The sequence below is a fragment of the Miniopterus schreibersii genome (genome assembly GCF_964146895.1).
Source record: "Miniopterus schreibersii genome assembly, chromosome: 2".
NCBI classification, from domain to species: domain Eukaryota; kingdom Metazoa; phylum Chordata; class Mammalia; order Chiroptera; family Miniopteridae; genus Miniopterus; species Miniopterus schreibersii.
In genome coordinates, this window is record NC_138102.1 from 107,546,394 (window position 1) to 107,690,572 (window position 144,179).

At 41.2% G+C, this 144,179-nt stretch overlaps 1 protein-coding gene, 1 long non-coding RNA gene and 1 pseudogene across 11 annotated transcripts; 2 read left to right on the top strand and 1 right to left on the bottom strand.

Annotated features, from left to right (window-relative positions):
* Positions 1–3,224: 3,224 nt before the first annotated feature.
* Positions 3,225–47,447, bottom strand: PARP11 (poly(ADP-ribose) polymerase family member 11). Of its 8 annotated transcripts, XM_081130863.1 has the most exons (9): positions 47,228–47,441; positions 46,651–46,715; positions 23,029–23,157; positions 22,062–22,182; positions 19,657–19,732; positions 15,868–15,940; positions 15,658–15,788; positions 7,993–8,144; positions 3,225–6,193 (listed from the first exon to the last, which is right to left on the bottom strand). In XM_081130863.1, the coding sequence occupies exons 3-9, from the start codon at positions 23,152–23,154 to the stop codon at positions 5,877–5,879; spliced, it is 996 nt and encodes a 331-aa protein (XP_080986989.1). In that variant the 5' UTR covers positions 23,155–23,157; positions 46,651–46,715; positions 47,228–47,441; the 3' UTR covers positions 3,225–5,876. The 8 variants fall into 8 exon arrangements, with proteins under 8 accessions (XP_080986989.1, XP_080986988.1, XP_080986995.1 ...); XM_081130862.1 differs by lacking the exon at positions 46,651–46,715 and having other exon boundaries at positions 47,228–47,447; XM_081130869.1 differs by lacking the exons at positions 46,651–46,715; positions 47,228–47,441 and adding an exon at positions 47,046–47,120.
* A 42-nt stretch (positions 47,448–47,489) lies between these two features.
* Positions 47,490–54,250, top strand: LOC308553162. 2 transcript variants are annotated; one of them, XR_013998193.1, is made up of 3 exons: positions 47,490–47,620; positions 51,594–53,474; positions 53,774–54,250. It is a non-coding gene; the product is annotated as an uncharacterized lncRNA (long non-coding RNA). The 2 variants fall into 2 exon arrangements; XR_013998194.1 differs by lacking the exon at positions 53,774–54,250 and having other exon boundaries at positions 51,594–53,699.
* Positions 54,251–77,136: 22,886 nt separating this feature from the next.
* Positions 77,137–81,453, top strand: LOC308553161 (dnaJ homolog subfamily A member 1-like; annotated as a pseudogene). The gene is made up of 3 exons: positions 77,137–77,515; positions 77,760–78,206; positions 81,095–81,453. The product of its transcript is annotated as a dnaJ homolog subfamily A member 1-like (transcript).
* The last annotated feature ends 62,726 nt before the right edge of the window (positions 81,454–144,179 follow it).

Here is a 144,179-nt window from a genome sequence, read left to right on the forward strand (position 1 = left end):
TCCAAGCCCATGCTTCTGATAAACAGGACTTGGAAGGTGTGACAGGTATGTGCATATGTGTCCTGAGGGCAGGCAGCAAGGCATGAGCAAGGGCACAGGGGTGATGAATATCTCTACGTAACAAGCACCTTGCTTCTCTCAGAAAATTGTATAAAAATCTACATAATTCAGGCCCCTCTGTCCACAGGCCCTTTAGTGCTGGTCCTGGTTCCCTTAAGGCTGACCCCCTTAAGGGCCAGGTACAGGAGTAGGGGTAACACTTCTGGTTCTTTAAGTGGCTTTGATTCTGTCACCTTAATTTTAATAATAAAAAATGCTCCAATCTATGCCTTTGACATGACATTAAATTATGCAAATAAAAAAAAAGCTCCAATCTGCCTCCACCCCACACCTGGTTTTTCTCATCTCCCCAAAGCTTGAGTAGCATAAGCTAGGTGTGGCCACGGGGACTAAAATCAGTCCTTCACTTTCACTCATCTTTCAGGTCTCCACATTCACAGGTCACTTCCCCGGGAAGCCTTCTCTGATTCCCCAGGATAGGCTAGATCCCTTCAACACAGGCGCTCACACTGGCCTGAACTTCCCCTCTGGTAAAGCCTGTCACTCTTGCTGCAGTTCAGTATATGCCCCTCCCTGCTAGACTTTAAGTCCCAAGAGGGCAGGGTCCATGTCTGACTTGTCCAATGCTTGGCACACTGCAGGAGCTCAGAGTTGTGAACTTGAAGGGGAAGGGGGACCGAGTCGCAGTAGAGATTTGAGGGGAACCAGGTCAATGTCTTTCTCTTCCTATTCCAAACTCTTGCTTCCTAGTGCATTGTGATCCCTGCTCTGCTGTATTTCTTGACCCAAACTCAAAAACTGTCTTCAGTCAGCCAGATGTTGCCTAAAGAAATCCAGCCCTGCTCCATCAGGTCTTTTTCTTTTAACAAGAGTCTCATCAGTCATTCATAAACTTCACCTTCTAAAAAGTGAACCTTACCCCCCTGATGAGTTAGTTACCCAAGGTCACACTGAATGAAATAGCACAGCCAGAAATAAAACTCAGATTCGGCAACTCCCAAGATGGTCCTTGATCTTCTTCTTAAAGGAATGAAAAAGAGGAAATGGGCTCCAATACTGATTCTCTAAGAATGTTAATCAAATGTGGACTTATAATGCCTGCAGCTACTCCATGTTATCTACGAGATATTAAACCATAATGAGCTCTTCAGGAAAAGGCATTTTCTAAAACGGAACAGGAAAACACAAGAAGTACAATCTGGATTTATAATTAATATTGCACAAATAATTCAAATTAAATTCTGGATTGTGACTCTCCTAAACTGGCTTACCAAAGCGAAGTTAGCATGAGCCAGAGTCAGAATCGGCTCACTGTGTAACCTCTCTGTAGAGGGTACTGTAAGGCTTTTTAGCTGCAGAAAACACAAATGTCTTTGGCATTATATGTTCCAATCTCATGAGAAGCCATTTAAAAATGAGTAAGACTGATGCTAAATTCTTAGATACACAGCCGCACAATGAGAAAGTTCAAATAAAAGCCAAGTTCTTAGCCTGCAGTGCTGAAGAATGAAAGCCAAGCAATTAGAGCTGAGAAAATGGATTACATAATCTTACAGCGGGAGGCTTAGATCAGCTATAGCAAAGAAGTCATTGTCTAGGTGCTGGAAATAAACATGACATCTTTTGTTTGTTTTTTAATTTTTATTGATTTTTAGAAAGAGAGGGAGAGGGAGAAAGAGAAAAACATAGATCAGCTGCCTCCTGCACGCCCCCTACCAGGGATCGAGCCCACAACCCAGGCATGTGCCCAGACAGGGAATCAAACCGGCAACTTTTTGGCGCACGGCACGGGATGACACTCAACCAACTGAGCCACACCAGCCAGAGCTAAACAAGACACCTTTTTACCTGGGATGATCAAGTACAGCTCAGTTCAGCCAGGGGTGAGGGCAGAGAAAGACTATACAAACTACCAAAGCACCTTCCAGCCTGGGGTCTTTGAAAACAAGCAAAGTAAACTATCTCTGAAAAAGTGAAGGTAAACAGATGAACTCTGAACGTCTTTCCTAAAAACTTAGGGCTCACTTCTCATCTATCTATTACTCACACCACCTAGGAAGCCCCCAAAGAACTGTGTACTTCATATTTCTCTGAAACGTTCATTTCTTCCATCACTGTTGCCCAAGCAACATCATAAAATTATTCATAGGAAGTGCTGCAGGGCAGCTCTTTTCACCAAACCTCTTCCTGCACATTAGTACAAAGGGCTAAAAATAGTACAATCACTTTGCTAAAGTTTCTAACCAAAAATAATTTTTGAGAAGGCCTTTGTTTTTCCTTTTCTTGCTAATTCTCATTCCCTTTTAATTTTCTCTTTTACAAGAACAAAATCTCTACTTTCATCTAGAAATGGATTAGCTGTTTCAAGCAAAATGTTTTATTGAAAACTAAACAAATATCCTTCCGCAAAGAGAGAGGACAACCTGGAACGAAAGCACAACCAGGACCACTATAAGGCTGTCTCCAGTGTTATTCCTGCACCTGGGAGGTGACCTCAAACACCTGATGGCCTAGAAGCAAAACTTGTAAAAATGTCACATTTCTATATCATCAATCAAAGTTCACCTGAATTTTCATCACAGTGAACCTTCATAATAACCCAACATTTAGACAGAGTGGGACATGATTTTAGTAGATGTAAAACTTGGTTTGTTTCCACAGGTAAGCCTTGATCATTCTGTCTCTCATTTCTCTCAGCTCGAAAATTAAAATAGCTTTTGATATCCTCCTTTTTTGCCAATAGAAGCTTAAATATGAAATGCCTAACTCACTTCAAAAGGAATTACTGTAGCATACCGGGAGGGACTGGTTGGAGGTAGGATGATGGCTCACCTCCAGAACTGCCCCTCTGAGCCAGGGGAGCGCGCTGTGAAGAAAGGATGCTGGCCACTGGCATTAGGCCTTGGTCTGTTTTGGAATTTTCAACAGTACAGAGTGAATAACTTTCCTCAAAGGTTATCTGATTAGCTGTTGTTCAAGGTAATTCATACTGAGGATAAGAGACTTTCCCCATCTGCAAGTGGGTTACATAGAGTTATAAGCAATAAACTCTATAAAAGTCCACCAAGTTTGAGCTGAAAACTTAGATTTAAATAATGCAAGGTGGGGATGAGACACAGAAATCATAGATACAAACATATGGCATACACAGACAGCCAAGACCTGCGATGGAAAGCTTTAATCACCACATGTAAAAACAATATTTTCACATATCAAAAATGGCTCCAAATTCTTTACTGTCATCACCATAAGTCTAGAAATGAAAGTCGCACTAATACAAAACCTTCCTGTTCATAACGGCAAGATTTATTAAACTGTCTTACAAACATCTTTTTGTTTTTTACCCTGGGGCTGGTATCACCAAAATGAAAAAGGAAAGTCACTATCAGCTGGAATTTATTCAATGTAGAATAGTTTAAACCATTTATTCTTTAACCTGGAGTGCTTCTCTTCTCTCTCCCATCCATACTAGGTGATGACAAGAGGGAAAGATGACAAATGGATGGGTCCAGTCCAATATGTATGACATATTGATGTTATGATTCTCAACTCAATCTACTGATCAAAACAAAGAAATTAAATTTCAGTATCAATTAACTCAATGCTATCACATTAAAAAATGATTTAAATTGGTTCTTTCTTATAAAAGGGGAGTTGACAGTGGATTCTCATACAGTTCTTCCTCACAATGTCTACTACAGTGCTCTCTACTTCCTACAGATGAGCCAACCAATTAAGTTCAGAGTTCATAGAGACTGCCCTGCAAATTTCAGCTCTGGGCTCTTAGTCACCCTGATAAGATCTATACATGTCTAAAAGAAAACCCCAGACACTACAATAGTTATTCCAGTCAAGTGATGGGAGGGGCAATCATGTTAAATCAGAAAAAAAAGACAGCCATGTTAGAGACTATTTAAACATTTTTAGTATGTAAAAACAAATAAAAGTACAAGAAAATTTTCAAAATTCAAAATTCCTAATGTCTCTAACGAAGTTTTTGTGACCAAGGCTAGAGCAATGGTGTTCAACCTCATTCCCAAGGCAGCCTGGGGGGTTTATCTCCAGTCATTTCCATGATGATCTCTGCCTGTTTCTAAAACATGTTCTTTTTCTAAATATTCACAGCACTTCATCAAAACCAGCTGTTAGTCCACACATCTGAGTCAGGAAATCTTTGCTGTCTCTTGGTTTCAAAGTATTACACATGCAGTTTCCTGTGTACTACTTACTTGTGGCTCACAATTACAAGTACTCTGGGCTGTAATAAACACGTGGGGACAGACAGCAGGTAGAGAAGTACCACACTCAATCTTGCTCCATGCTCTTTGCTTTTATTATTCCTAGATGCCTTCTCAACTCAAACGACTGAACTGAACAACAGACATGGACATTTACTGGATTCTTCTTGAGAAGTTAAATTATATTCACTACCTCTCAGCCGAAACTGGGTAAGGATAATGAAGCGAGTTCAGTATTAGTTCAGTATTAGACTGAGTTAGAAAAAAGGCTGTCTGGGAAAGGCTTGACACAAGTGTTCTTTTTTATTTTATTTTTTTCCAGGTAGAACCATTGAAAATCAAGGTTGGAAAAACTCTTAACAACTGTACGGCCAATCCCCCACCTGATACCTGAACTCCTATAGAACATCTCTGCCGAGTTGTTGCCCGGCATCTGCCAGAACACTGCCGGGGCAGGAAGCCGGGGCAATATTGCCTACTCCTCCTTAGAATCAGATGGCAAAATGGACGGAACAGGTAAGCGAGCTTCCATTAAAGATGATCATGAATTTTGTAACTTTTCAAGAGAGTTAGCAGATTGTCAGTTGCTACTCAAAGGAATAAACCAGATTTGTTCCACGCATCCAATGCTTTCTGCAATGATTAAAAATGGAGGAATATAACTCAGAAATGTGAATTTTATAAATCAGTGTAGAATAGCTGTGTGTGTGGTGGTGGTGGGGAAGCAAATATCTTAAAAGTAATCACTGTAGGGACCCCAAAACAAAGGGAAAATAAGTGTTTTGAATAATAAATAAACGTTTCACTTTAAAGCTACAATAAACACCTTGTGCAGCAAGTCTTGGTACAAGAATTCCAGAGCCTCGGTGGATGAACTGTAGGCTACTGACAGCTGCAGCACTTGTCAGTTCAGATGCAGGAGACAGGAGAGTGACAGGAGCAGGTCTGAGGCCACAGCCTGCTGTCCTGGGCAGTCAGAAGCAGGGCGCTCTCCCTTGATTTCTCCTTCTGGCTTGTTTAGCAGCACTGCAAATAATTCTCCTATTTCTAACTTCCCTCAAGGTACTCAGACTGCTTCAAGCTTTCAAATCCCCCCTTCAGAAGACCAACAAAGCAACACATTGGTTGGTGGGCAGTAACATCAGGATTCGGTTTACAAAGGATCAGTTCCTCTGAAGGAACAAGTTTCTGTCTATAATTTATTTTCTGAACATATATGTGAACAAGTCTATCTGAACTGAAAACATTCATCCTGCTAACACATACATACACTAGAAACTCTAAATGACATGGTAACTGAGACTTGGCTGATTCAGTTCCGAGGGGTATCTTCCAAGGCGAGGTGTGAAAATGGTGGTGGTGTCCATCTTTAACAAACGAGACTGCGTAACGCACAGAAACAAAACAACAAAAAAAACCAACCTTAAAGTCAGTTTGTCTTTTTATGTGGAGGCCACTTTTTTTCATATCTGTTTCAAAAATGTCAGATAAATAACATTAGTGGCTAGATGACAGGAGAGCAAATCTTCCTGCAAAAAAAGAATAAGCTTCCTTGACCACGGAGATTCGTAAGTCAAATCAATGGAAGTCTATTAAGTACTCGGGATAGATCTGGTTGGCATCAAACACCACAAAGATCTTTGGGTTCCAGGTATCATCCACACAGCTGTCATATAAATTCACATAGCTACCGTCTTTGGAAGGAGGTCGCATGTATTTAGAGTCTCCATTTATATAATCTCCAATCAGCACTCGAGCAAGGAACATAGATTTATAGGTTCTAAACAGATGTCGATGTTGCAGGCTTACACCATGAATTTGGAATGTGTTTCCATGTTTTATGTCATCTTTGCAGAAGCGACTGGAGTAAGCAGCATCTCTAGCAAAATAGGTTCCTTAAACAAAAAGAACCCAAAAAAAGCCAAGATTAGAGATTACTCTGAAGAATACATAAAACATAAGCAAAAATATTCTAATTGTTAGGGGAATAGACACATGGATTGTATAACAAAAAAATAGATGTGGAATTTCCTCCTGTGCAGATCTTTAAGAAAAGAGTAGAAATTCATCTGTTACGGACAGCTGTGATTCAGACCACCACAGGGATATAACTGTCAGTACAGGCCAGTCCCACCGCTAACACCGTCCCGCCTGCACCAAAATGTAGCTGCCAGACTTTGGTTTTCGAAAGAAATCTTACAAAGAAACCCAGGATGTAAGACATATGCAAACTATTTCTGTGATTAAAAGTGTGGCAGGACCTGAGTTTTAATTGCTTGGATCTCCCTCCCAATCTATTTCCTTCCACCACTTTCCTCCCCCCACTACCCTGTGCAGCATCCGCAGAAGTGCTGGAGAGCACAGTGAGAACTACTGGGCTACAGAGATTGTTTCAAACCCAGAGAAACTACATTTCCATGATACAGAGTAACAATTCAATAATATTTCTGGAAATAATAGAACTCTATGTCCCAGAGAGTGCAATGCTGTTCACATCAGACCATCCCAATAGAACAATTTCGCCAGTTCATTGCCTAAATATGAAAACTCAGTAAAGCATCTGACTCATCCAGGAGTCAGGCCTAGGAGAGGGACATCATTATGGGAATACTTACTCTAAACATTTTTGAAAAAGAATTGCAAAGTCTCATATTACCCAATGCTGATGGGATTTAAGTAACACTTTTCTGATCCTCCTACAGTTAAATAAATGGAATGGCCTTTTCAGTAGTAATTTTTAAAATTTATTTACTTTTTCAAAATATAGCACATCCTGATCCTAAGCAGTAGTCAGTTCTCTTTTTCTTCTTTTAAAATTGTTGGAAGTATTACAGGTGTCCCCTTCTTCCCCCGATTGATCCCCTCCACCCAGCATTCCTCCCACCCCCAGGCCTTCTCCACACTATTGTCCGTGTCCATGGGTTATGCATTTATGCATATAAGTTCTTTGATTAATCTCTCCCCACCCCCTCCCCACCCCTGCCTTCCTTCTGAAATTCATCAGATTGCTCCATGGTTCTATGTCTCTGTATCTATTTTGTTCATCATTTTATTTTGTTCATTAGATTCCACACGGTAGTCAGTTCTCTTGATGGAGGTAAGGTACAAAGTAAGAACCAGCAAAATAAATGTCCATCCCTTACCTTTTCCCCTCCTCTCTCTCCTTAATTTGCTTGAGTAGTGGGCATAAACTGAAGAACTTGGACTTTCACAACATTAGAAAAAAGGTGAGGATTTCCCCATTATTCCTTACTGCTCATTAATATTCTTACCTATCTTTTTCTAAAAAACAAAACAAACAAAAAAATACTAGTACCTAGACCTGTGCACAATGTAATTAATTTATTTTATAGTTCTCTCTGTATCTGACATAAAACAGTTTCAGTTTTATCCACAGAAAGGATTTATACATGAAAATTAAATATACATCAGCTAACACGGACATGATGCCCATTCGAATGACTGGGAGAGGGGCTCGATCTAATCCAGCAGGGGGTAAAGATCTCACTTCCATCTCAGACCTCAGGAAGTGGCTTTTCTGTGACTCAGAACCTCTGAGGGTGTGCCGGGAACCTAGTACATAACCTTTGATTTAATGACTATCAAACCCCTGAACTACAGAACAGTCAATAATCTCTAAAGAGAGGAGATTTGCTCCCAGGACCTGAATTGGGCCTGGAATTCTGATAATTACCTTTTCCAAAGAGAGCACCATGTATACCGTTTATTCTCCAATCAAAGTTATGAATGCAAATTGCTTCCACAAACTCGCTGCTGGTACCGTGAAACAGCATTTGTTCATTAATCTGAGGAACACCACTTTTTTTCTTGAGCTGAGCCTTTTTCCTAAAAACACAATATACACAGACATAAAGCACACAGAGAAATATACCATAGTGGCAGTTATTAATTTTTCAAGGGGTAAAATTCAATAGAAAGTGTGAACCAGAAAACACTTCTTTAACATAAATCACAAATGGAAAAAGCAGCTCTGAAGAAGAATCCCGAACACTCCTGGACACATAAATCACCTCATCAAAAATTATTAGTTAACACTGAGATTTAAGTTTGAAAATTATACCCAAAACTATAAATATGTCAGATGATGCCCCATTATAATAAAGGTGATTGCCTAAACCCACCAAGTTTTACACATGCCTAAAAATGATACAATAAACAAATAAATAATACAAAGTTCAGAGAGTCCTTAAACTGAATTCCTTGAGCAAGGACCATACCTTAATCTTTTTATCCCCAGAGATTACAAAATGTTGGCTGAATTACACTGAATTTTGAATTTTAAGACTAGAAGGACATGAAGCCTTCCATTCAACTCTTCCCAATGGAATGGACAAATCTCTTTGAACACTGTAGGACTGATTGTAATGGTAAAAAACAAACAAACAAACTGAAAAGAGCTTAAAATCCTTTCACAGAAAAATGAACAAAGAATTACATATTTATACATGAAAGTTAAAAGTAATGAACTAGATTTGCATGCATTAACATAGGTAATTCTTGAAAAATAATGTTGAATGTAAAAAGTGTTGCAAAAAGACATATAATTCAACATAATACTGCATATTGTATAAGTACAAGTATATAGGTAATAAAAAATATGAAGACATGGACAAGAAGGCATCACTCCAACTTCAGGAGGGAGAAGGGAAACAGGAGGGGGTGGGGATGGGTAAACACTTCACTTGCATCTGTAATGCTTTGCATCGGAAAACAAACAAACAAACAGATACAACGAAGAAGAATATGTGACAAATATTAAAATGTTAAATCTGATTAGTAGGTACACAGGTGTGTGTAAACTATTTGCCTCATTTTCATTTTAAAAATATTTAATAAAAATGATGTTTTAACAATGAAAAAGAACCCCTCCCCCATCGCGTCTCAATAGATAGCGATTTAACACCTGCTTCCAGACAGGACGGCACCATCTATCTATCTGTGACCAGCTGTACCCATCAGAGAGCAGACCCACCCGCACACTGAGCCAACACCAGCCTTCCTGTTACTTCTACTGATTGGTCTTAGTTCCTCTCTTCTGAATATGGAACCATTTAAATATACAAAACGACACTGCAAAAATCCAAAAATAACTATGACCTAGGCTTTCTTTTCTAGTTAAATATACACCATTCCATCAACTATTCCTCACACAGCACTGCTTCCAGGCCTTTCTTTCCCCATCCTGGACAGCCTTTCGTTGACAAGAATCTGCTGGGTCCCTTCTAGTTTATAATGTTGGTAGGAAGCAGAAACAGGGCGCAGATAGCATCGGACAGCGCTGGCTCTGACGGCGCACACTCAGTTCCTCCTGATTCACCCTGTAGCACGGTCACCGCGCTGCTGACTGACATAAGTCTGCATCAAGTAAAACTCCCAGGGCTTTCTCCAACTAGACTTCTCTCGGCTTGCTACATTTGTACAACTGATTTATAAACCTAATGCAGTACACTGAGTTCAATTAAACTTTATCTTGATACAGCAATTTAAAATGTGCAGAATTTATTTTTAAAAAAACATGCACCTGAGTGAATGTGTGGGGGGTGGATACTTGCATTTAAATGATGGAAGAATTGGAAATGTATGGTCTTTCTCAAGCATCGTTTGGCAATGTGTCAACATTTAATGTCTATGCTTTGATCTACTGGTGATAGTCTTTTCAGACCATTAAGCATGACATTAGAAAGATGTGCATTAAACAAATATTTATTTCTGAAAAAGCCAGCACGTTTTCACTACCAACAAATTATGTCAAATTTGTTTTTAAAACTTTATGTATTTACTTTTTTTAAACAATGCATTTTGTTGCTTTTTTAAGAAAAAAATCTTTTAAAAAAAGGAAAAAGAGATAATCCTGTTTTGACTCTGTTTCTATCTTCCAAGGTCTTTCTGACTCCTGATTCAGTCACACAGCAAAGAAGCTACTCCTTCCAGTTCTGAATCTTTCACAAGAGTGACAAGCAGGCCTTCTGTATTTTCATCCAAATCCCTGATAAAAATGCTGAAGGGCCAAGAAGAAAGCGTGCAGGCCATTCAAGCTACCCTTCGCATAAGACTTTGTACCGGGTGTTAATTTTTCTCTTTACACTTATCCCCGGAACACAATTCTCTATCTTTGTCTCCATGCTTTTCAACCACTTTGCAGAAACCAAGTTACACTAAGGGGCTTGCCCATCTACTACCATGGTAATGCTCTACCTGGGCATTAGTAAATCTACACTTTTTTTTTTTTTTTCTAAGAAAACACTGTTTAATATTCATCCTTCTAATGTCAAGCTTCACGGTCTATAATGACTAGAACCCACTCTAAAATCAGGATAGTCACTCATCACTACTTTTCAGGCACAGATCAGAATGAATTTTGGTTTGAAACTTCACTCCAGTCTCTCTAAATATTATAAATGAAGTGTTGGTTAGTTAAAGAGCCAGGTGTGTGGGCATTACAAGCCTGCTCGGTCACTGGATTGAATGCAGTGTATTACACGAGCTGAAGGCAGAATGGAACGGAATGGTCAAAGCTTTGCATCCCCACAGCATGGATTATTCCAGTGCCCACTGAGAAGGCACCTGTGAAGTGTGGAGACTTTCATACTATGACCTTGGTGTTCCAGAAAGGCTAATGTTGAGTTCTAGGGCCTCCTGGACTTCAGTTAAAGTTTTAGGAAAAGTCATAGGATTCAAACTACACTAAGTTCTTCACAATCCTACCTCCTTTTGCGCAATCCCACATTCATTTCTGAACTTACCGAATATTGTAGCACCCACCTCTCAAAGATCTCTTAAAATTACCCACCCTCTCAGGGACTAGAGTGCCAATGGGGCTAAACTGGAGATGCCACGCACTCTGAACTGCAGCAGAAATGTCTTCATGCTCCGTATTGAAATAAGTTTGCCCAGGTTTAGACCAGTGGTTTTCCATCCTGGCTGGACATCAGAATCACTTGCAGAACTTTTTAAAGCTAATGTCAGAAGGCTGAGGTTCTGATTCAGTAGATCAAGGGTGGGGACGGATATCTCTACTTGCTAATAGACAGGTGACTGATATGCAGCCAGGGCTGAGAACCTCTGATCTCAATCCACATTCTCCCACTTTCTTAATGAGATAGCAGCTTTCACTGTTCTTTTTCCCTTGCTGCCTTCTCCTGGATCAACCCAACCACCTCCTCTCTCTGCTCTTAAATTTGAATAGCTGAAATAAGTCAAACAACATCCCCATGGTTTCCACTACAAATTCACACATTCCGACTTTAGCTAAGCCCTCAGCACTAATGGAAATCCCATAGTACCCAAGTTAGCTCTTTCTCCATTTCCCAGTGGCCATTTCGAATCTCCCCTTTTCCTCTCTCTCCCTCTTACCCACGCCTCCCTAACACCTCAATCTCTGCAGGTGCCCTCACTTCTTATTTCACCAAGGAAACGAAAGGATCAGGGTGGAGCTCCCAACCTAACTCCTGCCCTCATCTTCTACCTCTACTTTCTTAAAACATAACGAGACATAACTAGGCCACCCTTGTCTATCCCCCGACATATGTTTTCTGAGTTCCATCCCATCACACCTCTTTAGGAGCCTTAATCCATCAATTACACTTCACTCTCCTGTCCTTTAAACTCTCCCTCTCCATAGTTTCTTTCCTATTATAATGTAAACATGCTCAAGTCTCTCCCATCTTTTAATTCAAAAAACGTAAAACAAAACAAAAACACCCTTCCCAACACTACATTACCCATCTTCTCAGATCTCTGTCTTCACTGCCAAGCTTCTTAAAAGAGTCATGAACATTTGCTGTAAATACAATGCAGGGTGGGACAAAAGAAGGTTTACAGTTGTGAGTCCGTGAAACAAGAGTTTATTCTTGTATTATTGTTAATTAATTGTATTATTTTCCATATGAACAACTGTAAACCTACTTCTGCCCCACCCTGCACAGCATCTACCAACATTGCTTTCATCAAGGGTACCAATGACCTTTTTGTTATAGAATCCAAAGGGTGCTGTCGATAATCTTACTTGGCAACTCTTCAGTATGTGACCGAGGTCGACACCTACCCATGGAAACCACTTTCTCTCTTTGGTTTCTGTGATCACCTTCTACTGGTTTTCTTCCACCTTTCCTGGCTGTTACTTCTCAGTTTCTTCCTTGGGTTTTCTCTTCCTCTATCCCTTCTAGAGTTCAGTCCTTGGTTCTCTTCTTTTATCTACATAAAGCCTGTGGTCAACTTGTCAATTCCTATGGCTTCTATTACCCACATTTTTTAACAACTCCAGAACCTTTATCTCTAGTCTACACCACTCTGCCAAGCACCCAACCCACATATCAACTACTACTCCCTCCCCATCCTCCCCAGACCAAAACCTGTTCCTACCCATTTTTCCTTCAATTAAAATAAGTCAGAAACTTTAATGTTATCTTTTCCATCTCCCTTACGCACCCCATGGCACACATTAAATTAAGAACCAACCAACATCATTCTACATCCTTAGTATCTCAAAGTTGTCCTCTTGGCTCCTTCGGTCCACTTTGGTTCAAGTCACCCAATGTGTCCCTGTTTAATTACTGAAACAATTTCCTAAAATGGCCTCCCTGCTTCTAACTGTGATCCATTTAAACCAGTTTCTAAGCCTCAGCACTACTGACATTTTGGGCTGGATATTTCTTTGTTGTGGGAGGCTGTCTTGTTCTTTGTAGAACGTTTAGCATCCCTGGCTTTACTGAGTAGATGTCAGAGGGTTTCCCCATCCTACTGCATGGCAATAAAAATGTGTCCAGCCACTGCCAAATACCCACAGTGGGCAAAATCATCCTAACCGAGAACAAGTGCTTTAAATCCCTTCCCCACAGTATAGCCTAATGAGTTAATTTTCTAAAATGCAAATCAGATCCATCACTCTCTTGCTTAAAGTCCTACAACGGCTTTCCACTGTCCCAGGGGGAAAAATCCAAATCCCTTAGTTTGGCTTGTAAGGCCCTGCATGGCCTGGTCGCTGACAACTCTCTACTTCAGCTGTGGGTCAGTCCAACTCAAGTAAAGCTACCAAAGAAAATCACAAAACCACCCAGTGGCTCTACTACAAACTCCTGCAAGCTCTACCTCTGGAGTACCTTTCTAGGCTCCTCTCCAACCATCCATCCTATGTTCTGTTCTATTTGAAATTCTCTCAATGCTTTATGTTCCCTCTTGTAATCAACTTTGGCCATGCTGCTCCTGATGCCTGGAATGCTCTTCACTTCTCCTACCTAGCTCTAATCTAAATCGCCCTGCTTTAGGAAGTGCTTCTTGATACTCCCCACCCCACAACACATGCCCTATTTTTGTCAGAAAGAGTGGGCAGATACTTGCCCTTTGTGCTTCATGATACCCTGTGCTACCCCCTACATTTTGTGGTTTGATGGCCTGGCTCCTTGTCTAAGCTATGGTCCTGTTATATCTCAAGTGTCTAGAATAAAGCCTGTCACAAAGTAGGAGCTAAAGGATATTTTTAGAAGAAGGGAAGAAGTAAGAAAGGCCCGGACAACACGAAAACTGATGCCTGATGGACTCACGTAGTGAGTCATAGGTTACCTGACAATGAGATCGACTCAATTATCTTAGTTCTTCAGGGAAATGGCAAAATGACAGGCTGTCCTCATAATGAGACTTAGTATTTTCTACTGTCACAGCAGGTGGCAGGTTCATTTGCCATCAAGATTTCTAGACACTGACATTACATAAAATCATGAAGGGCACTGACAGTAAAACTGGCTTCAGTTAAATCTTCATATAAATGTTGGGGAGTCACTGTACATTTTACAACTAGGACTTAAGTGAAGACTCAGATTGTGAGGGAAGCTAATATGAACTCCACTTCAGGAGCCAGATTAAAAATAATGAATTAAGATTTTATCAGACCAGCTGAGAAAAAAACTTTACTCACTGAGAGAATAAAATAAAAGGGACAGAGGTTTCCATCTTCCTCTCAAAAAAAAAAAAAAATTACCTGAACAAGAACTGAATAAAACCTTCTAAACTCAGTATTGTCAGAAATAAAAGTTGGCTTGGTCCAAAGACTTAAGACTATAAAGAATATAAGCTGAAAACCCCTTATTTTATCATATAAACTCTTATGAGCACCAGAGCATGAAAGAATTCCATGTATCATTAACAAAAATCAGCCTGATTCTCAAGTATATGCGAATGATGAGTTAGGGTCTAGGTCTGATTTAAAATATTTCAGCAAAACAATAATAGTGAAAAAGCAGATAGATAATATGTGGTATATCTTGATGAATGTTAAATCAGTATGATGCTAAACTCTATTATTTGAAATTTTCCTGAATAAGTATTAAAGGTCTGCTTATATTAAAAATATTAGAAACCAAATCTCATTCACAAATTTAATTAAAATATTTCAGAAAGCCACATATTTTAGGTACTACTTGCTATAAAAAAATACTTACATTCCTCAGCACCATCTGAGATATAATTATAAACAATAAACTGCATATATTTACAATTAACAACCATTAATCTGTTTGAAATTATCAGTAAAACTAATGAACATATCTATCACCTCCCCCAGATTCCTTACTCCTATGTGTAATCCCTCCATCCTGCCTCTCCCCATTGGCCCTGAATCTTCACAGCTACTGATGTATTTTCTGTTACTGTATATTTGTAAACAAAACAAAAACAAACAAACAAAAAACCTCAGCACAACAGATTAACTTGGACAATATCTGTCCTTTAAGTTTTTGCAATGGGCTTTACTTTTTTAGGTTAAGTGCACACTGAGCAATCCAATGGGTCATTTCCAACCTAAGTTGAGTAATAAATTGAGATTTTTAAATCTACAACATAAACTTTGGGCAAAACAGGAAATTTGCAGGTATGTTTTACAATGGCCCTTGAAAACTAAATAAGCAAATGACTACAGGCAAGATAGTGTAATTGTTTAAAAAGAAATTCAACAATGTTTCAGAGAGTTGTAATTCAACATAAAAGTCTGAGCCAACAAAGTCAAATCAACAAAACTAAACAGCTCCCCGATTCCTCTGCAGTGCTGATTAAGCCAAGATGCACAGCTCTGGACCTTGAAAAGAGCGTGTTTCTAGGACTGTGCCGAGGAGACTGACATCTAACACTGCATTACACCGTTGTGAGCAATGCCTTGCATTTACTTATAGAGCAACTCTTCCACTTCCATAGAAGGCTGAAGAAGAGAGCTGAGAGACCAGGTCAAAATAGAGAAGAGAACACAGCAGCAGTGAAAAGTAATACAATTAAACATTTGTGCTCCACTATCATCTCTGAGACTACAAGTCTTAGTGGCCAAGGAGAGGGTTCAGATTAGAAACTGTCTCACCTGCAAAAGAACTCCCACAAGTCTAGGTTTTGGATTCTCTGAATTCTTTTAATTCTGTTGCGATCCATTGTTTTCCCAAAGAGACTAGCAACTTCATTATATTCATGTGTTTGATTGTGCAAAGGAATAAGCTGGAAAATGAAGTTTGACAGTTTTATTGGAGTCCTTTTGCATCTCCAGCACAGTACAGCCAGTCAGTTCTGCTCTTACCTGATAGGGTACATCGGTGTTCACATTCTCCCAGTGCGGGGGCATGGGAATAGCCTCATTTTCACAGATATAACTTTAAATAGCCAAAGACAAAACAAAATATTAGAATCCAATTATAATTACAGTGATTTAGACTTTTCTTCAAAGCTGAATTTTCTCGTTTGGAATACTGTGACAAATGCAATTAAGTGTAATTAATCCTTGCTTTATTTTAAAATATTGATTGAGCCCAGGCGGGCGTGGCTCAGCGGTTGAGCGTCGACCTAGGATCCAGGCGATTGGGGTTCGATTCCTGGTCGGGCACATGCCCGGGTTGCGGGCTCATGCCCGGGTTGCGGGCTCGATCAATGACTCTCTCATCATTTATGTTTCTATCTCTCTCTCTCCCTCCCTCTCCTTTCCTCTCTCTGAAATCAATAAAGATATATTTAATAAAAATATATATATATTGATTGAATGTCTATTTGTGTACTACCTTTTTAGGTGCTGAATTGAGAACTTTGATGAAAAATATCCAACACTACATAACATTAAAATGTCAAGAACAGTTGCTTAATTCTGTCTTGTTTCTCTGAATTTTCCAGAATTTCTTTAAAATGTAAGGGAGATTTTAGGTAAAGAAAAGACATTTCCAAGAAGAAAATAAAACCCTTGATTAAAAAAACCTCTTGCCCAGCCGGCGTGGCTCAGTGGTTGAGCGTTGACCCGTGAACCAGGAGATCATGGTTCGATTCCCGGACAGGGCACATGCCCGGGTTGTGGGCTCGATCCCCAGTAGGGGACATGCAGGAGGCAGCCGATCAATAACTCTCTCTCATCACTGATGCTTCTATCTCTCTCCCTCTCCCTTTCTCTCTCTGAAATCAATTTAAAAAACAAACAAAACAAAAAAACCTCTTTGCCCTAGCCAGTTTTGATCAGTAGTTAGTGTTGGGGGTCTTGGGTTTGATTCTGGTCAAGGGCACATACCTTGGCTGCAAGCCCAGTCAGGAGGCAACCAATTGATATGTCTCTCTCACATCGATGTTTCTCTCTCCCTTCCACTCTCTCTAAAAGCAACAGAAAAAATATCCTAGAGTGAGGATTAAAAAAAACAAAACAAAACAAAGCAAAACAAAACACAAACCTCTTTAACAGATTTATTCTGCCTAGTAAATAAAATCCAACCCCCTCAGCCATACATTCAATGTCATTCAAGATCTAACTGAAACCTAACCCTGTCTGTTTATCACCCACTATTCCCTTACACAGTTCACATTAACTCACTTAGTATAGTCAGTGAGCAAAACTTCTTAAAAACTGTCTACCATGTTTAAGCCACTGGATGTGAACACAAAAAAAGAGAGTGATCTTGGGGAGCTCAATGGCAAAAGGCTGACACTGACATAGTCATCCTCTCTGGTGGCCGGAGGTTACTGGAAGAAATTATAAATTTCAAGCCTATCTTTAGCTTCATTTTTAAAAACTCATTCAAATTTGAAAAGATCATACAATCATATGATTTAAAAATTAGTAAGTATAAAAACAGTAAAAAGTGAATAGTTTCCGTCCCACTCCAGCCCTTGGTCTGTCTAATTCTCTCCTCTTGCCTCAAGTCCGAGTAATATTGTTTTCAGTCTCTTGTGTATTACTCCAGAGCTTCTTTAGGTTAACACAAGCCAATCTGTCCCCCCGACAAATGGTAGCATCAAACATGTGCCTTCTGCAGCTCCATTTTTCACTTACTACGTTCGTAGAGGTCTTTCCACATCAGTAGATAGAAAGCACCCTCACTCCCAGTCCCTACAGTAGAGCCTGGCACATGGTAGATGCTCCATAAATACAGGTTGAATGAATGAGGGCATTCTATTCTACAGATGCACAGAACTCCATGGTATGGAGACACCATAATTTATTTAACAACTCCCCTATTGAAGTTATTCCATTTCTTCAACTTTTTGTTAATGTGAAAAATGCTGCAAAGAACTAACTGGTCCATTTGTCATTGTACATGTCCACTAGTCAGTTCATAGGATAACACCTTTGAAATGCAATGTCTCAGTCAAAGAATGTATTTATTCATGATTTTGAGAGATACCGACCAATGCCTCCCTTGAAGGGTGTACTCATCAACATTCCCACCAGAACTATAGAGAATGTCTCTTTTCCAACCTCATCAAAAAGGTGTGTTATCAAAGCTTGGAATTTTTGTCAATCTGATAGTAAAAAATAGTGTGATATAATTTGTATTTCCCTTATTATGAGCAAGGTTGTATGAACTGTTCAAATTCTGTGCTCACTGTTCTAATGGGTTGTTGGTCTTCTACTTAGAGATTCATAGAAGTATTTCATATACTACAGAGATGAACCCTTTGGCTGTGATAATGAGTAACAATAGTTTACCCATTTTTTTAAAAAGATTTTGCCTGAAGTTTCTTTTAGCTATGGAAAAGTTTTGGTTTTTTTGTGTGTGTTTTTTTAATGTTTGTAGCCCATAGCCTTAGAAAACTGTTAATTCCTTGCCAAGGGAAAATATATCACCTTGCATGTAATGTACTCCTGTAATAAACAAACATTTCTGTATCAGCACATACACACCTTCATCCCTCTTCTGTATCCCACCTAACTGGTCTTCCTCTCTTACCATCTTCTCATCCTGCAATCTAGGTAATTCTCTCCCTCCCCTGTCTCTGTCCTATGGTTTGTACAGTGAGTGAGAGAGCAAAGTGCTGGATCCCTCCTGTGCTTCCAAACTTATCAGATATAATAAAAGGCAGTTACAATAACATTTTCCATTATTATGTCTCATTTTTCTCCCAGACTACATACGCTTTGAAGATAAGTAATTCCTTTACTGCATTCCTTGAACTTAATAATGAAGATATGATATAGTTGGTAAGGAAATAATATTCTCTACATTCCAGAGGAGCACTACAGCATTCATTACATGTGTGTTTAAAGAGCTTTTAAACCGCGATGCTAAAATATAAGCCAAGAGTCTCAGGAAATAAACTGATAGAAATTTCAAAATTTTCGTTCTTTAATCCTTTCAAATATCTCCTTGGAAAGAGCAAATGAGTATCCCTTAAAATTCACATGCTAGCATTTTTTTTCTGTTTCATTTTAAGTTCTTTGAACAGCAAGAATTTCAATACTTGCTGGAGAAATCGTTCCAGAAAATAGGAGACACCCTGTAAGATTTTTCCCTTCAATTCCATTCAGAGAAATACAAAATATTTATTCTCTTCTGGCTTTTATACCTTTTTTCAGGCTATATAAATCCAGAGATGGAAAAAGAAAACTCGTGACAGGGGACAAGTAGCAGTGCTGTCGTCCCATGGTACTCCCACCTCCCCCAGGTCTCCTTTAGTCACTACAGGTCGGAAGTTACTTCTAGGAGATGCCCAGTGGAGAAGACTGGTAATTACTCGGGATTTATGGCCCATATAACTGGGTGGTTCTGTGAGAGTATTTCCAAGTCAATTCAAACTTACCTCAGTAGGTTATTTTAATGATGTATAGCAGAGACCATAAGGTGTTTGTTAACTACCTTTCAAACTGTTCTAAAATATTGAAAAATATAAACATATAAAGGGAAATTAAGAGGATAACAGGAAAGGAAACATGGGCAAAAAATAATAATATTGCTATTTCACCAACTAAGGTGCACTTCAGTAATGAGGGGATCAGTATTAAGATCAATAAGTAACCTACCAAAATATTTTCAGTCTATTTGTTCCTCTGTCAACTGTTAAGAAAGAGAAGAGAGAGGAAAAGCCCACTCTTTCTACCCTATTCTCTGGACAGTACCTGAAAGCACTGATAGAAAAGGGGGCTCTTTTTATCAGGCGCTGCTTTCCAGTGGTGAGATTCATTTGCTTCATTTCTGCACACAATGACAAAGACGTTAGATAAGTCAGAGACACAGGCGGGCTATAAACTGTCAGGAAGACTTCGAGCCACCCTACAAGAATCACAGAGTTTTGGGAGTAGATCGCAAACACAGTGCATTAAAGATACTTTATTACCTGTCTGTCTAGCACGTCATAAAGTGCTATTCAGGGAGGGCGGTTTCACTGCTTGATCTGCGCTCACACGAAAGAATGCTAATCTCAGATGCTGCTCAGTAGGCAGGGTCTGTTCCTTTCTGTACAATGCGCAGGTTAAAGTGACATTAAACTAGGAGAGTTCTTGACTTAGGAAAATTATGAAAATCATAGTACTAGAAAGAGAAAGAAATTATAGTACTGAATATTCTAGTTGGCTTATTAAGTGGAAACTACACACCGATTTCTCCAAAAATTTTGGAAATGATTTTTAAAAAATACATTACCATTATAAAACTTGCACAATTCACAGAATTTCAAAAATGTGTACATTTCTTGCCTTCTCTTTAAATTGTATACCTAAACCAAAACATAGAAAACCTAGCTAGACTCAATACATAGTTACATGAGAGATTCTAGTGATAAAGGGCTAATTAACTAAAGGTATTGCTTTCTTCTTTCGTCTCTGTCTCAGCGGTTGTTGCATTTACCAGGCCCATTCCTACCACAAACAAGAATACTAAGTCCTAATGTGAGTTTCTAGTTAGTTTCTGTTATGTAATTGGCATTATTCCATTCCAAAATAAAGGGATTCACCGTCAGGCAAATAAAGTAGGTTCTGCTCTGTCTGTGTTCCCCAAACTCTGCACACACACTGGCGTTACCACTGTGGAGGGAAAAGCAAGATCTCAGCTCACGTAGTGAAACCTGTGGCGTCTTCTTGTGCCACCTCATGCTGAGTTCACTTTTCATCATTTTTACAGACAGAAGCAGAGTTGGCTTGTGGCAGAACTGTTGGGGCTAATTTTGCAAATGGTACATATGAAATGCTAATACCTGTACTTCTGAAACAGTACCGTTATATGGAGGGTTAGGGAACTTGAGTTATTACATGTGACTCTTACGTGATTAAAGAAAGTTTTAATAAACTGTATTGTCTGAGAAAAAGTTTCCCCAAAATACAGTTTACTAGAAAATATTCTTTCAGAAACATGTAGCCTGCTGAATTGTCTACCAAATGCTTTCATAAACCTCACCCTCTGCATGAGTCTGTGCGTATCATTACGTCTCAGCGTAGCTTCAAAGCTGGCCCTGGTACCCAGACTAAAATGCCTGCCAGACACCTTCTGTCTAGACTGCAGGAGAAAGACAAATGTCAGGGCCCCCTTAAAGGCAGACAGCCTATTTGTCTAATGTCATTTTAAAAAAAAATGTTACAGTGAGTTAGGAGTAAGAATCTAATGGTTTTAACTCTTGATTAAAAAAAAAACAACAACAACAAAAACAACTTTGAGGGGTAATAATTGTTAGAGATTTGGTTGCATCAACCTCTTACTGGACAATCCCCTTCATCATTTCTGGGCCTTGGTTCATCCAAGGAAATTTCCTAAGGTTTCACCACCCTACGCTGTAATAGCACACCAGTAACTGTCAAAAAGACAGAAACTGGGAAGAACAGTTAGAGGACTGAGCTGTGTAGCAACCAAAATGCACTTTTATTAAGAAAGCTTCCCCAAGCAGCTCTTGTTTGCCTCTAAGCAGCCAACAGCTGGGACTATAGCAGCTTCGGAGTGAAGGGGCTGAATCCAACAGGTTTTTCATTGGATACCCCAAATCATGCCCACAGACCAAGAATGAAATCCCAAGCACAGCTGATTTCCAGATTAGCTGGCTAATCTGTGAAAGAACCCATGAAATCAGAAAAGAGCACAAGGCAATGTCCACTAAAGAAACAGTTTTTTGGCAAAGACACCAAGCAGTGGGTCACTCATCAGAACTCAGGTCTTAAAGCTATCACCGACTTTGTCACTTAACTTCTTAGATTGATCTTTAAAATAAAAAGGTTGCTATCTATTTCAAAAGACTGATGGGATGACTAAAACAATAGTTTAAAGTGTTTGTATTCTTTAGAAGAGAAGCATTACATGAATATACGACAATCTCCATACACATTAGTATCTAGAAGCATATAAATACTCTTTTATAAAAGACAGTGTTCCTCAGGAAGATTGTAAATCTTGAATTTTTATAGAGGTACTTTTATGTATTACAAAAAGGATTTACTTCACTGTTTTCAAATGTATCAACTAGTCCTGATTTTCAGAGCTGTAGATTTTACCATATCAGTATACTAAAAACAGACAACTATTGGGGAAAACACACACATACCTGCAAAGTCTATCTTGTAGCTGAATTTGGAAGTAGTAAAAGAAATGGAGCCACAAGGGTTTGTTTTGAAGCTTTTTTCGATATCTTCGCTGCTAACTGAACACTGAATGTTGGTATCCGGCTTTAAGACAAACCAAAAAGTTTCATTCACCAGCTGTTCACACACATCAGTGGCTTGGCCACAGAGGTAGTTCTGTGGTCACAGAGACAGAGGATGGTGAAACAGGGAAACTTAACTAATCCCCTGTTCTAGTCGCCTATACACTGGGAGAATCGCAACTAAGCCCACATATTAAAAATAGTTTAAGGATTTCTTGCAAAGAAACTTCAACAACTAATTCTAATGCTTTTTCCAAAATTATTATAATTTTCATAAACTATGACAATAACTACACTTCCTAAGTGGCTCAAAAATTAAATCTTCTTTAAGTGGCTTTGTAAGTAAAAAAAGACCATAAACTTTTACCATTAACTTCACCATTAACCAGCTGTGTGACTCTGGACAAAGTACATTAACTTTCTGAGCTTCACTCTGACTGTAAGACCCAGCGTTAACATCTGCTTCAGAGATGTTATAAGGATAAAGAAGAAAGCATATGTACAACACCTCACAAAATACCTGGTGTACAGAAGGTGTTTAATATGGGCTGTTCTCTTCCCTTTCTCTTTGTCCACCAACTCAAACTTGGAGTTGCTCAGATATACTGACACCATGCAACTCTCAGTCACAATCGCCTTCTGTACACACAGTAAACACATACTGTTTCTTCTAAATAAATTATTGTGACAACCTGGGGAAAAGAAAAGGAAAAGAACTGGAAGAATTTCTAATTTTTCTTTTAGTTAAGCTATCTGATTTCCTTGGGGTTTGATTTCTTTCCGGTTCGCTCAGACTCATTTTATCCATCAGCAAGATGACACTAAGTGAATCTAAATCCCTTCTGCTACATCCAAGGAAAGGAGGTACCTGAAACATGTGCCACTTTCCACATTCTGCCAAGTAAAACCAGCCCCACTGGGTATCTGATGTGTCCATCTCATCCATCTCACTACCTGCTGTTTTGGATAGGAATTCTTCCGCTTTGTGAAACATCTCCTGAAAAGGCAGAAAGAGGTAGAGAAAAAAATATTTTTTCTAATAACCAATGTACTTCTTACACGTCATTTTTCTTCTTACAAAGAGCTGTATTCCAAGTGTCTTTCCCCCAGTGACACTTCAAAAGTAGCCTTCTATGTTGTATATTAGGTCTGAAGATGAACGTTTTAAAATGGTTAATATCACTTAGGTAGGATATATCAATACCCACTCAACCATTTAAGTAAGCTGTATCGAAATCTATAAGCACTCCAGACTCTCAGCATAGTGTCAAAAAATTTCTGTCTGATCATATGTTTATTCATGTATTTGGTCAAAAGGATCCATGCTATCACAACTAATTAAGACCAAATACATCTGATTTTTGTTTTAACATTCATTATTTCATTTAATGGCATGGAAAGATGTTTATAATATATAGTGTTCAGTACAAAGAAGGTTACAATAAATAGAAATAGTATAATCCAATTTTAATAAAAATGCATCTATATTTACCCACATGAATGTATATGTGTGTGTATGTATATGTACATGTATGTATATGTATATGTATGTGTACATGTACACATACATAAAAAGTCTGGCTGGATATACAAAAATTTATCATAGTTTTTTCTGAGTGGTAGGATAATAATAATAATAATAACACTTATATGGCTCTTACTATGTGCCAAGCACTGTTCTAAGTACTGTACAGATAATAACTCATTTAGCCCGAACAATCATCGTATAAGATAGGTACTATTATTCCAAATTTGTAAGCGAGGAAACTGAGGCACAGAGAGATCATACAATGAGGAAGACAGGACTCAAACCTCGGCATTCTGGATCTAGGGTCTGTGCACTTAACCACCATGGTATACTCCCTTATACTTCATTGTCAATGATTTCATAATCTTAACTATATCAACTAATTCATGTACACATTATCTCTGAAAAGTTTTAAACATTCTTTGGGGGAGATTGTGATAAAGAGGAAGTCACCAGAAAAGGAGCAAAGAAATTACTCAAAAAAGGTAAAACTTTATTTGGAACGTTGCTCTCTGTCCTCATTTTTTAAGGATTTTAAAAAATTAGTAGTTTAAATTTATACAACTAATATATGAAAACATGTTCCACAAAATTGGGCTAAAGACTTTTTTGACCATCACTTCCATACTCCCATTCCTGGTAACTCCTCACCCTCCTTCTCCAGGGTTAGCCAATGCTGTCAACTAACTTGTATCTTCCAGATCTCTCTCCCCCTCTTCCTTTCTCCCTCCCTCCATCCCTACGTGTGTGTGTGATCATATACACACATACAAACATATATAATTATTGGTGATTTTAAAAAATTTTATTTCTTATATATTTTATTTTTTATAAAGAATATGTATTACATGAGTAATTTTGAAAATACGTGTTTTTAATTCCCTTATTTTCTTTTATTTTTATTTTTTAAATATATCTTTATTGATTTCAGAGAGAGGAAAGGTGAGGGAGAGAGAGACAGAAACATCAATGATGAGAGAGTCATTGATCAAGCCCGCAACCCAGGCATGTGCCCTGACCGGGAACCGAACCCTGATTGCCTGGATCCCAGGTCGACGCTCAACTGCTGAGCGACGCCCGGGCGGGCTAATTCCCTTATTTTAAATGTCCATCCTGTTTCCAGAAGCTGTGTAAGCCTCCATTACGTTCTCTAGGCCACGGTCTCCTCTTCGCAGAGTGGAGAGTAAAGGCTTCCTGCTCACTGGGTTGTTGTCAGAAACAAATGAGAAAATGTCGTCAAGTTCCAAGTACAGCACCTGAGCTCCATGAAGGGGGCTTGTTATTTTTTATTAGTGTTTTGAATCTCTCTCCAAGGAATGTTTTATGATTATTTTCTGGATTTTCCTTCATGTTTTAAAGTTGATTGGCTGCTAAGAAATGAAAAATAGCCCTGGTAGGTGTGGCTCAGTTGGTTGAGCGTGGTCCCACGCACTGAGAGGCCACTGGTTCGATTCCTGGTCAGGCCACATGCCTGGGTTTCAGGCTCGATCCCCAGTAGGGGGTCTGTAAGGGGTGTGCAGGAGGCAGCCGATCGATGTTTCTCTCTCTCATCGATGTTTCTCTCTCTTTCCCTTTCCCTTCCTCTCTCTCTAAAATCAATAATAAGAAAACATATTTTTTTAAAAAGAAATGAAAAATAGAATATCCTAGGATCAAGAGCTTCAGGTTTAGGACCCACTATTTACCTTATATATTTTAACTAGATAATAAAGGCAATGACTTAAGATTTAGGATCAATTGTACAGGTTAACTATTCACAACTTCTGCTTCTTTCTTCTATTAACATTCACATCATTTGACCATTTTACTGTGAGAGAAAAAGAAAGCAAGAATAACCTAACTTCAATTTTCCTTCTGAAAATAATCAGAAAAAAATTGGAAGATGAGTTGGAAGGTAATAGTTAAGACAAATATTTGGCTTACGAGTTTTATCTTTTCTCTACTAGAAAAGAGAATTTAACAAATATAGCATGTTGCATGTATATAGCATAGAGGCAACATATATGCAATACTTTAAGCCAGGTTATGAGTGAAAGTGTTTTACCAAATTCCTTTCAGAACTTCCTGTTATCAACAGCTTTGGGTAGGACCTAAGACAGACTCATATTTATCTCTGTTTTAGAAAGGGTAGCACTATAGATAGGTGCCTCTGTACCGAACATTCCTAAAGCACTTCACTCTTTACACAATTTTTTATCAGTTTACACTAATATTTCCCTTCATAACCCAATGTGCAAGAGAAGTCATTATTCTTCAATTAAAGTTAGGAAAACCCGAAGCAGAGGAAATACAATTATTTTGTCTTGTCTAGAATCATAGAGTTAACAGTGCAAAGAAGATTAAAGAAATACCCAAGGCCTCCTGAGCATCAGTCTTCCCTAAGCTGCCAACACCCACTGCCTCGTCTCCATGGGTGGACAGTCATCCCTTCTCTCCTCTGTTGCCAAAGTTTAATTTGATTGCTTTGCTTTACAGGTGCTATGGCTTTCTTCTCACACTCATGTTCACAAGACTAAATCTTACAGTTTTCTACAATAAATTTTTCCTCCAAAGGAATGGCTATTCTGCAAAAGTAGGCTCACAGAGTAAGTCAAGTTTAAATTAATAACTTTAAAATACTATGGCCAGAGTAATAATGGTTCTAGGTTAGAACACACTTATAGACAATAAAAGGAATGTGTGAAAGTTGTCTGTCATGGAGTAGGCAACTAATAAATGTCCGCTGAATGAATTAGTTCACAAGTCATATATACTCTGCCTTCATTTTCCAGTTTTTAATTGGCAGAGAATGATATATCCTGCACATCAGAGTGTGAAGAAAAATAGTACAAATAAAAAGCATTTTGTAAATTTTTAATTTTTCCTGGAAGAACCTGCGTATAATGCTATCTATTCCAAATGTAATATTTATGGGACCTGGGAATAGTGAGTCTGGATCATCAAATTGAAAGACTATGTGGAAAATGAGTTTACAGTCAAAATCCTGGTCTGTAGGAGAAAACATATTGCCACCTTCCAGACTGGTGAAAAGTTTTCTGTAAGTTAATTACAATATACAAAATATAAATTATTTTGTTAGTATAAACATAATACCTTGAGGAAATCATATTTGGTAATGAAAACTTTCTTGTCTCTTATGGGAAGAAGATCCAAAACTTGATACTAAAAGCTTAAAAATAGGGTGAACGTTTGGAATGGCAGAATAAGGAATCAATGGCCCCCCTCCCCAGCAAAACTGCAGTTTAACTGATGAACTTTTTTTTTTTTAATTAAGTTTAGAAATTGTCCTAAGGGCATACAGCAAATGGCGAAACATTTCTTCAAGAAAATCTACTAAATCTCAGAAAAGGCTTGCACACCCAACCAGCATTACCATTCCTGTGCAGAGCCCTCCTATCACATGGCCAAATTTTGGTCTGTTTGGGCTTCATTAACTCTGCTGACCTCACCATGGAGAGTCCCTGAGACCCTGCCCTTCCACACCCAGAGGGTGGCAGCTTCCCTTGGTGTACCCTGAGACTTGCTGAGTAACCCCAGGCCCAGCACTGACACTGAGTGTGAATTTGTTTCAGTTTGGTGGAACACCAGTCACCCCTCCCTACCTGGTAACACACTGAGAACTTTCCTCACCCAACTCACGTTCCACCAGAGGTTCTTTCAGTGACTGAGCCTAATAGGCTGCCAGAAAGCAGAGGCAGATCTTGGGGTGCCTTAGGCCTTTTGCTGACCTGCCCCAGGGCATGGTGCTGGTGGAAGCCAGCCATAGTGTGTAGCATGGCCCCTCCCACACACACCCAGGCCCAACAGAGACAGACACAAAGTGTGGATGGCTTTGTAGCTACAAACAGGGCTGTTTATAGGCAGCACATGACATTGACTTGCACTAGAGTCCCTCCCAAAAGGCCCCACAACCAGCATACCCAATGATAGGATTCAGACCGCATCAGAGCACAATCCAATTAGCCATACAAGCAGCACACCCAAAGGAAGATATCAGCAGGCAACAGACCCTCCTGGGGTAAAATTCACTTTGTGGGGTCAGCCCTTGCACAGCAGCTTGTACACTGTGATTGGGGTCAATCCTCACAGTCAGCCAGCTCTGAGTCAACCCCACCCATGGAAGGGCCAACATCAATCAAGACTCAACTACAACAGGAAATTTCACATAATCCAAACAAGGGACATTTCTGAATCACTTAGATCAGGTGATCTGGGAGATTGTGCCACTCAGTCCCATAAGATACATACTGCATAAGGCCACCATATGAAGACTTGGAGGCATAGCAGATCTACCTAATACCCAGAAACAATTACAGAGAGGCAGCCAAAATAGGGAGACAAAAAGCATGCTCTAAATGAAAGAACAGGAGAAATCCCCAGAATAAGAATTAAGTGAAATGGAGGAAAGCAATCTACCAGATACAGAGTTCAAAACAATGGTTATAAGGATGCTCAAGAAACTTAGGTGAAGAATGGATGGACTAAGAGAGAATTCAAACAAAGATGCCCGGCCGGGCATGGCTCAGTGGTTGAGAGTCGACCTAGGATCCAGGTGATCGGGGTTCAATTCCTGGTCAAGGCACATGCCCGGGTTGCGGGTTCGATCAATGACTCTCTCATCATTGATGTTTCTATCTCTCTCTCCCCCTCTCCATTCCTCTCTCTGAAATCAATAAAGATATATTTTTAAAAAAAGAAAAGAAAAAGTAAACATAAAAAAGGATATAGAAACCATAAAAAAGAACCAGTCAGAAATAAAAAATACAATATCTGAAATGAAGAATGCACTAGAAGAAATCAACAGCAGGTTAGATAAAACAGATTGAATCAGTGATTTGGAAAACAAAGTAGAAGAAAACACTAAATCAGAGCAGCAAAAAAATAAATTAAAATTAAATTAAAAAAAAAACAACAAGAATAGTTGAAGGGACCTCTGGGACAACATCAATTGTAACAACATCTGCCTTACAGGTTACCAGACGGAGAAGAAAAAGAGCAAGGGATTGAGAAACCACTTGAAGAAATAATGACTGAAAACTTCCCTAACCAGGTAAAGAAAAAGACACACACAACTCTAGAAAGTGCAGAGAGTCCCAAACAAGATAAACCCAAAGGGGCCCATACCAAGACTAATCAAAATTAAAATGGCAAAGGTTAAAGACAAAGAGAGGATCTTAAAAGCAGCAAGAGAAAGACACTTGGGTTCCTACAAGGGAGCTCCTATAAGACAGTCAGCTGATTTCTCAAAAGAAACATTTCAGGACAGAAGGATTTGACACAAAATATTCATGAGAAACAAGGACCTACAAGGACCAAGACTACTTTACCCAGCAAAGCTATCATTTAAAATTGAAGAAGAAATAAAGAGCTTCCCAGACAAGAAAAAGTAAAAGGAGTTCATTACCACCAAAGCAATATTACAAGAATTGTTAGAGGGTTTTCTTGAAGGGGAAAAAAAAAAAAAGGAACAGAGTTATAAAGAATAAAATATGTACCTATCAAATGGCAATAAATATGTACCTATCAACTCACTTTAACCGTAAAAGGATTAAATTCTCCAATCAAAAGACTGGGGGTAGCTGAATGGATAAGAAAACAAAACCTATATATATGCTATCTACAAGAGACCCACTCAGAAAAAAAGATATACATAGACTGAAATTAAAGGTATAGAAAAGGATGTAAATGGAAACAAAAAAAGCTGGGGTAGCATACTAATATTAGACAAAATAGACTTTAAAACAAAGGCTATAAAGAAGGATATTACATAATGATAAAAGGATCAATCCAACAAGAGGATATAATCCTTGTAAACATGTATGCACCCAACATAGGAGCACCTAAATATATAAAGCAAATCTTGATGGACATAAGGGAAGAGATAACAGTAATACAGTCATAGTAAGGGATTTTCAAACCCTATTAACATCAATGGATAGATCTTCCAGAGAGAAAATCAACAAGGAAACAGCAGCCTTAAATGGCACACTAGACCAGATTAATTTAATTGATATTTTCAGAGTATCTCACCACAAAGAAGCAGCGTATACATTCTTTCAAGAGCACATGGAACACTTTCTAGGACAGACCACATGTTAGAGCACAAACCAAGTCTCAATAAATTTAAGAAGACTGAAATCATATCAAGCATCTTCTCTGACCACAATGGTATGAAACTAGAAATCGATTACAAGATATAAGCTGAAAAACACACAAATACATGAAGGCTAAATAGCATGTTACTAAACAATAAATGAGTTAATGTGATCAACAGAAAAAAATCAAATCATAATTTGAGACTAATGAAAATGAAAACACAATAACCCAAAATCCATAGGATACAGAGAAAGCAGTCCAAAGAGGGAAATTCATAGCATTACAGGCCTACCTCAAGAAGCAAAAATAATCTCAAAAAACAATCTAACCTTACACCTAAAGGAACTAGAAAAAGAACAACAAACAATGCCCAAAGTGAGAAGAGAGGAAAGAATAAAGATGAGAATGGAAATAAACAAAATAGTGTAAATAAACAATACAAAAATCAATGAAACCAAGAGCTGGTTCTTTGAAGAGATAAACAAGATTGCAATCCTTTAACCAGACTCATCAGGAAAAAAAGAGAAAGAATACAAATAAATAAAATCAGAAATGAAAGAGGGGAACAACTGACACCAAAGAAATACAAAGGATCATAAGAAAATATTATGAACAACAATATGACAACAAATTGGACAATCTGGAAGAAATGGATAAATTCCTAGAAACATATAATCTTCCAAATATGAATCAAGAAACAGAAAATCTGAACAGCCCAATTACAACTAATAAAATTGAAGTAGTAAACAAAAACTCCCAACAAACATAAGTCCTGAACTAAATGGCTTCACAGGTGAATTTTACCAAACAGTCAAAGAACTAACACTTATCCTTCTCAAGCTCCTCCAAAAAACTCAAGAGAACATTCCTAAACTCATTTTATGAGGTCAGCAATATCCTAATTCCAGATAAAGACAGTACAAAGAAAGTTATAGGCCAATATCTTGACAAACATAAATGCAAAAATCTTCAACAGAATATTAGCAAAAAAACAGAATTCAGCAATACATTATAAAGGTCATACACCACGATCAAGTGGGATTTATTCTTGGTATGCATGGTTGGTACAATCACCACAAATTAAAGTTATATACCACATAAACAAAATAAATAAAAATAATATGATTATATCAATAGATGCAAAAAAAGCTTTTGACAAAATCCAGGACTCAGAAAAAAAATCTCAGAAAATAGGAGGAGAGGGAACATACCTCATCATAATAAAGGCCATACATGACAAAACCACAGCTAACATCATACTCAATGGGGAAAAACTAAAAGTGTTTCCCTTAAGATCAGGAACAAGACAGGGATGTCCACTTTCACCACTCTTATTCAACATAGTACTAGGAGTTCTAGCAACAGCAATCAGACATAAAGAAGAAGTTAAAGGCATCCACATTGGAAAGGAAGAAGTTAAACTGTCATTATTTGCAGATGACATAATACTGTATATAAAGAACCCTAAAGATTCCACCAAAAAACTCCTAGCACTGATAAATGAATCCAGTAAAATAGCAAAAAATGAAACTAGACCACCTTCTTACTCCATATACAAGAATAAACTCCAAATGGATTAAAGGCTCAAATGTGAGACTCAAAACCATAAAACTCAACATAGGCAGTAAAATCTCTGACATTTCTCTTGCCAAATTTTTTCTGATATATCTCCTTGGGCAAGGGAAAAAAAGAAAAAATAAACAAATGAAATAACATCAAACTAAAAAGTTTTGCACTGCAAGGAAGCTATAAACAAAACAAAAAGACAACCTACTGAATGAGAGAACATATTCACCAATGATACATCTGAAAAGGGGTTAAATATCCAAAATTTATAAAGAACTCATACAACTCAGCACCAAAAAAACCCACAAAACAATCTAATTAAAAAATGGGCAGAGGACCTGAATAGACACTTCTCCAAAAAGGACATGAGATGGCAAATAGATAAAACAAAAGATGCTCGACATCACTAATTGTCAGAGAAACGCAAATTAAAACCACAATGAGATTTCACCTCACACCTGTCAGAACGGCTACAACAAATATTGGTGAAGATGTGGCAAAAAGAGAATCCTCATGCACTGTTGGTGGGATGAAGTATGGTGCAGACACTGTGGAAAACAGCATAGCGGGTCCTAAAAAATTAAAAACGGAACCACCTTATTACCCAGTGATTCCACTTCTGGGTATATATCCAAAGAAACTCAAAACACTAATTCAAAAGAATATATGCATCCCCTATGTTCATGGCAGCATTATTTAAAATAGCCAATATATGAAAGCAACCCAAGTGCCCATCAATGGATGAGTAGATGAAAAAGAGCTGGTATATGTATACAATGGAATATTACTGCACCACAGCAAAGAATGAAATCTTAACATTTGCAACAGCATGGGTGGACCTAGAAGGTATTATTTTAAGTGAAGTCGGTCATAGAAAAAACAAATGCCACATGATTTCACTTATATGTAGAATCTAAAGAACAAAATAAATGAATGAAAAACACTGAAACAGAACACAGGCTGATGGTTGCCAGAGGGGAGGCATGTTGGGGGCCTGGGTGAAAAAGGTGAAGGGATTGAGAAGTACAAATTGGTAGTTACAAAACAGTCATGGGGATGTAAAGTACAGAATAGGGAATATAGTCAATAACACTGTAATAACTATGTACAGTGCCAGGTGGATAATGGAAATATCAGGGCAAACACTTTGTAAAGTGTATGATTATCTAACCACTATGCTGTGCACCTGAAAGTAATACACAATAATACTGAATGTAAACTGTAACTGAAAAATAAGAGATAGACAATAACAAGTGTTGAGAATGGAAAAATGGGAACCTTCATACATTGTATGATATCTACTGGTAGGAATGTAAAATGGTGCAGCTACTTTGGAGAAGTCTGTAGTTCCCCCAAAAGTTAACCATAGAGTTAACATATAACACCAGTAATTCCAACTTAAGGTATATACCCAAGAGCAAAAATACACATTCATACGAATATACAAATATTAATAGAAAAATTATTCATAATAGCCAAAAAGTGGATCAACCCAATGTCCATCATCTAATGAATGAATGGGAAAAAAATATGGTACTTCACAATACAATAGAATATTACTCAGCCTTAAAAATGAATGAAGCACTAATAAATACTACATGGACAAACCTTAAACACATTTTGCTAAGTGAAAGATGCAAGATGAAAAAGACCACATTATGGATGATTTCATTGAAATGTACAGAATAGGCAAATCTATAAAGACAAGAAAGTACATTAGTGATTACTTAGGGCTGGTAAGGAGGTGGAATGGCTTGGTGATGGGTAGGCATTTCCTTCTGGGGTGATGAAAATGTTCTAACAATAAACTGTGGTAACAGTTGCACAACCCTGGGAATCTACTAAAGAATATTGGATTACACACTTTAAGTGGGTAAGTTGTATGGTATGTGAATCACACCTAAGTAAAAATATTCCTTTTTAAAGCTAAGCAACATAGAATTGGATGCTAAGATGCTTTGAATAAAAAGATTCTGAAGGAAACAAGAAAGAGATTCTAGAAGAAGTCAGAAGCCTGAACACAGATAGTGAACAAAAGGAAAATTTGTAAGAAATTATAGATAAATTACTTGAAAGGCTTTTCTTTATATATTAAAAAATCAGGATTCCTGACAGCTAGGTAAAGTCTCTAGGAATGCACAAGGCTCAAGTCTTAGAAGTTCCCTCATCTACTCCTATTCTGCCAGGAGTGTGCCCCACTTGAGACCATACTGTGTTACTTACCACCAAACACCATGAAGGATTTTGCAGTTTTACTTTCTAGACTTTGTATTAGAAACAACAGGTATCTTTTTAAATAGCTTTATTGAGGTATAATTAACAATAAACTGCATTTAAAGTGTACAATTCCATAAGTTTTGACATACGTATACACTCATGAAACCATCACCATATGAAGATCATGAACTTATGTATCACCCCCAAAATGTCTTCATGCCCCTCCCCTACATCCAGTCAACCACTAACCTGTTTTCTGTCACTATAGTTTGCCTTTTCTAAAGATATATATACATGGAGTCATAAAGTATGTAGCCTTTTTTGTCTGGTTTCTTTCCATCAGCATGATTATTTTGAGATTCATGCATGCTATTGTGTATATCAAGAGTTCATTCCTTTATGCTGCTGAATAGTATTCCATTATACAGATTTATTACAGTTTGTACCTTTCTTTACCTGTTGATAAACACCTGGTTTGTTTCCAGGATTTACTATTACCAGTAAAGCTGCTCTAAGTTTTACATACAAGTCTTTGTATAAACATATGCTTTCTTTTCTCTTGGGTAATATCTAGGAGTTCAATAGCTGAATCACATGGTAGATATGTGCTTAAAATTCTAAGAAATAGCTAAACTTTTAAAAATTGATGTACCATTTTACATCCCCATCTGAGGTGTATAAGTTTTAATTACTCCACATCCTCACCAAGACTTTGTATAGCCAGACTTTTAAATTTTAGCCAGCCCGGCTGGGCGTGGCTCAGAGGTTGAGCGTCAACCTGGGATCCAGGTGATCGGGGTTCGACTCCTGGTCAGGGCACATGCCCAGGTTGAGGGCTCGATCCCCAGTCGGGGGCGTGCAGGAGGCAGCCAATCAATGGCTCTCATCATTGATGTTTCTATCTCTCTCTCCCTCTCCCTTCCTCTCCCTGAAATCAATAAAGATATATTAAATAAATTTTAGCCAATCTAATAGATACATAGTGATATCTCATTGTGGTTTAAATTTGCATTTCCCTAATGATGGATGCTGAACATCTTTTCATGTACTTATTTTTTATTTGTCTTCTTTATGTACTGTCTGTTCAAACCCTTCACTCATTTATTATTGGGTTGTTTGGTTGTTTTTTATAGTGTTTTCAGAGTTCTTAATATTCCTGGATACAAGTCCTTTTTCAGATATATGCTTTACAAAAATTTTTCATCTGTGGCTTAGCTTCTTTCTCTTAACAGTATGTTTTGAACAGCAAGCATTTTAAATTTTAAATTTTATTTTTCAATCACAGTTTATATTCAATATTACTTTGTATTAGTTTCAGGTGTACAGTATAGTGATTAGACAATCATATACTTTACAAAGTATTCCCCCTGATATTTCCAGTACCCAACTGGCACCATACATAGTTATTACAATATTATTGACTATATTTTCTATGCTGTACAAATGTTTTAATTTTGATGAAGTCCAATTTATCAATTTCTCTTTTATGGATCATAGTTCTGGAGTCATATCTAAGAAATCATTGCCTATTCAATGTTACAAAGACTTTTATCCTGTTTTCTTCTAGAAATTTAGTTTTCTCCGAAGCTTTCTTCTAAAAATTTACAGGATTTATAGCTGCATTTAGGTCTGTGATCTGTTTTTAATTTGCATGTATATGTGGTGCAAAGTATGTATTAAAGTTCTTATTTTTGCCTATCAATATTCAATTATTCCAGCACCATTTGTTGGAAACAACTGTTTTCTCCACTGAATCTTACCTTTTTAAAAAAATCAGTTGTCTATATGTTTGTAGGTCTATTTTTGGACTCTCTATTCTGTTCTAATAATTGTTTTCTCTACCATGATTCCAATACTACAGTTTTTATAACTACAGTTTCACAGTGAATCTTTAAATCGAGCAGTGCTAGTACTCCAAATTTCTCTTTTGTTTCAGAATTGCTTTAGCTATTCTAGGTCCTTTCAGTTTTGATTGGGAGTGTATAGCAATCTCTCAGGAGAGAATTGGCATCTTAACAACATGGAGTATTCCAACCCATGCATAAAGTTTATCTCTTGGCTTATTTAGGTCTTAACTTTTTTTCAGTAATAGTTTAGATTTTATTGTACAAATCTTGCACATCATTTAAGCAAAATTGGTGCCTAAGTATTTCATATTTCTTATATTGTAAATAAAATTGCATTTTAAATTTCAATTTCTGATTGAATGTTGTTGATATATAGGGATACACTGATTTTTGTATATGGATCTTTATCCAGCAATCTTACTAAACTCATTTAAGTTCTAGGACATCTTTGGACATTCCATCTGATTTTCTATATGGGCATCATATATCTATCTACAGATACAGATATATAGATATGTAGGTATACAGATAGATGTTTATGTTTATCTCTCTATGTATATGCTTTACTTCTTTCTTCTAGCATATAGCCCATTAATTTTCTTTTTTTCCTTACTGCACTGGATATAATCTCTAGTACAATGTTAAATACAGAATGGGCATCATTTCCTTGTTCCTAATCTTAGGAAGAAAGTATTCAGTCTTTCACTATTAATTTTAATGTTACATAGGTATTTTGTAGATGCCCCTGTGTCAGAGGTCCCCAAGGTCACCCTCAGGGTCACAGGAGAAGGACTCACAGGACTCAGATGTTGTTCTACTCATCGTTACAGTTTATTACAGTAAAAGTATACAGAGTGAAATAAGCAAAGGGAAAAAACACATGAAGTCCACGGAAAACATGTACAAGCTTCCAAGTGTCTCCTCTCAGTACAGTTACATAGGACACAATTCATTTTTCCAGAAACCATGTATGACTAGTACAAAGTGCTGCCAACCAGGGGTGCTCCCCTGAGCCTGGATGTCCAGGGTTTTTATTGGCAATTAGTCACGTGAGCATATATAGCACCTGTGTGCTAAATGAGCATGGAGCAGGCTTTTTCTACAAATTCAAATCCTTTAATAGATATCGGGATATTCGTGTTATTTATTTCTTCTTGAGGTAGCTTGCTGAAGTTCCAGGGCTCCAGAGGAAAAGCGGGTATTCACTCTAAATCACACTTAGTATAAACTGCCCAACTGGTATAGCATGGCTCCAGGTGTCAGACACGCCAGCACACTCATTAGACAACCCATTGCAAGAGCTCAGTTCCCCGGAGCCAGGCAAAGAGCAGTCATGGAAACAGGCCCTTCTTGAGAATGCACAGGGTTTGAGCAACGTAGGACTGCTGAGTTAGCCCTTTTGCACACCTCCCTTTTCAGGTTGAGCAAGTTCTCTTCTACTCCCAGGTTCGAGTTTTTCCTGGCTTCTGTCAAATGTTTCTTCTGCACGCACTGAAATGATCATCTGGGTTTTCATTTTAGTTTGTTTGTATGGTGAATTGCATTGATTGCTGTTCAATTAAACCAACCTTGCATTTGTGGGGGATAAACACCATTTGATAATGATGCATTAACCTTCTTATATGCTGTTATACTTGATTTGCTAGAATTCTGTTTAGAATTTTTTGCATCTATGTTCATGAGATATTGGGCTGTAGTTTTTCGATATCTTTGATTTCTTTTGATATCAGGGTAATGAAAGCTTCTTAGAATGAGTTGTAAAATATTACTTTCTCTTCAACTTTTTAAAAGTTTGTGCAGAATTGGTTTTATTTCTTCCTTAAATGTTTATCAGAATTCACCAGTGAAACCATCTGCACCTGGAGATTTCTTTGTGAGCAGGCTTTTTCTACAGATTCAAGTTCTTTAATAGATATTGTGATATTCATGTTATTTATTTCTTCTTGAGGTAGCTTTGGTAGTTTGTGTCTTAGAAACAATATGTCCATTTCATTTAAGTTGTCATAATGACTGACATTACGTTGTTCAAAACATTCCCTTATTACCCTTTAATGTTTATAGAATATGTAGTGATGTTACCTCTCTCATTCTTTTTTTTTTTTTTAATTTTTTGATTGAAGAGAGGGAGGGAGAGAGGGAAAGAAGGAGAGAGGGAGAGAGGGAAAGAAGGAGAGAAGGGGAGAGGGAGAAAGGGGGAGGGGGGGTGGGGGGGAGAGAGAGAGAGAGAGAAAGAATATTGATTTGTTGTTCCAGTTATTTTATGTATCCATTGGTTGCTTCTTGTATGTGCCCTGACCAGGTATTGAACCTGCAACCTTGGCATATCCGGACGATGCTCTAACCATCTAAGCTACCCGGCCAGGGCCTCCTCTCTCATTCTTAATATTGGTAATTTGTATTTTCTCCTGATCTGTCTGGCTTATCAATAGTACTGATGTTCCCCCAAAAAAGTGCTTTTGGTCTCATTGCTTTTCTGTTGTTTCTCGTTTTCACTTTGTTTCTTTGCTCCTGCTTGAGTTTAATATGCTCTTCTTCTTTTAGTTTCTTAAGGAGGAAACTGTGATCATTGATTTGTGATATTTTTTCTTTTCCAATAAAGGCATTAATTTAGCTATAAACTTCCTTGTAAGTACTGCTTTAGAAGCACAGCACAAATTTGACATGTTGTTTCATACTATTTTCCTTTTTTGTTTCTTTAACCAATGGTTTATTTTAAAGTGTGTTATTTATTTACCAAATCTTGGGAATTTTACAATTTTTCTTCTGTTGATTTCTAATTTAATTCCATTTTGATCAGATAGCACACTTTATGACTTGGTTTCTTTAAACTTACTGAGACTTGTTTTATGGCCCAGAATATGATTTATCTTGTTAACTGTTCTCTGTGTAGTTGAAATAAAGGTGTATTTAGCTGTTGTTGGGTGTAATGGTCTGTGTCAATTCGGTCAAGTTGGTTAATAGTGTTGCTATTAGTGTAATAGTCTGCTATATCCTTGCTCATTTCTACCTACATATTCTATCAATTATTGAGAATTAAAATCTCCAACTATAATGGAGTTTGTCTATGCTCCTTATAGCTCTATTAGTTTTAATTTGTGAATCCTGAAGCTCTATTACTATGTGTGTAAATGTTCAGGATTGTTACTATTTAACTGACCTCTTTATCATTAGGAAATGGTGTTACCCCTGATTATATCATTATGTCTGAAATCTACTTTAACACTAATATACCAGTCTTTTCTTAACTAATTTTAGTGCTGAACATCTCTTTCCATTTATTTTTATCCTATTCTGTCTTTATATTCAAAGTTTGCTTCTTGGAGATAAATTATAGTTGGGTGTTGCTTTTTAACCCAATCTGACAGTCTGCCTTCTAATTGGGGTGTTTAGAGCATTTATTATGGTGTAATTATTGATATGGTTAGGTTTACCATCTTGCTATTTGCTTTATATAAGAAGATAAATGGCTCAATTTTTTTCTAAGCGTAAAAGATTCAAGTAGACACTTCACCAAAGGAAATACAGTGGGCCAAACGCAGCATTTATTCTTATTCTTATTTATTAATTAGTGTATTATTTTCCATATGAACAACAGTGAACCTACTTTTGCCCCACTCTGTACATACAGTATGTAATAAGGTAGAGGTACTCAACAATGTTTTGTTCTGCTTATCAATGAGAACTCCTGGCAGTTTTCACTGTGGGGAATGAAAGGTTTCAATTAAACAATATTTTGTGAGCTGTGACATAGGCTGAAAGAGGTGCAACACATTCAAAACTGACTGAGCACAAGCTATACAAATAGCAAGAAAATGTGTTGTTTTATCACTAAAAAGATGTTATAGGCATGGAACAGTTAGAAGTACACAATATGCTCCTAATTGTAATTGAGTGTTGAAGGAAATAATGAAAATTGGTATCAGCAAATCTTGACTACTCAGTTTGTGCTCTCAGATGATGTGAGAGAAAATGGCAGTGTTTGCAGAATTACCCTTCCTGCTCAGGTTTACTGGCTGTAAGGGAAATGTGCTGACAAGTTTCTGAAAGGGGGAAGAGGAAAGAAACATTTCTTCATGACGCTAATAATACCAATAAAGTCTTCCCAGGTTTCCAGAGGCCTGCTTGAGTGTATTGCTGAAATACATTCAGCATCTTAAATAACCTGAACCTACTACTCAAGGCCAAAATACCCCAATTTTAATGCTGATTATAAGATACCAGATTTTTCAAAGTCACCAAACTATAGTGCAACAAATGGCTCAATTGCTAGAATCTGATTGTTTCCTCTACTCATCAGAGAATGAGACTGATTTTATTATTATGAATATATAAAGAACACACCTACATGTTAAAACAAAACATGAACAGGTACTTTCCAGAGACAAAAATAATCAAAGAGTGTCCAAGAATACTTTTGCTCCTATCTTCCAAATATTCAAGCTGCCTGAAACCCACATCTCTGTACTTACTTAATATTATAAGCATGTCAATTTGGCAACAGAGCGCTAGGAATAGTCTTAGGGAGAAACCTTCCCATAATTTCTCAGTCTGTATTTGATCTTGATATTCCATAACATCTGACAGCCAGCAAATACCAGTTGCAAATCTTAATCTAAAATTATAGCATGAGGTTTCCTAATCAGGTAGAAATATTGGGTTTAAAAAAATCAAAGTGCTGTGTCTAACCTGTATCTCAAGCTAGTTGCACACTTTGTAAGAAGTTGCAAAAACTTCATCCTTTACAATAATAATATAAACATCATTACTTTTGAAAACATCACTTTATTGTTTAAAATTGATGGTCTGAATGGGTGCTGAAAGTCTGTCACTGTCCTAGGGATCTCACTTACTCTCATAATTTTAAAAGCTATCTATAAAGGCTGAGACCAAATTGCAATTTCTACCCTAGCCTTCTCCTCTGAGCTCCAGGCTCATCTATCCAATTGCCTCTTTGCCTATATTACTTGAATGCCTCACAGGCACATTAAACCTGTAACAGGCTCCAACTCTTGATCTCCACCAACTTTCCCCTTTCCAATCTCCTCATCTCAATGAAAACATTTCCTTCCTGGCTGCCTGTGCCAGAAACCTAACATTCACCATTCAAAGTGCAGCCTGAACTGATTCACTTTGCTCTCTCTCCACTTCCACCCACATAGTCCAAGTCACCTTCACCTCCACCCTGGACTACACTATAGCTTAAGTGGTCTTCCAACAGTCTTTCCGATACACTTCTGTAAAGTTCCAATTGCTGCTGGAACAAATTACCACAACGTAAGCAACACAAATGTATTATCTTACAGTTCTGTAGAAGTCTGACATGGGACTCACTGGGCTAAAATCAAGGGGAATTCGATTCCTTTCTGGAGGCAGTACAAGGGAATCTATTACCTTGGCTTTTTCAGCTTCTAGAAGCTACCCACATTTCTTGCCTTGTGGCCCTCTTACTTCATCTCCAAAGCCAGCAACATTGTGTCTCCAGTTACATCTCCCTGTGGCTCACTGCTTCTGACTCCATCTTCCACTTGTAAGAACATTTGTGACTACATTCCCACCTGGATAATCCAAAATAGCCATGCTGTCACAAGGTCAGATGGCTAGCAATCTTAATTCCCCTTTGCTATGTAACCTATCACGGTCCCAGTTTCCAGGGATTAGGATACGGATAGGGAGGTCATTATTCTGCCTATCACTCTGTAGTACGTAACTTATTTCCCACACAGCAGCCAGAATGGCCTTTTTAGAAACACAAATATGTTCATGTCACTTCCTATTTAAAATCCTTCACTGGCTTCCAACTCCTCTAAGAACAAGGTTCAGGCATGGCCAAGTTCCCACCTACTGGCCTCGTCTCCGGGTTCACGTGTCTCAGCCATGTAGCTTCTCTCCGTTTCTCAAACTCCAAGCTCCTTCTGCCTCAGGGTCTTTGCTCATAATGTTTCTGCTGTTGGAATAGCCCTCCTTGCTTCCCATGCAACCTTTGCCTGGCTAACTCTTGTTCAATCCTTCAGATCTCTGTAAAAGTGGCTTTAAAAGTGGCTTTACCTGACCTCCCAGCCTAGTACTAGCTCCTCCCATTATACATGGTCACGGTACTCTTTCTTTTAGAGCATTCATTACAATTGTAGTTAAATGTTATTTGTGTAATTATTGGCTTAATGTCTGCTTCCCTGCTCCAGACTGCAAACCCAAGAGTGCTGGGGTCTAGTCTGTTCTGTTTACCACGGTAAACCCTGGGACTTAGAACTGACTGGCGTATAGCAGGCACTCAATAAATAAATGAGTGTCATCAGACATAATTTCAAAAGGTCTAACTCTTAGAGGGTGAGCCGAACACCTCAACATTCTGCTTGAGCATTTTAGGCCAGGCGGGTCCCACTGAACATTATCGTCTCACCCCATTCCTCAAACCTCTATTACAAACATGTGCCTCCAGCCTTATCCCAAACTGTTCTCCTCCCTGATACCAAAAACTACTAGGCTTATTTCCTTGGCCTTGCGCTGTACCTGCCAAGCCGATCCTGGGAAGGTCACATATTTCTCTACTCCTGCTCAGGTGCTGTACCACTAGAAAAAAGTTCTAAAAACACAAAAGTTGGTGTTACAAAGAGGTCATGATTTTCTGCAGCTCAGAATCCTTCCTTTACCTCTGAGTCTCTGTGACTTCCTTCACAGGTCCTTTTTTACTCATTTTAAATCCTATATCCTAAGTTAGACTAGAAAGAGTATGTGTTCTGGGGCCAGAAAATTCTAGATTTAAAACCTAGCTCTGTCGTTATCCAGAAAGTTCATCGAACTCTGAGCCTTTGGCATGTCACACTACTTTCTAAGCTTAGCTAAACTAACTCCATTGTTAGAACAATTACAAAGAATGCCAAGATAAAGATATCAGTATATGAGCCCCTGATTGTATGTTGATCCTAAGAACACATCTTCACAGACACTATGTTCTCTATAGAACTTTCATTTCCAGGAACATATCTGCCCCCATCCTCTCCCCAGCCTGAGGGCATGTCTATAAAATATGCTGCCTGACTCCAAAGAGATATTACGTAGATGTTAGTTACAACTGCCCACAAGCCCTCCTTCCTCAATCTCTGAAGATACTCACACTGAGCCATTACTCATCAGACAGGCATCTTCTCCATTTCACTTCTTTTTGTCCAAACTGTACTTGTCATTCTCTTTCACTTCCATGGGCTTTGTTCATTTTCCTTCCTTTGACCTTCCCATAAGACCACTTCTAAAACTTGAACATCCAGCTCAAAGGTAACTTATTTCAGTAAACCTTCCTAGTCTCCCATGTACCCTCTGGTATCACTTCTCCGCCCCCCCCCCCAAAGTATATTACAAGAGCCCTGCAGGGCAGGCTCTGATGTGATCCGTGTTTGTAACCCCCTCCCTAGTGTCTAAAATGCTGTTTGACATGGATCAGATACTTGACTAAATGTTTGTTGACTGAGTGAAACAATAAATCCTTGAGGAGTGTGTCTGGTTTAGACATACTAACTCCGAACTAGCAGAGGAGGCACCAGTAGAACCGTCCGTCACCCACTCACGGGGTCAGGACTACAGATGCACACTTGGCAGGAGTATTCACCAGAGTGACATCCGAAGCCACGGAGCTCAACAAAACAATGCGCTGAGAGGAACGACAACAAAAAAAGGTTAAAGCAGAACATTTTAGGGGTGAAAGAAGGCAGTTCACCTAAGTCAAGATTATGATTCAACAATAAATCATAGAAAGAAGAAATCCAAAGGAGTACAGTCTCAGGAAAACCAAAAAAGAGCGATGGGAAACACCTCTACAGCATTAGTTACAGAAAAGCAGAGTTGAAGGTATAAGGCTGCCACTGTAGGTAGTAGTGACTCAAAAGTCCTTGGTGACCTCCTAGCAAGTAAGGGTTAGGGGCAAAGTGGGGCTGGAGGAGCTGCGGCATGAGTAGGAATGATAAAAAATGTAAGGCTATCCTTTCAAGAGGTCTGACAGAAAAAGGAGACAGAATCATAATGCCAAGGGAGTTTGGAAGCAGCTGTGAACATAAAAGAGCAGAGGAAAAGGTGGCTAGGCGGGTGAAGCACAACCCAAGCATACAGCCCCTCACTACCACCTCCAAGCAACGAAACGGGGGAGAAGAGGTCACGGGGGCTGATCGAGTTCTGGTGCTTACTCACCTGAGTGGTCTTGGAAGAATCATTTCCCCTCCCTTAGCTAACCCATCAGATTATTCTAATAGTAGAAGTTAATAAGTGCACAGGAATTTTAGAAGGGTTTATCACTTTGTATAAAGGTCTTATTGTAATAGATAGTTTGTAATCCTAAACATGTGTCTGTCATTTTTCATTTTCGCTCATCAGTGTGACAGAGAGAAGCTGAAACTCCCTCGTATGTGATGCTGATCTACTTACTCTAATCCCAGCAAAGAGGGTAGACAAAGACAAGGAGAGAGAACACAGGATAAAGGCAGGGTATATAGAGTCAAGGCAATGATGGCAACCCTTCCAACTCCTTTCTAGATATTCTGCCACTTTTCTAAACTGGGGACATTAGTCAAGGGCTACCTCCCCCAGGTGAATGGAGAACTGCCAAGAGCTCCTATCAGAACTGAGTGTGCCTGCTGCTTGGCAGGGACAGTACGTTTACCTCAAGGTGCCTGGTCAGTGATAGGTTTCAGTAGAATCATCACTGACCTCATGACTGTCTTAAAGAATAAAACAAAAGTGTATACTTAAGTAAAGTTTTTGTAGTTCCTTGGTTATCTTGTTTTGGGATTTCCCCGCAAGGAAATGCTGCAAGTTCAGTGGTACTTTTCCACACTCAAACCATGTCATGGAGACTTTCCACTTGAAGGGGAGGCTGCCCCTGAATATTACTATGGCCAGGGTCAGAGCACACATGGCTGGTAGTTTCATTGTAAAGATCTTTGCTGCAAGCATTTTCCCAGCACAACTGACTGACCATAAGAAATTTCACCATAAAAGATGAAAAACCAAAATATAAAAGAGACATTAAAAAGGACATAATGAAACATGAAAGATAAATAACAAAATTAAAAAGACTTTATTGCACTTCTTTTCTTTTTCACTAACATTTCTTCCTTCATTAAGAGAGGTATCAATTTCCAACTAAAGAATCAATAATGCTCTCAAAGACTGTTATGAATTAGGAGCCACCTCTTTTATGTTTGCCATTTCATGGGTGGGAGGGATGACTGTGCTCACCAAAAAATATGCAAAAACTGGTATGTTATCATTTGCTAGTATAGTATGCAATTTGGCTAAGATTCATATAATATAAAAATGGGGAGTGCTGCAAGAACTCTGTCAATGGAGAAATGAAACCAAACTGACAAATAGCTTAAGTACATTGTCTGCTAAAGGCGGATGACTCATCAATGAAGAAACGAAACCAAACTGTCAACTAATTATTTTATCTTTTATAAAATTGCCTTACTGCCAATTAGTTGTGTCGAGAAAATGCTCACAACAAAAATGCTTGAGGCAAAGATGTTTACAGTGAAACTACCCAGAACCCAGTGTAGTATTTCCTCAAACACTTGTGAGTGGAATACAGTATCACACAAAAGGTATATTTGCAATAGGAGGTATATTTGCAGATCACAAGCGGCATATTAAGGTCATGGATGCTAACAAAAAGATACAGGAAGAAACTAGGCAGAAGTGTTCAATTAAGTCAGTTCACAATGAACTTCACATAGAATTTATTCTCTCATTCAATGGAAAGGAATGATAAACACTGCTTTAAATTGATGAGTAATGCAAAAGTCATCTACATTTATCTTTAAGATCATTGTGTTTTTAAAAAAAGTTCCCAACTGTTTGGCCTAGTGTAACTTAAAATTAACTTCATTCCATGAGCACACCTGGACAGACTATCCATATGCCTCTCCTATTAAAAGAAACTAACAAATTCCTAGAGAAATCCACATGTAGAATGTTGACTGTATTTTTAAAAACTAAACTGGCTTTATTGTCAGCATTCATATTGTTATAGGAAGAAAAACAGTATCAGTAAGTAAGTAAACCCAGTAGCATTAAGGCATATTAGGCTGGTATGATAAAGGTTAAAAGAAATGGGATTCTATGCAGAAGGTCAGTACTTTTAACAGAAGTCAGTCTATTCTACTGAAATCAAGCAAAATCATTAGGGCAATTACAGAAAAAATAGGTTTCTTACAAAGAAATGAGATAATGATATAACAAATATACGAGACATTCATTAATGCCTTTTTAATCCTTGCAAACATACAAATGACCCAATAGAAAATGCTGATGTATATGTGATGGAGGAGGGAGAATAAACAGTGGGAGCAAAGAAATCTCTCTAGTACAATCACCTTTGTTAATTCAACGCATATTTACTGAGAGCCTACTAAGTGTGCCAGGCTCTGTTCTCTAGACTGAGGATACCAGAGTAAACAAAACAGACAAAAACTCCCTGCCCATATCGAGCTTAGAATACAGTGAAGGATTTAAAACATGTGACTTTGAGCAAGGCATGCACTTGGGTGACTACAAGGTTTATTACAGAGAAATCAAAGCAAGGAAGACTGCCAATACAAATTGAACACACATACACATGATACAAAATGAACACTGTTGATGACAGTGAAACTGAAAACACATGCAGAGACCACGTTCTCATATTTCTAAATTATTTTTGCTAAAATCAAATGCCAGCGACTAACTACTTTTCTCTGATGTGGCCTGATATAAGTATGAACAATAACAACCACAAAAATCTCAGATGACCACTGTTACATGATGAACTGGGATGAACCACAATGGGCAACCAACAAATACTAACAGACTGGTTTCTGCTGGATAAAAACTTTAAAAATTAAGGAATTAACTGATAAACTCTCTAATTTATCTGGAAATGTATTCGGGAAATGGAATAAAAGTATTAATTACATCAAAGAAGTTTTTGCAAGTATGGAAACAGGGTTATAAAGTAAATGTAGGCAGATATCTCTGCATATGGAGTAGTTTCACATTTTGTCCAACAATTTGCTGAAATATGATTCTGCTATTTTCCCAGTCAGCTCATAAGGCATAAATAGTGTACATATGCCATGTTACTAAGGGATTTCAACTCTAACAAGAGGTTAATGGAATATTCTTGGCAAACAGATTGCACTCTTTGAGGGCTGCACCTTAAATAAACGTATAAAAGCAAAACAGACAAAAACACATGCAGGCATAATGCATATACCGGAATCAAACGATGAGGGAGACAAAACTTGCAGCTGAAACATTCCAGGTCATCAGTTCTGTCCACTGAAAAAGAAATATCTAAGAACTTCACCATCAAGAGGCTTAGAACATACACTTGGCCCCCCAAGTTTTAAATGACTGTCCGGCAAGAAGGGAAGTGGTGACGGTTCCTCCCAGGCCCATTCAAGGCCCGAGGGTCGAATCCCCTGGCCTGACACGGGCGGGACTGGCAAGTACACCTAAGGCAAAGGAAGAGTAACAGGTCCGAAGCCCAGGAACTCCAACGAGAAAGCAAAACACAAAGTTTAAAAAGGTGAAGGGAGGAAGGCGGAGAAACCACAGCAAATAAAATAAATAACTAACAGGAAAGCAATACAACGTCGGAGAACCCACCGGGCCATCTCCGCCACTCAAAAGGCAGGGCTGGAGAAGCCCCAAGGGCCGGAATCTTCGAGCCCCGGAACTCAAGATCCAGCCTGAAGCGGGCGAGGGTGAGCAGTTCCCGGGAACCCCCTCCGGCCCCTCTACCACCAACCCCGCCCATTGGGTCCGCCCCGTCCCGCCCGGCTACTCACCGGATTCGCTTCCCACATAACGGTGGCGAAATCGAGCGGAGAGAGCCTGGGGGAAGGGGCTAGCCGCGGGCCGGGTGTTGGTTTTTTCCAAGGGTGCCTGGGAGCGACGGGACGGAGAGGCAACCTTAAGCAGGCCTTCTTTCTCCCTCTCTGGGTCACAAGCCAGCGTCTTCGGACCACCGAACCTCCCGACTTCCGCCCGAAGCGCTGGCCCCGCCCCGCCCCCGGAAGCCCGCCCGCCCCTGCCTCTCCCTTCCTGGCTGGCCGGGCGGGTGGTAACGCGAGGAGCCTGCAAGTGTCCTGCCTGTGAAGGAGCTTAACCGGCTTCTAGTCCACCCACCCTTCTAAGGCTCAGTCTCGGCAACATCCCCATCAAGAGGTCCTCGAGCCACGGTTGGTTGTATTTCCTTCGATAGTTACCGGTCACCGTGTATTGAGTGTAGTGGCCAAGAGCCAGACAGGCCTGGGAATTGATCCCAGTGCAGCCACTGGCGTTCGGGACAAGCTTCACAATCCGTTTCCTCATCTTCTGAATGGAGATGAGACTAGTATCTACCTAAGGGTGTAGTGACATCATTTAAAGTACCTAGCACGGTATCTGGCATACAGAAAGAGCTCAATAAGTGACGGCTGTTTGCCAGACACTGTGCTTAGTCCATGCCCTCATGAGTCTAAAGAAAAAACAAAAAGTAAGTAATTTAGATAAATAAAAAGGTGCAATATGGTTTATAGGTAGCATGGCAAGTACAGGGTAATTTTGATGCATATTGCCAAACTACCCTCAAAAATAGTATGTAAATGTGCAGTCTCTCATTTATTATAAATGGATTGAGATAGGGATCTTCATTTTACGTTTTTTCACTTTATTTTGCCAAATGGTTAACTAGTTGCCCCAATATCACTTAATGAGTAATCTATTCTTTCCCCACTACTTTAAAGTGCCACCATTAATCAAAAACTAAATTTGTGTGTATCTGTTTCTGAACATTCTCATCTATTCTTTTAGCTATCAGCTAATTCCTATGTTATGCCACACTTATTATAACTTTGTAATATATTTCCTCTCTCATAAAGCAAGTCCCCTCATTCTGTTTCAAAAATTTCAAAATCTTATTCAGGAACACACCTATCTCTTCATGTATTCAGGTCTTATATCTTTAAATACACACACAAAAATTTCACATAGATTTGCACAATTCTTGTGAAGTTGCTAGATATTTTATAGCTTTTGTTGTTACTGTGAATGGGGAAAACTGGTTTTTGTGTAATCTTGTATTGTACCGCCTGTGAAAATGTCTTATTAGTCCTAGTAGCTTGTCAGCTGTTGCCTGTGAATTTTACGTCAATAATTATATTGAGGCAGGATAGTAAGAAGCTAGAAAAATCCTTTGGCAAGTCAGTAGGGAAATTGAGGCATAGTTAAATGGCCAAGCAATTTACAGCTATCTAGTAAGTCCAATCTTCCCTAAACCAAGGACACTTAAGAGTAAATTGTTTAGCCATGGTCAGTGTGGCTCTGTTGGCTTGGCATCATCCCATGCACCGAAAGGTTGCCAGTTCGATTCCTGGTCAGAGCACATACCTGGGTTGTGGGTTCAATCTCAGCTGGGAGCAGGCAGGAGGCAGCCAATCGATGTGTCACTCTCACTTAGATGTTTCTCTCTCTCCCTCTTCTTTCCTCTCTCTAAAAAAAACAAAAGTATTTTTTAAAAAGAGAGTAAATGGTTTACATTTTCCTTCCTAGTCAGAGGTTAAATCACCGTACACAAGGAGATAGCTGGCAGAAATCCAATTAGTGGCATTTGTGCCAGCCACACCCAAGTACAGATGAAGTTAAAGGAATAAATCTCATTTTGGCATCTCAGCTTAAAAGCAATGAGTATTCTATTGAGATCCTCCCCTAAGACCTCCCCTAAACTCCCAGCCTTTAAAAACCCTCAAAACAAAGGTCCTAGAGTGCACTCCCCCTCCAGGAACATGCCCTCTCCCTTCCCTTCTCCCTCTTCATCCCCCACAGGCATGCATCTCCTAAACTCTAAGAGACCCCGGGAAACTTGCCACCAGAGGAGCAATGGACAACAACAGCTCATCCTGGGCTAACCCCCTGGACCTGTCTCCAAGGCCTCCTTTTCTCTGGCTTCTCAGTGAGCCAAAGCAGCCGTGCCTAGGCTGAGTTCTTTCCTATAACATTTCCAGAGAGCCAAAGCAGCCTGCCTAGGTCCCTCCTGTTGGTTCTTCTATGCTAAGCCCTTCCTTGTCTCACTGTCCCCAGCTTTAATAACCATGCCCTCAAAATCACCTGGACTCGTTGTGAAATATTTCCTGCACCAAGTCAAGAACCCACACGCTACCAGCCAGCCCTAGGCAGATCTGCTCAGGGCCATCCCCTTTCCAGCAACAATATGACCTACAGATAATGCAGTTTTCTATCTCCTTATTGCATTGGCCAAAACCTCAGAAAAGTTTTGAAGAAATAATGGACATTTGGTCTTTAATGCAATAAGAAAAACATTTGCCCCTAGTCGGTGCTAGATATTCTTTAAATACACTATCATCTTTAAAGAAATTTTCTTCCATTCCTAGTTTACTATAGCTTTTAATTGGTAAAGAATGTTAAATTTAATCAATTTTCTCATAAACTCTATTACTATATTCATTTTTTACTCTGACTTACTAATATAATGAAATATATACTAGTAGATTTCCTAATGTTCGACCCATCCTTACGTCCTTGAAATAAACTCTGCTTCATCGCGTATTCATTATTCTTTGAATACACTCCTGGGCTCAATCTGTTAATCTCTTATTTACTTTTTACTTATTTGAGAGAGAGAGAGGAAGAGGGAGAAACATCGATTTGTTGATCCACTTCTTTATGCATTCATTGGTTGATTCTTGTATGTGCCCTGACTGGGGATCGAACCCTCAACCTTGGAATATTGGGATGATGCTCCAACCAACTGAGCTACCTGGCCAGGGCTAATCTTTTATTTAGGATTAAAATTTAGTTGTAATTAATGACATTGGTCCGTTGTAAATGGTGTTTTTTGTGATTGTCTTTGGCAAGTTTTGTTAAGGGAACAGCAACAGTTTAAGTAATTTAGGAATTAGCTCTTCATCAAAGATGGAGTGGATTTTTACAAAGCAAGTTTAACCGGAAGGATTAGGATCAGAGCCTCAACCTTTTGTAGGGTTGGGCCTCTACTTCATTTTCTTGAAGACTTGGGGTGGTCACAGAAAGAGATGGAGAGAACACAGCTGGTTTGGAATATAGCAGGTGGATAACCTTTTAAAATATAATGCTATGTCCCAAAGTAATATAGAGGAAACAGATTTCAAAAACTGATAATAGCTATGGAAATTTTAGATAATTTTTTCTTATTCTTGATTTAAAACCACTTATAGAGCAAGTGTGGGAAAGGGCCTTAATGATCATATAGACCTCGGGACACAAACTGATAGCTAATGAACTTTAGCACACACAGAGTATTTAAATTTTTTTTTTAACTGAGAAACTTCACATTAAATGTTATGGGTCTCCAGCTTCCCGTAGACCTGTATTCTCATATGCCAACAACTGGCCAAATCCTCCAGGCCCATTTAGACTAGGAAGGCGCTCTCAGGTTTACCTGAGTTAGCAGTTCAGTATTGCTCATCCTCATTTAAATGACCTGCCTGGGCTCTATACATGTTTAGGTTTGCACTAAGGATAATCTACCTCTTATTTTGCTGAGGAAATGTAATGGATCTGTGACTTCTAAAATATCCTTATAGAAAACACCTTCACTGCTCTCTCCCATACCTTTCTCAAGGGTGGGCTCAGTCATTGGGGCTCAGTCTCTCAGTCTTTCAATAGATTACTCTCTGCATGTAATGCCTGAAATGTTGCTTATTACAGAGTCTGGCACTGGGAATGCTTCCCTCTGCATCATAGTCTGGGCAAAGTGCCACAGAGTAGAAACTATGCATACTGACCATGGTCACTAGTTTTCTCAGGAAAACCAAACCAATGGAAAACATTTTACTTTATCTTTCATGGTTTCTGTGTGTGTTCTGGGTGGAGATATCTTAACTCATGCTAAATCCTGCCCTGGTATCCTGGGCCATTGCAGCCCCACTCCCACCTGGTGGAGTTTATTAGCTCTTTGAAGACCAGACAGGGTGGGAGGAAATGCCTCAGGGGAAAGGAGAAAAAGGAGGAGCAGAGGAGAACTGTCACTGGAAAGCGTGCAAATAATCAGAGAACAGGGGGTCAATCTCCCATTAGGACAATAGAAGGAGAAAAGAGGACCAAGTAAGTGGTAAGGCACAGGAAATAGTACATATTATTTTAATGTTATTTTCGTAATTGTTTTGATTTTTAAAGGCCACATTTACAGCTAGAAATGGAGCACTAGGAATGCATATTGAAGGCGGGCTGGATTCAGCAGAAAGGAGAGGCAGGAGACCTGAAGAAGGCGCAAAAGGAGAGATGGGTACAGGAGTAAGGGGAGAAAGCTTCATTTGTGCTCATCAGCTTTGAATATAAAGACCCAGCCTCAGTCTGAAACAGCCAGTGATGAGGCAGCCCCAGAAGAGCCCTGCTGCTGAAGTCTGACATGTTAACAACCCAGCAAGAATTAAGAGGTGAAATCCACAGATGAAACATTTGCTGAAGCCGAGATAAGCATTCCTGGGAAGGAATTTTTCAAAAAATCAAAATGAATCCTGTAAATCTTCCTAATTAGGAAACATGATGAGGAACTAAATTCAACCAAAAAAAAAAAAGAAGTGCTAACTAACTCACCCGCATTAAATGGAAAGGCTCTATTGAAAATACTACTGATTATTAGTTTTAGCTGCTCAAGGAAATTATCTAGGCACAATGATGGGCATCAGCATGCAGCTCACAGCAGCAGTCAAAAGCAGCAGCTGAGATGTGTGGCCATCCTAATTAGAGGATGGAGTTCTGAAAAGGCTCTGGAGCGGTGACATTCCTGGCTGAGGCTTTCCTTCTAGGAATGCCACACTAGGGTTTTGGTCATCACATGGTAGAAAGGGACTTAATAGGAGAGATCTGGAAAAGGACAACAGAAATGACTTGGAAAAGAGTGTGAGAAGCTTTGAGGCTAAAAGCAGAAAGCAGGAAAACACTTCCAGAAGAAATTTTCAAAATTAAGAGAGAGGGAGGCAAGTAAAAGCCTAAGGAGGTGGAAAGGGCAGCCGGTGGTGTACTGTTTGCACTTAGGTCATTCCAGACGTGTGGGCCTTTCGCCTTTTCCTTATGAGCACATCTGGGGGATCAAGAAGTTACAGCAAATTATCTACTATGAATTACTCTCCCATTCTTCACTCAACACATATTTAGTAAGCACCCTCCATGTTCCAGGCGCTATCTCTAGCCTCTTAGGATATATCCGTGAACAAAATAGAGAAAAATTCCTGCCTGTGTGGAGTTTTTGTGCTGGGGGGTAGGGGTGGCCTTAGGCTGGGAGTGGGGAGAAACAGGTAATGTAATGTAACAAGCATTGTAGAGATGTTATAAGGTACTAAGAAGTATAGAGAAAAACAGATCAAGTAAGGGATATTGAGAGTAGTCAGGATGGTCCTCATTGAGAAGGTAACATGAAGTAAGATCTGGAGAAGGTAAGGGAGCAAGCTTAATGGATATCTGGGCAAAGAGCATTCCATGCAAAGGTAACAGCTGTACAAAGTCCCTAAGGAGTGTGTGTGTGGAGAATAAAGTGCAGAGGAGATGTACAATTAAAAACTACATGGCACCAAGTATGTGCCTGACAATGTTGTAAGTTCTTTATATACATTAGCAAATATAATTCTCACAGCAACCCTGTAAAGGGCTGCTCTTATGACCCCCTACTTGGCCAAAGAGCAAAGATCCAAACCTCGGTGCCTGGCTTCAGAGCTGGTGCTCCTAATCACTACTCTATGCCTTATCTCAATGTGGCTTCAACCCATCTACTTCTCATACCAGCCCAGACTACCCAGTTGCAACTGGAATTCAAGTACTGTCCTAGGATAAACTCATGTTTTTCTTTTTAAAAAAGCAGTGTTGCTCACTGCTTTGCCACCTATAACCCTCCCCCTGGCCCTTTGCTCCCTTCTCCCACCAACTCAAGAACTGCTTTTTTTCCTGCAAGTTTATCACTGGGATCTATTGCTTCTGCCCAAGTAAATGTCTGTGGATGGAGCTTTGGTTCCGTTTGGGAGGGGAAGCTGGGGAGCAGTGGAGGGGCGCACGTGACTAGGGGTAAGGACACAGCATAAATTGAATTTTAAAACTAGATATTGTCTTTCCTTCTACTCCAAAAGGCACTATTGGCAGTGTTTCTAACACGATGGTCACCAGTTCCCTCTGTGTCCAGTTTTCTTAAGACACAAACTTTTTTATACTAAAAGCCATTGAATTACACACTTTAAATGGAGGAATTGTACAGTATGTGAATTATATCTTAATAAAGCTGTTAGAACAATTTTTTAAATAGATAAGATGTTGGCTTTCACCTCCCTTGTTTACCCTCCTTCTGACCTCTTTCCTTCTTCACATAGCTTCAGGGGCCCAGAACCACATTCAGAAAGATGTTCACCATTCCTGAACTCCGAGCCTCCAACCAAAGTTACAACTTTGTTTTGACTCCAAGGCTTACAGCATTATGCCAAGGAAAGTAAATGACTCTCCCATTATACCTTCAGTACCAATTTTCCTGAATAGAAAATCTAACATTTTAATGTTAAGCATATATAGCCCAGCCAGCATGGCTCAGTGGTTGAACATCGACCTATGATCCAGGAGATCACCGTTCAATTGCCAGTCAAGGCACATGCCTGGGTTGCGGGCTCGATCCCCAGTAGGGGGCGTGTGGGAGGCAGCCGATCAATGACTCTTCCATCACTGATGTTTCTCTCTCTCTCTCCCTCTCCCTTCCTCTCTCTAAAATCAATAAAGACATATTTTTTAAAATATATATACATTATGTAGTAGAAGGAAATATTCACGTACATGAGAAGGCAGTAGTCACATACTGTTTGAAAGTTGCTTGCTTACAGCTACCTGCTTCCAGCTGGGGGTGGGGGTGGGGCACATGGTCCCTGCCATTAAGGGAGAGAAGCTTGAGGTGCCATGCTAACATCGGACAGTCAGGAGACTCGGGTTGATCCAAGCTCTAACTAGCTGAGTGATATTTAGGAAGTCACATCCCATTTGGGGGCTTAAGTTTCACATCAAAAAGATGAGATAATGGGACCAGGTCAATGCCAGGTCTCACAGTCCAGGGTTTGGTGTCATAATGGGACAAATGAGATGCTGGGCTCACATGTTAGTGCTAAGATGCCCAGAGATACTAGAGGCAAAAGATAAATTCCCTGCCTTTGAAGAGCTTTTCATTTACTGGAGAGGACTAAAAGGAGAGCCACATGTAAGGCTTGACAAAAATATGAAGTAAATATGTAAACCATCCGAAGAATGCAAGGGACAGGAAGCAGCTGAGAATAATGAATGATCTGACCTGTGGTCCACATCACCTGGCTTTGACTCACCTGTGAAACTAAAGAGACAAAGTCTGTTACTCTGCCAACCCCTTGGTCCTTTGGGCAGGATTCCCTGACACAGAGCCACTCATTATTCATCTGTGGATGGCCTCAAGTCACAGAGTAAGAAACTCTCAGAGGAGAAAAGGGATCTTAGGGATCATCCAGTTCAACCCCCTCCATCTAAATTTAGTCTTTAGGACACCTGTCTCATGCTTATAATATTTTTATTTGATAGAATATCCTTAACGTTATCCCCAATCCTGAGTAACCCTAAAACTAGTACAGGAATGCATATAGTATCTTTCTCTTCATTGCCCAGTAGATTGAATATGGAATGATTTTAAGACAAGTTTCATTATTAGCATGGAGTTAACACAAGATCTACCTAGCAATGACTTGTCAAAAATCATTGCCCTAAAAAAAATTAAGTTCTTACCCTCTTTCATAGGGTACTCATGCATTTTTCTATCTCATCCTTTCATTTCAGAGCCATCCCCACTCCCTAAGGCTATTTCTGAGCATCTCCACAGGTGTCTAATCTCATGCCGTTGTATGTCTTAAACTTCCATGTGTTAGAACTGAAACTAAAAGGAAATAGAAAGGAAAAGTCACTGTGATCCCTCCCACTTAATTATTTTCATTTGTTCTGGGAGGATTTAATTTCATTAATCTAGGAAGATTTCAGCCCTCGCCTCCTGGATTAATGCTTTCAGGGAACTAAACTAAAAATCATTATCTCTGGTTAGGATCTTTGGGAAGGCCTTGCTGGATTATACAGAGATAATAAGTATTTCCATCCCCCTCAGAGGTTTCTTCCAATTATTCTGGGGTGCAGAAAGGAATAGTGATCCCTAATAAATTGTCAGAAACTGGGATTTTCTCCCTGGCTGAAAAAATGTGCTTATTTCATCACTAGATGGCGCTGGCACACAGGGAAGATAGGCTCTGACTTAAAAAAAGATATGAGCACAAACTGTCTAATAAGCCAGAGAATTCCTTTGTTTCTGGATGGGGGAGATAGCTTTTGTCAAGCACACTTCAGCATAGTTTTCTGGAGTAGCAATAATCTCGTTGTACTCCTTTACCCTAAATCAACCAAATGGTTAACACTGAGTAAAAGCAGTAAAGGTATTTATAAAGAAATACAACTCTTCAACATGTAGTGTCAAAAAACAGAGATGAGTGATCAGGAGACATCACTGTGTACTATAATCAAAGGTGATATGTTTTAGATTCTTACTCTGATATGGATGGGTCTTTGCCAGTTAGTTAGATCAGGCAGCTATGAATTCAGATAACTTCAAATTAAATCAGGAATTAAAGTAGGAACTCCCCTGTTCCCAGCAAACCATATTGATTTAACATATTTGGACCTGTTTGAAGATTATTTGATATCAGTTGATGAATAATTCACTATTTGAATTTTAACCATTAACCAAGTTCTAATAAGCTAATATTTAAGTTAAGTTTCAGAATCTTTGGATTTGGAATAAAGCATGCGTGGCCTGTCTTCCAGCTCACTTGGCAATCTCCTTCACATTAACAAGAGCTTGCTCAGGCTCTTAGACGCTTGTGGTAACAGCAAACTGACCACCCAGAGAAGGAGCCCATTATATTTCTAGACAGTTCCAATAGTTAGAAAGTCCTTTCTTAGGTTGAGCCCAAGTGTGGCTCCATATAACTTCCACTCATATATCCCCATTCTTCCTTTTAGAGGAAGAATGCAGAAGACACTGCCTTTTTGAAACCTGACTATTCCTTAAATACGTGATGGCTTAGGCCACCTCAGTCCAAAGTAGCATTCGTTTCTTCACCTGTTTTTCATATAACAAGGTTTCCAGATCTATCTGGTTAACATTCTCTGATTGGTCTTAAAAGTGTGTTCTGATTGCACCGCCAGCAGACCGTTGGCTGTCTTTATTTAAATACTCTGAGTCTATTAATAAAACCAAAATTTTATTAACTCTCTTCATTGTTTTCCCTTTGGAGTCTTTCGGTCACCTAAAACTCCCAGATCATTCATGTGGATGGATAGGTCAGATCAGCCCAATCCTTGTACATGTAATTAATTTTTAGAATTAAAGTGCACATGTTAAGCCCTATGATGTCATGGTCTGTCAAAATTACTTAGACTTGCTTAGTTCAGACTCTGGCACCAGACATACTGGATTTAGAATTTTGTTCCTCCCCTCATAAGCTGTGTCATCATGAACAAATTATTTCATCTCTTAAAACATCAGTTTCCTCATCTCTAAAATGGAGAAAATATTACTACCTGCCTTAGAGGGAGCTACAATTTACATGTAATAATTTTGTGGAAAAAGTACATTTAGCACAATCCATGCCACATAGCAAGTACTCAGTGTCTGTCATTATTATTAGTAGTAATAATATCCCTCATATTAGCTATCCTTCCTTCTCCATCAAATGAAAATCTGATAAGCATCTCCTTTAAGACACAGACAAAAATACTACCAGAGAAGTGTAAGAGATATCTCCATGGCTCACCATTGTAGTTGCTCTTCAGGCTAGACAGCGCTTTGTAAGTATAGCTCTTACCCCAGCCATGGTTGCACCCACTGGCTCTAAGCCAATTCATGTCTTATCCATGAGGTGATTATGATAGATCTTGTCAAAAGCCATGCTGAAAGCAAGTATGGTTTTGGTGCCTCTTCTTTTTACCAGTCTAATATCCCTATCAAAAAAGGAATAAATGAAGACATGTTTTGTTTTCTGAGATTTCGGGTTGGCTCTGAGTGATCTTTGCTTTTCTAAAGACTGACAAAGAGTCTACTTAATAATCTGTTCAGTTGATGGGTTAAAGTGGTGAAATTGTGGGTTATTTCCCCCTTCGTTTCTATTATTATAATAATGTTTGTGGAGTAAATAGCTTTTTAAAATTCTGTTCTAGAATTCTGCCAGGATAATTGTCAGGCTGACTGGCTTATAGTTTTTATAATATGCCCTTTTTCCCTCTTCATGAGAATCGGGACAACTTTGTTCTTCTCTTGTCTGTCAACAGTTCTATTCTCCGTGCTTTTTCAAAGATTATTGACACCGGCTCTGGGACTTCTTTGAGCAACCTGGTTGTGATTTGTCTAAGTCTGGAGATTTGAATTTATTAAGGGGGGGGGGGTGTGTGAAAAGAACACCACACTAGTTTCTAGGTCTGGCTTTGCCATTTACTATCTTAGTGTGCTTGGGCAGGTTTTGATTTTATTTTAGCTTAAATTTAAAATTTGTGAAATAAGGCATTTGGACCAGACAAAGCTGAAGGTCCTTTGAAGGTCTGATGTCTATGTTTTAAATAATCTAACATTTTCTTACTAGCTTTTCTCATTTAAACTTGGCTTTCAGTTCCTCTCAATAAGATCTGTTCTACCCTTTTTAAATTTTGAAGATACGTTTTGGTTTAGAATCCAAACACCTTAGCGTGCCACTCAGAGTCCAACGCTATCTGGCCCTGACATGTCATCTAGGTTTATTTCCTCCTCCTCGTGGGTACATACATACTTCTCTCTCTTCAGAAGGACCTAGTCATTCTTCCATGTGCATTTTGCTCTCTCCTTTTCTGAGGTCCCTGCCCTAAGATAAAATGTTATCCCAGCCACCTCTCAGTCAGATTATGATTCTTTTGGGCTTTCAGACACAGTGTGCTCCTTTCCCTAAATTTCCGTTGCATTCAGTGCAGATCATCTGACACTTAATCTCAATAATCCCTTTGGCATTTGGGTGTGTTCTTGCATTGTATTGTTATTGATTTACACGTTTAGGGTCCCTCCCTCCTGCTCTTTTCCCTCCCCTTGTTGAGCACCGTCTGTCTAGGGGATACTCAATAAACCCTGGCAGGATGTTAAATGAATTCCAAGCCATTGTCAGCTTTTCCTACTTAAATCATTTAGGTAATTATCTAATATGTGGAAGTTTCTTTTTCTTCTTAGGAGTCTTAAAAGGATGAACTCAGGCAGCTTAATACTAGAAAGCATTTCATTTTAAGATAAGAAATAAATTTGAGAATGCAATTGATAATGTAGTAAAAACTAGCTCACTTTTCTCCCTACGCTAGCACAGATAAGAGATGTGAGACCCCCGCATCAAGATCTGGGACTTGGAGGGCAAGATCATTGCAGATGAATTGAAGCAAGAAGTTATCAGTACCAGCAGCAAGGCAGAGCCATCCCCAAGCACCTCTCTGGCCTGGTCTGCTGTTGGCCAGACTCTCTTTGCTGGGTACTTCGACAACCTGGTTGCGAGTATGGCAGGTGACCATCAGCACCCGCTAGAAATACATGGCAGAGTATTAGAGATTAAAAACAAAACAAAACAAACCTGATTTTCTGACTTGTAAAAAAAGAGAGAGAGAAAAAAGAAAGAGGTGAGAAAAGTTGTTGCTAAATGTACAAAATCACTAATTGGTTCAGGATCAAGTGTGACTCAGGATGCCTGTCACATGCTAATTTAACCTTTCCTGTATTGGCCAACACAGCCTAAAGCTTTGGGTTGGAAGTCAGATTGACATTTTATCTAATAAATGGCATAGTTACATTTCTTAGTAATGGAGAAACTACTTTTGTTTGTTCTGCATCCTACCAGGTATACATGCCAGCAAACACAGATTGTGTAAATATGTTAGCATGTGGAAAGGGAGGGTTGGTCTTTCCCACCAACATGTGTGAAATACTTGTTCATAGTAAGTTATAAGTTATAAATGAGTAATCTTAACAAAACAGTTTGGAATCACACCACTGTCATGAAAGTACTATTGTTGTGAGAAAAGACTTGTGATGAGATTGTAATAGAAGAAAAATATAGTCTTCCCAAAAATGAGCTACTCATAAGCTCACAGAGCATGTCAGAAATGGAGCTGAGATGAAGAGGCATTCGTGTGTTCAACATAAACTGAGAATCTCCATGAACCAGCTCCTGTGTTTGGGACACAGGCGTTAGGGATGTGGAGATCAAGAAAAAATACATAGATTGGTCACAAGAAGTTCAAGGTCTTAGCAGAGAGACCACCCAATAAACAGATGATGACTGTGTGGTCTGAGAAGCTATAACGTTGATTTGTGTGTCCACTGTGGCCAAGGGCCTAGTAGAATGAGAAGGAAGTGAACGTCTTTGTTCCTGCACAGCACTCGCAAACACTTGCCCTTCTCCCTGCTCCCGAAACCGCCCACACCCGTGGGAAGAGGCTCACTAACTTTCCTGGCGATCACTGCCAATGACTTGGAGTTGTCTTCAATCACCAGGAAAAAATCAGGAACTGAGAGGCCGAATCTCATAGTGTTATTATGAAAGCTGCAAACTAACAAGTCACTTCCAGGTCCCAAAGGCAGTGTTTGTAGAGCTTTCATAGCTCTGGTTGGGGTGATAAGCACAAATTTGCCAGGCAAATATATGTAAAGCCAGTACTTAGTAAGCTTGTAATAAACGGGAGTGTTTATAACTGCTAAACATAATGATAACACTGGAACTCCTTACAGGAAAGCAAAAGTAAAAGTGTGTGAAGCAGCAGCCAAGCTACATGCATTGCTGGCGTGAGAACATACACTCCTGCCCCCAGATCCTTTGAACTAACAGTCATCCAGAAATTGCACCACCTAAGAGCACTCTCTAACCTTGTCATTTCAAGTCAAGGAAGTACTTTCCTTGGGAAATCCTATGCTTGTGAAGCCAACCTTATCCTTCACATGCCTGAACCCCTGACCTGCAACCTCCCTGCCCCAGCCTTCATCCGGTAGTAAATTCCAGACCAGCGCTTTGCCGGAACCGTGGCTGCCCCACAACGTCTCTCTTCAGGCCTGGTCTCTGATGAAGGGGGGGCAACCTCCTTTCCTCCCCAGTCTTCTGCTGAACCCCCCAGGGAAAAGGGAGAGATCACCCCCTCCTTCTACCTGAGAAAATGGAGGCCCAGGGAGTCTAGTCACTTGTGCAAGGTCACACTTTTAGTAAGGGCCCCTGCGAACCTGGAGCAGGAAGTGTGACCTGGGCCTGTTTGTGAGCCTCTGAGCTTCACATCCTGCCTCCCACCAACAGGAGGCCCAGCCTCCATTTCCATCTCTGCTTCCTCCTACCCTCAGAGACTCCCAGTGCCCTGAGGAATGCAGAGGTGTCCAAGCTCCCTTGGTACTGGGGCCTCTTTGGTACAGGAGGAAAAGGGATGGGTTGGAGGACTTCCCAAAGATCTTCCTACTGGGAAACCTCTTACCACAACGAAGGGGGTGGGTGAGGGTAAGTCAGCATATAAAAAAATGCTCATCAAATACCGTCAGGAGATTCCAATGCTGTGGACACATGAGTGCTGGGGAGCAAATTGGAAATGGGACCCAGGCTTTGCCATTTACCAGCTCTTGGGCTTGGACCCATGAATGTCTCTGACCTTCCCTTTCTGCATCTATAAAATAGGAACAGTAAATACCTTCCTCATCAATTTGTTTTGGAGATTAAATGTGATCATGCATGTCAAGCGTGCGGCCCAGTGACTGGCATATATCAAATACTCAGCAATATCTGTTTTATTACATGAAAATGACTTTGCCTTAAGTGGAGAGGTGATCTTTTAAACTTTAATGTATTATTTAATAAATTTATTAATGTATAATAAATAAATACATGTATCTTTAAAATATAAAGAAAAAGTCTTTCCAGAGTAAAAATTGTCACTGCTGCTTTATCTCTAAAGGCTTCATGAGACCTTCCCTAAGAGCACAAGGGGAATAAATGGGAGAGGGCATGAGTCTCTACTCTTCTTCTGTGGCTGCAGTTTTGGGCTCTGAGTGTCCATGAAGGCCTTTGTAAGGTGGCACTAGGAGGATGGTTTAGGATCCAAAGCACAATGCTTTGTTATTCCCCAAATGTGCAGGTTCCAGCCCTGAAGGCTCTGCCTCCAAGAGGAAACTCTTGGACTTCTTGTGTTGAGTAGAACCCTGTTAGAACACCCTGCAGAGACACACATTTATATGCAGTCTTGGAGACATGTGGAAAAGTAAATAAGAGAATGAGGGAAGCAACATAGACTCAGTATCTACATGTTCTGCTTCACACTGTCTCCTCCCAGCCACAGAAGCTCCACCTAGACAGATGTAGGGGATTTTAGGGCACAATACATCTCCTTTTCTCATTTCCTTAATGTATAATCTTGCCAGGAGGCTATGGGACAAATGAAAGGTCTTGAAATGTCTTTCTACTGCTCCTTGGAGCTTCCAGCTATGCTCAAAAGAGGCCTAGACAGAAATCCCCTGAGAACCCTGTGAGCACACCACAGCCTCCAGGGGCTCTTGCTCCTTCCTCTCTGAGGTCTCTCCCTCTCCTTGGGTCCCTCTTCTGATGTCATCCTAGAACTCCCTTAAATGTTTTGCTTGGTCCTTAGAGGCATTGTAAGGTTTTAATTTCTTTAATCATATCTTATGCCCCTGCAACTGGGCATCTGCCCAACTTCCTCTATTGTAACTAACTGTTCCCCTGAAAGCCAGTGACTTCCTTCTTAAATCTGGTGACTTTACTAAGCCACCACTCCCCCTACCCCCCTGGCCTTCTTGAAGCTGGTGGTCTCGCTGATGGTTCCTTCCTTCAGGAAATGCTCTCCACTCCATCCTCTCTTGCATGCTCAGTTGTCTTTACCTCTTTGGGCAAGAAAGTAGGCATGAACTGACAAGTAAAGCAATGATCTTTTCCTGTCTTTGCTGCCTCTCCCACCCCAACCAACACACATGCAGATATGCTCCCTGGGCATGGGTGTCCTGCAGAACCACTCCTTGGTCTCTCTCTCCCTCCCTCCCCCTCTCTCTCTTTCTCTCTCTCAGTGAATTCATCCAATCTTTTTTTTTTTTGCCACCAGCTGTGATGGCGACCCCCACAGTCTTCATTTCTAATTGTTGCTCTCAGGTCTACTCTGTCTCATGGTTTAAAAGGTGCCTCCACTTGGTATCCTCTCGGATTCAGTTACTGGAACTACATATATCTACCCTTTACCAGCCTCTCTATGGGCCTTTGGACCTGTCTCTGAGTTTTCCCTTTCTTGCTCACCCCCATTTTTAGCTTGTTGATGAGATCTGCTGTAACTAAGCTTCTGTCACTCTGTATCACCTATCTCACCTTTATACCATTCTTTCCACAGCCTTCCCCACCTCAGTTAATGGTATTATTCTGGTTGGTTGGGGTAGAATCTTGCAGTCCTACCTTTCTCCTCTCATACTCTGTTTTGATCCATCTGCAAATCCCATTCTCTTTACCTTCAAAATATGTACACAATATAACCACATCTCACCACTTCTAAGGCTACCTGCTTAGTCCACCACCACGTCATAGCCTCCTAATGGTCTCCTTGCTGCCTACAGTCTGTTCTCCACTGAGCTCTCAGGGAGCTCCTGTCAAGTGTAAGTCTGATCATGTCACTTCCCTGCCTCCCATGACAATCAGAGCAAAAGTCAAAGTGTTTACAGTGGCCCGCAAGTTCCTCCAGGGTCCTGTTGCCTGTCCCACCCCGTTTCCAACCGCTTTCTCCTTGCCTACTGCACTGCAGCTGTGCTGCCACCTCAGGGCCTGCGCTTGCTCTTCCCTCTGCCTGATGCTTTTCCCGAAACATCCGCATGGCTTCCTCGCTTCTTTGCTTGCTTCAGGTCTGTATTCAGACATCACCTTCCTGGTGAGGAGGCTTCACCTACTCTATTTAAATATCCTCCTCTCCTGGTCTGGCCTCAGAGCTCCCTAACTCTCTCACCTGAATGCGTATATATATATATATATATATATATATATATATATATATATATATATATATATAGAGAGAGAGAGAGAGAGAGAGAGAGAGAGGGAGGGAGGGAGAGAGGGAGAGAGAGAGAGAGAGAGAGTTTGTCTTACTCTTTTTCCCAGTTTTTACTTTTGGATTATTTTTTTCAATGGCCTGTCTTTCCCTGCTGAAATGTAAGTTCCACGATGGCAGGGATTTCTGTCTGTCTCGTTCACTTCCGAATCCTCATGTCAGCGTGTCAGATGTATAATGGACACATGATAAGTACATATCGAATGACTGACTGAACGGCTGGGTGGCTCTCTCCCTTAGAATGACATTCAGATTCCTCCTACAGCCTTCATTCGTACCAGCAGCCCTGGTTTGGGACTTACCTCCCCAGGTCTGCATTACTATAATATTCTGCATACCAGTATCCTTACAGTAACAGGACAAGACTAAGAGGCACACTTCCTGATTCCCAGCCTAGGTTCCTCCAGTCTTCGGTCCATCCAGCTTTGTATATTTTTAATGTTCTGTTAGAAGTGTCCAGCCCCAGTGGCTGGCTTAGCCAGAGATTCTGGGAGAACATGGGCTTTGGTCATGCCTGAGACCACTGTTCAAACAGCCATAGGAAGGAACTTTGTTGCCCATTCTTAGAGGTTTTAAGGTCTAAAATGATATGCTTGCTAGACTCTGTGGTTTAAGAAACACAGTACAAAAAGTGAGAACTTTAGTGGGAATGGAGAAGCCTGGGACAAGCTCAATAAAATAAGCAAATTCTTTTCTGAACCTCTTGAGTTTCTGGGAGCTCCATTTCCAAGGGAATAGTAAGGCTGAACTGAGTGTAAGAGACACATCTGTGCTTTTCATAACCTCTGCTCCCTTCTTTTCCATGTGGCAGAGGACTTTCTCTCTGAAACCAGGAAAAACAGTGGCACAGCAACATGGCCTAGGGCATTGCAAACTTCAATACCTAGCAAGACCCAGTAGGGAATGTAAATGAAGGGAGAGGCTCAGATATGGAAACCTAGAGAGGGATGGAAAGTGATCGCCGCTCTTCAGCTTGGCCAATGGTTGCCATTGGGGGAAATGTTGAGTCCAGAGATTTTTTAAGAAGCTGGAGATCTGAAATTTGATGTAAAATCTTCTAAATTGTAAATGTTGGCAATATATTCAAAGTTTTTAAAATGCTGTGTGGTCCAGAAAACCCATCTCTAGGCTGAGTATTCCTGCGAGTAGCTTACCTACCAAAGCATGAGGAGTAGAATCATACTGACTGAGTTGGACTCTGGGCTCTCTACCTATTAGATCACAAACAAAGTTATTTCAGGTTACTTAACCTAAGCTTAATTTTTCCATCTCTAAAATCAGGAAAGTGTTTCCAGGATTGACATGAAGATTAAATGAAATAATGGAATTGGCACTCAATGTTAATTTCCCCTCTTTCTTTAATCTCTGCCTTCTCCTCTCTTTCTCGTTGCACAACAAACTGGAAAGAAACAGCTCCTCTGCATTCTTATTTGAAACAAATTAAGCAACATTTTAAAAAATCGTTTCTCAAGTGTTTCTAGGACAGTTGACTGTATGAGCCTACATGCACAGTACCAGTTGCTTGTCACACCTTATTGCATCTGTGATAGAAAACAAGCCTGCAGAGGTTTTGTTATTGTTCTGTTTTGTTTTATTTTGTTGTTGTTTTATTTTTTAAAGGATAAGAGGACAGAAGGTTATTAAAGAAACACTCTTTCCCAAATTAAACTCTGACAATACAGTATCTGGCGATGCTGACTAGGAAGCAAAGGGAAGACCCTGAGCCAGCAGAGGAAGCCCTCCAGCACTCTTGGCTTTTCAGAGTCTTTACAAAAGTGAGAAGGAGGGGCACAGAACCAGAGGAGAAAAGCAAAGAGTGTCACAGGCGTGTAGTCATAGTGTTAGCAAGGCCGGGGCTCAGAATGAGCTGAGACTTGCAATAAGTGCTCAGGAACAGCAAAAAGAGCTTTGTGCAACTATGTTCTGAGCAGGAAGAATGGGGAAGGGCCAGCGCCAGTGCTCAGGGCAGATGGCGTAATGCTAGCAGATGACAGATACAAGCAGAACTATTCAACTCCTACCTGACTTCCATCTTCTCTATCTCCAGTAAGGATCTTCAAACTGGAAAGGGTAGTATAAACATGGTGAAGAGAAAATTGCAGCTCTAGTTGTGAAGTTCCTTAGAAAATAAGTAACTTGCTTCTAAATAACCTCAGGTCTCCAGGCCCTGACAAATTACATCCCTGGGGACTCAAAGAATTTGTAGATTTAATCACAGAACCATTGTCGGTAATCTTTCCGAAATCTCAAGAGCCATACCAAAGGATTGGTGATGGGCAACTTGTCCAAGTTGTCAAAAAGGGGAATATGTAGGTTCTGGAACATTTGCACTGTTGAGTTTACCTTTGATCCCCAGCAAATTCTAACTTGGGTTATTAAAGAGTTTTTAGATTGTAATCGTTTGAAAAAGGAAGTGGTAATCTCAAGAAGCCAGCACAAGTTCATGTAGAACAAACCACGTCATACAAATATTTTATATATGTTTTACTCTTTTGAAAGGTTACCAAAACTCACCAGATTGTCCCAGAGGTAGCGAATCTTTCAGCAGGACTTTTGACAAAGTTTCTTGTGGTAAGATGAATAGATAAAGTCTAGATGCTCTACCTCTGGGTGAAGGCAAAGCTGGGCACAGCCCTGTATCCAGAAAGCACTGGATGAGTGAGCTAGGACGCACGAGGGAGGTACACAGAACAAGAAGTCCCTGGCCCTTGTTCGGGGGCCTGTTCTGTTAAAAAATCTTTCAATGACACGAAAGACTTGACAACGTATAAGTGCGGCAAGACACAAAATGCAGAAGCGTGAGTAACATGCTGCCGGACAGAAACAGGATATGGTTCGCCCGAGAGGAACCAAAACAAACACCATGGAATTTAACGAGGGAAAGTGAAAGTTTTTCGTTTTGATTTTTAAAAAACAACTCAGTTCAAACTATTGACAATAGTTCATGTGCAAAAAGTGTGAACTTTTAATTAACACAAAGCTCAATATAAGGCAAAAATTCTGTTGTGGCTACAAAACAAAAACAAAACCAAGCCCACTAGTGTTCGTCAGGCAGAGCGGAGGGGAGCTCAGCGGCCACACTGAGGGTGGTGGGGGTGCCGTGGGCCTGCCTCCCTCAGGGCATCGGGGCTGGTTGCAGGCACCATGTTTCTCCTTCATATTAAGCTTTGTGGCCTTCATATTTTTGTAATTATAAAAGCAAAATAAATTCATTGTAGAAATCTTAGACGTGTAGAAAGGTAAGAAAGAAGAAAACAAAAATGACCTAACTCTCACTATTTAGTGATTACTGCTATCATTTTTGTATGTTGAGTCTTTTTTGGGTGTGTGAGGTGGAGGCATATAGAGGGAAGTATTAAAAATGTGGTTTCTATAGAGTTTATATTATTTTTTAAAAAACCAACATTATATCCTGACTTATTTCCCCAACACATTATAGATTCTTTGAAAACACAGTTTTCATAGTTCCACAATCTACTATCATATGGATATGGCTTCATTTGTTTAAATTGACTGACTCCTGGACATTTAGGTTGTTTCTATTTAGTAGTGGTGGCAGGAAGGTGGCACCAGATTTTAAAAGGGAAACTGACAAAGTAGTGAGCCTTCCAGGGAGGCCAGCAGTTTAGTGAAGGGCCTTAGAGTCATGTCGTGAGAGGGCAGTTAGAAAAGCCGGGACTATTAACCCAGGGAGGCAGACTGAGAGAGCCCTGGTAGCTGTTTTCAAACCCTTGACGAGCTGTCCAAGGGGAAAGGGAGTGAATTAGTGTTGTGTTCCTCCAGAAAGTTGAACTGAGACAAATGGAAAGAACTTAGAGGGAGTCTGATTTCAGGTCTATTTATAATGATCCCTGCTGTCCGCCAAGCGTTCAAGCGGAGACAGGATGGCCACCTAGGGTGGCAATTTGTAAAGAGGATTCCTCCACTGAGTGGGAGACTGAAATAGTAACCTCAAAGATGCCTTCCAACTGGAAGATTTGGTGTTTCCTTCTAAGTTATAAAGCTGCCCTCCTTTGACCTTGCTCACATGAAGAATTTGCAACAGGTAAGGAGCAAAGAAGTAGATGTCATTAATTTTACTGCTAGAGTCAACGTTGTAGCTCAGAGATACACTATACATCTTGGTACTTGGTATTGGTTCACATCTAGATAGCATTTCTTAGTCAACAAAGCATTTTTCATATAGACCTTATAATTTAATTCTTGTAACCACTTTGTGAAGTAGATATTGTTATTGTTCCACTTTTAAAGGCTGGAAAATTGAGGCCCATGGTGCTAAAGTGACAGAGCCCAGTCCTCCAGCTCCAATGTCCTGGCACTTTCCACAATAGGAGGCCACTCTTCTGATGTGAGTCCCCAGTGTGCTCTTTCCTGGGCTGCCACACGAAGGTCCTTTGTCCTTTATACTGTGTGTATCAGTGTCTTTGCAGCTAGATTTTTAAAATCCTTTAGGGCAGGATTATATGTTATTCTTCATTTACATCCCATCCTCTTGCTACCAACACTCTCTCTACAATGCAAATCTCATCTTGCCAGCCCCCGTTTAGAATTCTGAGCTTCCCCTTGTCTTCCACAGTGACTCTTAACCCAGTTAGGAGGGGACTGGGGAGAAGAGAGTGGTGTGCATTTCATTATCTTAAATCCTTACCCAAGGATATGTTTTTATTGATTTTAGAGAGAGAAGAAGGGAGAGATAGAGAAAGAGGGAGAGAAGGAGGAAGAAACATCGATATAAGAGAGAAATTCCGATCAGCTGCCTCCCCCACGTGCCCTTAGTGGGGATCCAACTGCAACCCAGGTGTGTGCCCTGACCGGAAATCGAACCCACAACCTTTTGGTGTACAGGATGACGTTCCCACCAACTGAGCCACCCTGCCAGGGCCCCAAACATTTTCATCACTCCCAAATAAAACCCCGTACCATCAAGCAGTTACTCCCCACCACCCCCCTTGGCCGCAGCCCCTGGCATCCACCAATCTGCTTTCTGTTTCTGTAGAGCGGCCTATCCTGGGTACTCCATACACAGGGAGTCATACAAAATGAGACCTTATGGCTTTTTTCACTTACCATAAGGTTTGTGAGGTTCATGCACGTTGAAGCATGTGTCAATACTTCATTCCTTTTTATAGCTGTATGATACCTCTGGTATTTTTATAAAGGTTAACAAATGGGTGTTCTAGAAAGAGCACTGGGCTCAATAAAGAGAAACCTGGCTCTGAAGAACACACATTCATTATTCTGAACCTGTTTTCTCATCTATAGATTAAACGTTAACAATACTAACCCAAAGCACTTTACAGAATGCCTGGGAGATACAAGCAGACATAATTATAAATAACAATAAATTTTCTAAATATAACTATTTGAAACCACTAATAGTAACTATTAATCAATGTCTCATATGTATACACTTTCTCTTCAACTATATTTTAAGTTCCTTGGAGATAACAACTATGTTATGCCCATTTCTACCTTCACAAAACTTAGAATTATGCCTATTACTTATTAGCTGCCTATTTACATATGCTGTTCTTTCAGTCATGTTGGACCTCCTGCAACGTCTTTCATCTTCAAGACTTTGATCAAAAATTTAAATTGGGAAGTTGGCTCCAGATACTACAGGCTAAGTTATTTATTTCATCTCTGTGCAATACACTCAGTACCTGTGAACTGACTAAATAATAAATTAAACCTATGGTGTGCAAGACTGAGAAGACACACAGTACCTGAGGTTTACTGCCATATTGTTACCTCCATGGTCGATTTTTGTTTAAGAATCTGCTCTGAGAAACTGTAATGTCTTATATTTATTGAGGGCATTTAAAAATAAAAGGAGCCCAGCTGGGTGTGGCTCAGCAGTTGAGCATCAACCTAGGATCCAGAAGATCGTGGTTCGATTCCCGGTCAGGGCACATGCCCGGGTTGCAGGCTCGATCCCCAGTTGGGGGCATGCAGGAGGCAGCCGATCAATGACTCTCTAATCATTGATGTTTCTCTCTCTCTGTCTCCCTCTCCCTTCCTCTCTCTGAAATCAATAAAGATATATTTTAAAAAAATAAAAAAAATAAAAATAAAGGGAAAGCAGTGGACACAGTATTTCCATGAAGTTTGCCTTATGTCCTGGCCATTAAAATAACTCTGCATGAAACCAGTTAAGATAGCCCAATTCATCTTTCGTAAATGTGTGGCTTTTACAACTATTAAGGCAAAATGATTAGGGACAACCGTCTCATTTCCTTCCTCAATTTCACTGTAGTCTTTTAAAAAGAGAAGAGATGTTACCCTGAGCTTTATTTTTTTCTTTTTAGAAAAGTTAAAAATATGGGGAAAAGCTTAACTACTTCAAGCTCTAGTATGTTTAAATGCTTTAACATCTATAAAAATCCAATTGTATCTCTTTATTTATTATGATTCCATCTCAGAAGAAAGGACCCTTTTTTGGTCTCTTTTTGACGGGGAAAAGATAATTTATCAAGGAATATGGAACCAAATGGCATGTTTTCTGAGCAAAAATATTTACCTAATTGTCCAAGTTTTTGGTAATCCTTCAGGATACTATTCCTTCCTCAGGAACAGAATGAAGGCTCTGTGACACGGAAGAAACAAAAAGGGTTTCAGTCTGGTGGGAGTTACTTGTGCTTTTTTGCCCCCCCCCCCCAGCTCAGTTACAAGGCTATGGCAAAAAAACAGAAATTCAAATGAGAAACATTTTTGTTTTAAAAACATCTAAAATTCATCTCAAATCTGTATCTCTTCTGGGGATAGACACTAAGTCTATTCTAACAAGTAATTAAACAAACAAAAAAATCCCCTAAAACCACAGACTCCTCTGGCGCCTGTCTGCACCCCATTCCACGCTGTACCCTCCCCCAAACCCTACTAGTGTGACCTCCCCACAAACCCACACTCACCTGGTCCAGCTATGGTCATGGTAGAGCTCGCTCTGTCGGCACAGGGGATGTGTTGGGCAAAAGCCACATCTGAAAAGCACGGGTAAGAGAACTGGAAAGAGAATTTAAGTTATCAGAACTTTGCTTCTTAATTCCAATAGTCGTCACAGATTTCTGAAAACCTGTAATGTAACTGATGTGAGATTTCTTCTTCCTAGTGATTCAGGAAAAAAAGGCTAAAATTTTTCTCCAAATCGCTATTTCCTTCCATATTCTTAATTCAATCTCAAAGCTTTATTCATTTACTTCATTTAACAGAAAATCATTCACTACGTACTCTGTTCTCAGTTGCATTTCCTATAGATGTGGACTTTGAACCCATGGTGGGCCCTCATAAAGGATTTAGAGTTTAGACAATTTAGAATTCTGAGTCAATTTCAACATCTGCAGAAAGAATCCAAGTTGATAAGCTGTCTTTTCTCCTTGTGTGACCAGCGATCGCACTGTCCTTGAAAGACTGTGATACTTCCCATGGAAGGGAGTAAGGCAGAGGGACATGGGGATATTTTATTTATAGAAAACATATCTGAAAGTATCTTTTGGCTTATTGTTTTGATCTTCATGATGAGTGACTGTGAATTTTTGAAGAGGAAAACAAAAAATAGCCAGTTAGAGAAGGAAATACTGTCTAAAGAAAGAAAATGGAGCCCTGGCCGGTTTGGCTCAGTGGTTAGAGCATCGGCCCACGGACTGAAGGGTCTTGGGTTCGATTCCGGCCAAAGGCACCTACCTCGGTTGCAGGCTCAATCCTCAGCCATGGTTGGGGGTGTGTGGGAGGCAACCAATCGATGTGCTTCTCTCACATCGATGTTTCTCTCTCTCCCACTCTGTCTGAAAAGCAATGGAAAGAAATATACTCAGGTGAGGATTAAAAAGGAAAGGTATCAGTCATAGCTCTTAGACGTGATTGTGGTACATTTAGCTTCATTTCATTTCAAATCACACCTATGAGCATCTGCTAGGTGCTAGGCACTGTGTGAAGTTCTAGAGCAGCGCTGTCCAGTAGATGTAACACAAGCCACATAATTTTAACGTTTCTAGCAGCCACATTACCATTAGAAAGAAATTGGTGAATGTTGCCTGCCCTGTGGACCTCCAAGCCCACCCCACCAATCTCACCCCCTCCCATGAACTTCAGCCTCCTTGGCGATCCAGATCCTCCCCCAAGCCAGTCTCTTCCACCGGGGGGCTTCCAAGCTCACGTCTCTGCCTGGAGTCCCTCCTCTGTTCCTGTCACTATTCCTTGTCATTAATTAGTAAGGAGTAATAAATGATGGCCGATAGAAGCTGGATGTGTACTCAACATTTAGGAGTGCTTGCACTTTATAAAAAGTCGGGAATAATGCTTTCATCCAATCGTAAAGAATGGACTCCAAACGGTAGAATTTCGGACTGCAAGGGGACTTTCATCCGGATTGTGTAGATTGTTTTCCATGGAGCTTGAAGCCAAGGAGGTGAGTGGGACTATCCACCCACTGTGCACTCTTGCACCCAGCCAGTAGCCTGGCACAGAGCTGTGTCCTCTTGTAAGGAAAGAATGACTTCTAATTTTCACAAAGACACTGTGTCAGCCCGTGGCAGCTGTGTGCTGAAGGGGTTGCTGTGGAAGGGAAGAGGCCTTGTCTGCCCTTCTGAAAACACATCTTGCAGGGGGCCCTGTAACACTCTCATTGGTTAAGTTCTGTTTAGCTAGAATGTACCTATTTGTGTGCTTGTAATAATGTCTAGATCTTGACTATGAGAGTCTCACAGGAAGAAACAGGAAAAAAATTAGCCATGTCAATAAATCTTACTTTGGGCCCAATGTGGATCACCCCCATCAAGACTCTAGTTCTGGAGCATTCCGATGGCGTTTCTGTGGCAGTGGGAGGCGTGGGCTTCTGTCTCCTACTCTCAGAAGTGAGCCTTACTGAGAATTAGGCGAAAACAATCACAACCAGATATAGGAGGCCTCTGGAGAAAGGTCTGAGGGGCGTGGCCTTTGGAGGTCACCATCCTGGGGTTACACAACCTTCCTTACAGTATAGTTCCCACTCTATAAGCTAACATCTTTTTTTTTTTTTTAAATCCTACTCTAAGCAACGCTAGAAAATTTCCCAAATATCCCCTAACCTTCTCCCTTCCCTTCTTCCTCCTTCCCATATGCTAATAATCAACCATTAAAAAATGGTTTTAGTGTGTACTGTGCTCCAGCAGTGACAGAGGAAGGCACAGCCAGTCTCTGGTCCCACAGAGCTTAACTCGGGTTTCCAACAGTTTCTCCCAACAGAAGAGTTTAGCTCTGAGGTGGTCTCTAGGAATTTGATGTTCAGAGTTCCACCATCCCTGGTTCCCCCTTCAGGGTCTATAACGTGGTCCTAAATGCCAACGAGCTTAGTTATGTTCCTGATGATAGGTCAAGGGGAACAAAGTGCCCCTACCCCCACATACACAAATGAAGGTATTTCTTCTCCGGGTTCTCTTACCATTTGTTAAGTACAGTAAGTCCTCACTTAACATTGTCGATAGGGTCTTGGAAACTGTAACTTTAAGCTAGATGATGTGTAATGAAACCAATTTCACCATAGGCTGACTGATATCAATCAGACAAGTTCCCATGGCACATTTCTGGTCACAAAAACATCACCAAGCTTCTAAATAAAGATCCAAAACACTTCTTAGTATTAAACATTGAAACAAATGTGAGCTACACATACATTTAAGAAAGATGAATAAAAAAAGTAAGAGAATTTCTTTCCAACCCACTTATTCCAGTTCAGGTTCGTGGGTGGCCGGAGCTTAGGGTGCAAGGCAGGGACCCTCCCTGGGCAGGTCACCTTTCCCTTGCAGGGCGCACTCGCTCACACCCCCACAGTCGGACTGGGACAATGGAGACACCCAGTTCACTGTTCACATCTTTGGGATGTGGGAGGAAACCCAGCACCCAGAGAAAACCCACGAGGACATAGGGAGAAGCTGCAAACTCCACGCAGACAGTGGCTCCAGCGGGAACTGATTTCTTTTCATCAACATTATAATGAAACAATATTGAGCAAAATGATGCTATTTGAAGATCTGCTGTGCATTCAGATTTCCTAAACATCAAATCAGGCAGCCAGAGTGGCTCAGGTGGTTGAGCGTCATCCTGTGCACCAAAGGGTTGCCAGCTCAGTTCCAAGTCAGGGCACATAACTGGGTTGGGGTTTGATCCCCAGCCAGGGACCATATGGAAGGCAACTGATCGATGCTTCTCTCTCACGTCGATGTTTCTCTCCCTCTCCATCTCCCTCTCTCCTCCTCTCTCTAAGCACGTCCTTGAGTGAGGATTAAAAAGCAACAACAGACTGACCTTCAGGACAGGACCCCAGCCCCATGTCACCTTATGAAACTTCTGCAGCCCTCAGCCGTTGAGCACACCATTTAGGTTTTAACTCATTCCCCCTCATCAAAGTTTTTACACCATACGTAGCCTCGAGTTTATTATCAGGTATTTGTTGAGCACCTGTATTCATTTTGCTATGATTTTGGATAAGCAACAAAAGTGATAAGACATAATCCCTACCATTTTCGAACTCTTGGGTCAGTGGGGGAAACAAAGAAGTATGTAAATTGTTTCGCTCAGGATGATACGAGCCAGGATAAGTCCTGCAGAAAAACAGAAAGCATAGCCACTAACTCGAGCTGATGACAACCAGGGAGCTGTCATGGAGGAGATTATTTTTAAACCAAATCTTAGAAAGTGAGTAAAAATTAACCATATACAGAAGTGAGGGAAGACAATTCTAGGCAGAGGGAACAGGGTACAGTGGTACCTTGGTTTTCGAACATCTCCTTTGACGAACATTTCGGTTTACGAACGCCATAAACCCAGCAGTAAGTGCTTCAGTTTTCCAACTCGCCCAGGAAGTTGAACAAGCCACGCGGCTTCCGCTGAGGGCAAGACCCTGAGGCCCAGCTGTCAGCTGTTGATCCCTCGGACGTCTAACGTTTCAGAACTCGGACCGTCTTCCAGAATGGATTACATTCGAAAACCGAGGTACCCCTGTATATATAAAGTGCCAAGGAAGGCTTGCTGGGTCTCTATCCTATAAAGTGTTAGACACCATTCCTTCAGTACAGTTTGTTTCGTTCTGAAAACCTGGGAATTAAAATGACAAGTTATCTGTCCCCTCTCCAACCCCCCCCCCCACACACACACACTTAACCATACAATGGTGGGCCACACACAGGATAACTGCTATAGACACTCCCATTTGAAAGGGGGAAAGCAGGAGACACACAGCAATCCTGAAACCTGGCAGCGCACATCTGGTCAGTTCTTTGATTAGAGATCAAGCCCTGGGAATTATTCACTGAGGCTCTGGGTTCTACTCTCTGTCCTTCCTCCGTTTCCATAAAAGTAATCTGAATTCGCAGCCGATTAATATCCTCAGACTATTTTCAGCCTATAAAGTCTGGAAATTCAAAGATTTTTATTTTTATTTTTATTTTGCACTTTCTCTGTCTCTTTAATCCAAGCTGGTGGCCTTTTTTTTTTTTTTTTAATTTAAAAAAAAAAAATTTATTGATTTTGAGAGGGAGAGAGACTCATCAATTTGTTGTTCCACTTATTTATGCGTTCATTGGTTGTTTCTTATATGCGCCCTGACTGGGGATCAAACCCACAAGCTTGGTGTATCAGGGTGACACGCCAACCAACTGAGCTACCCAGCCAGGGCCTTCTCTTAAAACTTTTGAGAGCCTCCTGTGAATCATACTGTGGTTCATGCCGTTGGGGAAAAAGCCACATCTACAAATCTCTCTTTTTAAAAAAAAAAAAAAGGACATGCTTAGAGGAAGGGAGGCAGAAAGAAACGTCGATGTGAGAGAGAAGCATTAATTGGTTGTCTTCTTTACACTCCGACTGGGGATCAAACCAGCAACCTGGGTACATGCCCTGACCATATATCAAACCGGCAGCGTTTCTGTGCACAGGATGATGCTCAGCCGAATGAGCCACTCCAGGCAGGCTGCAAATCTCTTTATGATAAATCACCATCTACCTTGGGCTTCTGCTGAAGCTGCCAAGGATTCTTAAAAGTCTGGGGTTTTTTGTTTGTTTTTGTTTTGACTGAACGGTTCTCTAAAGCATTATTTTAAATTCTTCCAAAGTCTTAACAAAGAATTTCCTAATCACATGCTCAGTTTCATCTTTACGCCACGTTTTCCTGACCATTTCCTAAATTTTATTTTTGTTCAGAAGCCATTCTTAATTTAACATTGCTTTCCATCTGGAGTTTCAAATTCAGCAGATTCTGTCTCCTTCATATATAACTTTTTTTTTCTTGAGCTTATTCCTCTCCCCTCACATTTTAATGTAAGCAGCAAAAATAAGGCAAATGACCTTTAACCCTGCCTGGAAATCTTAGCTAGCTCACTTGTTTATGAGGTACATTATCTATTTTCCACAATATTGCAGGCAAGAGTGTTGCTAAACTTTCTGTCACTGCATAATGGAGCCTCTCCTCTCTAGTTTCCAGTAACATTTTCCTTACTTTTCTGTAATTCTGCACTGATAGCCTTCTCAAGGACATTAGGCGTCTGCTAACAGTCTCTTTGAGACCCTTTAAATATTTATTAATGATCTTCTCAAGGTTCTTATAGCTTCTGTCCTCTACTGTCCCAAAGCCACTCTTACATTTTAATGTTTTTTGTTACAGCAGCACCCCACTTGTCTCTCACCTTCTGCACCCCCACTCTGGACCCCCCTGCCTATTTACATCTCCAGCAACTGCCCATCAAGCCTGCTCTGGTCCCCATCCATGCAGTGGGTCAAGGATTTTCTTCCAAAGTTTCTGCCCCTTTTGAAGGTCCTGGGAAATAATTCCAATATATTCCTCCAAAGAGGAGCTCCCCAGAGGAGCTTTCTTGGGAAAGGGCTAAAAGATAGGGTTAGTGAAAGATTTTATTGATGCTATTGTAAGGAACAAACAAATAAACCAAAATCTTCTCAGGACATGAAATATTTCATCTGGAGAAAAGTATCAAAATTCTGTAAGAAACATTTTCAATCCTCTGTTTCAAAGCAAAATACAGAGAGTGAAACCCATTTCTAACATTTTAGGAGACAGGGAAAAAAGTGTAGGGTTACATTTATGTTAGTCTAATGTGGCTTATTATTGTTTTATATTTATTTTTTTTAAAAAAAAACAGCATTAACTTGACAGTGGAAGGAGCACATGGCAGAGTGGGAAAGGCTGCAGGCTGAAGACTCATGCAGACCTGGGCCAGTTTCTTAACCCTCAGTTTCTTCATCTCTAAAGTGGAACTATAATTAACTCATAAAGTTGATATGAGGATTTGAGGAAATATATTGTATGTGAAATTGCCAAGCAGAGCATTAGCAGGTGATAAATAAACTACTTTGGACTTGTTAATATGGAAATCACAAAATGACTCCTCATGTTTCCTCTGAAGCCTCCATTTGTCTTTTGGAAATGTTTGAAGCAGGAGTCTCCCCTCCCATTCCCTGCCGTGGCTGGGAAGGACCTGGAGAAAGGGCAGCTTCTCTTCTCTTAAGAATTAGGTTCTCGACAGATGTGCTCTTCTCTGCTCCCTCACACAGGCCTTGACCTGCTCACTGGCTGTCAAAAATGGTGACAGAAACTACTTACTATGGTTTCTAAGGTCAAACCCAATGCCATCCAGAAAGAATTGAAAAAGGCTAACAGGAAGCTGGCCTTGAAGTACCACCCCGATAAGGATCTAAATGAAAGGGAGAAATTTAAACAGATTTCTCAAGCTTACGAAATGTTCTCTGATGTAAAGAAAAGGGTATTATATGACAAAAGAAAACAGGCAATTAAAGAAGGTGGAGCAGGTGGCTGTTTTGGCTCCCCATGGACATCTTTGGTATGTTTTTTGAAGGAGAAAGAAGGATGCAGAGAGAAAGGAGAGGTGAAAATGTTGTTCACCAGTTATCAGTAACGTTCGAAGATTTATATAATAGCGCAACAGCAAAACTAGCTCTACATCACCCCAAGGACTGAAGGGTCATGGGTTCGATTCTGGTCAAGGTCACATACCTCGGTTGCAGGCTTGGCCCCAGTTGGACACATGCAGGAGGCAACCAACCAATGTGTCTCTCTCACATCGATGTTTCCCGCTCTCTCTCTCTGTTTCCCTTCCACTCTCTCTGAAAAGCAATGGAAAAAATATCCTTGGGTGAAGATTAAAAAAAAAAGGAATAAACTCTTAAAAAAAGAAAGAAAACTAGCTCTGCCAAAGAACATGATGTGTGACAAATGTGAAGGCTGAGGTGGTAAGAAAAGAGCAGTAGAGCGCTGTCCCAGTCACCGAGGTACTGGGATGCAAATGAGAATTCATCAGATATGACCTGGCCTGGTTCAGCAAGTTCAGCCTGTGTTCGTGGAGTGCCAGGGCCATGAGAATGAGTCAGCCCTGAAGATAGATGTAAAAGCTGCAATGGAAGAAAGATAGTTTGAGAAGAGTCTAGAAGTTCTTATTGAAAGAGGCATGAAAAATGGCCAGAAGATAACCGTCCATGGTGAAGGACACCAGGAACCAGGACTGGAGACAGGAGATATTATCATTGTTTTAGATTGGAAGGACCATGCTGTTTCCACTGGACAAGGAGAATACCTTTTCCTGTCTATGGATATAGAGCTGGTTGAAGCATTGTCTAACTTCCAAAAGCCAAGAGCTACCCTTTTTTTTTTAAATTTATCTTTATTGTTGAAAGTATCACAGATATCCCCCCTTTTTTCCCATTGATCCCCTCCACCCCGCATTTGCCCCACCCCCAAGCCTTCACAACACTATTGTCTGTGTCCATAGGTTATGCATATAAGTTCCTTGATCAATCTCTCCTTACCCACTCCCCTACCCCCACCTTCCCTCTGAGATCCCTCAGTCTGTTCCATGCTTCAATGTCTCTGGATCTATTTTGTTCCTCAGTCAATTTTGTTTATTAGATTCCACATATGACTGAGATCATGTAAAACTGAATCAGTAAGAATCAGAAAATCTGAATAGGCTAATAACCACTGATGAAATTGAAGCAGTTATAAAAAAATAAAATAAAATAAACTTGCAGCAAACAAAAGCCCTGGTCCAGACTTCACAGGGGAGATTTGTAATTCTTTAAGTTATAGAGTTAGTTTATTAAAAATTTTTCTTGCTTTTTGAGGTAAGCTTGTAGTGCTATCACCTTCCCTCTCAGGACTGCTTTCTCTGTGTCCCATGGATTGCTGTGTGCTCATTTTCATTTGTTTCCAGGAAGTTTTTGATTTCTTTCTTGATCTTATTGGTAACCCATTCATTGTTTAATAACATGCTATTTAGCCTCCATGTGTTTGAATGCTTTTGTGTTTTTATTGTAGTTGGTTTCTAATTTCATGCCATTGCAATCTGAGATACTTGATGTGATTTCAATCTTCTTGAACTTGTAGAGACTGGTTTTCTGTCCTAACATGTGGTCTATCTTTGAGCATGACCCATGTGCCCTAGAGAGGAATGTATATTCTGCAGCTTTGGGGTGAAATGTTCTGTAAATGTCAATTAAATCCATCTGATCTAAGGTGCCATTTAGAGTCACTGTTTCTGTGTTGACTTTTTGTCTGGAAGATCTATCCAGTGAAGTCAGTGGAGTGTTAAAGTCCACGACTATGACTGTATTGCTGTTGATCTTTCCCTTAAAGTCCTTAAGGTTATTATTGATAAATCCTTATTTATCACCATTTTAATTCTTTATGACTCTGCTTCTTTATTTCTTCTTATTATAGCAATCCTTTTAACATTTCTTGCAATGCTGTTTTGGTGGTGATAAACTCCTTTAGCTTTTTTTTTTTTTTTTTTTTGTCTATTTCACCATCTATTTTGAATGATAGCTTTGCTGGATAAAGTAGTCTTGATTTCAGATCCTTGTTTTGCATTACCTTGAATACTTCATGTCATTCCCTCTGGCTTGTAGAGTTTCTGATGAGAAATAAACTGACAGCCTTATGGGAGCTCCTTTGTAGGTAACAGATTGCTTTTCTCTTGCTGCCTTTAAGATTCTCTCTTTGTCTTGAATTTTTGGCATTTTAATTATGATGTGTCTGGGTGTGGGCCTCTTTGGGTTCTTCTTGCTTGGGACTCTCTGTGCCTCCTGCACTCTCTGTGCCTCCTTGACCAGGTTAGGGAAGTTTTCTGCCATTATTTCTTCAAACAGGTTATCTAATGCTTGTTTACTTTCAACCACTTCTGGCCCTCCTATGATGAGAATATTGTTACATTTTATGTTGTCCTACCCTTAAACTATCGTCCTGTTTTTTAATTGTTTTTTCTTTTTGGATCTCTGATTGAGTGATTTTTTTCCTACCCTGTCTTCTAACTTGATGATCCAATATTCAGTTTCCTCTAATCTGCTGTTTATTCCTTCCAATGTATTCTTTATTTCTGCTATGTCATTCTTCATTTCTGAGTGGTCATTTTTCATAGTTTGTATATCTCTTCTCATTTGGGGCTTGTTTTTTGTTTCTCCATTTTGGCTACCTATTTGGATTGTTTCTATATGTTAGGTGGATCTGCTAGGACTCTCTGCTTGGAGGGTCTCTGGTACAGGCCAATGTCAGGTGCTGTTTGCAACTGGCCTTGAGTACCCTGTTTGGAGCTATCAACAAGCCCAGCTTGTGGTTCCCTCTGCTGGGCTGGCTTGTTGTTCCTTCTGTTGGGCTGGGAGCATTTTGACAGGACCAAGATGCACACCAAAACCTGCTTTTCCAAGGCCCATGTCCAGAAGCAGATCAGGCAAAGACTCAAAGCTCCCAGAGGTCCACCTCTGCCTGCAGGCTGATTGATCTTAGTCTCTTAATGAGCCTCAGGCTATAGACCACAGCAAGTTATAAACTCCACAAGGTGGGGCGAGAGGTTTTCCAGTGAGTGGGGCAATTGTCCCCCACCCCCCGCAGGCAAAAGCTGCCTTCATGGCAAAGGTCTGCCTGAGAAAGATGTCCTCTTCAGTATGGGGGAATGACTCAGCACAGGAATCCATATGGCCGCTCTCTAAGCTCCATCTCCAGAGACCGAAACCCCAGATTCTTCTCACACCACTCTAGTCTACTCTGCCCTCCCTCCACCACAGCCCAAGGTGAATGGCTGCATATGAAATTTTGTGCATTGGTCCTTTAAGAGGGTGCCTGCATTTCCAGCCCTCTTTCCCTGTCAGACAGAAACCCTGCTGCTTTTCACAGCCAGATGTTATATGGGCACCTTTCTCAGTTCTGGTGCTCTGAGCTGGGAAGCCCAGCTTGGGATTTAGGTCCCAGAGTTCTCAGTGGGATTCCCCCCATAGCTGAAATATCCCTCCAGACCCTCAGCTGCTGCCTGTGGGAGCCCAGCCAGCCCTCTTGCACCTCCGCACTTTCTGTCAATCTCTATGTAGTCTCTGCTTTAGGTCCTTGGTTATGAGTGTGCTCTCCAGCTAGTCTTCATTTGCAGTTGATTATTCAGGATGGTTTTTCTCTATTCCAATTTGGTCCTGAGAGAGTGTCAGTGTAACTTCCACTCAATCCACCACCATCTTGATCTCACCTCCTAAAATCCCAATAGCTACTCTTGACAACCAAATCTTCTTCATCACCTCTCATCCAGGTCAGATTGTCAAGCATGGAGAAATCAAGAGTGTGCTAAAGGAAGGCATGCCAATTTATCATGGACAGTATTAAAAGGATCACCTATCATTGAATTTAAGGTAAACTTTCCAGAGAATGGCTTTCTCTCTCCTGATAAACTCTGTGCTGGAAAAACTCTTACCTGAAAGGAAAGAAGTAGAAGAGACTGATGAAATGGACCAGGTAGAACTGGTGGACTTTGATCCAAATCAAAAAAGATGGTGCCATTACAATGAAGAAGCATATACAGATGACAAACCTCATCCTAGGGGTGATGGTCAGTGTCAGACCTCTTAATGGGACCAGGGAATAACACTCACTGCTGGCATTTTATATGCAGTGATTGAGTGAAGGACTATAATCATAATATGCTCACTACTTACTATTTTGTTGTTTTAATATTCAACTATAGTAGTGTTTTTAAAGTTAAATAAAGAATAAACTCAAATATAAAAGCTCAAAAAAGAAAAAGAATTAGTTCTGTCCCATACTAAAAAAAAAAAAAAAAAAAAAAAATCTCAAATTTAGGACTATGCAATGTGAAAATTTCCAAGGGTCACCTTAAATCTGTTACCAATGGACTATTCTTTTTTTTTTTTTTTTTTAATTTATCTTTATTGATTTCAGAGAGAGGAAGGGAGAGGGAGAGAGAGAGAAAGAAACATCAATGATGAGAAAGTTATTGATCGGCTGCAGCCCGCAACACGGGCATGTGCCCTGACTGGGAATCGAACCCTGATCGCCTGGATCCTAGGTCGACGCTTAATCGCTGAGCCACGCCCAGCCGGGGTTTTTTTTTTGTTTTTTTTTTTAAATATAACCAATGGACTATTCTTTCAGGGAAGAAATAAGACCAATTTCATTTTATTTCTTAAATTTACCCTGTGTCCCATTTCTCTGGGTTTCTCTCCTTCCCAAGCCCAAATCTCCTTCATCCTGCCTCCCAGGAAAGCCTTCCAACTCATTCTCCCAGGTGGCCCTGAGGCAAGAAGTTGGGAGCCAGTTCATCCTCTGCTGTGGAGTCAAGCTGGGAAAAGCATGGAATTGGAAAAAAAGAGAGAATAAAGAAGATGAAAATGAGATTTGGGGGAGAAGGAATTTTAGGATATTGGGGAAGAGCAGTTGTTAGGAATCATGGTGCTGTGTGTATGTGAGAGGAAGGTATGAGTAGGATACTTGAACAAAAGCAAAGACGCAAGGAGAGGGAATTTGAAAGAGAGGAGTTTGAAGTGCCCTTCAAGGAAAGGAGCTATGGCGGGAGTGAGCCCCAGGAGGGAGTATATTAGACTTGCTGGAATTCTGGGAGGCACCCTCTCCTCTCTTTTCTCATACCTTGCTCTTGAGATGATTTCACCTTTTTACATAATCTGTATTCTTTGCCCACATCCTACTTAGCTCAGGCCAAGTCGTCTCTTACCCTGGAGATAACAACAGCCCCCTAACCAACTGGTCCCTCCACCTCACACCCCTGCCCACCAGTCTGTTTATCTCACAACCAGAGTGACTTCTCTTTAATCTGATCTTTTCCCAGACCCACCCCACACTTCAAACATTTCAGTGGATTCCTATACCTTCAAGATCAAGTCTGAACTCCTCATTGTGGCATATCGGGCCTTCTGTGGTCTGGCTCCTGCCCACCTCTCGGCTTCACCTCTCTCGCATTTTCTGCTCCAGCCTCCCAAGGTAGCCTGTCATTCCCAGAGCCTGGCTTCTTCACCTGCTTGGCTTTTGCTCTGGCTCTCACTCTGTCTTTTCTCTTTCATCCATCCAACTTCCATGCTTTGAATATGGTATTTCCTATTTATGCCAGATCCTTCCCCCTTCTTCTCCATCTAATTCCAATATGGTTTTCATGTTTCAGCTCAACCACTCTCTTCTTGAATCCCTCCTTACTGCTACCCCCCCCCCACACACACACACCGCAATCTCTTACCCACCTCCACCCGAAGCTGCCCGGGCACACTGTGCTTACTTCTGTACTGGTACTTATCTCAGCAGCAGCTGGTCTCTGACACTGGGTAAAGAACTGCTTCAGGACAGAGACCCTACCTTAGTAGCATATAGAATGCCTTGTAAGGTTTCTGGAAAGTCACTGTAGAAGGAGTTCCACATGTTGACTGAGTGAATGAATGAATTTATCAATAGTCACTGGTGGCAAAGAAGAGGTAGTCAGGAGAGACCAAGTGAAGGAAAGAGGTCTGAGAGGAAGAGAAGTATGATAAAATATACAGAAGAAAACAGTGCTTGGGTGAAAGAAACACATTTACTTTTGCTGGGGTGGGTGACTTCTATTTTAGGGGAGAAGAAGCACCTCACCCAAGCAGCACGTTGGGTTCCTTCTGCCGCATCTGAAGGAAGATGGTGGAATGGGATCAGCATCTCAGACCCTACAAACAGCACCACTCAAGAGGAATCACCTGCCTCCCCCTCCAAGGCCCCACTTCCTGCACCACCTGATGTCTAATGTCTTTCCCTTGATGCTAACTGTGTTTCTGTCACTCCCTTCGCTACATCCCCAAACCGTCACCCCACCCCCAGGGACAAGCTCTCCCTCTTTCACTCCAGTGTCCTACTTTCTTCCTCTGAGTACACCACCTTATTTCACATGCTCACCCCATCCTAGTCCAACTACCCGAAGTCACCCATTTTGCCAAGTCCTAGGAGCTGAGGCTGTTCATCCATTTGCCCACCCCCAGGGCATGCTGCTTCCACTTTCCAGCTTCCTAACGCTTACCAAGGACTCCCAATTTCTGTTCATCAGAATATTAATGGACAACCATTTTTTTAAAAACCTCCAAGGCACTGAATTGCATCTGTGCAAGATACTACTTTGTCTAAAACTTCTCTAATGTCCAAGGCATGGCCTGGAGCTGAAGATTAATGTCCCTGCTTGTGGAGGGTCAGTTACTCACGGGGTTTTATCAGCCTCCCAGAGTGGGAAAGGTAAGGGAGATCCAGACCAAGGGACCCCACTCCCCCTCACCAGCGGCCCCCCATCCTCTCTCCTTTAGTGCAAACACTGTCCACAGAGCCTGAGCACCACAGTTTATTTTCATCTGTTTATTTTGCAATTAGCATTGAGAAGGAGGCTCTTTCTGATGCTCTGGTTCAGGGGTTCAACGTGTCTAGCCACCTTGACCCCTTCACCAGCCTCCGACGTCGCAGTGCGGCTGCCCAACCGGGAAAGATTTATACTTATTTTTATATAATGGAAAACTCATTGCCGGACATCGAGTTACTCACTTTGATTTGTTTTCTTTGGAAGAAGGGGCCGGCGGCTGCGGCGGCGCCCCAAGCTGGGTCATTAATACGGCAGCAACGGCAACAAAGACCCTTACAGCCGCTGCCTGTAAACCGTGGATAAAGTTCAAGCATTTATTCTGTCTGAGGCCTCCCAGTGTCTATAAAAGCCCAGCACGATTATATGATCAGTGTCAAGACCCACTTTCCCCTCTTTGTGCTCCGGGATGCATTTCCTTGCCCTGTCCCTCGGTGTTGCCACCGCAGCTGCTCTGGCTTTAATAGCAACCCAAGGCACACACTATTGGAGTGTTCCTTGGGCTTTGTTTTAAACATGGTTTTTGCTTGTGTTAACTACCGCCTGGCTCTCTGACACCCATGAATGGGGCTATGCGGGGCTGTCAATCAACAACAATAATAATGCCATCTGGGTTGGAATAATACTAATGAGAAGAAGAAGAAGAGGGATACTGTGTGTTAACATAGCACCTTTGTCCCAGAAGCTCAGAGGGCGTTTGACATAATCATTCATTCGTGCTCCGAGCACTGCTTGACGGTAGATATTATGATCCCACCGCAGGGGACTGAGACACAGAGAGGGCAAGTGGCTGGCTTCAAGGTCACACAGGAAGTCAGAGGTGGCATAAAACTTAGCTGTTTCGAGTCCCCCAAAGCACTGTCCCCATGGGATCACACTGAACTGTAACTCTCTGTGTGCCTGTTTTAAAAATCTATCTGTAAAAATAGGTATAAGACTCAGTTGTTCCCTTCCTTATAGGATGAAGAAAAAAGAGGAAGACAAAAGAATCTTCTAGGGTGGAGAAGAGCCCACTCAAGCCAGGGGGAGGGAGGAGAGGGTAATGGGATACGGATGTACCGCTCCGAGAAGCGTCTGGGATTTCTGTAGGGACGGGAGGGTGGAAGCATGTCAACGCACAACAGGCACAGAGGAAGAAGCTCTCCCCTGCAGGAGAAAGCGAGCCAAACACAGAGCCGAAAAGCTCATGGAAGGCTAAGTAAGGAACAGCAGCCATCCGAAGGAAGGATCTTGCTGAGAACACCAAAAATTTCCCTGTTTTGATCTAAAATCCCATTCTGTGCTTTGCGGATCACGCCTAGGGGCGGGGGCCCTGGCTCCCTTCTCAACCCCCTTAGTGCACAGGGGGGTTCACACCTGGCTCTGTCACTTCAAATCAGTAGAATCTTACCTCACTTCTCTGTGCCTCAGTTTCCACCTCTATAAAACCGGTGAGTAACATTCTCTCCCTGGGTTATCTAGCACATTGCAGCAACTTCCCAATTGATTTCCTCAACTTCAGCCTCTCTCTGATATCTATTGTTGGGTTGTTAGGAGGATTAAATAAGTTAATATATAAAATGCTAAGAATAGTACATGCCACATACTGGCACCTCAATAAATGTTATTTGTGGTTGCCACAAGTAGTCCTACATTTGTTGCGTTGTCATCATCATCATCATTGTTCTCCTCTGGCTGGCTGGCCACTCACTCCCAGACACATAAGAAATAATCCAAGCACCATGAAGGAAGAGTCCAGTCAGACTGAGGACGTTATATGGACATATGAACACACATAACTCAACCCCCCAGGGCCTCATCCCTTCGCTGGCACTTGTGTTGCTTTTAGGAACCACATCCTGACGAGCAGCCCCATTATTCTCACTAGCCGCACGGGTTCATTCTGTCCCCTCTGACAGACTCTCTAAACACCTGCTGGGTAATGGCTAATTCTGCTCTCTTCCCCACCACGCCCAGCACTCCACTTGACAAGCAGCCTTTGCTCAGAAGATACAAGTCCCTCTTCCCCAATTTCTAGACACCTGCTACGTACTAGACTCTGTGCTGAGGGCTACAAGGTTGTGTTAGGAAGGCTCTTGTCCAGAGAGAATATACTTCCTTGGGGAAGACATAAGCTGTGTGGGAACAATTCACTAAACTTGCAGGCCTCAGGATCAGGGCTTATTAAAACAGACTGCAGCTAAAATAACTTTGAATGCCCATTGAGATTTTACTTTCATCCTTTTTCTTTGGAACTATTAAAAGTTGTAAGAAGAAGAGTAATGTGATCAAAGCAACATCCCAGGAAGATGCACCTTGCAATACTGTAGAAGATCAATAAGGCCAGGGAGAGATGGAAGGCGAAGAGATCAGTTTTGGAAGTAACCGAAATATGCTACAAAGGAGCGGGAAGTGCTGCAGCAAACAACTAATTGATTTACTGGTTTTGAAGTCTTCCAAAACCTCTCATCAAATAATTACATTTCCAGTTCCCTCCCCCTGGCAGAGAACCTCTAAATGCTTGAGCTGACACCTTCTGCCCCATAAGTTCCTTATTTATGGTATCGTCTGTCCTTTCTCTTTGTCCCTGACCCAGTTTAGAGACACTTTATCACTGGGACTGAATCTGAGGAACTCTCTAGTTTCCAAGGCGAGCATTCTTTGGCAATAAACAAACAGATTTACGATTCCTCCCCAGACCTTCAAGGCAGAAAGACACTGCTTTCACATCTCTACAAACTGGGCTGAGTCCTCCCTCTTCTCATCTCTCTCCACATGGAAGGATTTTGACCTTGCATTTGGTGCTTTGACTCATGTCCTCTCTTTTCCTGTAGACTCTGAGCTTCTTGAGGACAGAGCCCACATCTGCTCCACGTTTGAGCCCCTTTACAGTGCAGTGCCTGACACAGCATAGGTGCTGGAGAAATTTATTTTATTAAAAGTATCTGACATTCTCCATGTATTCAAATACTCAATGCCACCTCACATGTAAATATCTCTGTGAAAGCATCTGGCTGACAGGATTTCTCTTTCTGACAGAATTTTATGATATCCACATAAGAAGGCAGCATTTGTGAGGTCTGCCTTCAAGAAGAAGATCACCAGATTCACAGAGTAGTCTTCCAAACTTCTAGGAGCTCCTTTCTCCCTCCTTCCCGCCTTCTTTTATTCCAGCGGGCACGTGATAACTGACTGTGACACTGTACAGGGCATTGTGTGGGAGATAGGGCCCTGCCCTTAAGAAGTTCAAAATGCAGTGAAGAATACACAGCCACCCAGAATTTTATGAGTTGAATTTTATTTTAGAAACAAAACAGAAACAAACTCATAGATACAGAGAACAAATTGATGGCTGCCAGATGGGAGGTAATTGGGAGACTGGGTGAAAAGGGTGAGGGGATTAAGAAGTAGAAATTGCCAGTTATAAAATTCCTGTCAATGCAAAGTACAGCAGGGAATACAGTCAATAATATTGTCATAACTATGTATGGTGCCAGGTGGGTGGACTTACCAGAGGGATCACTCCATAAATTATGTAAATGTCTACTCGCTGTGTCATACACCTGAAACTAATATAATATTGTATGACAACTGTAAGTGAAAAGTTTTTTAAATTTATTTTAAAAACTAAGATACAAATAACACAGTGCAGTCATATGAAGGAACAAAAAGAGGGATCATGGCTTACTGAGCTATCACTAGAATGGGCAATATGTGACTCAGCTCTGGTAGGAGCTGCATTTTCAATAGACAGGGAGGGGGAGGAGGGTTTTGCTGGCTGGAGCCCAGCACCGGGGCATGGGGTGCTCAGGGAATGGTGAGCAGCCATTGGGGAGCAAGAACAGGCCAATAGTGTGGCGAATGAACTGCAGTAAGATGGAGGGGGTAATGATGGATCTAAATAAGCCACAGTGAGGACTTTGGATTCTACTCAGGGGCAAAAGCAACAACTGAAGCTTTTGGAGCAGTGACATGCACGCCAAATCTGGTTTGATGCGACAGTGTTGGCTCAAATGATAAGCTGGTATTTGCTGTGTGGCTTGAGGTGACTGGTCCTTGTTGCAGTTTTCTTCATGGCTGCAGGAGAAAGGAGAACCCTAGCCAGAGATGTCGGACACCTCCTCCTGTGGCCTAGTGCCTAGGGATTTCTTCCGCTTAGGGATGAATATATTTGTCCTTGGAGCATTTTTCTTGAAAAACGGATGGTTCCTGAAAATCCTCTCTCTCTTCCCTCTCTTCACCCTGGGGACTGTCTTTACATTCAGCTTGGGGTGGAGCTAAAAGGTCCTGAGCTTCTATAGTCTCTCAAGTGGACCGACCACCATGGTGGGCAAGAGCCCCAGAATGCCTGCCCCCTTTTCTGGCAGCCCACACTGGCCCATTCCTCACCATGTCATGGATTTTCCTGGAGGCCAACAGCGGATGCCACACGATCATGGCTTGAAAGGATTCCATGCTGTCTGCACAAACAGAGACTGGAGACTCTGGGAACAGCCTAGCTCTCACCTCACTCCCAGAAACCTCCTTTTCTGGCCCATGCAAACAGGCCATGAATTGTGGCTCTCACTTCTACACACTGATGTACTGTGGGACTGAGGCTTGGGGTTTTTGCCTTTAAAAAATAAATCTCTCCATCTCCTCTCTGCATTAGACATGCTTGTCTCTGAGGACTTTTCCTTCCCAGACAACCCGAGTGTCAGACAAGAGGATTCTCGGGAGGGACCTGACCTGACTGCGGCCACTCACACAACTTCCACCAGCCCCACGCCTCCTCTCCTCCCTGCACACACGATGCACAGTTCACCGTGCACTTTCACCTTTCCACATTGCGCCCCCTCTGCCCAGAATGCCCTTTCTCTCCTGCTCTGCTTGGGAAACTCCTATTCATTGTTCAATGCTTAACTTTAAGGGCTCTTGTGCTGTGAAAAGGTCCCCAGCTTCCAAGCAGAGAGATACTGGCTTCCTCCCTTTCGATGCTCTTTGGATGTGCCTTGGTGATAGTGCTGATGAGAATGAGCGATGGTTTTTTTAGATATAATTTCCCCAACTAGACTCTGAGCTGCCTGAAGGAGGGATGAAGGCCTCAGGAGACAGTTGTACAAGGGGGGCTGCTGTTCACATTGAAGTCCAAATATATCCTACACAATCCTAAGCAGCAGCTTGGGGGGTATTTAGATCTTATGTTTAATAGGGTCTGACACACAATGAAAATGTTTTTGTTGAACCTAATGTAAGGCCATTGCTCATATTTTTTTACTTCTCCTGCCTTGGTCCTATGAAAGAAGGAAGAAACACTACTTAGCCCAACAGCCTTGCAGTGCGAAATAGCCAGCTTTCCCTGGAGACAGTACATTGATTCTATAATCAATGTACTAGGGGGGAATTCAATATTCCAATAAGGCCTTCAAACAACTGATGGCTGGTCCAGATAAGTTAAAGAGGTTTTATCTCGTGGGTCAAATAAAATTAAGATGTAGTGACTATATGAAACATTAAACTAAGAAGTCTTCTGAGGCAGCATCCGAACTCAGTGGGAAACACTGAGGGATGAATTGGTGAAGCCTGTCCCAGCGTGAAAGGGAAACGAAGGCCTTGCATGCCATGTGGCTGCCATCCTTTCTAGTCTGGTCTTGGGCTGGTGATCTGAGCTGTGTAGCTATTGGTCAGCTCATAAAATAGGAGTTCCCAAACTGTTGTGCCCTCATGTTCTCAGGCTCCTATGAGTGGTTCATGAAACTTTGTCCCTGTGCCCGAGATTCTCATCTATATAAGGAGGTATCTTTAGGGTTTTGGAGGGGGGGGGGGTCAAAGGAGAGTTCTATAATCTCTCCCATAAAAGAAAAAGACTATATAGAAGACGGGGTGCCCAGGACCCCTTTCAAATCACCAGACAATTTAAGGTGCTACCCCATCTTCTCTCTGATGTCATTTTTTCTTTGTAAGCTGTATGCATGTCCTCCCCACCCCCCTTCATACTATACTTAGATCAGGAAAAAGCAAAGATGAGAGGGTAGGAAAGAACCCCTGAAAGACAGTATAATAATAACAATGGTTCTTATTACTGAAACTCAGTAGATGGGCACTGAGGGGTAGGGAAAGGGTTCTGGTTTAGGCTGTATCACTGGAAGGAGACCCTGGGGGTGGTGATCCAGATCCCAGACTCGGACCCCTCTGTCTGGGCTGAACTCCAGCTCCGATAATCATCAGTTATGTGCCCCTGGTCCAGTTGCTTCACTCTACTCCTCAGTTTTCTTTTTTACAAAAGAGGGCTAATAATCGCACTTAGCTCACAGAACCATAAGGGTTAAGTGAGTTAATACAGAGGAAGCGCTTGGAGCAGAGCCTGGTTCACGGTAGGTTTCCAGCGTTACCATTGCTATTGCATTGTCCTTATTGCACGGTACCGCTCTTCCAGCCCAGTGAGGACGGGAAAACGGGCTTAGATGATGAGGCAGAAACACTTGAGAACAGAGCAAGGGCCACACAGTAGACAAACATGCCTCCCTTTCATCACATCACCCCCAGACTCCCTCCTGGTGTTAGTTCTGCTTTCATGACCTCGCTTTGGGATCCCTTTCCTCGGGCTGGTCTCTGAGGAAGCGCGCGATCCGGTGCCCTCAGCACGCTGGGCACCCTGCTGGAAACTCACGTTCATGGTCGGCCCGGACGCGGCCGTGGGCACCAATTTAATTTAAAGGCCAAGGGGAATCCTCATTTTGGGGTGTGGTGGTGAAGGAAGCTTTATTTAATGCAAACAGCTCAACCATAACAGAGCATGGCTGCGGAAACAGCACTGCCTTGAGCATCCCCAGGAGGCCGCCCTGAGGCCAGGCCCCTCCTCAGGGAGGCAGCTCAGCCCTCAGGGGTCCGCCGCCTCTGCCCCTCTTCTGGTTGGTCTGCGCGGGTCCGCTCTGCGCAAGCAAGACGTCTCCGGTTTTCAGCGAGCTACCCGGAGCCAGCTTATAAAGGCAGGAGTCCCCGCCCCAGGTCCCTGACTGGTCAGAATACAGCCGCTCTGATTGGTCGGAGCAGCACAGCTCTGATTGGATGAGAAAAGCTTCACTCCCATTGGAGGAAATAGGATTCCAGGGACTCCTTCATAGGTGCTGGCTCAGGCATCGGAAGCACAGTGCAGGCAGGGGGCCCGCCAGCCAGCGGGCAAGCGGATAAGCGCAAGCGGTGAAGTGCAGTTGCCTGAGATGCTCCTATGCAAAAATGGGTGCTAGGATCTGTTTTTTTGCGCCCAGTTAGCCACCAGGAACCCTTAGTCCTCAAGGTTCACAGTGGCAACCAATTATTAATAAAAGGCCCTTTAGATACTTGTACTTACAAGGTTTTCAAATCCCCTGGACAATTCTGTGAAGTGCTAGGTTATTTATGTATTTACTCATTTATTCTTTATTCTTTCAGCAGATGCTAATTCACTTTGAGAGTAAGATCCTAGAGGAAGGAAGAGGGGATGCTCATCCGCCCTTACGCATTCACATCTTCTGATCCTTGTGTCTGGAATGCTGGTTCCTCCCTTGCCTACCTGGCAAACCCCTATTCATCCTTCAAAGCCCAGCACAACATAACCTCCTCTTCAAAGTTTTCCTTATTTTCCTCCAATCTCAAAGCAAGGTTAGTAACTTTCCTGTGAATTCTTTTTTAATACACTGTATTATAGACTTTCTACTTCAGTTGCTTACTACACTGTGAGCATCTTGAAGGCTAGAAAATCCTCACTTACCTCTGAATGCCTGGGGTCTGACGTCTAGCCTCGTATACTGGAGGTGTCCGACAGTGTTGAGTGAGGCCCTTTCAGCTGCTAGGATGTCTTTGGGGCCATGTGTTCTCTAAGTTTAAGACTTGTTTTCAGGTTGTGAACACCAGGCTGCCAAAAGGATTAAAAGCAAATATGAGGAAAGATTTGTCGACATTTACGGTCATAAAACTCCGGAACAACTTACCAGAGATTCTGGAATTTTTTTCTTGGGTAAAGTTTACAAACAAGAGAGGATGATTTGATTATGATTCTATTTGGAGATGGGGATAGACCAGCTGGCTCTCCATGGGCTTTCTCACCTCCAGGAATCTTTAAGTAGACTGTGGATATATGGATGCATGGGGTAAGAGAAACCTGCTCGTCCCACCTCCACACACCTGGGCACCCTTTCAGCCTGTTTAGGGTGTCCAGCCCTTGCCTTTCTGCCCAAGTTATATTCTCCTTCCCAGCCTACTCAAGTCACACCTTCACCACAAAACCTCTTCTGACCAGCCCCTTCCAAAGGGAACTCTCCTTCTTCTGGGTTCTGGACACTGTGACATTTAGGAGGCCTCTAACTGATTCAGGAATATGTTACTTGACTTCACAATGGGAAATTCTTTCTAGAGGGGAAAAAAAAATTATTTCTCCTAGGCCTCTTGTTTCCTCCCCAGTGCTGAGCACAATTTGGAATACTAGTGCGTGCGTGCATGTGACTGTGTGTGTGTGTTGGCATGGCAACATAATGTGTATAATCCGAGTCGGAGATCCTGGTGTCATACATCTGGAACAAAACAAACTCATTTATGACATCTTCCAGCATGTACAATGTCTCTGAAACATTGAGATCTCAAAGAAGCAAAACAGTTCCAAAACAGGGTGGAGAGCTGACATTCTTTCCTTGCCTGCCGGCTTGCCCTTCCCCCCTGCCCACCTCCCCATATACAGAATGGAAACTTTCAGGGAAAGAATTCTGAACAGCTGCTGTGAGAGACCACACAGACTTCCCCACATCTGCTAGCATACAGCCGGTGAGCTCATTTCTGCTCATTTCTCCGGGGATGCAGTCTGAGTCTGTGGGGTCCACTTAAGTCCACCTTGGGAGGGGCTGAGGAGGAAAGAGGAAGTGGCCCCAGGTGGAGGGGGAACTTTCTCACATCAGTAAAATTCACTGGAGACAGGCTAACGGGGGCAGTGATCCTGCAGTCGCCTTCCTTGACTGGGAGAGTTTGCTTTGCCTGTCATGGTTAAAAGGAGGCATTATCAAACTTACAACTGATTTTAAAAAGAACCTTGATTCACATCAAGTTCCTCTCCTGTCCTCCAAAAAGTCCAAGTCAAGAAGCAATTGGTAGTTAGAAAATATCTTACAAAGGAATATGGTCCTGGGCAGAGGGAGCTTTCCCCAAGCTTTCTAGAGGTAAAAATAATACTCTAATTTGTATGGTGCTCTCTTCTCTGCAGAGAGCTTTCTCTCCTGGTATTGCATTTGATCTTCAAGTGGCCCCTGGGGAAGGCAAGGTCGATACTGCTAACACAGTGTTAGTACCAGAATTGGCATGGAGATAAGTATTGCCATTGCCCTGATTTGCTAAGGTTGAAGCTGCGACTTATGGAGGTGTCATGGATTGCCCAGGTTCACAAAACAGAACTGAGGACTTGGACTCTTACATTTGACTTGTAAAACCATGTACTTTTCCTTTGCAAAACCGTGCAGTCATCTTTCACAAAACAGCAGCTTGTTTGTGAGCGAGCTTTCACTACTTCTCCCTTTTCTTGGGGCCCCAGGCTCACAAATGCAACCAAGCCCTGGGATTCTTGTGGGTATGACACAATCGCTTCCCAAGTTTTGGCTCCATACCCTGGCAGAGCAGCAGAGGGGAGGTTCAGCGAGAATATATACCCTTTGGAAATTCCATCATCATCCTCTGGATGGATAGTTGTGGCACTGAAGCAGACCAGACCAGGAGGTGGGAGACCTGAGTGCCCCGGCAGCCTCGGCCTCAACTGTCCAGCTGTGGCACCTCATGTATCCCGGCCTCAATCTCTTTTATCTATAATGTGAGGGGCATTCCAGGTAACATCTACAGACACTCTCAGCTCTAGTCTTCTACAGTTCCATGACAGACAGGGAACCAGGTGGAGAATTTCCCAGAGGGAACCTCTGCGTCTGAGACCCTTACCTCCATAGTCATCTTCCAGCCCTATGCCTGCAGTTAGCCTGGAGCTGGCCTAGCCTTGCCTGGCTTGGGGACACCATTGTGCAATATCAGTTGAAGGTTTGGGTGAGGGCGGGCTGAGGCCAGCAGGGGGGAGACCCACTGGGGTATTTTTTTCAGATGCATATGTCCCCTCTCAGGCAGCCCTTTCAGAACTCGGGACAATGTGCTCTTTTTGTCCCCAGCTCTTTCAGCCGCCTGTTCATTCTCTTTGCATCTGCTGTCACACAGGACATCCCGGCTGGCAGGCGACCATGGGGACACATTGTGCTCCCTTAATGAAGCATGGGCTGGTGATATGGGGGTGTCAAGAGCCTGCAGGGGCTAGGGGTGAGCAGAGAGGCACCCCATCTTTCTACTCCAGGCTGTTCTTGAGCGAAAGAACAATTGGCCCCTCTTTTACCTCTCACAGCTCATATGGATGTGCCTCTAAGAATGGAACTAGTTCCATGTCAGAGACTTTGGAGATTGGAGTGCTGATGGGAAGAGAGAGGGTTCAGGTCGCCCTCAAGGAAGAAGGAGCATCAGGAGCACGTGCCTACATCCCCCCAAAAAGAGGGTCCTCCCCTATGCCTTCCTGCAATAAGAGGGGATGAGGGGAACCCCTTTCATTCTTTAAAATCTGACAGTGTCATCGCGCACTGAGGGTTAGTTTCTAAAGAGTCATTTTTGGATCCAGGAGGGTTTATGAAATGATCTCTTAAGGTTCCCTTACGTCCAAATATGCTGTGGTGGGAGGGCTTCTCCGTCCAGTGAAGAAGGAAAGGAGGATGCTACAGGATTCACATGAAGTGGCTGAAGGCAGTGCAACAGACCACAGCATGCAAACGGGCAACTGGGCTAGATGGCACGACCATGGGTAATTTCCCCCACCCTGAATATTCTTTATGAATGTCCTCTGTTATGGCCCCTCCCCACCCCGTGCAAGAGTAAAGAAAATTGAAAATGGTGGGATCCTGAGTGAGGAGGCTTTTTTCCCTGAGTGGCTTCAGCCACATCTGCGACCTTTATACCAGATGATGACGCTACCAATGCTGATGACTGTGGGCATTGTGGGTGTGGCTGGAGGGTGCTGGTCAGTAAGGCAGCCCTGATGTTTTCAGATGGGGCTGCCCTGTGTAGCATGGACTGTAGGGGTCAGCAGAAGTCCTGTTCCCAAAAGAGAGCCCCTCACTCCCAGGTTCCTTTCCTGCTTGTTACAGGGTTACCTTGCAGAAGCCGGGGCTCACGGTGATGTTCTGGTATGTGCAGATGTCTTCTCAACTGTTACTACAACTTAGAGTTTGTCTTTCTGGAATGTTTACTGCCCACACCCCCACACCAGTCCACCCCTCACTCCTCCTGGCCTGCTTGCCCGCCCCCCATCCTAGAGAAAATAGGCTGGGCCTTGTCCAACAAGGCCCCCTGTCCCCTTTAACAAGTGAAGTGTGCTGGCATTGCAATTGGTGGTCTTCTCCCTGAAGGTCGTTAATTAGTACAGAATGTAGACTTCAGTTGTCTTGCCAGCCCCGATGAAAACGCAGCTGGCAGGTAGCCGAGACGGAGGAATTTGTCATAGGTTAGATCAGCCCCAGCTCTAAGAACCAAGTGTACAGCTTATGCAAATAGTTTTGCTTAGCATGGATCCTGTGTTCTTATCCCCCCTCACTGCCCCCACGACGTTTTTTTAACTGAAGGGTGGGGAGGGAGTGGGGGAACAAGGGAAGGAGGGGGAACAAGCACTTACTTGCCAGATCTCATTCTAAATCAGAAAGGAGCAAATTACTTTTCCTAAAAAAGAAAAAGGCAGGGGGAAAAAGAAGACAAAACACCCATCCTTTGGTCTAATGTACCGAGCATTTGAAAGCTGAATTGCTCAATAAGAAAGGCTAACAGTGAGTGTATTTGGAGGGAGACTATTATCCCCATCAAAACCCATTCACACTCTCTGGGAGGCCTGCAGAGCACCTGGGTGGGGACTTGGAACACTGGATTCTATTCCGCTCTGCCATGACCGTGTACCTCCTCAACCTGCCCAGGTTTCTCCAACTTTGGCAGATGTTGCTACTGGCTAGCCTTAGCCAGAGCATCTGGGCACCCACGAGTTCCAGGAGAAAGAAGGGCTATGGTGGCTTCTCTCAGTACATGTGTCTGACTAACAAGCTCAGTTCTGAGCTGTGTGACTTGAGATACATTGCTTAACCTCTCTGAGCTTCACCTTCCTCACCAGTGAAAGCAGGAATAGCAATTCTTCCCTCATACTGAAATACTATACCTGGTACATATTAAGGGCTCAATTAATATTTAAGGAGAATAAATGAAGCAACATAACAAGATAAAGGAATGAGCTCACTGCCTGGTGGGCCATAGATTCTCAGTAAAATGATGGTTAAATCTTAACTAGCAGCCTAATCATGGTGATAAGACCTGCAAATAACCAAGAGAAAAGTTGAATTTTAAGGTTGTAAAATAGTATTCAAGGCATCAAGTTGGTTCAGTACTGGTTGTATTGAAGATGCCGGGCAGGGTGGGAGTAGGCAAAGAAAACCTCAGGGTTAATGCAGGACAGGGTTTCTCAACCTCAGCCACTGACATTGAGATTGGGCAGTTCTTTGCTTTGTGGGGTGAGAGTTTGGGGGATACTGTCCTGTGCAGTGTAGGATGGTTATTAGGATCCTCTACCTACTATATGCCCGTAGCAGCTTTTCCAGTTGTAACACTAAAAAAGTGACATTTGCAAATGTTCCCTGGAGAGCAAAATCTCTCTCAACTACAAACTACCACCGATCTCAGGTCATTTCCTCCAGGCAAACAGATTAGTGGTCTGGTGAGTTCATGGACTGTGATACTTTCATTTCAACTGCTACCTAACATTATGGCAGAAATCACAGATCTTTGCTTAAGTGCTACTACAAGGGTCAAAAGAGACCATGAACCGGATCTTTATGCAAAACCCGAATGGAAAGGGTATCAATGACTTCTGGTTTCTGATCTGGCACAGAAAGAGCTTGAAAGTCATTACTTTATTCTGACAACAGATAAAAACACCAACAAAATGAAAATTCAACAAATCTTAGGTCATCAGAGAAGTGAAGTCACAAGGCAAACTACTGTCCCCCAAATTGGAGAGGCAAACAGGCAAATACAGAAAATTACAACTTACTGGAGCAGAAACCACCAGCAGAAACCTCTGTGGAAACCAGTACCAGGGTAGGAAAGCCCAATCCGTAATATTGGGCTTTAATATTTTCAACAATAAAGATAAAGAAACTTTAAAAATAAATAAATAAAAATTAAAACTCAAGGAGGTGTCCACACTTCTGTCAGTTTTACCTCCAGGATCTCAACCAGATTTTCAGTAAGTATCCAAAAAAAAAAAAATCACCTCATGCTTTTGGCAAGGGGAGGGGGAAAAAAACCATTAAAAAATTTTTTTTTCAATTATAGTTGATATTTAATAGTATTTTATATTAGTTTCAGATGTATAGCATAGTGATTAGACATTTATATAACTTAAGAAGTAATCCCCCAATAAGGCTAGTTCCCACCTGGCACCATACGTAGTTATTATAATATTATTGACTATTTTCCTTGTGCTGTATTTTATATCCCCATGACTGTTTTGTAACTACCAATTTGTGCTTCTTAATACCTTTACCTTTTTTACCCATTTCCCACCCCCTCTCATCTGGCAACCATCAGTTTGTTCTCTGTATCTATGAGTTTGTTTCTGTTTTGTTTGTTTGTTTATATTGGAAAAGAACCATTTTTAAATATGCCAGAGCACTCTGTTTTTCCTAATAAGGCCTGCCCTTAAGGGAAACTATTTTACCAGAGTCTAACCTACTGGGGTCTTATCAGAGACCAACCAATGAGAGAAGGGAAGTACTTAACTGCAGCCTGCTCTGGCCTTCCATGTGGGAAAAGGAAATAGCCCACTCCAGCCCACTCTAACATTCCTCATGGGAGAAAGAAAATACTCAACTCTAGTCACTCTAAACATCCTGTTCCACCTAAGTGGGGAACTGAGAGCCACTTGTGAAGTTCACAGTCCAGGGGCACAGACTCACTAAAACACTAAGACCTAATCACAGGACTCTAGAAGGCTTCCCCTGCCCCACACCTCACCACTCACCACCACATTACTAAAGACCTAGGTGCTCCAGTTCCTTTCACTCGGGGTACCATGTCTAGCTAACAAGAAGAAATTACAAGGCATACTAAAAGGCAAAGGGCAAAGTTTGGAGAGATGAAGCAAGTATCAGAACCAGACTCAAATGTAGCAGTGATGTTATAATGATCAGACTGGGAATTTAGAACAACTATGGTTAATATTCTAAGGGCTCTATTGGTAAAGTAGGTCAGCAATGTAAGCAGGGAGATGGAAGGTCTAAGAAAGAATGAAAATAAAGGCAAGAGGCACAAAACACTGTAACAGGAATGAACAATGCCTTTCATGGGCTCATTAGTAGATTGGACACAACTGAGGAAAGAATCTCTGAGCTTGAGGATATCTCAGTAAAACCATTTAAAACAGATAACCAAAGGGGAAAAAGGACTTCAGGAGGAAGAAGAGGAGGAGGGGGAGGAGAAAAAAATATCCAAAATCTGTGGGACGACTATAAAAGGTGTGACGTGTGTAATGGGAAAACCAGGAAAAGAAAGAGGGAAAGGAACAGAGAAATATTTGAAGTAATAATTACTGAGAATTTCCCCACACTGATGTCAAACACCAAACCACAGATCCAGGAAACTCAGAGAATAGCAAGCAGGTTGTATGTCACAGAAACTACCCCTAGGCATATCATATTTAAACTGTAGGAAATCAAATATAAAGAACAAACTCTTGAAAGAAGCTAGAGGGGGGAAAACACCTTATCTATAAAGAGACAAAGAATTATATCCAACTTCTCAGAGACCGTGTCAACAAGAAGAGATTGAAGTAAAATATTTCAAGTGTTGAGAAAATAAAAGCCCCATCAATCTAGAATTCTATATCCTGTGAGATTATCCTTCAAAAGTGAAGGATAAATAAAAACTTCCTCAGAAAAGCAGTAAGGGAATTAATTTCCAGTAGATTTGCCTTGGAAGAAATATTAAAAGAAGTTCTTCAGAGAAGAGGAAAATTATATAGATCAGACACTTGGATCTACATAAAGAAAAAAAAGACTTTAGAGAAGCAGTAAGTGAAGGTAAGAAAAAACTTTTTATTTTTTTTATTCTTAATTCATCTAAAAGATAACAGCTTGTTTAAAATAATACCTCTGGCCAGGTGGCTGCTCAGTTGGAGCAGCTTCCCAAACACTGAAATGTTGCAGGGTTAGATTCCCAGTCAGGGCACATACCTAGGTTGTAGGTTTGATCCCGGACTGGGGCACGTACGAAAAACAAACAATTGATTTTCTCTCTCTCTCTTTCTCTCTCTCTTTCTCTTCCCCTCTCTCTCTTATTGAGGATATCAATAAACATATCCTCAGGTGAGAATTAAAATAAAAATAATATTAACAACCTATTAGATTATGTATGCTTTTATATACACACACACATGCTTATATATAAGTAAAACAAATGACAGCAATGATACAAGGGATGAGAGGGAGGACACAGAATTTTTTCGTTATTATAAGGCACTTATACTATAGTGTTATTTGAAAGTGGACTTGGATAAATTGTAAATGTGTATTGCAAACTCTAAGGCAACTACTAAACAAGTTTAAAAAAAGAAGTGTTACTGATATGCTAAGAAAAGATAGAAAAATGGAATAATATGAAATACTCAATTAAAACCACAAAAGGCAGTAGACATGACACTAAAAGCGTAGGCAACAAAGCAAAAATAGACTGTTGGATTACATCAAACTAAAACACTTTTGCACAGCAAAAGAAATAATCAACAGACTTAAAAGACAATCTGTGAAATGGGAAAAAACATTTTCAAACCGTATATATGATAAAGTATTAATGAATAAATAACTTTTACAATTCAGTGGAAATAAAATAAGTAACCTGATTTTAAAATGGGCAAATAACATGAATGGGCATGTCTCCAAAGAAGGCATACAAATGGCTAATAGATATATGAAATGATATTCAACATGACTAATCATCAGGGAAATGCAAATCAAGACCACAATGAGATATTACCTCACACTCAATGACTGCTGTAAATAGAAAAGACCAAGTGTTGCAGAGAGTGTGGAGAAATTAGAACCATTTTGTACGGTTAGATTGTAAAATGGTAAAACTGCTATGAAAAATAAAATGGAGTTCCAAAAAAATTAAAATTAAAACCAGAACTAAGATTTTATCCAGCAATCTTACTCCTGTGTATTTATTCAGAAGAATTAAAAGCAGTCTTGAAGAGATACTTGCACTCCCATGTTCACTGCAGCAGTATTCACAATAGGCAAGAGGTGGAAACAACCTAAACACCCATCAACAGATTAATGCATAAAGAAAATGTATTATATACATACAATGTAATATTAGTCAGCCTCATAAAAAAGAGAAATCTTGTCATATGCTAAACATTGATGAAAATTGGGACATTATGCTTAATGAAATAAGCTCATCACAGAAGAACAAATACTGCATGATCCCATTTATATAAGTTGTCTAAAGTTGTTAAACCCATAGAAGCAGAAAATAAAACAGTGGTTGCCAGGATCTGGGGTAAGAGAGAAATAGGAACTTGCTGTTCAATGGGTATATGCTTTCAATCATGCAAGTAAAAAAGTTCTAGAGATCTGCTGTACAACAATGTACATATAGTTAACACTAGTGTACTGTACACTTAAAAATTTATTAAGAGGGTAGATTTACATTATGTGTTTTGTACCATAATTCAAAAAACCTCACAAAAAACACAAAAGGTAGAAAAAAAGAGTGGAAGACAAAAATAGAAACAAGAAACAGCAACAGCCCGGCCGGGCATGGCTCAGCGGTTAAGCGTCGACCTAGGATCCAGGCGATTAGGGTTCGATTCCCGGTCAGGGCACATGCCCGGGTTTCGGGCTGCAGCCGATCAATGACTCTCTCATCATTGATGTTTCTAGCTCTCTCTTGCCCTCTCCTTTACTCTCTCTGAAATCAATAAAGATATATTTTTTTTAAAAAAAAAAAGAAAGAAAGAAACAGCAACAATGAAAAGAGTAACATATATGGCCAATATTCACCCAACTTTACCAATAATCATTTAAATGTTAGTGGTCTAAATACAGCAGTTAAAAGATAAAGATTGTCAGAGTGTAAAAAAAGACCCAACCATATATTATCTATAAGAAAACTACTTTAAATATAAAGGCACATATAGATTAAAAGTAAAGGGATGAAGAAAAATATATCATGCTAACACTAATGAAAAGAAAGTGGGAGTAGCTATATTAATTTCAGACAGAACAGGCTTCAGAGCATTAAGCTTCAGGGATTAAGAAGGGCATTATTAATGATAAAGAGGTCAATTCTCCAAGAAGACATAACAATCCTTAATGTGTATGCACCTAACAACAGAATGTTAACTATGTGAGATGAAGATTGATAGGAATCTGAAGGACAAATAAATGAACCCATATTAAAGTTGAAAATTTCAACAACCCTCTATCAGAAATGGACAAACCCAGCAGACAGAAAATTAGTGAAGACGTATTGAACTCAACAGCACTATCAATTAACTGGATATGATTGACATCTACTAGCTGTTTCATCTGACAGTAGCAGAATGCACATTCTTCTCAAGCTCACATGTAATATTCATTAAGATAGACTACATTCTGGGCCATAAAACACATTTTAATAAATTTAAAAGAATAGAAATCATACAATGTCTGCTCTCATACCACAATAAAGTTAAACTAGAAATCAATAACAGAAAGATAGGTGGAAAATCCCCCAAACATTTGGGGATCAAAAAGCACACTTCTAAACAACACAAGGATCAAGGAAGAAATCTCAAGAGAATTTTTTTTTAAAGTTGGAACTAAATTAAGATACAATTTGTCAAAATTTGTGTGATGCAACAACAACAAAATTGCACTTAAAGGGAAATTTATAGCAGTGAATGTATATATTAGGAAAAAAGAAAGATCTAAAGTCAACAATCTAAGCTTCCACCTTAAGAAACTAGAAAAAAAAATCAAATTAAATCCAAAGAAAACAAAAGAAACAAAAAAAAAATTAAAAAGTAAAGCAAAAAATCAATAAAATTGAAACCGAAAATCAAGAGAAAAATCAACAAAACCAAAAGCTGGTTCTTTGATAAGATCAATAAAATTGATCTTTTAGCCAGGTGAACTAAGAAAAAAAAGAGATGACTCAACTTACTAATATCAGAAATGAGAGCGGAGACATCACTACAGACCTTATAAACATTAAGAATAAAGGAATATCATAAACAACTCTATACCTACAAATGTGATAACCTAGATGAAATGGGCCATTCCTTGAAAGACACAATCTGCAAAAATCACATGAGAAGAAACAGACAATCTAGATAGGACTATATCTGTTAAGGAAAAATAACTAATAACCTTCCAAAACAGAAGGCACCAGGCTCAAATAGGGTCACTGGTGAATTCTTCCAAACATTTAAGGAAGAAATTATGCTAATTTGCTGCAATCTCTTTCAGAATCTAGACAGAATGTTTCCTAACTTATTTTATGAGGCAAACATTACCCTGACACAGAAACCAAAGACACGGTAAGAAATGAAAACTTTAGATCAATGCATCTCATGTATAAGTTTCTCAAAAAATATTAGCAAATTGAATCCAACAATGTAAAAAAAAATTATATACCACAACCAAGTGGGATTTATCCCAGGTATGCCAGGCTAATTCAATAATAAAAAATATGCCCAGCCAGGCGTGGCTCAGCGGTTGAGCATCTATCTGGAATCCAGGAGATCAGGGTTCGATTCCCGGTCGGGGCACATGCCCGGGTTGCGGGCTCGATCCCCAGTCCAGGGCATGCAGGAGGCAGCCGATCAATGACTCTGTCATCACTGATGTTTCTGTCTCTCTCTCTCCCTCTCTCTGAAATCAATAAAGACATATTTAAAAATAAAATAATAATAATAATAAATACTGTAAATTAATGTAATCCATCACATCAACAAGGTAAAAAAGAAAAATTACATGATCATATGAAGAGATGCATCAAAAGCATTTTACAAAATTAACACTTATTCATGATAAAAACACTCCAATAAATTAAGCATGGAAGAAAACTTCCTCAACTTGAGAAAAAACATCTACCAAAAAAATCTTCAGTTTACATCACATTTAATGGTGGGGAAGGACAAGATTTTCTGCTAAAACCAGGGACAAGGCAGGAGTGTCTTTTCTTGTCACTCCTCTTAAACATTATGATAAAAGTCCTAGCTAAAGCATTAAGACAAGCAAAGAAAAGAAAAGACGTGCAGGAAGGAACGGAACTACCTTTGTTTGCAGATGACGGATTGCTTATCTAGAAAATCTGAAAGAACATACCAGAAAAACGACAGGGGGGGGGGCAATTATAGCAAGGTTGCAGGATACAAGGTTAACATACAAAAGTCGATCGCTTTCCTGTAGACCAGCAAGTGGAATTTGAAATTAAAAACAATACCATTTACATTAACACCCCAAAAGTGAAAAGGTATTATAATATTACTATTCATGTACTTATTAGAGAAATGCTTATTCATGTTCGTTGCCCATTTTTAAATCAGGTTTTCTGAGTTCTTGGAATTCTTTATATATTCTGAATATTAACTACTTATAAAATGTATTATTTGCGAATACTTTCTCCCATTCCATAGGTTGTCTTTTCACTCTGTTGATCATGTTCTTTGATGCACAAAAGCTTTTAATTTTTATGTAGCCCAACTTATGTATTTTTGCGTTTGATGCCTGTACATTTTTTCACTTTTTATCACTTTTTGTCTCAGGGCAAGTCTCACTCAGCACACACATGTGACAGCTAAAACTAAGATAATAAAAACTGTAGTCTAACTGGCTGAAGTACCAGAAAATAGAATTTGAGGCATCCAAAGCATCTGGAAACTGAAGGGAGAAATCCAGGAATGAAGAGAGCCACAAAAGAGAGAGACCAAAAAAATGCATATAGTCTACCCGATGTGGCTCAGCAGTTGGCATTGACCTGTGCTCCAGGAGATCGCAGTTCGATTCCCAGTCAGGGCACATGCCTCGGTTGTGGGCTCGATGCCTAGCAGGGGGCGTGCAGAAGGCAGCTGATCAATGACTCTCTCTCATCATTGTTTCTATCTCTCTCCCCCTCTCCCTTCCTCTCTCTGAAATCAATAAAAACATTTTTAAAAATGCATATGCATATAAACTCTGGCTGGTCCCTGAAATACAAATATGTGTTTCAGACTCCAAGGAACACATCTAAAGTTGAAATAAATAATTGGTGAGTTTGGCTGCAACTCACCACAGAGGACACAGAGCATGGAGTATGAGTCCATCTCAGTTAATTGCCCACTAAAACAAAATAATAAACACTTTTTAGAGGAATTCAGAGTCTCTACCCATATCACTGACAATATCCAGGATATAATCCAAAATAACTGGACATACAAAGAAACATAAAAATATAACCCATATTCTAAAGAAGCAATCAATGTAAATCAATCTCAAGATAATACAGATGTGGTATTTGGCAGGTAGGAGTTTTAAAGCTACTATTATAACTATGTTCAACTATGTGTACATAAATATGAGAATATGCACATGTATATCTCCCTGGTCTGCCAGCTGAAAGAGCCCGAAAGCAGTAAACACACTTAGCACCCAAATCTTGATTTCTAATACCATTCTCCAATAAAGGAACTAAGCTTCTTGAAGAAATAGCCAATTCTAGGACAGGGCTGGGAAATACACAAAATGAGCATGGAATTTCTTGTATTTCCAGAAAGTATGAAGATATTCAAAAATTGGAGTGAAAGCTTAAGTAAAGTATGCTATGCTATACACGTGAAACTAATGTAATATTAAATGTCAAATGTAATTTAAAAATTAAAAAAACATTATTTTTTATGTTTTAATCTAACTTATTGTTGAAAGTATTACAAAAGTCCCCTTTTCCCCCATTGATTCCCTCCACCCTGCACCTCCCCACAGACCTTCACCACACTATTGTCTGTGTCCATGGGTTATGCATATATGCATATAAGTTCTTAGGTTAACAGCTCCACACCCACCCACTCACCCCTGCCTTCCCCCTGAGATTTGTCTGTCTGTTCCATGCTTCTATGTCTCTGGATCTATTTTTTAAAAAAATTTTTTAAATAAAGATTAAAGAAACAAATATATAAGGTTTATATAGTGAAACTATGTTACTTTACTGAGGAACATAAAATATTTTTAAAGATAAATTTTTTAAAAAGAGCAAAAATTTTTGAATAAAAAGAGTGATATCTGTGTCATGATGAAAATGTTCTATATTATAAATTCAACTTTCCAAAATTAATGCATACATTTTAAAATCCTAATAAAAGTTCAGTTTTAAAATGTATCTTGACAAATTGATTCAAAAATTAATGTTGCAGAAAAATAAATGAATATAGGCAAGACTTTTTGATACAGTACAATATTACAATAGAAGCTCTCTAATGAACTTCAATTACGCCTGCTAACTGGTAGGTTAACAGGAAAAGTTAATAAAGTGGGGGAAAAAAAAAAATAATGCATTTCTACTTTAAACATTTTACTTTATTTTTTTATGTATTTTTTTATTTTTATTGATTTTTAAAGAGAGAGGAAAAGAGGGGGAGGGGAGAGAAACATTGATTTGCTGTTCCACTTATTTATGCATTCATTGGTTGACTCTTGTATGTGCCCTGACCAGGAATTAAACACCCAACCTTTGCATATCAGGATAATGCTTTAACCAACTGAGCTACCCGGCCAGGACCATTTTACTTTAACTTAAACATATACTCCTATATGTGCATATTTATTCACTGAACACGATGTGGGGCAAGTTATTTTCTTAGAGTATAGATCTGCTGATTGGAATTTTCCATAATCGTTCTCACACTCAGAATGTAATTTGCAAACTTAACTTCTGGTTGTTTTTCTCTTTTTTTTTAAGTAGTGTGAGAATTTCAGCAATCACACACAGAATCCTTCTAGATTTTAGTGACTTTTTTTCTTCCAACTTTCACAGTTGTTTCAACCACTTCTAGTTAAGCAGTGATGTTTAAATTACTCTTTTTATTGGTTCTTTCCAAATTATTTAATTTCATTTTCATAGGATTAAAATTCAAAATTGTGACAGGATGTTTAATGTATCTTGACAATTGATTCTAAAATTAATCTAGCAGAGAAAATAAATTAATATGGACAAAACTTGTTTGACATAGAACAATATTACAACAGAGGCTTCTTAATTCCAACTAACTGGTTGGTTAAGACTTTTTTTCACTTATAGTTTATTGAGTTACCTAACAATTAAGTAATGTGAATACAATGACAAATACAACTGGCATTCTGAGATTTGGGAACCAACAGAACTGACTGGTAGACATTCAGCTCAAGTAGTCAGAGCAGAATAATGCAGATGTCCTAGACAGCACCTACGATCGGTGAGTACTCAGTATGTCATGTACTAGCATACTTCATGGAATGGAAAGGGTAGGTTAACTAGGTAAGTGCAGCTTCCTTTAGTGAACTCCTCCTGCTCATAGTGTTTAAAACACTATGGGAACTCCCCACTCCTTAGGTATGGGCTATGCACAGTGACTTGCTCCTGAAGAGTACTATATGGAAAGGGGAGAAAAGAAGAACTTAACAGTAGAGACACTGGAGAGGCACTCAGCCAGGTCCGAGTCATGTTGATAATATGTACCCTTGAAGTGAGATGATAAAAATGGCACTGTACCTCTGTGCTCTTCCTCCCTATATTTATAACCCCAGTTAAATCATGAGAGAAGCAATCAATACATTCCAATAAAGGGACATTCCATAACATATCTGACTAGAACCCCTCAAAATTGCCACGGTCATCCAAGACAAGGAAAATCTGAGAAGTTGTCACAACCACAAAAAGTCTATGGTGATAGGATGACTAAATGTAATGTGGTCTCCTGGATAGGGTCCCAGAACAGAAAAAGGACATTAGGTAGAAACTAGAAAAATCTAAATAAACTGTGGACTTTAGTTAATAATAATGTATAGGTATGGGTTCATCAATTGTAACAAATGTGCCATACTAATATAATATGTTAGTAATAGGGGAAATTGGGTGAGATGCTATATGAAAACAGTCTGTACTATATTCTCAATTTTTCTGTAAGTCAAAAACTCTAAATCTAACTAGAAAAAGTTAAGTCTATTTTTTTAAAGCAAACAAACAATATAAACAATACAATTACCATTGCAAAAGGCCAGAAAAGCTCTCCCTGGGTGATGGACTTGAAGAGAATTTTCAAATATCTCTTCTTTGTGTTTTCTGCATATTTAAATATTTCTGCAATGAACATTTTTTACTTTTGTGCATAAAAATACAATTTAAAGCCAAAGCAAACACAAATTAGCATTATTTTGTCTCCTGCCTCCTCTGACCTTTCACTTCCTCTTAGTGCTTCTCACACTCTACCTCACTGTAGGCACTGGGATCAGCTCCAGTCCCTACCACACCCCAGCAAAGGGGCCTTGAGTGAGGCAGTGAAAGGGAAAACTGATACATGGCTGAAGCAGAGAGCTTATTTATTTTAAGAAGAAATTGTGCAAACTTAGAAGCATGCTCATCACAGCACTATTCACAATAACCAAAAGACAGAAACAACCTAAATGTTCATTAACAGATGAATGGATAAACAAATTGGTATGTGTATTCAATAGAATACTACTTGGCCAATAAAAAGGAGTAAAGTACTGACACATGTTACAATATGGATGAATCTTGAAAACATCATGCAAAGTAAAAAACCAGACACTATGTATCATAAAATGAATGGATCCTGGAACAGAAATATCCAGAATAGCTGAATCCATAAAGTCAGAGAGCAGATTAGTGGTTACCAGGGAATGGAGGGAGAGTACAAGGTTTCCTTTTGGGGTTATAAGAATATTTCAGAACTAGATAGAGGCACTGCCTGCATAACATTGGAAATATACTAAGTGTCACTGAATTGTTGACTTTAAAATGGTTAAAATTATGTTATGTGAATTTCCAATAAAATTTTTTTAATTCTTAGTTAAATGTTAAGAAATGAAAAGAAATTGTGCAGATAAGCCCCTTTGGACCCTTCATTTCCATGTGGGAATTTACATATCACTTTTGAAAATCCTGGAAAAGGAGAGAGAGAGAGAGAAAACATTAGAGGCAGAACTGGATCCTAGTTTAAGGACTTCATAACCTTCTTACAAGGAAAAGGTGAGTAATATACTGGACAGTTAGAATAGTGAGGATAGAGACATGCAAAGTTGGAGAGAAGGTCAAAAGAGATGGAGGGAAGGAAAGTAACTCCCTGGTAAGAGTGAGGCCTCCAGATCCAGAAAAATCTGAGTTTGTATCACAGCGCTGTTCTCAGCTGTAGGAATGTCTTCATCTCTCTGAGCATCAGTTTCTCACATGTAAAACAGAAATACCAATATACCGCTATCTCTTATCCACAGTCCCAAAAGCCCAGAAGTTCTGAAAATAAGATCTATTGTAAGTTTGGTGCAAAGTCACTTGGTTGCAAAACCTGACCAGACCAAAAGTAAAACGATTTATAGTCCTTATTTATTCCACTTCATGTGAATATTCATACATTTCACCATAGACATATTAATACATTTGATTGGAGCATGTTGCCTAGACCCAGCTGAGGGTGGTTGATTAATATACAGCCACCTCATTATCTTTGCAATATTTGCAAAATAAATTCCAAAACTCATCTGGCCCTTGGGTTTTGGATAAAGCCTGAGAATCCATAAATGCTAAAATGTACTAAATGCTTATAATGTGCTGGGCACAATGCTTCATGCTTTGCATACACTTTCTCACTTGATGTACAAAAAGCCTGTTACACATTGGAACTCAATAAAATGGGAGCTGCTATAATGTAGTGACCATAATCTCAGAAGTCTCCATGGATAAAGTAAACTTTAACCAAAAATTGATAGGTAGCAAAGTGGGAGGGGAATGGTGGGTAGTGTGGGAAAGACTGCTGCAGAAGGTGGGAGGAGTATGCTATTTCCATTCTCATTTTTTCTTCATCACAGCCACTGAGAAAATAAAACAGTTGGCAACGGGTTATGGACCCTGGTCAGGAGTTTGGATTTGCTAATGGAAGGCAGGAGGGGCTGGGGGGCGATGGCCATGTGTTATGGATTTCATAGTCTGCCTGGAAATTGGATTTCCATCACTTCCCCTCACTCTAGTTCTTCTACACAAAATCAAAGGAAGATAAAAAATAGACATAACCAGGATGTTTTGTGGATGGAGAAAAACCATATGTGAGTAGTTTTTTTAAGGATATTGAATACAAAGGCCACATTCATTTCAGACTTGTTTTAGGAGGTGTCCTTCTCTAAGAACCTGAAAATTTTTAAATCTTAGCAATGTCACATCAATACATTCCTGGGTAATTGAGAGAGGGCAAAAAGAAAAGTGCTCTTTTTGCAGAGTTGAAATTGAAAACCACAGATTCCATATCCTGCCCAAGGTCACGGATCTGCTCAGAACAATGATAGGGAGAGGACTCAAAAATCCTTCCTTGCAACAATCAACTTGTTCACTCACTGCTCTAGTGTGCACTTAGGAATTGTTGGATAAAGGATGGCTCTGGGGACGAATCATTAGAAAAATCCCACTCTCAATGCCAATCCCCAGCAACTGTTCTAAGTGTCCTCTTTTGTCGTATGTTACGTTTTCCAAGGGTAAGCCAGGCAAGAGGGATTCAGAAAAGTCTCAAAGAAGAACCCACAAAGTGATTGGCAATGAAAGGCAAAGGGTTTGCTTCTGTCTCTCTGGATATAATGGCAGGAGACAGAGTTAGGCTCCCAGCCAAACTCCATCATTGATTGGCCTTTTAATGTCCTTAGGAATGACCTCTTTCACCATACAGAAGGACTTGACAGCTGATCTCCAAGACCTCCTTTAAAAGTTTTTAAAATATAACTTCAAATATATAGAAAAGGTGTGCAAAGTAATACAAAGAATTCATATATGCTCTTCATCCAGATTCTTCAAAGGTTAACACTTGACCCTGTTTGATTTCTTTCTTTCTCTCCCCCCCCCCTTTGGTCTCCCCCTCTTTCTCTCCCTCTCTCTCTCTCTCTGGCTGTGTGTGCAAATGAGAATGAACTATGTGAAAGTAAATTGCAGATATTATGCCCCTTCACCCCTATATACTTCAAAATGTCTTTCCTGAAAATGAGACATACTCTAATATTGCCATAGTACAGTTAATAAAATCAAGAAATTAGCATTGATAACAATACTACTATCTAAACTACAAATCTTATAAAGGTTTCGCCAATTCCCCTAATATTACCCTTTACTGCAAAAGAAAATCCAGACTCCTACTGCATTCATTTATCATGTCTCCCTTAATCTGGAACGGTTCCTCTCTCTCTCCTAGTGTTTCATGCCACAGACATTTTTGAAGAATACAGCTCAATTCTTTTTCAGAATGTCCTTCAAGTTGGGTTTGTCTAATGGTTCCTGGGGACTAGATTAGATTACTTGGCAGGAACACCACAGAAGTGATGTGTTCTTCTTAGTGCATCATTTTAGGAGAAACACATGTCAATTTGTCCCATTGCTAGAGATGTTAACTTTGATCACTCATCGAAGATGGTGTCTGCCAGGTTTCTCCACTGCAAAATGACTACTTTCCACCTTCTGATTACAGTCTTATGGGAAGACATTGAGAGTCTATAAAATTCTAATACTACTCAAAATTTACCATTAGTTTTAATACCCATTAACATTTCTTGCCTAAATCAATTATTATTATGATGGTTACCAAATGGTGATTTTCTAATTCCATCATTTCTCCTACCTTTATTAGTTGGCTTTCCATGGTAAGAAAGAGATTTATTTATTTATTTATTTATTTATTTATTTATTTATTTATTTGATGCTTAAATTGTCTGAGATTCTCTAAGACCTTCTGTAACTTGAATATTTTATAAGAAGAGAAGGCTGAGCATTATCTGCTTGCTAACACTAAAGATTTTTTTAAAGGTGATGTTTAAATCGTAAACCAAATGTTGAACAACTGCCTAAAACTCACCAACGAAAGAGATGCCATGGTTGAGCGCCCAAGCCTTGAGAAAGAAGATTGAATGCTTTGAACCTAATGTTTGTGCAGGGTAGAGAGAAAACAGCTATGTGAAGAGGGGACCCTTGAGGACTGCTAAGTCTATGAACTGTAGAAACCTCTCTGCTATCATATGATGGAACCTTTGAGTTCCCTCTTCCACTCAGGTCTTAGCTGAAGGTTGTTTACTTAACCTTTTCCACAAGCTGAGTCTGATCAGCCCTGCAACTCTTCACTCTCACATTTATTCTGACTAGTGCAGTGGGTGTTTCCTCCCCCAGTTAAACACCCCCTCACACACACACCTTCCCCGAATTAGCCGGAAATAGAGCTTCTGCCTGGCACTGTGATCCTGAACGGTTTACTTGGAATGGTTTACATTCAAGCTTGTGGAATGGCATTTGCAACTTGTGGGGCTGTTTGTGTGAAAAACAAAAAACAAAACCTCGCTAGGTAGGAGGACCCAAACGTCATCCACAGAGTTGCAAGCTCTATGTCCCTACATTGGGCAGAACTTTAGAGGATCCGCCCTTGTTGCAACCCCAACCTTTTGGTAAATCTACACATACATTGGTTCAGCCCAATAAGAAACTGGCTTCCGCTAGGGAAATACCAACGTGGCTGAAAAATCACTCGGAAATATTTAATAATGCCTCTGCGAAAACCCAGCCATCTGAAGTGGTTTAACATCTCTGGGCTGACTGAGGAAACAAGATGGCGGCACAGGTGACAGCTGCACCCACCCCCTCCCACAACCACCGCCGCCTCCCGCAACCACATCAAAATTACAACTAAAAGACAAAACCACCATCACTCAGAGCCTCCTGAGATCTAGCTGAACAGAGGCCCTACAAGGAGAAACTGAAGAAGCACCGAGACCGGGAGGAGGGGCGGAGACGCGGGCAGATCGGGGGCTGAATCTCGGAGACACGGCCGCGGGCCCACACCCGGTGCCGCAGGTAAAACCAGGAGGGAATCTCGGCGGTGGGGGTTTCCCAGAGGAGCGAGGGGTCCCAGCCCCACAGCAGGCCCCCAGCCCAGGGCTCCAGGGCCGGGAAGAGACGTCCCCACACCTTTGGGCTGTGAAACCAGCGGGCACTGTCCCTGAGGGTCGCGGAGGCTGCGGGAGCCCCAGCAGCTCCTCCTAAAGGGCCCGGCACAGACTCACTCGGACGCTCCCTCGGAGCCCAGCGCCGGGCAGCAGCCTGAAAGGACCAGGGACACTCGGGGAGGAACTAACCTGCTTGAAATTGGGGTGAGGGGTGGGGGGCAGCTTTCTCCCAGACAAAAGAGCTGGCAGAGGCCATGGCTCCTTTGGCGAGTCCTCCCGGCACACAGCCAGCAGGCAGGCGCCATGTTTGAATCGCCAGCACCTGACCCACACCTCGGGCCCCGCCCCGTGATCCCCGGAGGCCCCGCCCCTCCCCACCTGCAGCTCATCCAGGCCATTTCCAGGGGCTTTTCTGTGCAAGTGGCCTCTTGAGCTTCATGCTTAGGACTTTTCTAAAATCTCTCAAACAAGCAGCAGCACACCCGTATGGCTTGATAAGCGGCCCCAGGCCTGGCACTAGCAGCAGCCTGCATTGGCTCATAGCTTGGCCTCTCCTGGACACCTCCAAGCCCAGCACAAGTAGCAGCCAACTACGGTTTGCTATGTAGCTCATGCTGGGTGGCCCTGGGCAAGGCACTGGCAGAAGCTGACTTTGCACCTCCCGGGAGGCCCCAGAGACAGTGCACCTGGTGGTCAGACTGGACCACGCTGGATTACAACCCTACCACATCCATGAGTGACACTCAAGGGGTGCACTTGGTGAACACCAAAGCTCCACTGAACTAAATCTTGCTCCATAGGGGTGTCTCCAGCATAGCAGCTCTTTGGCTGTAGTTGCAGCTGATCCTCACAGCCAACTGGCCTGGGTATCAATTCCTCCCAGGGATGCCAACAGCAACCAAGGCTCAACTACAACAGGACAGTGCACACAGCCCACACAGGGGAGCACCTAGAAGGCCCAGCTCAGGTGACTGGGGAGGCTGAGCCACTGGACCCTACAGGACACCTCCTACACAAAGCCACTCTACAAATTCCAGGAGACATAGCAGCTCTACCTAATACATAGAAACAAACACCTGGAAGCAGCCAAAATGTGGAGGCAAAGAAACATGTCACAAAGGAAAGAACAGAAGAAATATCCAGAAAAAGAACTAAACAAAATGGAACAAAGTAAGCTAGATACAGAGCTCAAGGCAATGATTATAAGTATGCTCAAGGATCTTAGTAAGACTTTTATGGAAATTAGTGAGATCATCAATAACATAAAAAAGAACCAGTCAGGAATGAAGGCTACATGAACTGAAATGAAGAATAATTTATAGGGAATCAACAGTAGAGTAGAAGACACAGAGACTCAAACCAGCAAGCTGGATTATGAGGAATCAAAAAACACCCAACCAGAAGAGCAAAAAGAAAAAAGAATCCAGAAATATGAAGATAGTATAAGGAGCCTCTGGGACAACTTCAAGAGGCCCAACATTCATATTATTGGGGAGCCAGGAAGAAAAGAAAGAGAGCAAGAAATTGAAAACCTATTTGAAAAAATAATTACAGAAAACTTCCCCCACCTGGGGAAAGAAATAGACTTACAAGTCCAGGAAGCACAGAGGGTCCCAAACAAGAGGAACCCAAAGAGGCCCACAGCAAGACACATCGTAATTAAAATGCCAAAGGTTAAAGACAAAGGGAGAATCTTAAAAGCAGCAAGAGAAAAGCAGTTAGTTACCTATAAGGGAGCACCCATATGATTATCAGCTGATTTCTCAACAGAAATTTTGCAGGCCAGAAGGGAGTGGCAAGAAATATTCAAAGTGATGAAAAACAAGGACCTACAACCAAGATTACTCTACACAGCAAAGCTATCATGTAGAATTGAAGGTCAAGTAAAGAGCTTCACAGATAAGAAAAAGTAAAGGAGTTCATCACCACCAGACCAGCACTACAGGAAATGTTAAAGGGTCTTCTTTAAGAAGAAACTAATGAACAAAATAATCTGATGAACTAAATTGATCCAGAGACATTGAAACATACAACAGATGATCTTATTTTAGAGGAAGGAGGGAAGGGGTTGGAGGGTGGAAAGAGGTTAACCAAAGAAGTTCTATGCATATATGCATAACCCATGGACACAGTCAATAACGGGGTGAAGGCCTGGGGAGGGGGTGGGAGTGAGGGGGAGGGGGGTCAATTGGGGGGAAATGGGACACCTGTAATACTTTCAACAATAAAGATTAAATAAATAAATAAATAAATAAATAAATAAATAAGAATCATCAGAACTAAAAAAAAAAAATTTGGGGGCTGAGGCAGAGGACCTAGGTAACCTGCATTTTCTGGACTCTCTGGAGAGAATGAAGAGGTGAGGCTTATGGGAAAAAGCAACCCTATTTCCCCTCATTCACCCTTGGAAACTCAACTTAGTTGCCTGGCACACACAGGAATCTGCACACGTGCATGGAGGAGGCCAAGGAAGCCTGCACTTTAGTGGTCACATTTAACTATTCCCCTGAAATGGTAATGAAGACTTGATTTCAGAACTGCTAACAAAGTTCTCAGGCTTGTTCATGTGTCACTTCTTCTGAAGGCCAGAGATGACTGCACTAAACAAATGGACTGAAGTACCCAGAGGGGAATTATTGCCTCAGTTGAAAAACTTCCAGGGAAAGACAGTTTCTATTTTTACTTGATGCCTCCTTCTGCATCCTCAGCTGTCTGGCAACCAATGTTGTTTGTTTCATCTAATCTACACCTCTCCAGCTGTTAATCCAACTTCCAGCTCATCACCCTTCTTAAGGTAAATATCCATATGCTCTCTCCTCTTTCATGTCATCCCTCTCTTCTTGGATTAAGAAGAAAATGAAAAAAGAAAATGGGGGAGGGGGTAAGGAGGACATGGAAACTGACACTGCATCAAGTTCTTTACTCAGTCTTCATATATCATCCTCACAACAAACAAGGTAAAGCTAAAGAGGCCGAGGCTCCGAGGAAGGAGTGATTTGCCAGAGCCCTTAAATCTGACCTTTTTTCCCTGTTCTGATGAGTCAGAAGGGTTGTCTATAGCCATAGCTTGGCTACAGGTTTTCTGTACCACTTTCAGCAAATTATATACAGATGTTCCTCAATTTATGATGGGGTTACCTCCTGATAAAGCCATCATAAATTGAAACTATCCTGTCATGTGAACAAAAAAGGGGAGACATACTAAACCTGACACGCTCAGAGGAGGCCTGCATGGTAGCCTTACTAACTCAGAGACCTAAAGGAACCACATAAGATGGTCTGGAATGAAACCTTCCTAACTAAAAGTGAGTCATGGCGGATAGTCATGTCCTAAGCGAGTATCTTCCTTGACAAGTGTCAGTCTTTACCTGAACTGAGCCTGTCTATTGTCTTTTTGCATCTACAATGACATACCTTTGGAATGTCAGAAAATCCCCGCTGTCCAGCTGTCCAGACCTCTCAGGGCACAACCTCCCACCAAAACACAAGACCACAGAGCCCCTCGTTGTTACCTGGTTCTCCACACACCATCTCTATGTGCTGTAAATACGGTTAACTAGCCTGTACCCACCAATGTAAAAAAGAAGCATGTGTCTATCCATTTTACTGTTTATCCAACTGCATATATTGCCCCACTTTGCTTTCTGCCGCCTCCCTAATCTATCACCAATGAATTTCATGTAACCCCCTTAGGTTCTCTTCTCCTTTGATTTTGATGTATAAAATAAGTAGTAAAACTGCCGTTTTTCCGGAGCATTTTCTCAATCTGTTGAGATTTTTGCTTTCTGGCAATTGTTGTCAGTTTGGCTCAAACAAACTCATAAAAGTTCTTACAGGTTTGGACATTTCTTATGTAAACAGTTGGAAAATACATTTAATATACCTAACCGACTGAACATCATAGCTAAGACACTGGGACTCTGCAACCCAAGAAATATAATTCCACAATAAAAACCATTCACTCTCCCATGTGAGGCTTAGAAAAATTCCTTTTCTAAAGATATTGCAAGAGCCACCCCATTCCCACTAGCAACAGAGGAATCCCACCAATCCAATCCTCCAGCAACACCATGACTCTCACAACCCAAACCTCCCAGCTCTCTTCCCCCTTTTTGACTGTGCTTCTCCTCTATGGCTCTTTATTCTCTATCCAGCAATTAAATATTGGACTTCATTAAGAAATCCTCTTCTCATTCTGGACTCTCACCTTAGGTGATCTAATCCTTACTTCTGTTTCACCATATAAAGATGGTTGAAAATGTTTATCTTCAGTCTACACCTTTCTCCTATAGCCAGTCTTATGTGATTAAATCCAACTTGACTCTTCTACCTACATGTTCAAAAGCACCTTGCACTCGAAATTTCCAAAACCTAACTCAGGATTATTCCTCCTAAAACATAATAATTTTCCAATGTTTCATATTCCAATGAATAGAAACATCATCTGCCCAGTTTTAAAAGCCAGACATTAGGTTTTATCTTTGACTAATCATCACTCTCCCTCCATATCTAATTTTTTACTAAGTTCTAAGTATTCTTTTCATTTTCATCGTCACAATCCTAGTCAAAACTAAAGCATCTCTTACTAGGACTATCGCTGATCTTCCAAATGTGCTCTCCTTCCCCTCCAATCTATTTTCCACATTGCAGCCAGAGTGATCTTTATGGAACTTGAGTCTGATAATGTTAATCCCCTGTTTAAAATTTTTCCTTGCTCTTCCTGCAAAACCCAAAATCCTTAACATGGTCACAGAATCTGTCAGGCCTTCCCCTCCTGACCTCTCCAGCTCATCATGCCTCATAATTGTCCTCATTCTGTGGGTTTCAGCTATGCCCGCCTTCTCCCAGGTCTCTGAATATGCCACGTCCCTGCCCTTCGCACATGTTCTTCCTACAGCCTGGAATACTCCTCTCCCTTCACCAGGACCACCCTTACCCTTTATTTGTTTAATTACTTTTAACGTTCAGCTCAGTCATAACTTCCTCAGGGAAGCCTTCTGTGATCACCTTGACCTAGTTGAATCTCCCTGTTATTAGCTCTCATAGTATCAATGACAATAGAGCTCCTCTAAACCACACTCTGATTACCTGACTTCGCAGATTCACCAACAGTTCCACCTCCCTGTGAGTCACACTGATTGGCAGCCGGGGTACCCACATGCTGGCAGCTCGAAGGTCACTCTTTAATAGAGCTGCATGTTTCTACTTCTTACCTGTTTAGTTTTTGTTTATCAAGAGTCATTTGTATTGTTCCCAAATTGATTCATGCCAGGTATGCATGCTATTGTAACTTACATAATTAAATTAAACATTATATAAGCCACTGAAATGAGAGTGCAAAAAGTATTCATTTATATGAAAATTAAATTGAATAATTTGAAAGACTTAAGGTGAGGCACAAAAAACCTGCTGCTTACTTAGGAGTGAAACAGTTATAAAAGATAGGGGAGGAGATTATGAAACTACAGAAGAATTCTGCAGTCAGATTTCTTTTCAAGTGTGCCTTTAGCCTCTCCTTTCACTTTAAAGAAGTGAAAGCAGGCCCTAGCCAGTTTTGCTCAGTGGTTAGAGCATTAGCCCCCAGACTGAAGGGTCCTGGGCTCGATTCCAGCCAACGGCATGTACCTTGCTTGCAAGCTGATCCCTGGCCCTGGTTGGGGCGGGTGCGGGAGACGACTAATCCATGTGTCTTTCTCATATCAGTGTTTCTCTCACTCTCTCCCACTTCCACTCTCTCTGAAAAGCAATGGAAAAAATATCCTCAAGTGAGGATTAAAAATAAAAAGAAAAAATGAAAACAGAAAATCATAGATGGTGCTTTAAGGGTGTGGCTTATACAAGAAAGATGACAGAGAAAAGGCATTGTCTCTGCCTCAAAAGATTCATGCAGGTGTGTGTGTACACATATGTATCATTTATGTTAAAATAAATGGCATGTATCTTTTTTTATGATTCCTCTCTCCAGTAGATCAAAACCTTTTTGCAGGTAATGACACTGGTGTATTCCCACCAGGACTGGTTAGAGTTCGTGGAGCCCAATGTAAAAATGGAAACATGGGGCTCTTTTTTCAAAGTGTATTAGAAATTTCAAGATGGCAACAGCAGAGTATTAAACCAAGCATGGGGCCTCTTTAAGTGTGGGACCCCATGAGCCTGCGCAGGTCACATACCCATGAAGCCACCTCTGATTCCCATCTCCTAACACAGAACTTGGCAAGGAGTTGGTGATTCTTCCACTCAAATGGTATTTACTGAAGGCCCTCAATGTGCCAGGCACTGCTCTAGGCTCTGGAAATACAGTATGGAACAAAAATGACAAAACTCTTGCCCTCACGGAGCTTAATTTCTATTGACAGTGTTAAGAAGGCAGGGGTTATATGTAATAAACAGTAAGTACATAAAATATGTGAAGCTCCTAGGCTCCACATGTGAGTAGAGGCCAGAGATGCTGCTATCCTACATTGCACAATAAAGAATTCTCTGAACCCAAATGCGTTAGATGGTGTTTTGTTAATGCTAGGGAAATAAATAAAACAGGGAAGAGGAAAAAGGAGCATGAGGAATAATAAATACTTGTTGAATTAATGCAATGAACTTCTAACCAAAACTCAAAGGAGACTAAAAAAGCAAAATATAATCAGAAAACAAAACAAAACAAAAACAGACCCAGGAATACAAACAAAAATCAAAGCCAGAAAAAAATAGAATAAGTGATGTTTGAGCTACAAATTTGGTTCTGATCCAAATTTGTAACCAAATCAAAAGATAAGAGATGATTAATCACATAATTCTTATCAGAAAGGAGGATGCACACCCTTGTCCTAGGGACAAAAAGAAGAGATGGCATTCTATCTCTTACTTCCTCACAGAATGAAGTGGGATTGCAGCTGGGAAAAGAACTTAAATAAACATCAGGTGCTATGATATGCAGGGAGGTATTACTATTAGAATTCTGTCACAGGATAAAAGAGAAAACTTTTCATTGTAACATCTTTGTTTTTCCTGGAAGGATGTTAAGCAAGTTCATCTTGGTATGCAAAGAAACTTTCAAATAGGCTAACATTTTGAAGTTGAAAACCATCAACTCAGCCAACAAAAAATTTAACCATTCTATACAAATTCTACCAATCTCCCTTCCTAACTTTTACTACAGGAAGACAACTGGCCAGTGAACAAGATGTCCTGGGTCTCTCTCCTCCCTTCCTTTCCCCAACTCCCACTTCACTTTGATGAAACCTGAAGCTGCCAGCACCTTTTCCTTCTGCTCTTCCCTCAGGACCCCAAGGACCCAAATCAGTAGCCCAGGAAATCAGGTAGGTCTGTTACCAGAAAGGGGACCTGGCCCTGAGCAGGTATGCCTAGGGCTGACCAGTAGTGTGTAGGATCCTTTTCTTTTTTTAAATTTATCTTTATCGTTGAAAGTATTACAGGTGTCCCATATTTCCTCCCCCCTAACCCCCTTTACCCCACTTTTGCCCCCTCCCCAAGCCCTCACCCCATTATTGTCCATGTCTATGGGTTATGCATGTATGCATGTAAGTTCTTTGGTTAATCTCTTCCCACCCCCCACCCCCCACCCCCCTTCCCTCTTCCCTCTAAGATACAACAGTCTGTTGCATGCTTCGTCCCCGGGTCTAATTTGTCTGTTTCTTTTATTCATTAGCTTCTTCTTAAAGAAGACCCTTCAACATTTCATGTAATACTGGTTTGGTGGTGGTGAACTCCTTTAGCTTTTTCTTATCTGTGAAGCTCTTTAGCTGACCTTCAATTCTAAATGACAGCTTTGCTGGGTAGAGTAATCTGTGTTGTAGGTCCTTGCTTTTCATCACTTTTTTTTTGCCACTCCCTTCTGGCTTGCAAAGTTTCAGTTGAGAAATCAGCTCACAGTCTTAGGGGTGCTCCCTTGTAGGTAACTAACTGCTTTTCACTTGCTGCTTTTAAGATTCTCTCTTTGTCTTTAACCTTTGGCATTTTAATTATGATGTGTCTTGCTGTGGGCCTCTTTGACTCTCTGTGCTTCATGGACTTTTAAGTCTATTTCTTTCATCATTAGGGGAAGTTTTCTATAATTATTTTTTCAAATAGGTTTTCAATCTCTTGCTTTCTTTCTTCTCCTTCTGGCATCCCCATAATGCAAATGTTGGTATGCTTGAAGTTGTCCCAGAGACTCCTCACACTATCTTCATCTTTCTGTATTCTTTTTGCTCTTCTGGTTGGGTGTTTTTTGCTTCCTCATAATCCAGCTTGCTGGTTTGAGTCTCCGTGTCCTCTACTCTACTGTTGATTCCCTGTAAATTATTCTTCATTTCAATTCGTGTAGACTTCATTTCTGACTGGTTCTTTTTTATGTTTCCATAAAAGTCTTACTAAGATCCTTGAGCATACTTATAATTATTGTCTTGAACTCTGTATCTAGCTTACTTTGTTCCATTTTGTTTAGTTCTTTTTCTGGATATTTCTTCTGTTCTTTCCTTTGTGACATGTTTTTTTTGCCTCCACATTTTGGCTTCTTCCTGGTGGTTAGTTCTATGTATTAGGAAGAGCCACTATGTCTCCTGGAATTGGTAGAGTGGCTTTGTGTAGGAGGTGTCCTGTAGGGCTCAGTGGCTCAATCTCCTCAGTAGCCTGAGCTGCACCTTCTAAGTGCTCCCCTGTGTGGGCTGTGTGCACTGTCCTGTTGTAGTTGAGCCTTGTTTGCTATTGGTGTCACTGAGAAGAATTGACCCCCAGGCCAATCGGCTGTGAGGACCTGTTGCAACTACAAGAGACACTCCTGTAGTTGTGCTGGAAACACTCTTATGGAGCAAGATTGGGGCTCCAGTGAGGCTTTGGTGTAAGGTTGTAACCCAGCATGGTCAAAACTGACCACTGGGTGCACTGTCTCTGGGACCTCCCATGAGGTGCAAAGTCAGCCTCTGCCTGTGCCCTTCCCAAGGCCAACAAGCATGAGCTACACAGTAATCCATAGATGGTGGCTACTTTTGTTGGGCTTAGAGGTTCCCAGGAGATGTCAAGCTATGAACCAATTCAGGCTGCCACTAGTGCTTGACCTGGGGCCACTTACTGAGAGGAATGGGGCATGCTGAGACCAGATGCTGCTTATTTGAGAGATTTTAGGAAAGTCCTAAGCCTGAGGCAAGAGAGGCCACTTGCATAGAAAAGCCCCTGGAAATGGCTTGGCTGAGCTTGCAAATAAGGAGGGGCAGAGTTTCTGGGAATCACCAGGGCAGGGCAAAAAGTGTAAGCCAGGTTGATAGAGATTCAGATATGGTGCCTGCCTGCCGGCTCTGTGGGGGGAGGGCTTGTCAAAGGAGCAATGGCCTCTTCCAGCTCTTCGATTTGGGAGAAGGCTGCCCCTCAAACTCTCGCCTTGATTGCAGGCAAGTTCCTCCCTGAATGTCCCAGGTTCCTTTCAAGCTTCTGCTCAGTGCTAGAGCTCAGAGGGAGCGTGTCTGAGTAAGTCCCTGTGTGGGCCCTTTAAGAGGAGCTGCCTGGGACTCCAGCAGCCTCCGAGTCCCTCAGTCTCAATACCTGCTGGTTTTTACAACCTGAAGTTGTGGGGACTTCTCTTCCTGGCCCTGGAACCCTGGGCTGGGGGCCCTGATGTGGGGCTGAGGCCCCTCACTTCTCCAGGAAACCTCCACAGTGAAGATATCCCTCCGATTTTAAACCGCCTCACTAGGGTCCCAGTTTCCGCAATTCTGCCCCATTCTGCCCCACGTCTCTGCCCCGACCCACCTCAATGTGCTTCTTCAGTTCCCTACTTGTAGGACTTCTGTTCAGCTAGATTTCAGGAGGTTGTGAATGATGTTTGTTCCATGTTTTAGTTGTAATTCTGATGTGGTCGTGGGAGGGTACGGGTACCCCATGTTTACCTACACCACCGTCTTGTTGTCCAGTGTGTAGGTTCTTGACTTTGTGCAGGAAAAATTTCACAACATGAGTCCAGGTGACTACGAGGAATTAAAGCTGGGGATGTAAAACAAAAAAGGGCTTATCATAGAAGAAGCAACAGGAAAGCCCAGGCTGGGCTGCCCTGCCACTCTGGGAAGTCAGAGAAAAGGGGGCCTTGAGAGCAGGTTCAGGGGACTAGCCTGTGATGAGCTGCTGCTGCCCATTGCTCCCCAGGTTGCAAGTCTCGTGGGGTCCTTTAGGGTTTAGGAGATGCATGCTCATGGGGGAAGAAGTTGGGGAAAGGAAATGGCGGGGGGGGGCTCCCCAAAGGGAGAGCACACACTGGGTCCTTTGTCTTGAGGCTTTTATTTCTCTTTTGCACACGGGAATCTTAGGGGAGGTCTCAGGGGAGGGTTTCAGCAGAGTATTCATCAGTTTTCTAGGCGTCCTCCTTCAGGGCCATGGTCTTCACTGATTGGTCACTGTCAGGGCAGGGGTTCATCAGTCATCATGACTGGTCCTGGTGTCATCCACCTGGTTTTGCTGCTTTTCTGAATCTGGAGCTGAAATACAATTGAGATCTAGATGTTATTTCCAGGGAGGTGACCTGTATCTGCTGTAAGTTGCTCTGTCAGTTTGTTCAGCTACTGTCTCAATTTCCGTGTTCCACTTGTCCTGGCTTACTGGCCTGTCTCAGGTCCATCCTCGGTGACATGCACATGTCTTATGAACATGCAGACCCAGAGCTAAGAAACTGCTGGTTAAGAGCAAAGAAAAACGGCCACCCAGGCTCTTCACCTTCCTACCACTCTCCCTCTCTCTTTCTCTTGTCCTTTCTTGCTCCACATCTCAGTCTTTCTCTCTGTGCTGCCTTCTCTCATCACCACTTACTTAGAGGAAGTCCTAGTGACTCAGTTTCAGATACAGATGGTTCAACAGAACAGACAACTAAGAGGAGGCAACATAAACAGACTAGTCACTTTGTCTTTGTCTTTCTTTGTGGCTCTTACCCTGTGTCTATATCTCTCTCCCACACACTGACAAACCAAATAAATACCTGTGTGTACTTCAGGGACAGAGTTTAATGGGAAATAAATGAATAAAATGTACCAGCTACCTCAATGAGTAGATTGTCTTTCATCTAGATGGAAAAAAAACAACCCTCATTAGTACAAAAACATTGCAGAACCCTGAAAGAAGCTCAGAGGAGTTAATTTTGTGGCTGCTTTAAGCATTATTTTAAACAATGAACCTACAGTGGCCTGAGACTCTTCCCATACTGAGCATCAAACCATGGAGACCAGCTACAGCCAAAGAGAAAAATATCTGAGCGTTTCCACCAAAGATGTTCCCACACTATGAATCTGGTGCCCTTTGAAAATCTCCATAAAATGTGAAAGAAAGCATTCCACACCAGCCACTGTTTCTGGCATTAACAGTTGACACCAGCCCTTGTGTGGTTCCCACTTAGGTATCAAAGAGACACCGTTAATGAAAGAAGAGCTTGCTGCAGGGTTTCTATTTTAGGCCTTGGTGCTAGTAAACATAACCCTGTTTACTCTGACTTGAAGTGTGGGTGTGCTGGAGCTGCACATGGCTGTTTGAAGCCCACTTTAAATGTGGTCTTTGAAACTCTGAGCTGTGGTGCATGTGGTCGTGTTTCTTTCTTTTTTCTACTATGGTAGAACTGGAAACTGTTCTGCAGTGGCTTGCATCATGTCCATGTGAACAAGACAAGGACTTGGGGACAAGTAAATTCCAGCCCACTTCACCCCCAACTCAGGTGATCTCATAACTGATAGTTCAGGAAAAATGCCTTCTCCCCATTGCCTCCTCTCTCTGGGAGCCTGAGTCCTCCAGTCTTCTCACCTCCCAGGAAATGGCCTTGACCCCCACGTCCATCTTGTCAACTCCCGGCAGTCCAGTCATGACTCTTTGGTTCCCTGAGGCTGAATTCTTGTGGGTACTCATTCAAGATCAGCCCCAGTCGTCTACCATGGTTGACTAATAAATTTGTGACGTTTTGAAGTTTGGTTCTACCCTGCAGTGTCCCTACTGAGCCATCTCATTTTTCTCCTCCCCTCTTTCCCTTACTTCTCTCCAAATCCTGTCCATTTTACCCCAAAACCCTTTTCTCTCTCCATTCCTGTTGCCACTGCCTCAGGCTAAGTCCCCATTATTGCCAAGTTATTACAGTTGCCTATTGCCTTTCTCTATCCTCTGCTCTGTTTTCTAAGATATCCTCAACCTTACCAGCATAGTCATCACTCTTCTTTTCTTACCTAATATTTAGGGCCATAACTTTCCCTCTGAATCAGGGTTTCTCAACATCAACACTATTGACATTTGGGGGTCAGAGAATTCTTTGCTGTAGGTGGCTGTCCTTTGCAATGTAGGATAGCAGCATCTCTGGCCTCTACCCAGAAGATGTTAGTCTCTGCCCCTCGCTGTGACACACAGAAATGTCTCCAGATACTGCCAGGTGTCCCCAGTTGAGAATCACTGCTCTCAGAACTTTTTTTTTAAATACTTTTGTTTTATATGTCTTTATTGATTTCAGAGAGAGGAAGGGAGAGGGAGAGAGAGAGAGAGATAGAAACATCAGTGAGAGAGAAACATCAATAGGTTGCCTCCTGCACGCCCCCTGCTGGGGATCAAGCCCAAAACCCGGGCAAGTGCCTTGACCGGGGATCAAACCTCGATCTCCTGGATCTTCAGTGGATGCTCAACCCCTGAGCCATGCCAGCTGGGCAGAACTCCTTAACTATATTCCTCAAGTGTTATTACAAATTTTGTTCTGAGTATTTGTTCATTTCTATCGTGATTTCTAAATATGTGTTGTTGTTTTCAGTTACCTTTTGTTCTTCATTTGTAACTTAATTTTATTTTGGTCAGAGAAGGTTGACTATATGATGTTTATTCTTTGACACTTGTTGAGACTTTCTTTGTGGCTTAGCACCTTGTCAATTTTTGTAACTGTTTCTTGTGTGTTTGAAAAAAATGTACATTCTTCAATTGTTGGGCACAAATCTCTATATATGTCTGTTAGATTGATCTTGTCCATTGTGTCATTCAAATCTTATAAATTCATGCCAATTTTTATGCCCCTTGATCTATCAATTACCAGAAAGGTGTATTTTTAAATTGCCTATAAAGATGTGTCAGTTTCTCCTTGCAGTCCAGCCAACCTTTGCTTTATACATTTTTCAGTCTATGATAAATAAATAGAAATTTGAATTTGTTATATCTTCCTGATGAATTATTGCTTTTATCATTATATGATGACATCTTTTTGCCTTAGAGACATGTACTCCGCTACAGCTATTATAGCTACAGTTTTCTTTTAATCAATATTTGCCTGGTATACCTCTTTTTACCCTTTTCTTTCAACTTTTTAAGATACTTCTGTTTTAGGTATGTATTTTGAAAACAGCATAAGCAAGTTTCCTTTCTATTTTTTTTTTCTTTTTACATCGAACCTGGAAATTGCTTTTGACTAGTGAGTCGAATCCACTTCAATTTATTGTGTTTCCTAATATATTTGATTTATTTCCACCATTTCTCTTTTTAAAATATTTTTTAAAACATTTTTAGAGAGAGAAAGGAAGGGGGAAGGGAGAGGAAGAGAGAGAGGGAGAAACAGCCATGTGAGAGTGAAACATCAATCGGCTGCCTCCTGCACGCCCCCTACCAGGAATCGAGCTCACAACCTGGGCATGTGCCCCGACTGGGAATCGAACCAACCACCTTTCAGTACATGGGACAAAGATGCCCAACCAACTGAGCCACACGGGCCAGGGCTATTTCCACCATTTCTTTATGTACTTTCTATTTATTCTGCTTTTTAATGCCTTTTTGCCTCTTTTCCTTTTCTCTTTTGGATCAATCAAGATTTCTATATTTCTCCCTTTCTCTCTATTAATTTAGAAATTACATGTTGTTTCTACTCTTTTAGTGGTTAACCTGAAACTTTTGTCAAGCATGTTGGACCTAAAGTCTAAAGTAAATGTTGATACCCTCTTGCCAAATAAAATAGGGAATTTAGAACATTTTAACTTGTTTTACATGTTATTGCATTCAGCATTTTACACAGTTTCACCTTAGTTTTATACCCTTAAATTTTATTATTATCATCATTATTGCTTTGAGTAATTAATGCACTTTTGGCTTTGCCTAGATGCTTACCAACTTCTTCAATCGCCATTCCCTCTTGCCTTTGAATCTTTCACTTTGAGTTCAGTTTCTTCTTTTCTAAAATACATACTCTAGAAATCTTTTCCACAGGGTACTTGAATGGTAAACTCTCTTGGTCATTGCTTAAAAATATGTTTATTTCCTTTTGTTTTTAAATGGTAGTTGAAGGAGTTAAAAGTGAAGGCTGACAGTTATTTCTCTCAGCACTTTAAAAACATTATTTCATTGACCTCTGGTTTCCATTGTTCCTTTTGACAAGTCAGTTCCTCTCATTATTTCTTTGTGAGAAACCCATATTTCTCTTTTGTTGCATTTTAAAATTGATTTGAGAGAGAGAAAGGAAGGGGGGGGTGGAGAGCAACATCAATTTGTTGTTCCACTTATTTATGCACTCATTGGTTGATTCTTGTATGTGTCCTGACCGGGAATCGAACCTGCAACTTTGGTGTATGGGGACAATGCTTTAAAAAACTGAGCTACCCGACCAGGGCTTCTCTTGTTGCTTTTAAGATCTTCTATTTATTTTTGGTTTTTAAAAGTTTTTCTATGATGTTACTTGATACAGATTTTATTTTATCTTTCTTAGGACTCATTTCTTGCCTCTGAAGATTCATTTCTTTCACAGATTCTGGGAAATTCTCAGCCCTTTTCTATGGTTATTTCTTTTATTCATTCTCTTTACATTCTTTTTCTGAAATTCCTGTTAGTCACATGTTTACCTTCATTCTATCCTCCCTGTCTCTTACCCATGTTTTTTTATTTTTTATCTCTTATGTCCCAGCCTCAGGGTTACATTTAAGGTTACAGTTCTTAAGCTCTCACTTCAGCTATGTCTAATCCATGCCAATTAGTACACTTTTGTTTTTCAAGGTTCTATTTATTTTTCAAATCTGGGTGGTTGTCTCTCAGAATGTCTTATGATGTCTTATTTTTGTCACTTTTTTCTTTATGTATCACTAATGATTTTTTAAAATACTAATTTATACTCTCTCTCCAATAGCTCTATTTTCTGAATGAAGATTCTTGGTGGCCTACACCTACTGTTTGCTGTATCTTCTAATGTTTGCCAGTGGCGGGTTGTGGTACTAGGACTTCAGAGTTGAGAATTCATTACATTGGCCATAAGAATTCTGAAGGACGTCCATTGAACTTGTCCTGCACCATTTTTTCTACACTTCTGCATGGGGTCCTAGCAGTATCATCCCTCAAAGATGACTTCTCATTATTTCATTGACTTGGGCATTCCAGGATCACTCAATAAGGTAAATGAGAACCCAAATTAACATGAAGGTGGGCGCCTGGTAATGAGAATATAGCGGACACTTCCTCTTCTTCCACTCATGGCCCAGGCTCAACAGAGAAGCTTACATGGCATCTCCCTTTGTAGGTGAGCAGAGAATATTTCCTTATAAATCTTTTCCTAGCTTTATGTGAAGGCCTTAACACCAAATTTCCATTTGGCCATAGACCCAAGACCTCATAGTCACTATTTCTGTGAACCTAAAACACCCAATCTAAATGAAAATATATAAAATCCTAAAAGTCCCAAAACCCAGCCCTCCCTATAATGCCCCACACCCAGGGTTGCCTCACATCAGTTCACTTGCTGGCTGCACTGGCAGGTTCTACTTGCTTTCCCCTGGGGGATCTTTCTTATTTTCTTGTGAGCTCAGCTTTGTGTGTAGAAAATGTTGTTTACACGCTATGAACAACAGGGGAGTTTTCAAGTCATCTAATCTGCTGCATTGTAGGAAATGGGGACCTTCCAGACATAACAGTGAGGAACGCTAATTTGATTTTCCCCTACTACATAGACTTAAAAACTGAGCTCTTCAGCATGAGCTTTAAAAAGCAGTTTGGTCCCTACATGCTTTTCCAGTCCTATGTTCTATCTCTCTCTTCTGAATACCCTGCATTCCAGCCACACAAACTCATGGTTCTACAAACTTCCACATATCTACAACTGTCAGACTTAGGCTACGCCATACTGCATTCCCTAAACACCCTTCTTTCATTTCACAAACTTCTATTCTTTGGCCAAAGCAAACCTCAAATATTGGCTCCTCTATAAATCCCACCCCAACTTTCCAAAACAATTCAGCAAGCTCTCTCCTGGGTTCCCACTGCACTTGCACATACTTTGTTTATAATCCTTATCGCAGTGAACAAAGCATTTTTATGTCTTTGACTAGATTCAGGTCTTGTAGAGGGTCCAGAGCAAGATTTCACCCATCATCCCCAGCACTTAGCACAATACCTGGCATATAGTTGACACTCATAGATGTTATAGCAATTTTCTTGAATTATGAGGCTACTCAATTCTTGCCCAGAGAAATATAGCTCAAAATTATGATACCTTTGTATCAGCAGTCTTATTGTTGAAAACCTCCGCAGAGCTGCTAATTGTCAGTGGTGCAAGGATAGTCACGATACAGAGCAGTCTCAATCTAGCCCCTGCCTGTAGTTTTTATTAGATGTTAATTCTGATTCATGACTAAATTCCCCTTCTATATCTGAATGAGTAGTCACTTATAATCTAGGACAGACCATATAGCTGCAAGACAAAGACAACGACACAAAAATACCACCAGACTATCTTACTCATAGTTGTAACCTCACTGTTAGTGACTGGCATGGAACAAACGCTCAGTGAACACATGAGTAAACATGAATGAGCAGGCAAGAGGTTATATGATTTTTAAAAAAACAAGAAAGAAGAAAGAAAGGTTAGCCAAGTGGTAGGTAGGCAAAGGAAGTTAGAAGTCTTGTCTAATTCCACCATTTGACTTATGGCTTAGATTGTGTCTTTTTCATCTTTGTATGTGCCTGGTGTATAGAACAAACCCAGTGAGTGCTGACTAAACAAATGAAAAGATGAATGAAAAAACTCCATTAAGAAGAGACTGAATGAATGGGAAAATTTGAGATTTAGAATTATAAAGAAAGGGAAACCAAAAGGCCAACATTTTGAATAAAAAGGAAAAATTAATTTTCATAAATCTTTTTGGTTTTGCCTCATTCATGCATGCTAGTCTTGTTTGCTTGGTCCTGCTGTCCATCCATCCATCCATTCCCCTTATTTATTTACTCAGGAAACATTTCCAAGCGTCTCCTGTGAGACAAGCACTGTGCTTTGGGTTTAGAGATTTTAGTTTGGTTTGGAGGAAAACTTGCTGATTCTCTAGCAATGAAATGGTACCATTGGTGTTCTGGGAGCTGATATTTCTCAGAACTTTCATTCTGTGATCCATCCATTCATTCATTCATTTATTCGGCAAATATCTTTGAGCACATCCTCTCTGCCAGACACTAAGGCACCAGGGATTCATTCTTCATTTTATGTATTCATTCACTCATTCAGCAAACAAGTCTCAAGTGCCTGACAAATGCTAGGCATAGATGGAGTTTCTGCTTTCAAAAAACTTAATGAAAATAGTGGTAAGTTTCAGGCAAAAGACAAGTAAACAAATAAGTAAACTAGTTTAGATAATAATAAGGCAAAATCAAAATAAAATCGAGATGTTATATAATCAATGTGGTCTCTGCCCTCAGAAAGCCAAGATTTCTAAGAAAACAGAACTCTCACCAGATGATCTGAATGCTGTCTACCTGGATGCTTTTGACCTGCATGCCCTATGACTGTGTGACTTGGCCTGGGGCCAAAGAAGCAGGGTCTTGGAGAGAATGGAGTCAAAAAGACAAGACCCACATGGAAGCCTCTGGTCTGCACAGTGGGTCACCAGAGACAGAGCTCCTTGCCCTGTGGCCCAGGCTGACCTGCCTGAGTTGTCTTCTGAGAGAGCAAATGTCTTCCTTTAAGCCACTCAGATGAAACCCCACAATGTCCCCCTTGGTCAGGAACTTTGACTCACTGTTGACCTGGCTTTGAACTAGTGACCTGGAGGTGAATGACTCCATATCTCATTACTAATTCCCCACAGCCACCCGCTTCCTCCTGGCAGCCATCAGCAGGAGGGTTTGATGAGGATGGGGACAGAAGTCCAGCCAGGGGCCCTGAACCCATCATCTGCAGCATCCACCCTAGCTTTAGCCCCTGCCATCTGGCCTCCTGCCATTCACCCCATCCTTTAGCCTGGTGTGACTGAACAGGTTTTGGAAGAGGCCAAGGTCACCCTGGGGCCGACCTCCACAGATGGATTCAGCCTGAGACTGCAGCTGTGGTCCAGCTCGACCATGAGTGTTCAGGGCCAACACACACTCCTCCCTCATGGCGGACTTAAGCCAGATGAGGCCTTGGCCTCAACCAGATAGGATCTGACTAAATCCAGAAACTGTAAAATCGCCTTCTTTAGCTTGACTCCCCCTTTTCTCCACTCCTTTTCTTTCTGGCACCCGATTTTCTCATTGCCCAGTCCTGCTTGCTTTCCTGCACTCTTGCCCTTCAAAGTGCCATCATCAATTCTCCGAGGGAGATGAACTCCAACCAGGAACCTGGGCAAATACTGATGAGAAAAAGTTATTGGGCAACATTCCAGGGGCTCAGTCAGGAAAGTTCAGCAAGTGTCAGTCCCCACAGTTCATTGGGCCAAGTCCCACCACTCTCCTGGAAGCCCAAGCCATAGAGGAGCACTGGTCTTCTGGACCACAGGCTGGACAGGTCTCCTCAGGGGAGCCAGGCTGGAGCTGTTGGAGGGTGATTGAGGTAGTGGTTAGGGCATCAGAGGCACTAAATTCTTGCTCTAATGGGCATCATTGCTGTGTGTTTCATATTGCCACCATATGAGTTGGCATAAAATATATCCTTTTTGTAGGGATTTATGATATGGGGAAGTGGAAGTGCTTTATCTTTTCTAAAAATTATGGCCTTAAGCGTTACCCTTTGAGCATACTTCTCCAAGAGCATCTATTGCATTGTGCAGAAATAGTCTCTTCATACATCTATTTCCTCCACTAAGCTGTGAACTCCTCCAAGATGAGGGCTCTTTCTTATTCCTTTCAGTTCTCTCATTGGAGACTAAGTAAAAAGTGGAGATCACAGCCATGTAGATAGCCCAGCCAGAGTGAATTCAATCTTGATTCCGTGTCTCCTTGGGTTTATCTTAAAACTTATTTCAACCCTGATTATATTCAACAGTTCAGACACTAAAAATAACCTGGTGTAAAACAATTAAAATCAACATTTACTGAAAAGATAAGTTAGGGTGTGAAGTTTTGGTTTACAATAGATTAATTTAAAATGGTGAGCTTCAAAACTGTGTGTGATTCCTTTCAGGTAAAGTCAGTTTGCTCCTAGTCTTGAAATGGAATGCTCAGGTAACATGTGAGGAAAAATGAGTGTCACCAGAAATCAGCTGGCAACGTGTTTCTTGTGATCACAAAGCACAAATGGCTCTAACACACCATTGGGTTGCGTGTCTCTTAGAAGCTTACTGTCCACCATCCTCACATTCACCCCTAAATTCGCCAAGTTCACACAATCAGAAAACCATATAAGGGCATTTTACTCTCTCTTTCATAGCCAATATTTGAGCAAGGACTTTATAGAGGAAGAACTTTGAACTTTGTCCCAATATTATTTTCCTTGCTTTCATTCCCAGCTTTAGTTCATATTAGTTAGGAAAATCACACTTTATACTGGCTACTCCTCTGAAAATAAACATTCTTACTATTCCTAGAGAGAGACAAAGAGCTGCAATGGGGAATGAATACCTGCTTGGGTTCATTTGCTATTGACCTCTCAGCCTGTGACTTGGCTTCCAAATAAGTCTGTCTTTCCTCTCTTCTCATTCTTTATCAGCCCCTTTGTCCCCTTCAATCACAAAATTCAGCTAAATATACTAAATTAAACTACACTCATTCAGGTTACTTCGTACCACTTCACTTTCTCTGTGAACTTGAGCAAGTCACTATGCCTTTCCCATTTTTAAATGGAAAACAAATGACTTGATAATTTCAGTTTCCCTCTACTTTAGAGTGTGCTTTCTGTTCACCACAGTATTCCTGGTGCCTGGCACAGTCCCTGGCACAGAGGGAGTGCTTAATGAACATTGTTGCATTAGTGAATGAATCCAGTGATGTAATGAACCCATTAGGGCACTTAGCTTTAAGAGCTAATAGGGACCTAGTTTTAAGTCCTGACTGTGTCACTAGTTTGCTGGGTGAACTTGGTCAGTTGCTTCTCCTCTCTAAGGCCAGAGAGGGAATGAGACTTACCCAAGTCCATACAGCTAGTCAGAGAAGAGCCAGGGCTAGAACACAGGTCTTCCCATTCTCTTCTACTAAGTTGCACTGCCTAGAAATCAGGTCATTTTTTAAACTGGGAGAGAAAATCAAGGACCCTTTGAGATCACTTTTCTCTCGAGACCCTGGATTTAGAGCAACAACCGCAAGCTCTAGAAACAAGACATGCCTTCAGTAAAGGAGGCCTCCAGGGGCCTCTAACCAACAATCCCTCCTTACCTGGCAAGCGTAGATAAGCAACCACCAAGTGGGCTGAGTGACGTGGGCTGATCCCACAGCCCTGCTCAGCCAGAGTCTGCAGTTTCCTCCTAAAGGCAGCTCATGTCTGAGCTGGAGGCAAAGGCGTCTGCTTCTGCTACCTCCCAGTGTGGAAACCAGAATCTAAAAAGAGGCCCAAGAGTCAGAGCTTAGATCAGAAGTTTCCTCTGACTTCAGCCTTCTGTCATGGCAGAGATGGCCTCCATTCTTATCGATAAACTGTGGCCCTGACAGCTAGCTGGCTGCCGGAGGCGACCTGAACTGGAGTGGGGATGCCCGGTGTCATTTGGGTTCCTCCTATAAGCTCATCTCTACCTTCAGCTTCCTCACTGCCCTGCAGGAAGGATCATATTCCCCTTTTCCTTAGCTGGCATGGTGACTCTAGAGTAGGCTTGAAACTGACCCCAATTCACCGATTCCCAGGACACAGTCTCACTGTCAAAGGGACCGTGGAGTTTGCTGTGAAAGGCATGGGCGTTGGTGTCAGCCAGACGTGGATTTCCATTCCAGTTTTGCTGTTACTAGCTGCATGACCTTGGGCTGGCTATTTAATTTAATTGGCTTGTCATCTGTAAAATATAATAAGGGCTGTCCCAACAAGTTATTGTGAGGATTAAATGTACAATATTTCTAAAACACCTCATACAGTAAGTGCTAAATAAGTACTAGCTAAGTAATTCTTTGAGGCCCTCTAGTTCCCTGGAGTCCTGAGATCTCTCCCAGGGGCTTAAGAGTCCCTTGGGTTGAGAAAGAAGCAGGAAGGCGAGGAAAAGAAAACTTTAGCTCAAGCAAATGCTCTGTCATCTGTTGTCCCTGCCCATTCCACTTCTGAGAAGTCAGGATACCTCCACTCTAGTCCAATATCCTCATGCGGATGAGGCATCAGAGGCCCCTGGACCTCAGAAATGTCACATGGCTAGTCCAAGATGATGCTGGGAGGCAATATCCTGTGGGTCCAGGTTCTGCAATGCTGCTGTCTCGGTCAGGTATCTGTTGTATTACTGTCTAGCTTCATAACCTTGAGCTAGTTACTTAACCTCTTCGTGCTTCAATGTCTTCATCTTTTAAGTGAGGAGTAACAACAGTTCCTACTTCTAAGGTGCTTTGTGAAGATTTTGTGAAAATTTATATAAAAAGATAAATTTTCATATCTAAAGTGCTTAGAATGGCAACTGACAGAGATTGCAGGTTAAGCATCAGTGATTAGTATTAGAACACTTGACCCTACTTCATAGTCCTGTAAAATTTAACTATGAGTAGGACATTGACCTTTAGTATATGCATATCCTTCCCGACATCTTGGATGCTTCATGAGGTGCAAATAGCTTCAGCAGGCTGTGACCATCAAGTGAAGTGTCATCTCTCCTCCAGCCAGCTGAAGCTCCCCAGCCAGCTAGGCACCCTGCTGAGAGAGGGAGCAGTAGATAGATTTAGTTGAATAAACGGGGAAAGCCCATGAAGAGCAAACAAAAAAAAAAAAAAGGAGAGACTAGAAGAAGAGAAGCTTTATTATAGCAATTTCTTCCTCAACAGACATCACTGGGGATAGACTTGTGGAACAGGGTCCGCGGGGCTGTTTGGGTGCCATTTTGACCACTAGAGGTCAGTGGAATGTTTACTATCCTTTAGTGTGGGCTCCTGAGCAGAGGTAATGTCCACAGCAAGATTAGCCATAGTACCACCACCCCGCTCCCCTGGTAGACTTGGGTTGGGTTTGTTTTCCAGGAGTCCAAATTATCTATATTCTTTCCCTGGTCCCCTGTGACCAGGTAGCATTGACAAAGCAAGGCTCTGGGCCCAGGATGGAGAGCACAGTATGTATCAAGGGATCTCTTTTCCTCTGAAGTCAAGTGGCTCAAATGTTCAAGACTGTCAGTGTCCCCCATTTCTAACAAATACAGTCCAAACTCTTTAGGAGCCTCCTGGGGCTGCCTCCCCTGACTTTTGTCCTTCCATTTCCAATATCGCATCTTTATTTTATTTTATTTTATAATTTATATTATATTATAATTATATTATTATATTATATTATATTATATTATATTATATTATATTATATTATATTATATTATATTATATTAATTATATTGTTTCTGGTGTACAGCTTAGTGATTAACCAGCATCGCATCATTTGGTCCTGTCTTCCAACCTCTGCTCACTCTCTGCTCTCTCTTTTCAAACTCTACAACTGGAAGACCTATACACCATATTGCTCCCATACCGTTGACCACATGCTGCTGCATATGACAGTGGCTCTGTAGTTATCTTAGCTAACCTGCTGCACTGTGAGATCCTTGAGGTCTCAAGCAGTGAATTATTTGCTTTTTCATGATTTGGTTTTGGTTTTGTTGTGGGTGTTTTTGGTAGATTCAGTTTCTAATCCAAATGTGATGTTCATAACCACCTACTAAATGAACATATGAATGAATGAATGAATGAATGAATGAATGAATGAATGGGCATGGTCGTTATTCAAATATATCACCTGTTTTTCATTGCAGCTAATTGAGCCCACTGGACCAAACCAGTATGTGAAAACCTCTGTGCAGAAAGGAAGAGATCCAGGTACTTCCCAGAGGCTGTCCACTCCAGCTTCTGCCTCAAGGCAAGCTGGTGCCTCATCACCCCATGCTGGGGTGCTCACCCACAGCCGTGATCTCTTCCTCTTCCAGAACACATAATTAGATAACATACTCTGGCCTCCCTTTGAATGAGATGTCATCGTGTGATGAAATTATAACCAGTAGAAGGGAGCAAACTGATGTGTACTTCTTCGCAGCCTGGCCCACAGAAACCTACTGTGTACCATCCCCAGTCACTTTTCCCTAGAAGACCTAGAGAAGGTGGAGCCATGAGTGGAAAGGTGCCTGCATCCCTGTATGACCACAAGCAGAACTCGTCTGCTGACCATGAACAGGAAATTAACTGTTACATAGAGCCACAGCTCTTTGGGCTATAGGAAGGGTGATGTCTTGTAAGAAATTCAAAGGTCAGGGCTTCATTTTCCCATTCACTGTTGCAAAACATATGAATCATAGAAATTTAGAGGAAGAATGAGTGTACCTGGCCCCAAGTTTTTATTTAACAGATAAACAAATTGAGTATCAGAGAGATGAGTCAACTCACCCAAGGTCACACAGCTACTTGGCAGCAAAAACAAGATGGAAATGTAGGCCTTCTTCTCTTTCCGTATACCAGGCTCCAAAGGGTATCCCAGGTGAGCCAGGCCAATTCCTAAGAGGCCAGACCACTTGGTATTGATTCCCTCTTCTATCGTCTATTTCCGCCTTACAGCATGAAATAATCGAGGTGACAGCCCAACTAATGAGAAAATGCCAAATAAAGACGTTAAGTCTCCATTATGATGATAAAAAATAATGGTTTGCAGCCCTGGGACACTAGGACTGAAAGCTAGAGATCCAAGATCAAAACATTGTCAAGTTTAGCAGGAATTATGGGTAGAATACAAAGGAAGTTTGGGAGAACAGAAGTAAGTTAGCTGACGGAAAAGGTGTCCTAAAAATGTCCTTGGGCCTAGTTTTGATCAAGCCCTGGGTCTCATCCTCATAATTGCTGTATTAGTTTGAGAGCTAAAGAGGAAGCTTCTATCCTTTTAGAAAATACATCAATAATTATGAGCAGAATGTTGGTAGAATATGGATGTTAGAGCAGCCTAGTGAGGTCTCAGGTGGGAATGAGAAACGTGTTATTGGAAACTGGAAGAAAGACAATCCTTCTTGTAGAGTAACAAAGAACCTGGCCAGACTGTGTTCATGTTCTAGTGTTTTGTGGTCTACTGCCCTTGTGCTTTGTAGAACTTGCGAATGATGAAATTGGATATTTAGCTGAGGAGATTTTTAAGCCAAGCGTTGAAGGTGTAACTTGGTTCCTACTGATTGCTTATTATAGTAAAATGTGACAGGAGAAAGATAAATTGAAGATGAAATCATTAAGCAAAATGGACCCAAACTTGGAGGTTTGGCAAATTCTCAGCCTACCCATACAGCAAAAAATACGTTTGTTCTAAAGATAACACTAACCGTGTGACTGAGCAAGCACGTGATAGATCATGGATGCTACTCATAAACTTAATCAGCCATTTCAGCAGAGGCCAGGAAGTAGAGATGGAATTAGACCATCATTAGTTTGAACTAAAGGGGCAGAAAAAGCGGGAGGGAATGAACAAAGGCTGTTGGATTCCTTGGATTCTGTAAGATGGGTCCATAGAGCTATTTGGTTGCAAATGTGTGCCATCTTTCCAGAAAAGGGAGGAAGGACCCCAAAAGCAATTCAGAGATCATCAGGGCTACCCCTCCCACAACAGGCTCAGGGTGCACAGGCCAGGGGTCTGAGGGAAAGAGGAGGGGCAAGGCTGTCTCTACCCCTGTTTCAAAGGACAGGACCACTTCCTCCCAAAGGTAGCCACAGCATGGGCTTTCCCCCAACCCCTACAGTGCTGCCACATAGGGTCCCACAGAGAGACACTGCCCCTCACACAGCCTTGGGAATGACATTGTCACCCCAGGGGGCCTGGAGAGCGAAGCTTTGAGCTGAAGAGGATTATTCTCAAACCCTAAGATCTCATGGACTTTGCCTTGCTAGATCTTAGATTTGCTTGGGACCTGTCACCTCCTCCTTCTTTCCTATTTCTCTCTTTTGGAATGAGAATGCCTGTCCTTGTCCCACCATGGTATTTGAAAGCACATACCTTGTTTGGTTTCGCAGGTTCACAGTTAGAGAGGAATTTTGCCTCAGGATAAATAGTAGTTCAAATCATCTCGTTTTTATCTGATTTAGGTGAAACCGGACTTTAGACATTAGTTGATGCTGGAATGAGTTAAGACTTTGGGGGCCTTTAAAATGGAATGCATGTATTTTGCATGGAAGAAAAACATGATTTGGAGGAGTAAGAGGCAGAATACTAGACTAAATTTCATCTCCCTAGCCTGGCCGGTGTGGCTCAGTGGTTACACGTCAACCCATGCACCCAGAGGCCACTGAAGGATACTGGTCAGGGCACATGCCTGGTTTGTGGGCTTGGTTCCCCAGTAGGGGGCCTGCAGGAGACAGCTGATTGATGTTGATGCTTCTCCCTCATTGATGTTTCTATCTCTCTCTCCCTAGCCCTTCCTCTCTCTCTCTAAAACCAATAAAAACATATTTTTAAAAAATTAAATTGCATCCCCCTAAATTCATGTCGAAGCCTTAACCCCCAATATGAATGACTGTATTTAGAGATGGAGCCTTTGGAAAATAATTAGGTTTAGTGAGGTCATGAGAGTGGAGCCCCCATGATGAGATTAGTGTCCTTATTAAAGGAAGAGACCAGAGCACGCTCTCCCCGCCCTACCCCACAGCCCTGTGAAGACCCAGCAAGAAGACCCCTGTTGGTAAGCCAGGAAGAGGGCTCTCACCAGGAATTGAATCTCCCAGACTCCAGAACTGTGAGAAATAAATGTTTGTTGTTTAAGCCACCTAGGTGATGACATTTGTTACAGCAGCCAAGCTGACTAACACAATAACCAAAAGGGTTTTAAAGCTGGGTCATCACAAAGAGAACCACTGGCTACACAGCTTACAGTAAACAAATCAACAAATAATATGGATAGGCAGAAATCTATGAAAACACATGGATCTTGGAGTAGAAATCAGAAACACAAGTTGCGATTTAGTACTAGCATCTTTAACAGGGTCACAGATAACTGAGGTATTTGGGTTTTAAAAAGTTGGATTAAGTGCAGAGAGATTAGGTATCTCGGGTGCTTTGCAAAATCACTTCCTTCGGGAAATCTTCCCTGGCCTCCCACTGGTTTCTCCCTGAAGATTTAGCAACTTAATCTACAGAAACATTTCCAGTGACAGCCTCATCTGCCAAGCCCTGTCTGTGCAGGGTAGGAATGAATGCATATTCTTTTCATGTCTCCAACTGAATGCCCGGGAGAGCAAAAGCAAAATAGTCCTCTCATTCCAGGCTCCTCTGTGGGTAGCAGTAACCCTTCACATTTCTTATGGCACTTGATACTACGGTCACTGATCTTCCTAACAGACCCCATGAAGTGGTTAGTATCCTCATCCCATCTCACAGATAAAATGGAGGCTCAGAAAGGTTAAATAACTTGCCCAAGATCATTCCATTAATAAATGTACAACCGAGACCCCAGTCCAAAGCATCTGACTCCGGAGCTTACCCGCTTATCACTATGCAGTACTGTCTGCCTGCGTGCCTGTGTACCCGTGTGTGCACATGTGTGCACACGTGACAGGCATGTGGTGGGAGGACAGGGGAGTAATTCTGTCTGTCCACTCAAACTCTGCGAGTGAAAGTTCTACACCTAAGGGGTATATGGCTACTGTTTATTAATATAACAATTGTTATTAATACTTGTGTTTATAAAATGCTTATTATTTTGAAAAATTCTTTCAGAAATGAAGACTGGGGAAGGAATAAGACATAGAGGCAATGGGGTTGGTCGTTGTCATTCCCATTCATTTACTCAGCAAGTGTTCATTGAGTCCCTTTCCCGTGCTGAGCACGGCGCAGGTGCTGTAGGCCTCCCTGGAATAAGACCCTGTCTACGCACTCGCCACTCAAGGCCCCGCACGGGGGTCGATCCTTCCACGGTGCTGACTGGCAGTCTGCCAGGGCAGCCTCCGGCCAGGGCTCCCAGTACCTGTGTAGACAGTCTGGGTGTCGGATGTAGCCTCTGCCCTGGCATTCAGCGGCCAACATGAAAAGAATGTGCTCTCATTCTTCCCGGGCTCTGCCTGGGCGTGGTGGGTGCTGCAGTCACTAGGAGGCATCTGTAAATGCAGCCTGGCTAATCTCCTCAGCCGGATGGTGGTGTCAGCCGGCTGGGAGCCCGCAGGAAGGCAGCTCCGTGCTTTAGATTCCCCAAATTGTTAGAGGCGGTGGGGGAGCCACCGCAGATCCCACACAGCAGAAGGGCCTGCGCTGGCTTGCCCAAGGGAGGGGGGTTGAGTTCAGAGTTTTCTCCCAGTCTGCTGAGCTGGGCATGCTCTGTGAGGCTTCTTGGCCCAAACAGAGAGGCCTAGCAAAGTGCCCGGATGCCAGCCAGATACCTGGGCATTGAGGAGCTCGAACATTGCCACCTCCACCCATTGAACAGCTCCCCAGGGCTTACAGGAGAAATCGGAACCCCTCAGCCTGGTCCCTGAGGCCCTGATAGTATGACATACCTGAAGCTGGTTATTGGTGGGTCTCTAAAACTTATATAAATTGTGAGGCCCTCTTTAAGAAAAGAATACAAAATAGCTGGGGGCTTGGTCTTGGAAGAGGTCCATGGCAGCGAGGGGGTGAAGCTTAAGCCTCACTAGCATCAGTGAAGCTTTGGCCTGCACTTACCCTTTCTCTTTACTCCTACACGGATCCCTCCATTACAGCCAACATTGCTATTCAGTGGGTACTTTCCATATCCTGTCCCGATGCTCTGCGAGATAAGCCTGCACGTAAGATGGCCAGAAGTGCCTTGAGACACTAGATTAACAATCATTATTATTAAAGTGACTGTTTTACTGGGTTTCTCCTGTGTGTCAGCATCGTGCTAGACTCTTGCATCCTGCAAGGTAGGGAAATATTAAATACCGTTATTTCTGTATTATGCACTACATCTCAGAGATGTTACATGACTTACCACTGGTCCCATAGCTAACAAGTAGCAAAAAGAGATGTAATTTTAAAATGATATCTTGCTGACCCCAGAGTTTATGCTCTTTATCTCTGCCAAACATTGTTTATTCTGTCGTGTGTCTTCTGTAATGTCCCCCATAAAGCGCAGTGTCAGACATTGTGGCATAATGGTACCCATATTCCCCAAACCACTTACACCTGGATGAGAATGTCCCTTAGCAGGGGGATGAAGCCAAATATTTGCAACCAGGTCCCAGAAAAACTCAAGACAACTTTACTGCCATACTAGACCTTCTGAGCCTTTGCTATTTAATGCTTATTAATTGGCTGTTTTATCAGGCCTTTTGTTTATTTATCAGGCTTTTCACGTGCACTGAGCTGTCCTGTGTGTATCAGTTAGCTACAGCGCAATAATGGTGGGAAAAATCACCCTGAACTCTAGCGGCATACATCTATAAGCATTTGCTTCTTGTGCAGATGTCTAGGGATCAGCCGGAGCTCTGCTTGTCCTAGATTGGGCTCAGCTGGACTTGCTTTGATTTCTGGTCTACTCCACGTGTCTCTCATCCTCCTTGGGTCAGCGGTTTCCCAGGGTAAATTCATCTCAGAGTAGACAGATGCCCAAGAGGACCAGACCAACCATCTAAGCATATGCAAGACTTCGCTCTTGTACTATCTTCTAACATGTTGGCCAAAGAAAGACATATGGCCAAGCTCCAATCCAGGACAGGGAAGTATACTCTGCTCACCAGGTGGCCATGGCAAGGGCAGAGGGGATTGGCATCACCGCAGGGGGTGAAGACCTGAGACCAGCAATCAACCTACTCAGTGTAAAAATGTGAGAGAAAGATGCCCCCAAGTCATCTTCCAACACTCAGGATTGGCTTCCAGTCAGTTCAAAGGGTATCATGATATTCTTTTCAAAACTTTCCAAGTCACTTTAATTTCAAATGCAACTTGATATATGCTATGTAATATTTTCAGAGGAGAGTAAAGAAGGACATGGCAAGCATTAAAAAGAATTTTAAAAAGCTGGGTTAGTCAGCTCCAAGGAAAAGAAGGCCATGTAAACTGAAAACCCTGTTCAGTAGTAATACCAAGACCAATCTCTGAGAAGTGAGCGGCGGCTCCTTTCCAAGTCCTCTGGTCTCATCTTGAGCAGGTCTAACCATGGGTAGAGGAGAGGCCCCCACACACACACCTATAAGAGATTAAGGAAGTTTTCAAGTCATTTGATATCAAGAAGTGAGGCAGTTTGCATTCTTCCCCTGCACCGAACTGTGATGAAAACTTCGGTGTCCCACCTGCTTTGAACCAGCAACCTGTCTGTTCAATTGGACTCACTCTAGCCTGGGGGGATGTCAGGTAAACAGGGGAAAGCAACTGGAATGCACTCACAATAAAGCAAAGGAACAAAAGGTAAAAAGGCCATTGGAATTCCTGAGGAAGAGCCCCATACTTAAGTTGTCAGGGAACGCATTCTCCTTTGAAGACTGTTTTGTCGTTGTCACTGGAAATTAATGTCAATGTCATTGAAAAAAATATCTTTTAAGAAATATGTGTAGCAACTATGCATTTTTTAAAAGTCCAGAAATCAATGAATCAAAAATAGTAAGGAGTTTATTTCTATGCAGTGGGATCACAAGAAGCTTTTACTTCTTCTTTATTTTATTTTTACTTCCTGTTTTTTTATTGACCATGTCTTAATTATATAATAAAAAGGAAAGAAGTTCAAAAGAAGAAAAGAAACAAACTTAATTTTTTTGTTTGTTTGTTTCTGGAAATGGCCAGTCATAAAGAAAGTGTCTTTATAATGGGTCCCCAAGCACACTCTGCAGACTCTGGTTCTCCATGCTGTTAATAGCTGTGTGGAAGTAGTGCTGGGTTCCATGATAAAGAAATCTGTCTTAGACAAAATTAAAACTTAAAAAAAAAAAACACCTGCAGGAGTTAATACCCAAGAAGAGGGTAGAGTAAGCAGCATTCCCAACCATACTAGACCAAGAGTCCCTTTTTCAAGAAGCAGTTCTCTAGAGTACTATTCGTTGGGAACTGCTTTTTGAGGCCATTAGGGCCAAAGCATCAATTCTGGTGCAAAGAACAATAAACCATTCAGGCAAGACAGGTGGGCTGAACTGCTGCTAGCCAGGATGCCTGAGCAGGTCAGCATTCCCCTCTCCTGGGTTGTGAGGATCCTCCGCCTCTTCTATCCCCTGCCCTGTCTTCTCCATCCTGCACACCCTCCCCTCTGCCCTCACAAAGCTTCAGGGTCAGAGCCAAGCTGGCAGGCTCATCATGTGAGAACTCAGTCAAGACTAGATGCTGCTCCTCTGTGCTCTCACAGCAGCAACCTGGGCTGTCCTCTCACATAATAGATCGTTCATCCATTCAATCCACTTCTCATTCAAAAATGTGTGTGCCTCGCATAAGCCAGGTGCTGTACTATGCACTAGGCACGGGGGATACAGTGGTTAGAAATACTCCCTTTGCCTTCTTGGAGCTTAAATTCTATTCAAGAAAATTAATAAACAATAAAAGAATCAATAAGATTGGTCATGAATTGGTCATTGTTAAAACTGGGTGGTAGATACATGGAGTTGTTTTTACTCTTCTCTCTGCTTTTCCAAATGCTTGCAACTTTTTATAAAAAGGGTTTTTTTTAAGTAAATAAAAGGATCACACAACTAAATGCAAAATTACGTCTAAGGCAAGTATTTGGAAAGAGAGATGGATAGTACAATGAGAGCACCTGATGGGGGGAGCCACCGTAGGTAAAAAAGGTTTTCTTAGATGAAATAATGGATGAGCTGATTTTTAAAGAATGAGCAGTCACTACATAACCAAAGGACATCGGGAAGAGATTCCAGCAGAGGGCACAGCAGGAGCACTGGGCTGGCAGTGGAGGGAGCACACAAGAGGCTAAAGGAAACCAAAGTGACTGGAGCCCTGGGGTGGAGAGAACATGCTGGGAGAGGAGCCAGAGAAGTAGGAGGACCAGACCAGGTCTGTCTCCTCCACTAGGCTGGGACCACCAAAGGGAGCAGTAGGTCCTGTTCATTTCTAGCCCATATGATCTCTACCATGTCTGTGGAACAAATTTGCAAATAATAAATAAAGAAATTGAGAAATCTCAGAGGGAAGGCAGGGGTGGGTGGGTGGGGAGAGATTAACCAAAGAACTTACATGCTTATATGCATAACACATGGACACAAACAGCAGTGCAGTGAAGGCTTGGGGAGGAGGTGACAAGGGGAGGGTGGGGGAGGTCAATGGGGGAAAAGGGAAACATCCCTAATACTTTCAACAATGAAGATAAATTTTAAAAAGAAGAATGAGTGAAAGGACTAAGGTTAGGAAGAAGAGCAGCTCGTGCTAGGTGCAGTCAGGTAGTCAATGTCCTAGTGACCCACTTTTCTGGTGCACCCATTCCCAGCTCTGAGACCAGCAGTGGTTGGTAGCCCAGAACCAATCTTCCCCACCTCTGCTGTTCTTTCCCTGTGAAAGCACCTCTACCTGGTGCTGCTACGGGGCATCCTGCTTCCAG

Bases quoted from the DNA above. Each gene is read 5' to 3' on its own strand.
- PARP11 (XM_081130862.1), bottom strand. The intron at 15,941-19,656 runs GTACTGTCCAGA...GGCTATTTAAAG, and splicing joins TTTTCTATCAGTGCTTTCAG to TTATATCTGTGAAAATGAGG. The intron at 8,145-15,657 runs GTGAGACAGTTT...TTGTGTTTTTAG, and splicing joins TTGTGGGAGTTCTTTTGCAG to GAAAAAGGCTCAGCTCAAGA.